This window comes from Trichophyton verrucosum (genome assembly GCF_000151505.1).
Source record: "Trichophyton verrucosum HKI 0517 chromosome Unknown contig00168_1.f1.exp, whole genome shotgun sequence".
NCBI classification, from domain to species: domain Eukaryota; kingdom Fungi; phylum Ascomycota; class Eurotiomycetes; order Onygenales; family Arthrodermataceae; genus Trichophyton; species Trichophyton verrucosum.
The window spans coordinates 1-134,554 of NW_003315541.1; the positions used below are offsets into that span (position 1 = coordinate 1).

General features: G+C 49.0%; 47 protein-coding genes across 47 annotated transcripts; 24 read left to right on the forward strand and 23 right to left on the reverse strand.

The window, feature by feature from the left end:
* Window positions 1-333: 333 nt before the first annotated feature.
* Window positions 334-1,891, forward strand: TRV_01782 (uncharacterized protein; the record flags this gene model as incomplete). Its single annotated transcript, XM_003023969.1, has 2 exons — window positions 334-819; window positions 881-1,891. Coding segments are annotated over 2 exons (1,497 nt in total), but the record flags the coding sequence as incomplete, so codon positions are not given.
* A 606-nt stretch (window positions 1,892-2,497) lies between these two features.
* TRV_01783 (uncharacterized protein) lies at window positions 2,498-4,483 on the reverse strand (the record flags this gene model as incomplete). Its single annotated transcript, XM_003023970.1, has 3 exons — window positions 2,498-2,624; window positions 2,690-3,831; window positions 3,884-4,483. The coding sequence occupies 3 exons, from the start codon at window positions 4,481-4,483 to the stop codon at window positions 2,498-2,500; spliced, it is 1,869 nt and encodes a 622-aa protein (XP_003024016.1).
* Window positions 4,484-5,576: 1,093 nt separating this feature from the next.
* TRV_01784 (cytochrome P450, putative) lies at window positions 5,577-7,668 on the reverse strand (the record flags this gene model as incomplete). The annotated part of the gene is made up of 8 exons (XM_003023971.1): window positions 5,577-5,751; window positions 5,828-6,098; window positions 6,195-6,363; window positions 6,421-6,721; window positions 6,778-6,874; window positions 6,935-7,018; window positions 7,085-7,400; window positions 7,459-7,668. The coding sequence occupies 8 exons, from the start codon at window positions 7,666-7,668 to the stop codon at window positions 5,577-5,579; spliced, it is 1,623 nt and encodes a 540-aa protein (XP_003024017.1).
* Window positions 7,669-8,908: 1,240 nt separating this feature from the next.
* TRV_01785 (uncharacterized protein) lies at window positions 8,909-9,862 on the forward strand (the record flags this gene model as incomplete). Its single annotated transcript, XM_003023972.1, has 3 exons — window positions 8,909-9,270; window positions 9,327-9,422; window positions 9,502-9,862. 3 exons carry the CDS (start codon window positions 8,909-8,911, stop codon window positions 9,860-9,862), a joined length of 819 nt encoding a protein of 272 aa, XP_003024018.1.
* A 530-nt stretch (window positions 9,863-10,392) lies between these two features.
* TRV_01786 (uncharacterized protein) lies at window positions 10,393-10,773 on the forward strand (the record flags this gene model as incomplete). The annotated part of the gene is made up of 1 exon (XM_003023973.1): window positions 10,393-10,773. One exon carries the CDS (start codon window positions 10,393-10,395, stop codon window positions 10,771-10,773), a length of 381 nt encoding a protein of 126 aa, XP_003024019.1.
* Window positions 10,774-11,460: 687 nt separating this feature from the next.
* Window positions 11,461-13,179, forward strand: TRV_01787 (uncharacterized protein; the record flags this gene model as incomplete). The annotated part of the gene is made up of 1 exon (XM_003023974.1): window positions 11,461-13,179. One exon carries the CDS (start codon window positions 11,461-11,463, stop codon window positions 13,177-13,179), a length of 1,719 nt encoding a protein of 572 aa, XP_003024020.1.
* Window positions 13,180-13,465: 286 nt separating this feature from the next.
* TRV_01788 (HPP family protein) lies at window positions 13,466-14,473 on the reverse strand (the record flags this gene model as incomplete). The annotated part of the gene is made up of 2 exons (XM_003023975.1): window positions 13,466-14,128; window positions 14,207-14,473. The coding sequence occupies 2 exons, from the start codon at window positions 14,471-14,473 to the stop codon at window positions 13,466-13,468; spliced, it is 930 nt and encodes a 309-aa protein (XP_003024021.1).
* Window positions 14,474-16,896: 2,423 nt separating this feature from the next.
* On the forward strand, window positions 16,897-17,211 carry TRV_01789 (uncharacterized protein; the record flags this gene model as incomplete). The annotated part of the gene is made up of 1 exon (XM_003023976.1): window positions 16,897-17,211. One exon carries the CDS (start codon window positions 16,897-16,899, stop codon window positions 17,209-17,211), a length of 315 nt encoding a protein of 104 aa, XP_003024022.1.
* A 2,248-nt stretch (window positions 17,212-19,459) lies between these two features.
* TRV_01790 (uncharacterized protein) lies at window positions 19,460-20,973 on the reverse strand (the record flags this gene model as incomplete). The annotated part of the gene is made up of 3 exons (XM_003023977.1): window positions 19,460-20,076; window positions 20,256-20,522; window positions 20,610-20,973. The coding sequence occupies 3 exons, from the start codon at window positions 20,971-20,973 to the stop codon at window positions 19,460-19,462; spliced, it is 1,248 nt and encodes a 415-aa protein (XP_003024023.1).
* A 357-nt stretch (window positions 20,974-21,330) lies between these two features.
* Window positions 21,331-22,742, reverse strand: TRV_01791 (NAD binding Rossmann fold oxidoreductase, putative; the record flags this gene model as incomplete). Its single annotated transcript, XM_003023978.1, has 4 exons — window positions 21,331-21,584; window positions 21,680-21,767; window positions 21,836-22,230; window positions 22,292-22,742. 4 exons carry the CDS (start codon window positions 22,740-22,742, stop codon window positions 21,331-21,333), a joined length of 1,188 nt encoding a protein of 395 aa, XP_003024024.1.
* Window positions 22,743-24,691: 1,949 nt separating this feature from the next.
* Window positions 24,692-26,325, forward strand: TRV_01792 (uncharacterized protein; the record flags this gene model as incomplete). The annotated part of the gene is made up of 2 exons (XM_003023979.1): window positions 24,692-24,868; window positions 24,940-26,325. The coding sequence occupies 2 exons, from the start codon at window positions 24,692-24,694 to the stop codon at window positions 26,323-26,325; spliced, it is 1,563 nt and encodes a 520-aa protein (XP_003024025.1).
* Window positions 26,326-28,268: 1,943 nt separating this feature from the next.
* Window positions 28,269-29,311, forward strand: TRV_01793 (uncharacterized protein; the record flags this gene model as incomplete). The annotated part of the gene is made up of 3 exons (XM_003023980.1): window positions 28,269-28,421; window positions 28,491-28,801; window positions 28,855-29,311. 3 exons carry the CDS (start codon window positions 28,269-28,271, stop codon window positions 29,309-29,311), a joined length of 921 nt encoding a protein of 306 aa, XP_003024026.1.
* Window positions 29,312-30,122: 811 nt separating this feature from the next.
* On the reverse strand, window positions 30,123-32,118 carry TRV_01794 (uncharacterized protein; the record flags this gene model as incomplete). Its single annotated transcript, XM_003023981.1, has 2 exons — window positions 30,123-31,930; window positions 31,986-32,118. 2 exons carry the CDS (start codon window positions 32,116-32,118, stop codon window positions 30,123-30,125), a joined length of 1,941 nt encoding a protein of 646 aa, XP_003024027.1.
* A 677-nt stretch (window positions 32,119-32,795) lies between these two features.
* TRV_01795 (uncharacterized protein) lies at window positions 32,796-33,037 on the reverse strand (the record flags this gene model as incomplete). Its single annotated transcript, XM_003023982.1, has 2 exons — window positions 32,796-32,896; window positions 32,953-33,037. The coding sequence occupies 2 exons, from the start codon at window positions 33,035-33,037 to the stop codon at window positions 32,796-32,798; spliced, it is 186 nt and encodes a 61-aa protein (XP_003024028.1).
* A 174-nt stretch (window positions 33,038-33,211) lies between these two features.
* Window positions 33,212-34,647, forward strand: TRV_01796 (uncharacterized protein; the record flags this gene model as incomplete). Its single annotated transcript, XM_003023983.1, has 4 exons — window positions 33,212-33,414; window positions 33,457-33,600; window positions 33,647-33,974; window positions 34,057-34,647. The coding sequence occupies 4 exons, from the start codon at window positions 33,212-33,214 to the stop codon at window positions 34,645-34,647; spliced, it is 1,266 nt and encodes a 421-aa protein (XP_003024029.1).
* A 1,347-nt stretch (window positions 34,648-35,994) lies between these two features.
* TRV_01797 (uncharacterized protein) lies at window positions 35,995-37,081 on the forward strand (the record flags this gene model as incomplete). The annotated part of the gene is made up of 2 exons (XM_003023984.1): window positions 35,995-36,642; window positions 36,707-37,081. The coding sequence occupies 2 exons, from the start codon at window positions 35,995-35,997 to the stop codon at window positions 37,079-37,081; spliced, it is 1,023 nt and encodes a 340-aa protein (XP_003024030.1).
* Window positions 37,082-37,321: 240 nt separating this feature from the next.
* TRV_01798 (uncharacterized protein) lies at window positions 37,322-40,006 on the reverse strand (the record flags this gene model as incomplete). Its single annotated transcript, XM_003023985.1, has 1 exon — window positions 37,322-40,006. One exon carries the CDS (start codon window positions 40,004-40,006, stop codon window positions 37,322-37,324), a length of 2,685 nt encoding a protein of 894 aa, XP_003024031.1.
* A 546-nt stretch (window positions 40,007-40,552) lies between these two features.
* On the forward strand, window positions 40,553-42,448 carry TRV_01799 (uncharacterized protein; the record flags this gene model as incomplete). The annotated part of the gene is made up of 3 exons (XM_003023986.1): window positions 40,553-41,005; window positions 41,076-41,529; window positions 41,592-42,448. The coding sequence occupies 3 exons, from the start codon at window positions 40,553-40,555 to the stop codon at window positions 42,446-42,448; spliced, it is 1,764 nt and encodes a 587-aa protein (XP_003024032.1).
* Window positions 42,449-42,686: 238 nt separating this feature from the next.
* On the reverse strand, window positions 42,687-43,055 carry TRV_01800 (DUF636 domain protein; the record flags this gene model as incomplete). Its single annotated transcript, XM_003023987.1, has 1 exon — window positions 42,687-43,055. One exon carries the CDS (start codon window positions 43,053-43,055, stop codon window positions 42,687-42,689), a length of 369 nt encoding a protein of 122 aa, XP_003024033.1.
* Window positions 43,056-44,762: 1,707 nt separating this feature from the next.
* On the forward strand, window positions 44,763-45,329 carry TRV_01801 (uncharacterized protein; the record flags this gene model as incomplete). The annotated part of the gene is made up of 2 exons (XM_003023988.1): window positions 44,763-45,113; window positions 45,165-45,329. The coding sequence occupies 2 exons, from the start codon at window positions 44,763-44,765 to the stop codon at window positions 45,327-45,329; spliced, it is 516 nt and encodes a 171-aa protein (XP_003024034.1).
* An 842-nt stretch (window positions 45,330-46,171) lies between these two features.
* Window positions 46,172-47,188, reverse strand: TRV_01802 (uncharacterized protein; the record flags this gene model as incomplete). The annotated part of the gene is made up of 2 exons (XM_003023989.1): window positions 46,172-46,599; window positions 46,657-47,188. The coding sequence occupies 2 exons, from the start codon at window positions 47,186-47,188 to the stop codon at window positions 46,172-46,174; spliced, it is 960 nt and encodes a 319-aa protein (XP_003024035.1).
* Window positions 47,189-47,863: 675 nt separating this feature from the next.
* Window positions 47,864-55,574, forward strand: TRV_01803 (uncharacterized protein; the record flags this gene model as incomplete). Its single annotated transcript, XM_003023990.1, has 2 exons — window positions 47,864-52,725; window positions 52,787-55,574. The coding sequence occupies 2 exons, from the start codon at window positions 47,864-47,866 to the stop codon at window positions 55,572-55,574; spliced, it is 7,650 nt and encodes a 2,549-aa protein (XP_003024036.1).
* Window positions 55,575-57,261: 1,687 nt separating this feature from the next.
* On the reverse strand, window positions 57,262-58,540 carry TRV_01804 (uncharacterized protein; the record flags this gene model as incomplete). Its single annotated transcript, XM_003023991.1, has 2 exons — window positions 57,262-58,362; window positions 58,475-58,540. 2 exons carry the CDS (start codon window positions 58,538-58,540, stop codon window positions 57,262-57,264), a joined length of 1,167 nt encoding a protein of 388 aa, XP_003024037.1.
* Window positions 58,541-59,708: 1,168 nt separating this feature from the next.
* Window positions 59,709-61,762, reverse strand: TRV_01805 (uncharacterized protein; the record flags this gene model as incomplete). The annotated part of the gene is made up of 8 exons (XM_003023992.1): window positions 59,709-59,932; window positions 60,032-60,145; window positions 60,215-60,529; window positions 60,576-60,852; window positions 60,901-61,040; window positions 61,106-61,151; window positions 61,226-61,305; window positions 61,468-61,762. The coding sequence occupies 8 exons, from the start codon at window positions 61,760-61,762 to the stop codon at window positions 59,709-59,711; spliced, it is 1,491 nt and encodes a 496-aa protein (XP_003024038.1).
* Window positions 61,763-63,673: 1,911 nt separating this feature from the next.
* TRV_01806 (uncharacterized protein) lies at window positions 63,674-64,207 on the reverse strand (the record flags this gene model as incomplete). The annotated part of the gene is made up of 1 exon (XM_003023993.1): window positions 63,674-64,207. The coding sequence occupies one exon, from the start codon at window positions 64,205-64,207 to the stop codon at window positions 63,674-63,676; it is 534 nt and encodes a 177-aa protein (XP_003024039.1).
* A 2,347-nt stretch (window positions 64,208-66,554) lies between these two features.
* On the reverse strand, window positions 66,555-68,179 carry TRV_01807 (uncharacterized protein; the record flags this gene model as incomplete). Its single annotated transcript, XM_003023994.1, has 2 exons — window positions 66,555-67,626; window positions 67,692-68,179. The coding sequence occupies 2 exons, from the start codon at window positions 68,177-68,179 to the stop codon at window positions 66,555-66,557; spliced, it is 1,560 nt and encodes a 519-aa protein (XP_003024040.1).
* A 795-nt stretch (window positions 68,180-68,974) lies between these two features.
* On the reverse strand, window positions 68,975-69,217 carry TRV_01808 (uncharacterized protein; the record flags this gene model as incomplete). The annotated part of the gene is made up of 1 exon (XM_003023995.1): window positions 68,975-69,217. One exon carries the CDS (start codon window positions 69,215-69,217, stop codon window positions 68,975-68,977), a length of 243 nt encoding a protein of 80 aa, XP_003024041.1.
* Window positions 69,218-73,597: 4,380 nt separating this feature from the next.
* Window positions 73,598-74,437, forward strand: TRV_01809 (uncharacterized protein; the record flags this gene model as incomplete). Its single annotated transcript, XM_003023996.1, has 1 exon — window positions 73,598-74,437. One exon carries the CDS (start codon window positions 73,598-73,600, stop codon window positions 74,435-74,437), a length of 840 nt encoding a protein of 279 aa, XP_003024042.1.
* A 1,955-nt stretch (window positions 74,438-76,392) lies between these two features.
* On the forward strand, window positions 76,393-77,712 carry TRV_01810 (inositol 5-phosphatase, putative; the record flags this gene model as incomplete). Its single annotated transcript, XM_003023997.1, has 1 exon — window positions 76,393-77,712. The coding sequence occupies one exon, from the start codon at window positions 76,393-76,395 to the stop codon at window positions 77,710-77,712; it is 1,320 nt and encodes a 439-aa protein (XP_003024043.1).
* Window positions 77,713-78,881: 1,169 nt separating this feature from the next.
* Window positions 78,882-80,282, reverse strand: TRV_01811 (uncharacterized protein; the record flags this gene model as incomplete). Its single annotated transcript, XM_003023998.1, has 2 exons — window positions 78,882-79,633; window positions 79,676-80,282. The coding sequence occupies 2 exons, from the start codon at window positions 80,280-80,282 to the stop codon at window positions 78,882-78,884; spliced, it is 1,359 nt and encodes a 452-aa protein (XP_003024044.1).
* Window positions 80,283-81,264: 982 nt separating this feature from the next.
* TRV_01812 (RNA 3'-terminal phosphate cyclase, putative) lies at window positions 81,265-83,016 on the forward strand (the record flags this gene model as incomplete). Its single annotated transcript, XM_003023999.1, has 1 exon — window positions 81,265-83,016. One exon carries the CDS (start codon window positions 81,265-81,267, stop codon window positions 83,014-83,016), a length of 1,752 nt encoding a protein of 583 aa, XP_003024045.1.
* A 645-nt stretch (window positions 83,017-83,661) lies between these two features.
* Window positions 83,662-84,101, forward strand: TRV_01813 (uncharacterized protein; the record flags this gene model as incomplete). The annotated part of the gene is made up of 2 exons (XM_003024000.1): window positions 83,662-83,724; window positions 83,787-84,101. The coding sequence occupies 2 exons, from the start codon at window positions 83,662-83,664 to the stop codon at window positions 84,099-84,101; spliced, it is 378 nt and encodes a 125-aa protein (XP_003024046.1).
* Window positions 84,102-90,844: 6,743 nt separating this feature from the next.
* Window positions 90,845-91,369, forward strand: TRV_01814 (uncharacterized protein; the record flags this gene model as incomplete). Its single annotated transcript, XM_003024001.1, has 1 exon — window positions 90,845-91,369. The coding sequence occupies one exon, from the start codon at window positions 90,845-90,847 to the stop codon at window positions 91,367-91,369; it is 525 nt and encodes a 174-aa protein (XP_003024047.1).
* A 112-nt stretch (window positions 91,370-91,481) lies between these two features.
* TRV_01815 (uncharacterized protein) lies at window positions 91,482-94,226 on the forward strand (the record flags this gene model as incomplete). The annotated part of the gene is made up of 1 exon (XM_003024002.1): window positions 91,482-94,226. One exon carries the CDS (start codon window positions 91,482-91,484, stop codon window positions 94,224-94,226), a length of 2,745 nt encoding a protein of 914 aa, XP_003024048.1.
* A 546-nt stretch (window positions 94,227-94,772) lies between these two features.
* Window positions 94,773-96,437, reverse strand: TRV_01816 (uncharacterized protein; the record flags this gene model as incomplete). The annotated part of the gene is made up of 4 exons (XM_003024003.1): window positions 94,773-95,675; window positions 95,734-95,850; window positions 95,921-96,238; window positions 96,327-96,437. 4 exons carry the CDS (start codon window positions 96,435-96,437, stop codon window positions 94,773-94,775), a joined length of 1,449 nt encoding a protein of 482 aa, XP_003024049.1.
* An 849-nt stretch (window positions 96,438-97,286) lies between these two features.
* On the reverse strand, window positions 97,287-98,114 carry TRV_01817 (uncharacterized protein; the record flags this gene model as incomplete). Its single annotated transcript, XM_003024004.1, has 1 exon — window positions 97,287-98,114. One exon carries the CDS (start codon window positions 98,112-98,114, stop codon window positions 97,287-97,289), a length of 828 nt encoding a protein of 275 aa, XP_003024050.1.
* Window positions 98,115-99,041: 927 nt separating this feature from the next.
* Window positions 99,042-100,712, forward strand: TRV_01818 (uncharacterized protein; the record flags this gene model as incomplete). Its single annotated transcript, XM_003024005.1, has 1 exon — window positions 99,042-100,712. One exon carries the CDS (start codon window positions 99,042-99,044, stop codon window positions 100,710-100,712), a length of 1,671 nt encoding a protein of 556 aa, XP_003024051.1.
* Window positions 100,713-100,897: 185 nt separating this feature from the next.
* TRV_01819 (uncharacterized protein) lies at window positions 100,898-101,849 on the reverse strand (the record flags this gene model as incomplete). The annotated part of the gene is made up of 2 exons (XM_003024006.1): window positions 100,898-101,700; window positions 101,780-101,849. The coding sequence occupies 2 exons, from the start codon at window positions 101,847-101,849 to the stop codon at window positions 100,898-100,900; spliced, it is 873 nt and encodes a 290-aa protein (XP_003024052.1).
* Window positions 101,850-103,201: 1,352 nt separating this feature from the next.
* On the reverse strand, window positions 103,202-107,962 carry TRV_01820 (nuclear migration protein (ApsA), putative; the record flags this gene model as incomplete). Its single annotated transcript, XM_003024007.1, has 2 exons — window positions 103,202-107,410; window positions 107,567-107,962. The coding sequence occupies 2 exons, from the start codon at window positions 107,960-107,962 to the stop codon at window positions 103,202-103,204; spliced, it is 4,605 nt and encodes a 1,534-aa protein (XP_003024053.1).
* A 1,280-nt stretch (window positions 107,963-109,242) lies between these two features.
* Window positions 109,243-110,238, forward strand: TRV_01821 (uncharacterized protein; the record flags this gene model as incomplete). The annotated part of the gene is made up of 2 exons (XM_003024008.1): window positions 109,243-109,789; window positions 109,856-110,238. 2 exons carry the CDS (start codon window positions 109,243-109,245, stop codon window positions 110,236-110,238), a joined length of 930 nt encoding a protein of 309 aa, XP_003024054.1.
* A 1,319-nt stretch (window positions 110,239-111,557) lies between these two features.
* On the forward strand, window positions 111,558-112,193 carry TRV_01822 (uncharacterized protein; the record flags this gene model as incomplete). Its single annotated transcript, XM_003024009.1, has 2 exons — window positions 111,558-111,565; window positions 111,701-112,193. 2 exons carry the CDS (start codon window positions 111,558-111,560, stop codon window positions 112,191-112,193), a joined length of 501 nt encoding a protein of 166 aa, XP_003024055.1.
* Window positions 112,194-114,826: 2,633 nt separating this feature from the next.
* TRV_01823 (uncharacterized protein) lies at window positions 114,827-115,788 on the forward strand (the record flags this gene model as incomplete). The annotated part of the gene is made up of 2 exons (XM_003024010.1): window positions 114,827-115,077; window positions 115,143-115,788. The coding sequence occupies 2 exons, from the start codon at window positions 114,827-114,829 to the stop codon at window positions 115,786-115,788; spliced, it is 897 nt and encodes a 298-aa protein (XP_003024056.1).
* A 3,638-nt stretch (window positions 115,789-119,426) lies between these two features.
* On the reverse strand, window positions 119,427-120,398 carry TRV_01824 (uncharacterized protein; the record flags this gene model as incomplete). Its single annotated transcript, XM_003024011.1, has 1 exon — window positions 119,427-120,398. One exon carries the CDS (start codon window positions 120,396-120,398, stop codon window positions 119,427-119,429), a length of 972 nt encoding a protein of 323 aa, XP_003024057.1.
* Window positions 120,399-121,557: 1,159 nt separating this feature from the next.
* On the reverse strand, window positions 121,558-124,098 carry TRV_01825 (serine/threonine protein kinase, putative; the record flags this gene model as incomplete). The annotated part of the gene is made up of 6 exons (XM_003024012.1): window positions 121,558-122,719; window positions 122,777-123,070; window positions 123,124-123,170; window positions 123,227-123,797; window positions 123,865-123,974; window positions 124,015-124,098. 6 exons carry the CDS (start codon window positions 124,096-124,098, stop codon window positions 121,558-121,560), a joined length of 2,268 nt encoding a protein of 755 aa, XP_003024058.1.
* An 809-nt stretch (window positions 124,099-124,907) lies between these two features.
* TRV_01826 (uncharacterized protein) lies at window positions 124,908-126,276 on the forward strand (the record flags this gene model as incomplete). The annotated part of the gene is made up of 2 exons (XM_003024013.1): window positions 124,908-126,128; window positions 126,205-126,276. 2 exons carry the CDS (start codon window positions 124,908-124,910, stop codon window positions 126,274-126,276), a joined length of 1,293 nt encoding a protein of 430 aa, XP_003024059.1.
* A 195-nt stretch (window positions 126,277-126,471) lies between these two features.
* TRV_01827 (uncharacterized protein) lies at window positions 126,472-128,259 on the reverse strand (the record flags this gene model as incomplete). The annotated part of the gene is made up of 1 exon (XM_003024014.1): window positions 126,472-128,259. One exon carries the CDS (start codon window positions 128,257-128,259, stop codon window positions 126,472-126,474), a length of 1,788 nt encoding a protein of 595 aa, XP_003024060.1.
* A 1,041-nt stretch (window positions 128,260-129,300) lies between these two features.
* Window positions 129,301-134,516, forward strand: TRV_01828 (uncharacterized protein; the record flags this gene model as incomplete). The annotated part of the gene is made up of 9 exons (XM_003024015.1): window positions 129,301-129,585; window positions 129,644-132,475; window positions 132,531-132,634; window positions 132,691-132,736; window positions 132,792-133,576; window positions 133,670-133,824; window positions 133,933-133,970; window positions 134,069-134,143; window positions 134,253-134,516. The coding sequence occupies 9 exons, from the start codon at window positions 129,301-129,303 to the stop codon at window positions 134,514-134,516; spliced, it is 4,584 nt and encodes a 1,527-aa protein (XP_003024061.1).
* Between the last annotated feature and the right edge of the window lie 38 nt (window positions 134,517-134,554).

A 134,554-nucleotide genomic window follows, 5' to 3' on the forward strand; every position in this document is an offset into this window, starting at 1 on the left:
GAGAGAGAGAGAGAGCATAAGGTGGTGTCTGGCGATGGATCAACAAGACTGGCGTTATAGCGCGGAGCAAAGGCTTTTGTGTGGAAACTAAATAGGTGCTTCAATCCCAAATCACATTCAACTACCCTCATCATACTCTATATTCATTGTTTTTCTATATAGCTAGGTAGAGTTATATGGTGCTAGGATGTTGGATGTCTGGAGTCGATAGTCGTCACTATTTAGCTTCCGCGCAAAAGTGTAATTATTTATTTTACTTCCGCCTCCAAAGCAAAAAGCTCCAGGCTTGCATACTCAAATACATCGTCACCACGGCTTTCAGCTTGACTCAAGGCGCAACTTACTGGGATACTTCCATATACCTGTGCCTTCGTCTTCTTTTCCACGTTTGATCGCTACGTTGTTCACACCGCGGGTCATCTGTATATAGCTCTCAAAGCTCAACTTCCAACCATGCTAGAAGACGACATATACCGAACCTCTACGCAATTTCGCCTCTGGTCCTTCACAGAAGACTCCCTCCGATCAATCCGAGCTAATACTAATGCCGTTGCAAGCGAGCGAGTTCGTGCTGCCGTCCGCCGGGCCAGAGAAGCTCGACAACAAGCCTCCACAGCTCCAACACCAGACCAAGGCACACCAAATCCGAACCCAAGTGATGCTGATAGAGCCGTTACGCCAGCTCGAACAGGAGCAGGAAGCGAACAGGAGATAGAATGCCTTACGCCAGATGAGGAGTTTGAGCTGGTACAGTACTTTTGCGAGAAGACCATGGAGTTGGGAGACGAATATAAACCGCCTCTGCCTACAACAGTAAGGGTATGTATAGCCTCCACGCATCCCAAAGTTATACCAAGGCTAACAGATGATATAAAAAAAGGCGACTGCGATTCAATACCTTCGACGATTCTACCTTACGAATTCCCCAATGACCTACCACCCGAAATCTATCATGCCGTGTGCGCTCTTCCTAGCTACAAAGACGGATAACTTCTACATGTCCCTCCGGTCATTTACAGAACACATACCCAATTCGACGATGGAAAGTATAATTGCTCCCGAGTTCCTACTCACACAGGGCCTACGGTTTACGTTTGACGTACGCCACCCATTCCGTGGATTAGAGGGCGGGATGATGGAGTTGAATGCGATTGCAAAAGGAGAAGCTACACCAGGACCCCATCTTCTAGGACTTACTCCAGCTGGACTTCAGAAATCCATCCAGTCACTTCCACCTCCGCCTACTTCGATAGCTGGGCCAGTACCTGCTTCGCCTCTAGCTACCCGTTTAGCAAAAGTACACCACAATACCAGGGAGATCCTTAAGCACTCTGCACAAATGACAGACGCATATTTCCTTTATACCCCTTCACAGATATGGATATCTGCATTACTCATTGCCGATAGACCACTAGCTGAGTTCTACCTTGAAACAAAGCTGGGCCCGGCCAACACATCCCCTACTTCCTCAACTTCGCCTTCAGACATGCTCTCCAATATACACGCCAAACTTATTCCCGTCCTACAGTCCTGCAGCGACTTACTTACCTCTTACATACAAAATAATGGAACATCAAGCACCGTTCCCGGCTCAGCGCGGATGAAGAGGCTCAAGCTGATAGGGAAAAAGCTATTTCACTGCCAGAACCCGGAAAGAGAAGATCTCGTTGCATTGAACAGGTTGCAGAAAGCGGGTGGTTCGGCTGTCCCCACCGGAGCTAATACCCCTTCAGAACCAGTTGCTGCTCCGGCTTCAGTTAACGTAGCTGCTATGAGTGAGGAGCAAGACGTGGAAAATGATATAGATCGCGCCGCTAAAAAGCGCAAATTGGAGGGTGAAAGGCTCGGGGGAATGGACTCTCCGTTCGGAGGGGAGCTGAAGAAGGGATGATTCATATATATATATATTTATATACTATATGGATAATGGTAGTAACCGCCAGAATAAAACGATGCATTGGTGTTTTGGATGACCAGGGCCTTCGAGGACTCGCGTTCTACCCACGAGCTCACAGTATCGTTGTGTAAGCTTAAATCACTACCATGGTTCTACGAAAGTTTACCAACTTGAGAGCAGGACGATGGTATAAAGAAAGTAGTAAGTAACCTTTCATTTTATCAATCAACCTTTTCTATTACCTTGCCATTTCATGAAGGCAAATAAATATAGAAGCCTCCTCCCTCGGAGCAGATGCAAAAAATAAGTCAAACGAAGGGATAGAAAACATCAGTTTTAAAGTCTAAACAATCCCAGTTCCCATGTGCGCAAGTCGATTTCGATGCGCTAACCAGGGGAAAGGCCCATTTACATAACAATAACAGGTCAAGGGAGAATAAAACCATTCGTACCACCGAGACCGTGACGATAAGAGGAACATGGCAAAAGATTTTTAAGCAAGGCCGTTAGTTGTGGATGGTTGCGTTTTGGGTAGTCAAGAAAAACAGTAAATAAATGGGGAATCAAGCAGGAAACGAACAAGCCTCCGGTTATCGGCATTTAGACTTGGCCGGCGTTGATCATCTTCTTTCGGAGGTGGTTCTTGTACTCGCCGATAGTACCATCCCATCGGCGGACAGTCTTGTTCTCGCACACCATGATGTCTTTGGCAATCTTGTCGAGGAGTCTAGATGATAACGTTAGTATCTTGATATTAACAAATGAAATCAATTGGTAGGGATGGAATCTTACCTGAAGTCGTGAGAAACGACAACGACACCGCCACTGAAAGCATTGATAGCATCAGCCAAACTGTCAATGGTGGGGATATCCAATCCGTTAGTAGGTTCGTCGAGCAACAGCATGTTGGGACTCTCAATGGCCAAGATAGCAAAGACGATTCTGCTCTTCTGACCCTCAGAAAGAGTTCCCATAAGGGCAGTCTGAGATTCACCAGAAAGGCCATATCGGCCTAGCTGTTGACGCCAGTACTGATAATCTTGACTCTTCTCGGAATACTTGTCACGAACGAAGTCGAGAGCACTCTTGGTCAGGTCGAGCTGCTCAGCGGAGTGCTGACTGTACATGCCGAGCTTCAAGTGGGTATGACGGGTGACAATACCCGATGTGGGAGCAAGCTTGCCAGTCATGATACGAAGAAGAGTAGACTTTCCAACACCATTAGGGCCGACAAGGGCGGTTCGAGAGTCCATGTCTACACCAAAGTCGAGGTTCTCATACAGGTTGTCCTTCGCATCACCTGAGTAGGAGAATGTGACGTCGTCGAAGGAAAGGACTGGTGGAGGTAGCTTCTCAACATCTGCAAATCTGAAGGTGAAGACCTTGTCAGGGATAACAGGCTGGATGAAACCATCGGCTTCCATCTTGTCGAGAATCTTTTGTCGGGATTTAGCTTGTCGCACCAAGTTGGCGTATGTACCGGCGGATGCAATGAATTTCTTGATGTGAGCGATTTCTTCTTGCTGCTTGTGGTAGGCCTTCATCTGGTTGGTTTCCTGCTCAGCTCGAGTCTTTTGATAGGAATCGTAGTTTCCACCATAGTACATAAGCTGCTTCATTCGCATATCAATCATGGTTGTGCAGACACCGTTCAGGAAATCCATACTGTGGGAGACGAGGATGAGGGTTCGATCCCATTTCTTTAGGTATTCTTCCAACCACACGCAAGCCTCAAGGTCAAGATGGGCAGTGGGGTCGTCGAGGAGAAGCAAAGATGGCTTGACGAACAAAGCTTTGGCCAAAGCAACACGCATTCTCCAACCACCAGACATATCCTTGGTCATCTTCTTGATGGTGACCTTGTTGAAGCCGAGACCAGTAAGGATGAGAGATGCTCGGGTGTGGAAAGTAGATGGGTCCATGCCGTCCATTCGCTGCGACACTAATCAGCGTATATTCTCTCTTTAAATAATGTAACCTACTTACCTCGTAGATATCCTCAAGGACAGGTGAATCTGGTCCCTCGTTTTCCAAAACCTCTTCGGCGAGTTTCTCCAGTCGGTCCAGCTCGTTCTGTGCCTCTGTAACCACCCAGTCCAAAGCTCCGAGATCACTTGGGGGAGCACCCTCATTGAGTAGATAGATATCAATGTGCTCTGGGATGGGGAACTCTCTCTTGGAAATGGCCTTTAGAAGAGTGGATTTACCGCATCCGTTCTCTCCGAGAAGGCCGTATCGTTTGCCGTAAGTGAGTTCAAGAGTAGAGTCGGTGATAAGGACTCGTCCGTGGAACACAAGTGAGATGGACGACATTTTAACATCTCTGCTGGATGGGACAGATGCCAAAACACCGGTAGTGACACGATCTGACAGTCCGAACTTGTCCGTCTGCTCTGTTAATTTCTTGACATCGGACATCTTGGCGGCGCTGGTGCCGCCCTCCTCCGCATCATCACCATTAACAGAAGAAGCGGTGGAGACATTTTTGGAGTTGGCCTTCGATGACAGCTTGGAGGTGGCTGTCTTTTTCTTATCCCCTTCAGCGGCACGTTTGGCCTGGCGGGCGGCTTTGGATGCAGAGACCATCTTTGCTAGGTAATATTTCCTCTTATTTAGATTAGCTGGATATTGATATTAGGTCTATATCGTGAATATCAAAGGTCAGTGATATGCTAGATATGCCTGGTAAATGCAGTCTCATATGCCTGATCTGTAGCCAGATCATCAAGAGTGAGGAATAAAAATCAATATTATAGCAGAAGGAGAAGAACAAACCGATAGTGGGGGGTTTTTGACGCCTTATCGATAGGAAGCCCTAAGAGTGGGATGAACAGCAGTCTATTGAAAAATAAAGAAATAGGAGAAAAAGCTGGGCTGGCAGGGGCGGTCCTGGGTATCCAGACGGCCCTATTCTATCCCACAATATAAAGCTGAAGAACAAGTCGCCTGCGATGCGATGACTTGCTGTTGCTGCTGAGGGAGGATGAAGATGACGAGTTTGACGTGGAAAAAAAAGTCGAGCGTGAAAAGTCTAAGACGTCAGGGCTTATGTAAACAAATTCTACAAATTCTCATTGGCTGCTAGTCACGTGAGCATAACATCATCGACCTGGACTATACTCTGTACCTGAGATTTTTAGGGTTTTCCAGTCAGAGGCAATACAATTTATATAATACCTGTACATTGGTAGAGTAATATTACTCTAAGTCAATAGCTATAATGTAAATATAATTTATATATACGCTTATGATGCCGTGTCATGGTCGATGTGGCGGCAACCATGACGTTCGCCACTGTTGTTGCTGACTAACTGACTCTAACTAGTTTAGGTTAGGTTGCTACTAGTGTAAACTCTGTTTAACGCCAACCTTAAAAAAAAAAAAGGAGGCTCTCGACCTCCTCTCAAGCCTCTCAAGACTCTCAAGGCTCCCGAGAATTTGATACCCTGCCCTGCTGCGCACGGAACTACGTTTCATATATCGAGATCATGATTGATGTTGAAAAAAGGAATGGTTTGGTCTGTTATAAACTCTTGACTAACGAAAACTATCTAAATTTACCCAAGCTCCCTACCGAAATCTAATACCTCTCTCCTGACACAACAACACGGATAAGCACATCCAGTGTAGGCCCTCCAGATAACTACATGACAATCTAATCGCATGTATAGAGTGTGATTTACTCAGTCGCCCCAGTGGGCCGAAGATTCACTATTGTGCTGGCACTTGGGTAGATAAACGACCTCCACGTAAACCAACGCGGAGCCTTCTTGTCTGCCAACTCCATGTCATACTTGGTGAGATATAGCCCAAGGATTATTTTCATGACTGCTGCGGCGTAGAATCTCCCGGGGCTACAAATGATTACAAACCATTAGTTCCATTCGTCATGGTGATACCTAGGTTTTGAAGCTGAACGGGAACACTTACCATGCCATGCGTCCAGTGCCCCAGAGCTGCGAGTTGCTAGTATCTGTAAGCTGCGAGGGTTTCGCAGTCTTGGGTATATTAAACCCTGGCTGTTTGAGGTCTGAGAGTACCCTTGGGTCGACGAATCGGAAACCGTGGAAGTCGAGTGGCTTTTCGAAATTGGCGGGATCCCTCGCCATCGCTCGCTGCGGAGTACAGAAGCATTCTCCGATCTCAATTCTGGTCCCGTCTGATAACTGGAATGGCTGCAATGCCTGTCGACGCGTGCTCACTATTAGGCGGTGGACAACAGGTTAATACCATCCAAGTGAAGTTTTGGGCCAAAGGCATATCTCATAAGATACAAAGGAAACATCAGGGTGCTTACTTGACTCAACTGGGGTTAGACGGGCAGACTCCCTGATAAAACTATCAAGGAGTGGTAGACCTTTTCCTGTTTTTTCAAAAGTCTCCCATTCCGGGCCTTGGAGTTCCTTTCGAAGCGGTTCAACATATTCCGGATGGAGACAGATATCATGCACTGCGTAGCAAATGGTCTATAGAGTGCTAGTCAGCAAGACTTATCATGTATGAGCAAGAAACTGCCAACTTACTGTTGTGAGGACATGAACTGATCCGAACCAAAGGGCCATCAGTTCATGCACTATTCTCTCAGCAGACCATGGTTTTTGCGTTGGCGAACATTCCATCACCCATTGAATGCAGTCTTTCTGATCTGCCATCAGCAATGGCGAGCATCTACTAGAGAGAAACTTTTCACTCACATGGGAAGGAGTCTTATGCCCTAGCCGTTTCAGGGCCCTTTCTCGAAGCCTCTCCTCAGTAACCGGTATTAAGGTACTGTGAAGGACATCGTGGGACCGGAAGTGCCTTGCCAGGAGCTTTCCAACTATACTAAAATGGCCACAGGTTAGAGAGATCTTAGTTTCCTGTCATGGGTTCGAACTCACGGAACAAGAGAGCTTGGCAGAAGACGCAGAATTTCAGCAATCAGAAGGGTGTTCTCGATGAAGTCAATTGCAGCCTTCATGAACTGCTTGTCCTGGGCTAATACCCTTTGTCAGTCAAAGTAGGTTTAAACAGTGGCTTAGGGGACATAAAAATTACCAAGCTCTGCTCCAAAAAATGCCAAAGCATTGGAGTAAGCAACAGCTTCCTTAACCATCGGATACAGTGGTGCAGCTTTGGCCCCTGTTGAAATTGTCAGCAACTGCTTTTATTTATACCAAGGGCTATGTCATCCCTCGTTTCCCTTACCGTTTGTGGCCGGGAGCGAATCATGAAAGGTGTCAAACATCTTGGAGACGGCCGCTCGAATATCCGGAATCAGGTTCGGCACATTGTTTGTTAGGAGGGAACGGAGAGTCCGGACCAGCGGTGTACCGTCAACGCCTCTTTTATCAAACCAGTTGAAGTTGTTCATTGTGTATTTTGGCTGGAGCATCTGCTTTGCCGCTGCCTGAAGGGACAGAACGTTGTCCGAGGCAGCATCAATCTCCTTGATGTGCTCAGCTGAAGATACAAACACATATCGAGCGTCGGGAGCAAGGACCTCATATGGAGATCCTTTGGCCTAGGCCACATATCAGCTTAATCCATATGTTGTCGCACTTTACTTGGTGAACACTTACTTTGTCATATCCGGCCTGAATGATGTTAGGACCATCCAGAAGAAATCTCCAGGCTTTGACACGCTTTGATGCGATTGAAATTGGAAAGGAAATCGATGATAGGAGACAAGACTTGAGCTCCTCTCGAGCCAGCAAGAAGGCAGATAGGGCTAAGATGATGCTCCCCAGTGGAATAGCCACCAAGGCATCCATGCTATGGAGTAAAACCATTGTGTTGATACGGTTATAGTGAGGCTCAAAAAGCTATTGCTCTTTCTATATATAATAGACTCTGCTGGTTTGGATTTCAGAGTCCTTTACCAGCTAGACTTGCGTCGTTATATGTTCTAGCAGCTTAGCCCTCTACAGCTGTACAGCCCACCCAGAGTACAGCCTCAATTCTCCCTACATGGTGCCAATGACTGTCGAAAGCCTCTGACGACGAACATAGGCTGCTGCTCCACAGCCTTGCGTAGTTCTGGGATTGATTAAGGGGTATGTACTCCCTGCGTATATCACAGCGAGTTGGTATTCTGATTCCACAGTTTGCGGCGCGGCTCAATAATAATATCGATAGCCTACTGAGAGGTGTATTGTCTCGGGTAAGTCATGTTCACAATCCTACAGCTCATCCTTGCCTTTGTATAACCTGCATGACTGGCACCAATCCGCAAAAGGCTGACCATCTTTTCCAATCCAGGATATGCCAAGCTATGCCGCATTATCCGCCTGCAGGGTAACCATTTCACCCTTGACTGTTGGGGGTTGTTGCAAGGCTGGACTGTCCACCGTTTGTATAGTTAAATGGTACTCCCCATTTTCCCAGGGCAGAACATTTATGGCTTAGTTATGAGTGTAACCGCCTAATTTTCCGGGCTGGCTGTTTCCCGCAGACTCTTGAATCGGTTTCTCTCCTTGCTTTGCTTTGACTAGATATCCTCTTCAACCAACATCCAGCGATGGATCCTTCAAAGACACCTCTTGCGCCCAATCCAAGCGGCGGGCCATCTAACTTTGTGGACCCTCCCACACTTGACTCGGCCATTCTCTCACTTGGCGTCGTTCTCATCTCCATTAGCATGCTATGCCTTACGATACGCCTCATAACCAACTATAAACATACAGGCAGATTAGGCCCGGATGATTGTGTGTGAGCTCCTACACTGATATAAGTCCCTATCATATAACTAACCGCTGCTGTGATTTCTAAGATCTGTGCGTTTTTGGTGAAGCAGCCGCCATTGGATACTGGGCAATAATTGAATCTGGTAACCTTTGCTATATCCTCTTCATCATGCAGAATATAATAAGCTGACAGATAGCTAGTTACTCTAGATGGTGTTGCAAGGCATTCATGGGATGTCCCTGCCTCTGTAGTAACCAAATCGTTTATCAAGGTGAGCTCCTATAACTTTCAAGTGTAGAAGCAACCTCAGCTAACTGTGTAAATTAGAGACAATTTGCACAACAAATGATAGTTGCTCCCGCCTTGTGGGCCACAAAATCCGCGGTTCTAGTTCTTTACATCCGTATCTTCAGCTCCGTACGATGGATATCCCGGGTCTCCTATGGACTGATTGTCCTCACGTTCCTCGTTTATGGTATCAATATCATTCTGGCTACAGTATACTGTCTCCCTAGAAACGGGGCTCCTTGGGATGCCACTGCCTTTGCGAGGTGTGCAGAACCGGTTACTCTTGCTATATTTATCGGATCTTTTACGGTTCTCGCGGACTTTATAATCTTTCTCCTGCCTTTTCCTATCATCCGCAAGCTACAGATGGCCCAAGCGAAAAAAGTTGGGCTGGCGATTGTGTTTTTGGTTGGCTTTACGTATGTTATAGTCTGCGACATTCCTCAAGATTATTCACTAACTTGGTTGTCTATAGAACCGTTATCATGAGTATAACTTCCCTTGGTTTCCGGATTCAATTGTTTCTTGGTGAAGATCCAGTATGGAATGGACTCTGTATTTCACTTACAACGTGAGTTAGCTTAAGAGAACCCCCGGTTTACCCTTTCTATAACTATGTGGTTAAAGTCTAGATGCTGACTGAGTACTAGGTTCGCAGAGTTATTTGGAACAGTTATCGTGAGCTGTGCACCGGCTATATATTCATTCTGGCTGAATATTGTACAGCCCAGCACAGTATATTCCACCCTTCGATCAAGGCTGCTTATAAGCAAGACAAAGTCCAACCCAGACAACCAGTTTGCGGATGAAGAGAGGTTTGAGTTGCCGTCAAAGCTGAGAAACGGCCATGACAGCTGGCCAGGTGACTCCGTAGATGGCCTTGGAGGCAAGACAGGACCCTTCACCAGGATTTACTCGTCCTCCTCTTCCTCTATCCCGATGAAAAATGCCATCTCCAAAGCAATCCATATATCCCAGAGTCAAGCCGGACCAGATACACCGCCACATTAAGGACATGGACTAAATTTCAGGGCATTTGAATGGAGGGGGCATCAAAATTGAGCAGGCCGGGCAGCTAGTTATTGATCAAGATTGCATTTCTAGTTAAGCCAAAACACTGTACAACTAAGTATATTCTTGCTATTATGATGGAGATCAAGGGGTCTTTGCCGGCAAAAGTTGTAGCCAGATAGTATCACCCCTTGCTTCCACTGACCACGAAGAAGCCAGGGGGCCAGGGGGAGCTTGCTGGCCCGTTGGAAATATAAAATGCTAACTAACTATATGCAGGGTAACTCCAGCGCCAAGGCATGGGCTCTGAGCTGGTGTTGGTGATCTTTCTTTGTTCCACGCCGCAAGTGACGCTGCTCCGGCCCGGATGGTTATATATAGAGCGTTGATATCATCCATCTTCCCAGCTTCATCCTCCTCCTGCACAAACCCAACCATAGCCAGCCAGCCAGCCAGCCAGCCAGCCAGCCAGCCAACCAACCAACAGTACCTTGTCCTCTTGATTCACCAGGATAAATCAACCACCCACGATGTTCGAACACTTTACCGCATGGCACCTCCCGCCGCTCTTCGTGGCCACAGCCACCACCTTCGGCGGCCTGATGCCCTTCTGGAACGCTGCCTACGCCATCGAGGAATTCGGCCTGCCAAAGCGCATTGCAGTCTCCAAGGAAGCGCAGGCCATCATGATCACCGCGTCAGGCCGAACCACTGCCCTTGGTCTCGCGCTGTTCACCTTCTACTCCCAAAACAAGCTCCGCGAAGTCGACACGATCATGTTCATTCTAGGCTATCTCGGGCTCGTGGATGGCTATGTGTGCTGGCGCGAGGGTGTGCCGGGCAAGGCTGTCTTTCGAACCGTCTCCGGCCTGTTGATCGCCGCCTGGGGCTGGTTCAGCATGACGAGCTGAAAGTGAGACTGAGATGACAAGCGTTGGAATTGCGATTAGGGCGAGCTGCCAATTAAACTACTGGCCTAGAAGCAAATGTCATGCATGCATGGATGGATCACGGATGGGCGATGGATGGTTGATTGGCGGCGGCTCCGGGTTGTACCAACTGAGACATCATAAGCCTGCCAACTCTTGCTAACTGTTATCATTCCTTTGTTCTTGTGGCCGTTGTCCTTGTCCCTGCCCTCGCCATTGCTGTTAATATATCTCGGTGCATTTGTCGCTTTCAGCTGGTTGTTTTCTCCCCCGTAGCTAGTCACTTGTCCCAGTCATGTCCTCAGCCTTGCATGAAGATCCCAACTCTCCCCCTGGTCTATAAGCACAGCAAACCAAAGGCTTGCCAACATTTATGCAGTGTACATGTGCGAGGACCGGGTTAATTAGCTAGATAGGCTACCAGTTATGCTGTGTTGCTCTGACAAGCATGCGTTCAAGTCAAATACCCCGTTGTGGCCCGAGCCTTGCGGCTACGGATTCAATATACCCAGTCAAATAACTATGTCCATCTCACTATCATGCCGTTTGATTACAGCTGCTGGCCTTATAAAAGTACAGCTGCCCCCTGTCCTGCCATATTTCGCCCTCAGGTTTTGTGATCATACCCCATAGCGCTCTTACAACTCCCTCGAGATGGGAATAGTTCCGATGGAGGGGACATCTCCTCCTCCTCCAGCCAACATAGCCCCTGTGTCCATCTCACATGCGACTATTTCACCAGAGAAGGATGGCAAAGTCCAGGTTGAAACCCCTCAGGCATTCACGAGATCCTGGCGCATCTGGTGCATATTCTCTGCTCTTTGCTTGCTGTCCTTCATGTCTGCCGTTGATGCAACCATCATAACCACATCTCTCCCTACAATAGCCCGAGAAATCGGCGGAGCAGAGAAATACGTCTGGGTCGCAAACTCGTTTCTATTTGCAACCACCGTCCCCCAGCCCCTTTTCGGCCAGATAGCTAACATTTTCGGCCGTCGCAATCCGCTTCTGGTTGCCATCGCTCTCTTTGCTCTGGGGAGCGGCATCTCAGGCGGCGCAAGGAATGTAGGCATGTTGATTGCCGGGCGTACGATTCAAGGTCTTGGATCAGGAGGACTGTACGTTCTGTCTGATATTGTCATTTGTGATATCATCCCTCCACGGCACAGGGGCCCGTACCTCAGTGCTGTGCTATCAACCGCCGCAATTGGCACAACCATTGGTCCCATCATCGGAGGTAAACTTGCTCAGGTCAATTGGCGGTGGATTTTCTATATCAACCTTCCCATAGGCGGTCTGGGCCTCATCGTCATTCTCTTCTTCCTGAATGTCCGATATAAGACAAGCCCGACATGGGCCCATGCATTGGCTCGCGTCGATTTCCTAGGCAACGCCATCTTTATCCCGTCGATGGTTGCGGTTTTCTTTGGTCTTATCACCGGCGGGAGTGTCTACCCGTGGGGATCGTGGCGGACCATCCTCCCCTTGGTTCTTGGAGTGCTAGGATGGATTATATTCCACATTCACCAGGCCTCGGCCATTTGCAAGGAGCCCAGTATGCCACCGAGGCTGTTTCAACATCGTACATCGGCAGCCAGCTTGGTCATTATCTTCTTGGGTGCGATTATCCTGCAGGCCATCTCCTACTTCCTCCCCGTATATTTCCAGTCGGTCAAGGGAACGTCGCCTTTGATATCGGGAGTGAACTTCTTACCCTTTGCCCTCGCTATTATCCCCTTTGGTGGACTAACCGGTGTATTCATGTCGAAAACCGGAATGTACATACCCTTACACTGGCTGGGCTTCACATTAAGCGCTGTTGGTGCCGGCATGCTGTCAACATTGAACGAGTCATCTAGCACTGGCGCTTGGGTAGGGTATCAGATTCTTGCGTCTGGAGGCACAGGAATCATCTTCACTGCTACTTTGCCGTCCACCTTGGCTCCGCTCCCAGAGTCTGACGTAGCTGTTGCAACGGGGACCTACTCATTCGTCCGCTCGTTTGGTCTGGTTTGGGGTGCAACAATGGCATCCGTCGTGTTCAATGGCCAGGTAAACTCGCATATAAACTTGATCACCGATACAGCAATCCAGGCGCTCTTGGAGGACGGTGCTGCCTATTCATACGCGAGTGGCGGACACCTTAAGATGCTGCCAGCTGATTCACGCAGCCAGGTCATCGATGTATACGTTAAGGCGCTGGCAGTCGTGTGGCAGGTGATTGCTGCCATTGCTGGCCTGGGATTTCTCTGTGGATTTATAGAGAAACATGTTGATCTTCGTAAAGAGCATGAGACGGAGTTTGGCCTTGCCGATAAAGCTCAATCTAGCTCCGAAAGTGAGATAGAGAAAGGGGTATTCCCCCGTGAAGGAGAAAGAAAAGAATGATATAAATATTTAACTAGTAACTAGAGCAAGATTTAGAGACTTTCTTTTTCTCTCCTATTCTTAGCAAGCCAATTAACTACAAGTTCGAGTTATAACTAAGGTGGCTCAATTTGAGTCGACTCATGTAAAGCTTGGTCAAACCAGGGGCGCTTTGATAACTACTAACTAGCTAGTAACTGGCTAAGCTAGTCTAATAACTCTATGTATAAAAGAAGTAGAAGTAACAAGAGCAGATGAAGGTTTAAAGAAAGTAGAAAAGAACAGCATGAGGAAAGAGAATAGAGATCTAGTTTTGTCTGGTTTCGTCTGCTTTTTCTTTTTCATCGGTTAAAGCGTCTTTCTCGTCTATGTCTATGATACGTCTACTAAGTCGTTCGAGGAAGTCATATTCAGCGGCAGTGAGCGTGATGGATCCTGATATATCGACTTGACCAGGGCTGATGATGATCTGGTCTACAGGCTGCTTGTCGTTGCCTTCGTCAGGGGGCGATTCGTCGGATTGGTCAGGGTGGACAGTCTCCTCTGACGTTGAAGACTCCAGGTCTGCCGCCTTTGGTGGGATAAGACTGACAGGAGTCCACCAGTGCGTGGGGAAGCGCCGTTCGATATTGTTGAATATCAGAGCTGTAACAAGAATGAGCATGCATGCAAGAAGGACGACAGGCAGGAGGAACCAGCCGAGGTGCCTTGTCCTGGGGTCAACTGCCGAGAGCAGAGCTGTTGCGCCTGCTGGAGGATGTACGGTTTTTGTGAGAGCCATCACCAGCGTGGCAGCAGCACAGCACAGCGGACCAGCTATCCAGTAGAGCTCCTCATGACGCGGGTGGAGGCCAAATAGCTTCGTGATCCCGACACCGACAACAGCTGCTAGTAAGTGTCCAAGGATGGCATTCCTGGGCTGTGCGAGAGGTGATTCTATAGCACAATATGCAAGCACGGCTGCAGCTCCCTAACCCAGCCGAAAAGGTGTCTTTGGTCAGTTGATCAGGGGGTTCATAGTCAAAGAGGGCATTGAGATAGTACATACGAAACTGCCAACTACGAGGGGAGCATCATGTTGTTTGAAAGAAGGGATATGTTGAGATATTCCGGTAATGGTCAACAAGCCGCAGAAGACGCCAACGAACGTCCAAAATATAACGACCAGCGTCCCGAGCTTGGGCACTGCTTCACGTCTATGGCCGAGGAAATGGGCCACAGGATATGGATATCGGTGCCATCGGGGGTGCGGGATGAACCGGTTGAGGAAGATATCGATATCGATCTCTAGCCTCCTGAGATCGTTGAGGTTCATTGGCGAGAACACTTTTTTTTATAACAGCAAACAACGGCCGCCCATGAAAAGAGTAACTATGTCCAGCAAGGAAACAGATGAGGAAAAGGAGACAGCGTCTATAGACCCATGGAAAGAAAAGAATCGAAAGAAACCAGAGTCTCTCTCTATATAGTGACTTGACTTGCCCCCGGAGCCTGTTATCATGAGACGCCCGATTTGACAGCCAACCGAGCGACCCTTTTGCCTCCCAGCGTCAAGCACACGCTGGAAAGAAGGATCCGAGAGAGAGAGAGAGAGACAGAGGGAGAGAGAGACCAGCTAAATATAACCAAGCACCAGAGAAACGACGGGGTATATCATCATCGAGGACAAGCCAGCGCCGGCTTCGCCAACTCTGCCAGTCTCTAACTAATTTCTGCGATGTTTCTCGCCTTCTGGCCGTGGGACTATTTCTCCGCGGAAGGCCGGGAAGCTGGCCGGTCCGTCTTGCCGGTACAAGCCTCGTAAACCAGTGGAAGCCAGTGGAAGCCATCGGGGGGTCTTCTGGTACTTGATATCTCGTATAAAAATTGGTGGCTGGCGAAGTATCTGATGCGCAGGAAAAGCTTGGTTGGCGAAGCTTTGCAGGGTATCCGCCCGTAAAATTACAATACCGCGGCAAAACGTTCACCTCCCTGTTGATCGACTTCCATCATGCTGCTCCTTCGACTTCAACGACCGCAACGACAAGCAGGAAGATAAGACAGCAGGGCATCAGACATGGGGAACGCCGTCCTGGATCCCTACTCACTCTGTGTGTAAGTATTCGACAGGCCAGACTGATTGATGACGACGACGGTGGTATCCCTGTCTCGACGACGCCAGAGCTGACCCCCTTATCCCATCCATCGACGGCACATCCTTCGCTGCAACGATATGTTGTCTATTAACAGCTAAAGGCTTTAGCAGCTGAGATTCTAGGTGCCTATATATTGGTTATATACTCGAATAAGCAGCCGTTTCTCGGCATGGGCTCCGTTGTGACGGCCTGTAGAGTGCCCTGTGAAACGGACTTTGCACGACCCTAGCCTTCCTAACCCAACACCCATGGACATCAAACTTATATCGGCCCCTGAGACAGATGGAGACAGCTGCTTTACTGCATATGGTGCTGATGTGATTTAAGCTTGATAATCCCTGATCACACGATTCACCCGAAGAGCGGGAAAGATGGATTATGATTAGTTCTACTAACTATGTATACAAGAAAACGCTTCAGCCAAAAATATTTTAGCACCAGGCTAGGCTCTGTGTTCGCTCGCCTTTTCCGACGGGGTGTCCATACGAACATATACGTCTGTCGTACACATTATCCCGGGAAGTGCGCCTCGTTGTGTCTCGCTGCCGTTTCGAAGTGCGCCGTTGCTCTGAGAATCCTTGAGGAAAGGAGGCAGATGATAAGACCCTGGAGATGATACCCTGGAAGCGCTAACTTCAACTTTATATTCACACGCTGATGCCGATGACAATGCCGGCCCACTGCTGCCCACCCTTGCACTGCAGTGTGGCCCTCTTTTCTTGCCGTCGTAGCTGTCGATTGGACTGAGCCGGTCGTCGTCAAACGTTAGTCTGTTCGGTGCGTATTTGGATATCGAGATCATTCGTATCCTAGAACCGTCGCCGGGACTGGTTGAGGAGGTGTCATCATAATCAATGTTGTGGCCGCCATTGCCGTACCGACTGACGAATATTGCATCGCTGTAGCTCTCGAATAAGGGGCGAAGGGTGTGTATTGAACATGCTATCGTGGCGATATGGAGCTCGAGTCTAAGACGAGGATCAGTATTTGGTACTGCGTGGATAAATATGTGGGTTACGATAACATACGTGCTCAGGAGGAAGAAGATATCACCCCTGGATAAGTGTTAGTCTCTCACTTATCATAACGTCAAGGTGGAAGGCTCAAGACATACCGATACCCGCTGTCTAGATATACACTGAGTATAGAATGAGTCATCTTGATAATGGCTACACAGCACCCCCTAAAACACGAATGTCAGTATATGTTCTTCCCTGTTGTCAACTGCAGCAGATGCAAACATACAGATACCCCAATCCCACAATGCCAGCAAGGACAACGCCTGCACGCCGTACTAGGCTCCTGGGAGGGAAATAGTAAAGCGGTAGATTAGTGAGAATCAAGTCTGTCAAAACATCCTGTCCTATTGATCCCGTCAAAAAATCAACCTTGTCAGCTCTGTGAAGGTGGCTATCTGAAATCTAGGACTCAACGAACCACACATGACCACGCTGATAACGGACATCGCCTTGCTCCCAATGCAAGTTTCGTCAGACATGGAGTACGTCCAGTATACCTTGATGGGCCGACATCGAAAGATAAATGGGCCAAGCCGCGATATGGTCGTCACTATAACGAGTCCTTTGGGGTTTCTTTTTTAAGCATGACTGAATATAAGGATATAGAGGGCAGTGAGGTCTTACCCATTAAACCCTTGACCAGCAGCAAACAGCCCTTTGGCTGCGGTACTCGAAGAAACTGGAAACATATTGCCACTTTGACCATCGACTTGGCTACTATCAGGAATATCCAATGGATGTATGATATCAAGGCTAATCTCTCAATGTCAGGAATCGACATGTCATCCGTATATTTACCAAGGCCATGCCGTGACTCGTCTACCAAAAATGCCATGCACACAAAGGAGAATATCTACCAAAAGCACACATATCAGCCGTCAAAGGATAAAATAAAATAAAATAAAACAGTCGCAAAGGTTCTACCTACCGTCGCCACGACCAGCAGACCATCATCCGGCCTACAATATCTTAGTAGGCTGAACCGAGTATAGCACCGGAGCATGATAATCAGAAACGAGAGCGCGGAGAAGATGCCGGCTGTGCTTAGGATCATAGCTGATTTGCTGCCATGACTAAAGGTTCGCTCAAACGCAAAGTCTCGCTGGCTGCGAGCGACGTGAAGGCTGGACAGCAGGCCTTGTGTAGAGACCGGCAATCCCATACTGTCCAGCCATGAACATGAACCGGAGAGCAGTTTGAGGTATGTATGGATGTAAGGTAAGATTATCGTGGTCTCATGGCCGAGTGAGAGGATAGGCGGAAGGCAAAGAGATCAAATAACACGGAGAAGAGAGGGGGAGAGGGAGAAAAAGGGAGAATATGTAAAAGATGTTATGCTGCAGCAGTTATATATGTGCATGCAGGCTATGTATATATATCGAGGCTGAAGACGGTTCTGGTCCTAGTGATAGCGATAATGACGGTGCATGAGAAACGTGCCCTAGTGCGTGTTTGACAGCATGAAAATCAAGGGCGAACGAAGAAGTAAATTATTGACGCTGGGAATGCAGAAGCATACGGAGTACACGCACATATTTGTAGGTACGGGGGAGGGTATCATAAAGGGACCATTTAACCGGGAAGCCAAAGGCCATGAATGACCCGACTACCCCCTCCCGCATTCCTCTACCTGCTCGAACGCTCCTCGCCGGGTCTTTTTCTCTTTCCTTTCTTTTCTTTAGAGTAGCACTTTGCTTCTTCCTCGTCGACTTTTCATGGAGAAGGACAATATTTTCTTTTTTTTCTCTTGCCGTCTGCTCGCCTTCTCTTCTTAGCCTCCTCGCTAGGGGGACCCGTGATACTGTAACCTCCATCTATTCCGAATACATGGAGTTGGATAGGTAGCTAGATAAGAGAACAGAAAGGCTGCGGGAAGTCAGAAGAGCCATACTAAACGCATCAGGAGGCGAGGAGGATGCGATAAGCTTCTTCTTTGTTTGGCCTGACCCTCGATCTGCGCCTAGACGCTTAGTTACTTCTCCCACGGAAGTAGCTGACTTGAGGAGAAGGCATGGCGACATCACAGGCCCCGTTGGGCAAGGCAAGAGTTTGTTGCATCTTTGATGCCATGGCCTGTGTGTATCCGCAAGCTCAAAGAAGAGACACACACGAAGGAGGCAGGGGAAGAAGAAAAGAGGCAGAAAGCCACCACCAACGGAAGCGTAGGACAAGGAAGCACAGGTGGCCGCCCACTGCGAGAATGGCCAATGCAGGGCCATGCTTTGCAGGCCCTCGAAATGAGTGAGAAGGGCCAGAATAGTCAGGTTAAAAAAGCAAACAGCGGAAGCCTGGCCTGAGAGTAAGGTATGATTTTCCCGTGGTGTTCCCGTACGCCATGCACCGTAAAACGACAGCAGGGAAAAGAAAACCGATAACCAGATGGTTTGGAACGTCGCTACATATGTGGTTCCAGCTACTTCTCAGCTCATGGAGTACACACGCAGCTAACGATGCAGGTGGAGTTTCAATCTGCACGAAGCAGAGAGGAGGCGGCAGCAGGATTTTTCGGGATAGGATTCCCCCCTTTTCTGCTCATGGCTGAAAGGGCGTGTCATGGTACTGGAATCAGACGCAAAGGGACAACGTTATCTGCCTCTTGACTGGTAGAGACGCTCCTGTGGTTGGCTTATCGAGAAGTAGATGTATAGAACGGCATTGGTTGTATCGTGGTGTAGGTAGTTAGTGAAATGCTGGTCATTTTTCGCAGGGAATCCACAGATCACATTGATATTTGCTTTTTATCCCTCTTCGCCTGTTAAACTCCATGCAAGGGTTGGTTGGCAGTGGTATTTGATATCCAATTTGAACATCGAATAGTCTCGGGGGTTTAAAAGTCGTTCCAGTCGATAAGAGCCTAGAGCTATCCCGACCCATGGCTCGGTCGTATATCAACTCTACCCAGGTAAGTAACTCTTTAGCTAGTTACCGCTCTGGTTAGCTTTGAAGGTACGGAGTACCAAGTCCCCCATGGCCAACCTCTGCCTTTATGGATGATGGACAGCTTCTGAGTTAAACCAAACAAAGAGGAAGGTAATGGGGATGAGGCTTTTCTAACGAGCTAGGATGGGGGAGGAGTAACTAGTTACTGGCTGTTCCCTGGAGCCACTCTGGGGCATGCACCCGCTTGGCCCCATGGGGGGAATGGAGTCAGACAATTTTAGACCCCCCAGCGAGTGAAACATCGTAGCCAGTTGCCTCACGGATGCCCTGGGCAATGATGTGCAGCGGTGTGATATATATCGCCGCTACATCAATCGTCAGTTTGGATCTGGTTCCTCCCCAGACGACTCCGAGAGCCTCGTCGTTGGACTTCCCAACAACGAGCTGGCCGCAGGGGTCGTTGTAGACGAAATGCCCCTTGCATCCACCGATAGCTGCCCACTCTTTGGTTCTAGTTTCTTGCCCGGCATTCCTATAACAGATACAGCTCTTCACCGTGTTAAGATACCCCTTCTCTCTTCTTCCAGCAAGATAGCTCTCACTGTTACCAGTAGGTCTGGCCCAACTGTCGATTGTCACTGTTGTCGTGTTTCGATGCACGTTGCCCATACTAACGTTTTTTCCGCATTTCCCTGGCTGGCAGAGAACCACTGCCCAATCTAACCTGCAGTTGTCGTCCTTTGATACTGCTAAACCAGAACTAGCCAGAACATTGCCAATGTGCTCCTCTTCCTCGTCCTCATACTCGGGGTCATCGACAAGCTTCCCAAAGGTGTCTATTGCGAACTCTTGGGTAGTTGGGCATCGGATTCTGATATTCTTCCCTATATCTTCAGTAATGGGCCCTGCAAGGTTATTTTATATCAGCCATGTTCACTGTCTCATATGTCTCTCTCGAACCCATTCTATGGTGTTGGGCCATGAGCGAACGACTGACTTAGCTCTTTGCCAGTACGGGTGAACCTCCCCCTGCGTAAGCTGACAGCATGATGGCATGCCAAACAGCACTCCTTGACATCCGAGGCAAATCTCTCGCCAGGCTTGGACAGGAGCAAATAACAACTGAAGTTTCCCAGGGACTTGTCAATCCCATCCGTAGCAACATAGGTGTTGGAGGATAGATTACCCCCGTAGGGACCCCATAGCTTCCCACCCTTATCGTCACTGGCATCTGGGAAGCGCAGATCACGTACGTTGATGGACCATCCATAGGCAGTCTCCGTTGCGCCGCACCAGACAGTTCCCCCCAACAGCTCAATGAAGAGCCCTCCTGTCACCGTGGAAAATAGAGCGATGCATCGTTAGCTTTTCCTGACCTGCGTTGAACTATGGGTTGAAGAAACAGGCCACTAGTTACCTGAGCATTCGTAGATTTCATGAAGTATCTTTTTATAGTCGGAATCAATATAAGGGAACTCCTGCACCGTAATAAGGACTGTGGTCTCGCGTATCTCTGCGTATTCTCCCCTATGCCTATCATTGTGCACCTGGCGCCGCTCAAAGCATTCAACGGCCACCCACTGAGTCCCTACACGGTCCAGAATTTCTATGATACGGCCTGAGACGACATCCCACTGCGAAGAAATCGGATGGTCAGGGGCGACAGGATGAGTGGTGACTGGTACCATGTATCTGAAGCCTCCATGATGGGGGAATGCCGCATATGTCCCGACCAGGATATGTGGGTTGTAAGGATAAGTATACCACCCAACGCGGTTCATCTTGGAAGACTTGATATTCCTTCTTAGCAGTAGAATAACGGCCTCTTTTAACTCCCTATGTTGTTAGTTGTTACTAAGGCCCGGTAGTTGTTGTTGTCTATGTCCAGGGCTTTCACGACAGTCGGTGATGCGACAACAACTTATGATAGTTATTCCCTTCCATGTCTACGGCACTAGGCTCCATGGTTTCCTCTGTTACTCCTTGACCTGGTATGAGATAGTAATGGCTTCTAGGTGGCTCTTCCTGCTGTCCCAGTAACTATTATAGACTAGTTCGGCCTATATAAATCTACAAAAAGCTTTGCTGCCTAGTACCTGAGCAAGAAACTATATACATTCATAAGCAACAGCATGACTCTAGGACTTTGAGACAGGCAAGGTTGATCGCTTCTTGGAGCTCTCCTTTGCAAGCTCAACCAGACGAATGACAGTACCAGAATCTGCAGGGTCTACAGGGACCTGCCCTTGACCAGACAGAGCCTTTGCAAGTGAACGGTAGAACTCCTTGTAAGTTGGTGGCTCTGGCCGAACTGTTTGCGAAGAGAACTTTCCCCCAGCAAACGTTGTAAGGACACCTAGGGTGGATGTTAGCTTGCTTATCGAGTAACTAACTAGTTATCGTGGGTCCCTGGTTGCACTACATGCGACACATGTGTTTGATGTGCATGTGCACAGGACATTCACGTAGGACAGCTGGAAAACGTACCGTGCCTATCACTGGGCTCGCAGCCATACTGGGCATCATCAAGTTTTACACCGGCTTGCAATTGGTCCTCTTGAGGGTCGAGGTGGTACTAAATGATGGAAAATCGTCAATCCCTTTGATATGTGACGAAAAGTAGAGGATGGTATAGTGATGTACCTTCTTAAAGCTCCCCTTTTCGCCTCTAATCCAGAACCGAAGCTGGTTCTCCTCGGGACTGATAACCCCACTCTTTGCTGTTACCAGTAGTCTGTCATAATGCAATAGAACAGTAAATGAATCCTCGTAATTTTCCGTACTAATCTCCCGCTGGGCCGTGATGAAGCCGGTGATCTCGTTTGGAAGGCCAAACAAGTGGACTGCCTGATCGATAAGATGCGTTCCAAGATCATAGATGGAGCCACCGCCGGGGATATCCTTGCCCTTCCATGCTTTCTTGATATTGAGCTCTGGACGATGGCGGTCGAAGTGAGTCTCAAACTCAACTACGCGACCAAGGGAGCCGTCTTTGATTAGTTTTGACGCCGTGACAAAGTCTGCATCCCATCTTCGGTCTGGCATCGTATATATTGTCAGAAAAAGCACCTCCTATCCATATACTAACAGCCTACTCACTCTGGTACACTGTGAGCAGCTTGTTTTGTGTCTTTGCTAGCTCTATCAACTCGTTTGCTTCTTTCGTAGTGGGAGTGAACGGCTTCTCAACGACAACTATATATCTCACACACCGGTTAGCCGGATGCCCACTTGGACATGCCTTGATGGATGGAGAATAAACAGTACCATGCTTCTTTGCCTCCAGAGCAAGCTTTGCCAGACTGAAATGGCTGTCTGGAGTGGTTGTGATCACCACCACGTCGACAGCGCTATCATTGACCAGCTCCTCCGCACTTCGATATACCTTGCTTTCTGGGTGGTCCTTTTGCGCATCGTCCGAAGCCGAAGGTGTCCTTTGCACAATTGCATATAGATTGAACTCTGGGAGGGCACTGATGAAGGGAATGTGGAAGACTTTGGCACTCATGCCGTAGCCGATAACCCCCACGTTGAATGCTTTCGCAGCCATGGTGGGGGATTGGTTAGCTGCCTGTGTAGTAAAGTAGTTAAGTATATCTCTGAGATGGGAGAATGTATTGAGGATGCAGAGAATCTATGCTAGCGTCCTCTCTCTTTCAGCAGTAATAGCTGGTGAATTTATGCAGTAGCTTGTCGCTGTGAAATAGGACGTTCTCAGCGGATGTCGTAGGGCCAAGTTGGCTAACTAACTATAACTTAACTGGTCGGTTAGCTAACTAGCTAACCAGTCGTTACTCCGTAGATTGTATAACATTGTGGTGGCAAGTTAGTTAGGGAACTATGGGGACTCCAAACTCCCCACGCAATTTTGCTGCTTAGCGAACCATCCCTTGAAACTGTTGTCCTTTTCTATCTTCTTTCTTACCTCTCCTTTTAACGAGCTTCTAAAGACCAGGCTCCTCAATATGAACTGGGAGATACAATGACTCACGTGATGGGCTTATTGGATGGATGGCCCCGAATGGATAAGATCCGACTACTTCGTGGTCGTCGATGCAGGCCTACCAGTGCTTGCTATCGGATGGAAGCCATACTGACACGCAGGTCTGGCGAGTGTCTGATGTCAGACGGGTTTGTTAGTGAATAGGCTGATCGGAGTTTTGATATTGAACTCGTTAGCCCCGTGGGTCCCTAGTTAGTTTGGCCAGCTGGCGACTCGAGGGTTGGGCTCGCTGTTGGGCGCTCTCGATCCTCTATCTGATACCCTGCTCTATACGGAGTACTCCCGTCGGTATTCGATAGAGTAGAGCGCTTCATGATGGGTCAGTCCTGCTGAAAGGCCAGTCAGTCCCTTCGTTTGTCCGGAAAAGACTCGACAGAGTGCGTGATATCGCGATGTCAAATACCTTCGTGAGGCGACGAAGTCAACAAATGCCCGCCCGCCGTTTGAAAATTTTTGATTGGCTGCACGTTCAGCAACTTGGGATGCTCTCATTGGTGTGCCAAGAAATTTACCTGCACTCCCGTTGGCCCAAATAAGCAAATCGCCGGCCAATCATGTAAATCCCAGCAGACATATTGGCGCTAAACCGCGCCTCGTCGCGGCTGGCTTAGGGCTGCGATAGCCGCCGACGGCAGCCGCTCTGGGCAACCCAGGGGCACGTCATCAACGACCGAGGATCCAAGGTGTCTGTCTCGACATGCTGCAGCCGTCACAGCTTCGTGGAGGTTCTTCGTCCGGCCCTGGGCGCTGGATGGAGCATCTTTTGTGGGGTTCGGGTGCGGGCGAATGTATTTTTAAGTTGAACTCGCGATCCGCTAACTAAGTTAACTAGCTAACATTGATGCTCATGCACAGATGCATTATTGAACCTTAACGCAACGAGTTGTCAGAGTCTCGACGGCCAGCAGAGCCGGATGGCGACGATAATTGGTCGGTGAGCACTCTGCAGAATATCGAGGGCTGGCTGGGATGCGTGGATTTATTTCGATGAGCTTATCGAGGAAAATCTCGGATGGAAAATCTCTGCTCGTCCAGACTAAGTAACGGGCGAGAGGTGACTGGGCCCTGGTTAAGCATACAGAGTACCGATGGCAGCAGCGTTCCGTGTCGCTGGTTACCTTGCGAAAACATACTCCGTACACGCATCCGGTTTGTACATTTATAAGTTGGGCCAACAAGCCCGACCATTATTGATGAAGATTAGGCTATAAGAACTGCTTTTCCCTGCGGCTTCTGCAGCAATGGGCTGTGTCCAAGCCTAAAACTGCCCAGGGGGGGTCTTCGAGATCCAACCCCATATCCTTCACCTTTTTTTCAGCTCCCAAGAGGTTTTAAGGGGCTTAGTGGCTTAATCAGAATGGCAGTTTTGTATAAGAGTCCGCCGCCATAGCTAGTGCGCCGGGTATGTTCAATTCGTGAGAATTCAACCCCAGTCTTGATTTCTTCCCGCACTTTTCAGCTTCTCTCTCTCTCTCTCTCTCCGTTCCTCCAGAGTCATGTCTGTGAAGACGAACAGGGCGAATATTCTCCGTTATGGTTTACTATTCCCGATTGTTTTAATATTCTTTTCCATTAAAAATGAGGTTTTCATCGTGGGACGCTTTCTGTCCCTCCTTGTCTTTGAGATTATTCCGGGGGGACTGATAACTCAACCCACTTCCAAGATATCAACGGTATTACCACCATTTGTGCCCTGCGGAAAATAACTGATCAGTTAGAGATTGACAAGCAACACTCTCCCTAGGCATTGTCTCTTTTCGACGCGCAGAAATCTCCATCAATAACGTTGGACAATACTCTGGCCGGCCTTTTCCGCGAACATGGTGTCTCGGACTCCATAGTCCTAGACATATACAATGGCTATACCCACGTCGATATCCATCCACAGATTCTTCGCGAAACCGTCTATATCCAGGATGAAGATGTTGGCTTTTCGAGCAACCATACGGACGAAGGACTCGAACGATTCCGAACGCTTGTCCTGACTTACAAGACGGTCAAGTTCTTGCTGGGGATCGGCCCGATTGACGTATACCTATACCGCCCTGCCAATCTTCCGGCGAACATTGACCGACTTTTGTCGCCTCTCCCCGCGAATCAACGACCACAAATCCACTATATAGATCTGAACAAGCATAACGTACAAGATGAGTTGCGACGAGTTACCCGGGGGAAGAAGTTATGGTACTATCGACCAAAGTCATATATGCTCGAGTATGACACTTTGGTCCACCCTGACTTCGCATATGAGATCAACGACAAACGCTTCCTTTTACATCCCACCATTCCGACCCCTGATCTACAGATGGCCCCGCTGCAGGGCGAGGATCTAAGCGCCTCGGTCCTCTCGACAAGGCCGCTGCCGTTTGTTGTCAAACTGCGTCGTTGCAGCGGGAGTCGGGGAACATGGATTGTCACCAGGGAGGACCAGAGGCAAGAGATGCTTACTGCCATGGCAGAATACCAAGACCGGGGGGTTCCTGACGTCCAGATATCGGAGTTCATACACTCCACGCGACCCCATTATTCAGTGAACTTCTTCGTGGGCGCGCCTGGCCCATCCAATGCGAGTTCAACTGTGACTTTCCTAGGAGCCACAGAACAGCTCTTCACCCAGTCAGGACGCTGGGCGGGCTCCGTGATCGACTATCGATTACAGAAGCAGATCAAGGAGCAATTAATGGATACCATCAATGCTGTTGCTCGCACCCTGATCGGCTCCTATGTCGGATGGGCAGGGATAGATGTCATTATTGATGCGCATAGCAACCGGAAGGTGGTTGTTGATCTCAATGCGCGGTTAACAGGGGGTTTCGTTGTATGCTTACTTTCAAACCATTTCATGAAGGAACGAGGGCTGCCATTGGCTCAGGCTCAGAGCTTCCACTATGAGGGGAAATCGCCGGATGTCTATACCCTTCTAGCTCCGTTCATTAGCAAAGGACAAGTTATTGTGGCCGCGGCTACAGAGTCCCTGCCGAACAACTCTACTGCGCAGCTAATATTTGGTGGACGGACCCGAGAAGAGCTTTTCAGTATGAAAGCTGCCATTCAAGAGAGGTTGAGCCGCTGCCTAGATCGTCACGGTATGATTAATTATTCCACCGGGTACCCTAGCATGAGCATTTGAATATAAAACTAGACCAAAGGAAGTACATGGGTTTTGAATAGACTAACTAGCGATTTTAATGAATTAAACTTCAATAAAGATTAATGCCCTTCGAGGGTATGCGTTTGTGCAGTTCTGAACATTCCACCCCACTATAGCAGTCTTCAAGCTCACTATCGGACACTCTATACAAGGAGATGTCAGAACATTTAAGGTACCTAAATTACAAAAAAAAAAATCCAGGAGAGTTTAAATGTGATAGTAAGAAGCCAGGGATCCATTGGTAATGAAAGTTGGATCTTGGATATCATATATGATATCCTCGCCGTAGTCGCATGGTGACTATTCCTCTGCCCACGTCTGCCCGCTCTCAGTTAGTACTGGTAGGTATGAGTTTTATATCCCAAGTTAGGTGGCAACGACGTACTAAACCCGGCCTTCTTCAAGTCTTTATTTCGCTATCTGCTCTCGTCCTCTTCTCTAGGCCCTCTTACCAGGGGCTTCTCTTAAGTCTCTTACCTCTACTAGGGAGAGTATACTCAGGGGACAGACTTAAGGGAGAGATCCGATGGTCCATTCAATCCGCCATACTGACTTAGCTAGTCATCTCTGTATAGCATTGAATGTCTGATTTGCGAGGTCCTGTATCTAACAGGGGTATATTCCACAACATGGCACTCGTTACCTCATCCATCTCTCCAAGCCCTCCTTCGTAGATGCCGAAAAGTGCGTCACCGATACAGTATAACCGAGGACAAGTAGCAATAGAGTACTCGTAGGGGATCTATATCTTGCAGTTGATCTAGCGGCCGCACCAGGCTTTTTAATCCAAAGCTGTGGAGGTCAAGTTTGCAGTTGGCTGTAGGGCGCAGGGCATCCACCAGACAAGGGGTATAGTAGTCAACTTCTATGCCGGGAGTAAAGAACGTCCATAACTGCTGGTTAACTTAGTTAACTAGACGCAGCTGGCCGTTTGATGCTGATCATCCGATGGGGTATCAGCTATCATGCCAGAAAGGCCAAACAAGCCATAACCAGTCATCTACGCCCACAAGCAGGCCAGTAGAGTTGACCCAGTTGACCAGTGCCAGGCCAGGACGTCAGGGTCATGCCTTTATCACGCTGCAGCAGCCGTCTTGTCGCCCAACTTCCCATCAACCACCGCTGTCCCTCGGCCCTAGACATGGAATGGAGTAACTGCACAGCTGAATGAATCCTCGCCCATCCGTCCGCCTAGGCATCAACCCTTCTGCCTGTGGAGATACGAAGCGCCAGGGTCCTATTTTTAGCGGAAGCAGAAGCAATCCGGTCAGCCACAGCGTCGTCAACCTCGCTCTCGTAGGCGCAGCGCAGCCACTTCGGGGTAGTTAGCTGGTTATCTGGTAGTCATACACGCAACTGTTTGTTCCTGGCCGGCGGGGGCTGAACGGTCCTCCTGCTTGCTATCCATGGATGACTATGAACGGGATGCTCGTCCCATGCCTGCGTCCGATCGTCCTGCTGCTGCTGCAACTGTGCATGTCGTCGCTGTCGCTGTCGATAGTTCACTTGCTGCGTGGTTGTGGCTGTCTCGGGCCGTCACTATGGAGACTGTAACTGCGCCAAGGTGCTCGCAGGCAAGATGCAAGTGTTGTTTTTCTTCCTCCACGCTCGCTCAGCCCCAAGTCTGCCTGTCTATCAGTCCAGCGCCAGCTGCCTGCCTATCGAGCACTGATATACGCACCGAATAAAAGCGCTGCCTTGTCTTCTTCTGCGTCGTTACCTTCTCTCGTTTAGCATCTTCGTTTGTTTGGCCGAGGTTCTGGCCTGTTTATTTTGTCTCCGTCACTATTTACTTGCGTAAACAACAGCAACCACTAGATATCTACCACGGTCGGGAGACAGACACAGCAGAAGATACGCCATATACACACCTCGAGCCGCTGCGGATAGACAGACGATAGACAGAGGATACAAGGGGAGAGATGCTGAGCCTACCAGATTTCACCAACTCGCGGACAAAGAGCATCATACATGGATTCCAGGCATTCATAATATTCCTAGCATGGGCGATGACAATTGCAGTGTTCACACAGCCAGGCAAGACCGATGGCAGGACGGTCTACTACTTTATCCTGGTACGTTTGGCGCTCTGTTTCTGGGGATTGAAAGCTGTAGATGGAGTACTGACGCTGGGCTGTGGTTAGTGCTGGGTCAGCATCCCCGGGCTCATATACCTGACGGCAGTGCCCATGTGGCCGCGCCTCAGGAAATTCGGAAACGTCTTTGCCTTTGCGTTCATCGACGGCCTCTTCACCCTGCTCTGGTTTGCGGCCTGGATAGCTACGGCAACATATGTCGGGACGGGGGTAGCTCAGGGTGAGAAAGACAAAGACAACGATAAGAACAAGGACGACAAGGACAAGGGCAAGAAGTCCGGATGTGATGTCTTCGCCTTTGGAAGTCCGGCCAAGTGCAGACTAAGCACTGGAACAACTATCCTGGCTGTGCTTGTCTTGTAAGTGTATTGCTTGATATGCAAAAGGGAATGCACCACTAACGAGTTTCCAGTCTAATCTTCATTGGCACCACCCTGATCTCTCTACGAAGCGTGATGGAATACCGACGGACAGGAACAATGCCCTACGACGGTTCGGACCCTACCTTTGCAGCCCACGCTCAAGCAGCGTTCTCCTCAAACGCAGCACCACACGACTTCGACGATGACGACGACAGAGACGCCGAGTCCCGGACCGGCCGGTACCACGGCGGACCTCCATCCCGCCAAAATGACGAGGACGCCTACGCACTTCTACATAACAGCGAGGTAGACGATTTGGGGCCCCATGGCAGCCATCGTCCTCCGCCTTCTTACGACCCTACTGCGTCTAATGTCAGCAGTCTGCCGCCTAGATTAAGTCCTATCCCACCAGCAGGCAGTTCATTGAGTGACTATGACACCAGCTACGGAGGAGCATACGGTGGGCACCGATCAGAAGTCTCTGGCGACTACTCCTATAACCGATAAAACTCCCATTCTTGCCCTTTAGTTCGTTATGTACAGGTTTGTTCAGCTTANNNCCCCCCCCCCCCCCCCCCTCTCGATTTTTCCCTTTTTGATCTCTGTGTTTCTATAAAAATTTGGAAGTAATACCTTCTACCTACCAAGCGTATGTACCTGGTTTTTCTGTTTTCATATGACCTGTTTTCCTCCTATACATTGCTTTACTCTGCTCAACAATGACGGGAAATTGGAGGGGACTCATGAATTGGGAGGCGCTGTGCTCAATGGATTTTCTATATATGATCTTTTCTCCCTTTCCTGTTTCCTTGCAAGAGAGATGCTATGCTACTAGAACGCTGGCTATTTTTATGTACTGCTGGCCCGGAATGAGATGCCTGATTTCTCCTTTTTTTGGTTTCAAGCCTGTTATACCCCTGTGAAGTCCTTGTTCGTTTATATAATTTGAAGTGATGAAGATCGTACGGGAGACTAACCTTGGATTTTATGTCCAAGTCTCAATCCTTACTTTTTACTTTGCCATTTTGCATGAACGAAGCGTAGTCATCGAGCGGATTCATTCTTGGTCTGTGGTCAAAACCCATAGAGTACAAAAGAACATCAAGTAAAGTACAAAAAGCGGAAGAAAGAAGCAAGGAAATCGTCAGATATGGTACAAGCACAGTTCAAGTCATAATACAGGATTTTTTTCTTTCAGCCATTTTCTTCCTTTTTCAAGTCAAACCAATAAACAGTAAACAGCCACCAAACGAAATCAAAGTAAACAACCAGACTGGAAAATGTTGTAATAAGGGAGAAAGGTAAGACATGATATAGTCTAGTCATCGAAACCTTCATCGTCCCAGTGGTAGAAGTCTTCAGGGGCAGAAGCTTCATCTTCACCTTCATCAATTAGGTGCTCCTTGGGAATTGGATGTGGGAGGCCTAAACGATCCATATGTTCGCACTGAAGCTTCATGGCGTACTTAAAGAAGTTCTTCTGTCCCTTCTTGATAGTCTCAATATCACGCTCGGTTAAGGGGCGCTTAGTACGTGGGTGGTTTTCAAGTGGAACGCCGCGTTCGAGTAGAATGTTGGTGTAGTTCCTATTAGGCTCTAGGTAAGGAGAGACCTTTTTGAATTTGCCGAATGGGTCGACGGTAACTCGTTGGCGTTTAATGCGAGTTTCATCAGTAAGAGGAACATATGTGTGAGGCTTTGCTGGGCAAACATCCATCTTCTTGGCTTTCTCGCTGTTTTGCAGCTTTGGAAGTGAGGGATGACTCTGTTTCTCGCAGGCTTTAGGAGATGGTGGGGGGCAGTTGAAGTCAGGCTTAGCCTTTTTAGTCGGGCGAGGAGTGTCTTCACGTTCATTGCGAGATAGTTGGTTCTGAGGAGATGGAGACTCAGGGTCGGCAATGTCCTCGTATCGACGCTTGGGTTTTATAGGGGCTGAATGAGTAGAAGAGGAGGTGGAAGATGACACACGCGTAAGGCAAGAAGGAGACTTTGCATGCTTCATGGGCCGGCGCGATGAATTGGTATCCTTAGTTTGAGAACGAGGGGGAGATGGAGTGGTGAAGATATGCTCGTTCTTATTAACAGGTTCAACTTCGGAGGGGGCCTGAATATTGGAGGTTGGGACAGGTTTGGGAGTACCAACAGTCTGGGCCTGGGGGACAGCGTTATTTTGAGCTTGGGTATCATTATTAGTGCCAAAAGCATAGTCGGCAATGCCCTCGAGGAGAACACGAGCATATTCTAAAGTTTCCTCACGGGTGAGCTGAGGAGAAGGACACTTTTCACTAGCTGATGTCTCATGAGGCTCAGAGAGATTGGGTGTGGTAACGATAGCCTGAGAGCTTGGGCTGGCATGCTGATCGTGGTACTGATAATCACTAGGGACCCAACGGTTGTAGATATCATTGGCAGTATCTGCCATCTGCTTTTTGTCGACTGAGTGACATTGAATTAAAGGAGCTACAACCTGTGCAACAAGAGCATGGTTGACTTCGTCGACAGTGCAGCGGTGCTTATAAGCAAAGTCCTCGTAAGGAAAGCTCGAAACAATTGTGCTTGCAAGATCACTGAAGAAAGATGGAGGGAACTGATCAGGATTGGTTGTGGTGTCGCAGTTTCTAGGGCCGATCAGAATTTTGAGAATATTGCCATATGCTATGCCAGACCAAGCAGATCGACCGACTGTATCGCCGGTAGGAGACTGTTCATGGATAGTTGCGAGGACTGGAGCAGGTGCTGTCTGGGTCTGACTTGAGGTAGGGTCAAGCTCGTAATCGGAGCGAGTAGCCTGTCCATAGGAAGAAGTTGATGAAGAGGACAAGGACGAGGATGATCCGGAGGCGGAGGCGGAGGCGGCAGGAGATTCGGAGATAGGGGCAGCCTCAGAGGCAGCAACAGAGCCCAAGTCAACAATGTGGCCAGTCTGGGCGGCAGGGGGGAAGAATTGGCCAGCAGAGACGGACTCTGCAGCTGAAAGCTGCCCGGAGAAAGACTGGTAGGAGGCGGCCGGGAAGGGAATCAGAGGAGCCACCCCTCCAAGGCCAGCAGCCGACGTTGCCAGCATCTCGTGGGCGGCCAAGCCCGTGTAGAAGGGCTGGCTGAGGTAGCTGGTGCCCTGGTAAAACGCTGCAAACAATCAGTATCAGATCTTCTGCTATATACAGGGAATCTTGGAGCTTACATCTTGGAGCATCGAGACGATACTCGCCCAGCTGAGGCCCGGGAGCAGCCTCGGGGTTCAACGAGTTGACCCCGACAATCTGGACGTCATCGTCCTCGTCGTCGTCCACTACGTAGTAGTGGCACCGAGACATGTCTTCGGTGGATGGATATCTGGTAGTCTGCTGATGCTGGGCTTTTGAAGCTGGATGGCTGCCTTCTGGCTGTCAAATGTAGCTCTTGCTGCAAACGGAAAGGTAGAACGGAGGATATTAGGAGGATGAAAAGGATGAAGAAGAGAGAGGAAGATGAGGAAAGAAAAAATTCCAGTCCCAGCCTCTTTTAGCTGCTTGATAAAGGGGCGGCTGGCAACACAGCAGAGCCTGTCAGTCCATTGTTAGTCTAGTGTTGTTAAGTGTCCTATTGTGAAGAATTTTCACAGCAGGACAAGGGCTAGCAGACATAGCGGAACACTCTAGTAGCTAGTGAGTCACTCAGTTATATATATGTGGTATATAGTATTGAGCATTGAGGTGTATCTTTGATGCTTAGTGTTCTATAGTGATAGCAACACACTAGGGTATTGATAGAGCACACAGGTAGTGACGAGCCAAACAAACACAGATAGATATCATATATATCTATAGATCTATAGACAGACAATAGTCACAGTAAAATAGATAGATGTAATACCATCTACCAGGAGGCCTTGCTGCTGTCTACTGCAGTCTCTTGCTGCCATCCTGCCACCTTGAGCTATACTTACCAACTCCACCATCTTCCTAGTAGATACTACTAGGTCTCTGTATCTCCTTTTATATTAATATCATCATCATCTTCTTCTTCTCTTTTGTATCTCATCTTCTTCCTCTTTATATCTGTAGGTGATGTCGATGTTGTTGTTGTTGTTGTTGATATCAAGTCTCTGTGTGGCTACTTTATTTCGACGTCGTTTTATCCCAAAGCGGCTAGCCTCCTCCTTTTCCAACCTCCGGCTTTCTTTTTCTTTTCTGCTTCTTTTCTTTTTCTTCTTCTTCTTCTTCCTCTTCCTTCTTCTGCTTCTTCTTCTTCCATCTCAACCAGACTCAAGATAGGACAAGCACAACATCTCATCTCTCGGATCTCCGTTTCTCAGTATCTAGGGCACCAAGCGACCCTTCCATCCCCCCTCTTCAAGTCCCCAAGGAGGCAGCTTTTGCCATTCAACTTCGACATCACCGCAAAGTCCTCTCAACCAAGCGAACGATCATGTCTTCCGCTGTCAATGAACTTGCCGATACCATGGCCTCCGTCACCGTCAACGAGGCCAACGGCGCTGCCCCGGCTGCTGCCGCTGCCAACCCAGACCCGTCCGCCATCAGCGCAGACGAGGGCCGCCGTTTGTACATTGGGAACCTCGCCTATGCGACCACCGAGGGGGAACTCAAGGACTTCTTCCAGGGCTTCAGTGTGTGAGTCTCGCCCTACGTCAGGGGGCGGGCACAAGCGAGCAGGCGAGAGGAGAGCAGGCGGCAGCTACTTACACTGTGGGAATTTGCTGTGTTGTGCTCCCTCGTCTCTTTTTCCCAGCTGGTTGGGCACTTGCTCGGTCGACCGCTTGTCCGCTTGTCCGCCCGGCGCCCTCTCTACCTTGTTAAGTTTATTATTTTTCTCTCTGGCCGCCTGCTAACAGCAGTGATATAGGGAGAGCACCTCCATCCCTGTGAATCCTCGCACTGACCGCCCTGTTGGCTATGCCTTTGTCGACCTTGCCACCGCTCAGGAGGCTCAGGATGCCATTGCTGCTCTGACCGGCAAGGAAATCCTCGAGCGCAAGGTCTCCGTCCAGCTTGCTCGCAAGCCCGATGAGCAGAAGCAACTGAAGGAGCAGAAGGAGCAGAAGGACAAGGAGGCTGGTGCCAGCGGCAACGAGGGCACCAGTGGCACAGAGGGACGCAAGAGGTCCTCCAACCGTGGCCGCGGACGTGGCCGGGGTCGTGGCCGTGGCGGCCGTCTTGGTCGTGGCGGACGTGTACGTTTTTTCTACACCGGTCTTTTGTTCTACCCTCTTTGTTTCTGTACTTTTTTTCGCTTACGAGTGTTGTTATTTCTAGAAGACTGAAGATGGCCACGCTCCTGAAGGTGAGTCTGCCGAGCAGGCTGGCCTGAACGAAGTCACCAACACCGAGGGAGAGGCCCAGGAGCAAAAGGGCCGTCGTCCTCGTGTCCGCCGTGGCCCTCCAGAGGATGGCATTCCTTCCAAGACCAAGGTCATGGTTGCCAACCTCCCGTACGATCTTACTGAGGAAGGCGTAAGTCCACCAGCTCTCCATTCCAAAGGCCTGTTCTCGTGCCGTATGCTGACCCCCGAACAGTTGAAAGAGCTCTTTGCTGCCTACGAGCCAGTTTCCTCCAAGATCGCCCTCCGCCCCATCCCCCACTTCATGGTCAAGAAGCTCCAGGCCCGCGGTGAAGCCCGCAAGGGCCGTGGCTTCGGTTTCGTTACCCTTGGATCCGAGGACCTCCAGGCGAAGGCCGTCCAGGAGATGCACGGTAAGGACGTCAATGGTCGTGAGATCGCTGTCAAGGTCGCCATCGACAGCCCCGGAAAGGAAGACGAAGTCCCAGAGGGCCAGGCTGATGAACCAGCTGACGCTCCTGCTGCTGACTCTTCCGAGGCTGCCGCTGCCCCGACCACCGCTTAAAACAACACACACAAAAACACACACACACAAAAACTCACTCTTTGAGCAAAATCAGAGAGGTCCAGCAGTCTCGTGTCTACAGACTGGATGAGTCTTTGGAAGTATTCGGCATTGCTTATCTGATCAATATCCTACCTCGAAAAAAAAAAATATTATCACGCAACACACAAATAGCACTAAAAAAATTCAAAGTACCGATCCATGTTTGGCATTTTTAGCAGCTCCTTCGGGCCACCGTCAACACGGTATCCCATCGAGCCGCCTGTTTGGAAGGTCGACCACCGTATCATCTCGCTTGCGAGTTGATCAACCCGACACCTATATCCTATCCTCTCTTTCTCACTCCCCCAATGGCTGTTCCCCCAGCCGCTTTATGATGTATTTTAGACACAAAAATTTCGATTAAGGAAACGAATTTATGGATCTATTATATATCACTTGCTCGTTTTCCTTGCAGTCTTTTCTTTTATTTTTCTGATGAATTTCTCTTCTCACCCCGTAGTCCGTGTATGCTATGCGCCCGACTGTCGTGTGCGTTGCTCCTTTCGATCAAGCCACATAGTTAGCGAACGGCAGCCAAAATCCTGCAGAGACAACACGGACGGCTCCCTCGAGGATCTCCTAACTGCTAGCCGCAACTACAGCAGCCCTCTCCGGATTCTCCACGCCGCACTACGAGGGCACCAAGGCTTCCAACGGCCTTTGTCTCCGTCGGTTCGAGTGGAGTCTTCCCGTCCCACTGTGAGAGGCTGCCTGCGCGAAGAAACGGGACTCCCAAGCGCCAACCTGCAGCCAACTTACACCAACTCCAGCTTCACTCTGCCAACGCTCGCTCCTAACCGCCGTCTTCACTTATACTCCGTATTCTGATTGTGTCTGGCTCTGCCATTGAAGAGGTGTCGGTTCACCATGTCGAAGCTGTGGGAAGTCGACCCAGAGACAAGGAGTAAGGTAGTTATGCGCCCAACCTCACACTGCACGGCACACATAACACCCTTCTCCCACGCCCTTATCTACGCCATGGAATACAAAGGACTAGACTGACGGCAACACTGTTGATTGTAAAATATAGCTCCAGATCATCCAGAAAACCAACGGGAACGATCGATGTTGCGACTGTGGCGCTCCCTCCCCGCAATGGGTATGATAACCATCTCTGTCCCTTGCTGAACTCCTGGCCACCGCTGCATTTTTCCAAACGAAAGCACATACAAAGACTGCTTCTAACATGATATCTGCATTCACTGCTTCCAGGCATCACCTAAATTCGGAACGTTCATATGTCTCAATTGCGCCGGCATCCATCGCGGCCTAGGAGTCCACATCTCCTTTGTCCGCAGCATAACCATGGACGCCTTCAAACTCGCTGAGATCCAACGCATGGAGAACGGAGGCAACGAGCCCTGGAAACAGTTCTTCGACGCACATTCACTCACGCTCGCAGAGGGCCGGACCTTCGAGGACTCCACCGTGAAAGAACGGTATAGCGGCGAGGTAGGCGAGGAGTGGAAGGAGAGATTATCCGCCAAAGTCGAAGGGAGGGAATACGTGCCTGTGCCGAAGACGGAAGTTAAGAAGAAAAGCGCCACAGACAAATTGCCAGGTGGTGGGTTGTCACGGTCAAACACTACGACGCCCAGAGGGTTTGGGAATGATTCGCGAGAACCACTTTCCAGATCGAAATCTGCTACCGGGCAACTAAGCAAAAAGGAACAGAATGAGGCGTATTTTGCGAAGATGGGAGGTGTCAATGCCTCGAGATCGGAAGGCTTGCCTCCCTCTGAGGGAGGGAAGTATACCGGTTTCGGCGGAGGGATGCCAGTGGATTCATCCTCGTCAAGGTCCGGTGGTGGTGCAGGTGGGATTCCAGGATTGGATGATTTCCAATCCGATCCTGTTGCGGCGTTGACGAAGGGATTCGGATGGTTCACTACTACCGTTGGAAGGAGTGCGAAGACCGTGAATGATACATATATTCAACCCGCTGCAAAGACAGTGCGTATTCTACATTTTTCCTTTTTCTTTTCCTAGCCACTGCTTACTGACTGTAACTTCTTAGCTTGCGGAATCAGATCTCGCAGCCCAGGCTCGTCTTGCTGCTACAGAAGTCGGCCGGAACATACAGACCGGCACCCGTACAGCCGCAGACTCATTCAACCGCTTCGTAGAAGGAAGTGATGGTCCAGCTGGCGGTCCTCATCGTGCAACAGGCTCTGCGTCAGCTTCATCCAGAGGGTTTGAACCTGAGCGAAAAGATTTCTGGGACAGCTTTGCTGCTCTTGGAGATGAGAGGGATAGGCAAAGGCATGGTGCTGGCTCTTCCTCCGGCTCGGGAGCTATCGGCACTGGAACGATGAAGAAGAATGATTCGAGCTCTATCAAGCCTACTTCCTCGTCGGTGTCAAAGGATGATGGATGGGATGATAATTGGTAGGTTAAGCGCGCTAGATATCTAGAGGGTTGGGGGATCGATGATTTGCATATAACGAACATTTTTTTTTCTTTTTCGCTCATATATATCGGATATAATGACTACTTTTCCTTGTTCATTTCAGTTGGGCGGCTGGTTTATGCATTGATGGTGAATTCTTCTATCAAACGCTCTATATTCTTGCTACATCGTACATTTACATTTCTTAGATATCTTACAAATCCCATATATTTCCAGCATCTTCTATATCCCTCGGATCTCAGCCAATATAGCCTTCTCTCTCTGGCTGCCCATCTTCTCAAATCTATCAACGCTCATGACGAAAGTCCCTCTTCCACCAGTAATACTCCTTAAGTGTTTCAAATATCCCACCATTTCCTTCAACGGGACTTTTGCAGATATAGTTCTAGACTGGTTTGTTGCTGATAAGGATGCCGACACACTCTGGCTGGACGAGGGCTCGAATGGATCTCTCGGAGCATATATCTTGGACACATCAACGGTGTTCGATTCCTCTGACTCCGTAGATGAGGAAGAAGAAGCGTCATCGTCAAGTGAAACAACATGCCCTCCTCGCGACGATGAGATATCATGTACTACCGAACCTAGCGCTGATTCCTGAACACTGATCGAGACATTCATGACGGGCTCCATCAGACCTGATGAAGAAGACACTTCCCACAGCGCAGATTGAGTAGCAAGTCTTGCTGCCGCCGAAATGGCGGACGCAGTTGTCTCGGTTCCAAAGAGATGTTGTTCGAGGTCGAACCTTAGTTTCACGTCAACGCCATGAAGGGGGAATTGGTACTTTGGTCCACGGGCGAGGGCAGCCAGGCCTCCCGCAAGGAGGGCATTTTTAACCATGTCAATCGACAAATGTGCTGGAAACATATCGTCTGCCTGTTTACCTTTCTTTTCTCCTATGTTGGGCAGTTCAATGGTGATTCGGTTGCCATCCACAGTTTGTGTGTAGACATGGTCATCTCTGTTTTGCTGCGTCTCTTGCTCTTCAGCAAGGGGTTCCACAATAGCTTCGCAACCTGCTTTTCCCTTTCTCCCGGCAATTTCTTTATCGAATACCTTCGAGGTCGTTGAAGATGCCCCGGTGATGCATTCACGATACCCAATTTCAATGTTCCCCATAGACGCCTTTGCCTTGAAGTCGCCTACTAGTCTATCGCGGGCAATTTCAAGATGAAGCTCGCCCATGCCACTGAGCAGAGTTTGGCCAGAATCTTCATCTTGCGTAACTCGCAAACTAGGGTCTTCTCGTAAAAGGAGTGCTAGGCAAGTCTGTAGGTTCTTCTCCTCGCTGAGACTATGAGGTTCAACACTGGAGAAAAACACAGGAGGAGGAACATTGATAGGGCGCAGCTGTAATGTGTTTAAGGGCTCAGGCGGACTCTGCTTGTTTCCAGTGTATGAAATCAGTGTGTCTCCCGTCCGAGCATATTTCAACCCGACAAAGACGGCGATATGGCCAGCAGATACGGATTCTTGTTCAACAGCGTCTGAAGCGTACATCTTGAGGAGACGAGGTACTCGCTCGGAAATCTGAAGGTTTGTGTTGAATAGTAATGCATTTCTGTGCAGTATCCCCGAATAAATGCGCGCATAAACAAGGACGCCTCTCTTTGCGTCACTAACAACCTTGAAAGCTAGTGCGCAAGCTTCAAGCTTTTGAAGAGATGTTGCCGGTTTTGACCTTGGGACCACTCCCTTCTTCCCCTTTTGGCTGCCTGATGAGGTTCCTACCATAGCTTTCCCTTCAAGGTATTCATTCAACCCGCATATGACGTTATTGATGCTAATCTCTGGATCCGGCCGCTCCAATGGACTCGGAAGTAAGTTCACTACTGCATCAAGTAGCGGCTGAACACCGATATTTCTGAAGCTGGCACCTGCAAACGTGGGAATGATTTTATTTTTAATGTCTCCCAGTAGACAGCGACGGAGACTCTCGAGGATCTCTATAGGCTTGACCGCCAGATGGTCTTCGTCATGCTCCAAAAAGTTTTCCACCATAGTATCGTCATGCTCGCTCAGAAGCTCAACCAGTGCAATCCTGGCCTTTTTCAACTCGTCTGCAAATTGTCTGTCAGACTGTTCTAGGGTAGATAGGTTTGAGACAGATATCTTTTTGCCATCCCCTCCAAGTTCCCATAGCAGTCCTTGCAGGGAGATAACGTCTCCAACCCCCTGCAGTTTACCATCACCTCCCTCGAACCAGGGAATTTGACAGACTGCTGGCCACCCTCCAAGCCGGGCACCAATTTCCTTTACAGTCCTGCCAAACGCAGCGCCTTCTCGGTCCAGTTTATTGACAAAGGCAATCCTGGGGATGCCGTATGTCGATGCTTGACGCCAAACTTGCTCGGTTTGCGCTTCAACTCCAGCAACTCCATCCAGAATACAAACAGCTCCATCCAGGATTCGAAGCGACCGTAGCACCTCAAACGTAAAATCGGCATGTCCAGGGGTATCAATCAAGTTAATCGTATGGGAAACAGCTGATCTCGGTAATCCTTTCTTGTCCACATCTTCTAGGGTTAAGCTGTTGGATGATTCCTCTTGCTGCGGAGGCCAGTGGAAAGTAATTGCAGCGGACTGAATAGTGATACCTCGAGCTCTCTCCGCTGGCAGGAAATCCGTCACGGTAGAGCCATCATCCACATCACCGATTCTCCGTGTAAAACCACTATAGTATAGCATTCGTTCCGTTGTAGTTGTTTTCCCAGCATCAATATGCGCTATTATCCCAATGTTTCTTGTTCTATTGAGATCTTCCACATTCCCACCGGGCACTGCTGTCGAGTATCTCCTCGGCAGGGATGCTCGAGATAGCCATTTTGATGCACCAACTCGACAGGTCGGCAGCAAGAACCGCCTTGAGAAGGTTGTTCCTAGCGGTAACACAGCTATAGTCATACCCAATGGCTCACGGCGTTGACGCCGGCTTCCAGTCCATGTATAGGGTCGAAGGTAACAAGTCTTGAAAGCAAGTCAGGTTAGTTACCCGTAACTAACTACCGCGTCAATTGAGGTCGAAATCCTCCCTGGCTATATCATAATATCACCGGATAAATAGAACAGCACTTAATCCTTCAATATCAATGCATCCATATTGTATTCTTTAAGTGACGATATTTTGCAGTTCGCGATGATTGATAGCCATCTGACTAGGGCGGCGAACCTGGACCAACCACGCACTTTTCTCCAACGCCGCGAACTGCATAACTAGTTAGTTAACCAACCAACTGAACATCCAGCTCCAGATCAACTTCTGACCTGCGGTTTGATCCCAAGTCTCTGCAGAAAAAAGGGCAAACGAGGCTTTCGCCGTATACACTCTCATCCGAAAGTGCAAAGACTTGTTCTTCGACAGCGTGACTGCCTGATTCCCTGGCCCCGAGTCGTTCGCGACACTTATCCAACGCCCACTACTCCACCTTGAACAGTCCAGCAACTGCCAGCATGGACTACTCCTCGATAACTAACGATCCTGATCCTACCGACTCGTCACCATGGGGTTCTACCTCTCCACGAGCTGCACGGCCATTTTCTGCCAGCAGTGACGTCCCTCCAGCGTTCCCCTCGCAGCATCAATCGCCCTATACCACCGACCAAGAAGGACCATACCAGCACAACGACGAAGGCGGCGAGAGAGTTCACTCTCCCGGTGTATCGGATCATCCTGCGGATTCTCATCCTGTAGGTTCTCCAGAGGCACAAGCAGCATACCGGCATGACAGCCAACATCAGCAGGAGTACAGGCAGCAACAGCAACGATCGCAGGCTCCATCGAGATATCAAACCGGAGCTCGACAGCAGGCTAGGCCAAATGCACCTAAGTATAAACTACAGGCTAAGGTTACGGCACTGGAACGCACAGGGAAGAGAGACCCTGTAATTCGATTTGATGTTCACGTATGTTACCCTCCGAGCGGTAGCTTGATTATCGTGAAGTTGCCATGACTGACCACTCCATCTTTAATAGACGAATATCCCTAAGTTCCGAACTACACAGTTCCGAGATGTCCGGAGAACTCACTCTGAATTTATCAAGCTTGGAGATCACCTAATATCGTCTAATCCAGAGGCGTTGGTGCCTGCTGTCCCCCCTCCGCTTACTCCCGCTGGCGCTGGTACCGAAGAAGACGAGGTACGCGTTAAGGCTTCGATGCAACGATGGCTCAACTATGTATGCAGCAATGATGTTTTAATGGTCGATGACGAAATGATTCTTTTCGTCGAGAGCGATTCTGGGTACAGCCCCGTTGTCCGGATGAAGCAGCCTGCCACCGGCGTACGACGGAAGGTTCTAAAGCAATTTGCACCACCTCCTGATGATACACCAGAGCTGCACGATGCACGTCCAGTGGTAAAGCTGTTCTACCTTGGGACCATGGAGGCTGGTCAGAAGGTAGACCGGGTAGTAAAGGCTAGAAGAGGTACGGAACTTCGAGATGAAAATCACCAATTATTTATACAACGCTAACCACTATGAGAATAGCACTTGCTCTTGCGGAGTCTGACCTTGGAGTCAAACTTGGACAAATGCATGTTCAAGAGACCCATGCTGGGCTTGCCAATGCCTACAAGAAGCTCGGCAAAATTATTCAAACCACCGGAGACTACCATGCTGCTCAGGGAACCGCTGAAGCCACCACTCTAGGCGATCCTCTGAACTACCACTCGTCGGACGCTTTCATTGTGAAGGAAACTCTAACGAATCGACATATCCTCCTTCGTGAATTGATTCAAGCTCAGCAAACGGCTAGCAGTAAGCGAGCCGCAGCAGACCGCTTGAAAGCCAGCACCTCCGTACGCCCTGATAAGGTGGACGAAGCCATAAGCGCCCTAGACGATGCTCGAGGCCACGAGGAATACTTATTAAAGAAAACCCAGCGGGTTACTAACAACCTCCTACAGGAGAAGCGCCGCTGGTTCAATCGGACCGCAAACGATCTACTACTCAGTCTCCGCGAATATACTCTCCGAGAGATCGAGGCTGAACGCAGAACCTTGAGCACGCTAGAGAGTGTTCGTGCAGATATCCGCTCCATTGATTCTTCCGGAGGTTTGAGTCGTTTAGGCCGTGAGTCCCACCCAGCTGCTAGACGAGCAAGCCTGGCTTCTAGCCAGGGCCCGAAGGGAGATGCATGGAGCGGTGTCGCTCGTCGTGGGGACAGTCTAAGCAGGAGTATCAGCGGAAGTTTCGTGGCTCCGGTGCCAGAGGTTGATGATGACGTAAATGGAACTATCCACGGAACAGGCAGAAGATCCCGCAGCGGAACCATCATGGAGGAAGACGACGACCGGGTCGATGCTAAAAATGCTGCCAGTCGACTGGCTGCCAGTACGTTTTAGATAACGGCTTAAAAAAAACACTGCTTGTCTATAGGTCCCGACATAGCTACTATGTGCTATTATTGTACTAGCTGGCGCAAATAGTTTAATTGCAAGTTTTTTATACATCTTCTGCGGATGTGATGAGTGATGAATCCGGCTGCTATTTTGAGCATCGTATTATGGGACATATTTCCAAACAGCTCCAACCACGCATCGACCAATCCAAAGGCAACGACGTCCCACCAAAAATAGTTTCTCAGGAAGCATTTCCAGCTGCAGGCTCCTCATCATCTTCTGTATACCTCTTCAGCCCGTCATTCGGAACGTCAAACCACACAGCCTTTTCTCCTAGGAAGATATGATCGGTGGGCTTCATGAGCTCCCCCTTAACACTCCAGTCGTCGAAGGAGCCAGGGCTTATGGAGACACTCTCCGGTCTCTCGTCCAGCTCGTATGTCAAAGTCGAGCCACAATCGCCACAGAAACCCCTCTTAGCAAAGTTCGAGGACCGGAAATATTTAGGAGGCTCGTTCAGCCATGTTATCGAGCTCCGAGGAAATCTGGCGAAAGTTGCATAGGGAGCCCCGGATATCTTGCGGCAGGTGATGCAGAAGCAATTGGACATGTATTTTGGCAGTGCAGTCGAAGTGTAGCGTATCTTTTTGCAGCAACAGCCGCCCTGCAGTACTATGGGTGAAGATGCCATTGTATTTTATTTTATTTTATTTTATTATCCCAGACTGAGTATGACCTTGATTCCTAACTCCTGCTTTTCACGGAATGACCGGGGTAATAGTTATTCATGCCAATTTATCAAGTCTTTAGTTTGGTGGGATTTTAAGTCAACTACTCCGTACAGAGTCTGCAGTTGATTGTTGAGAATACGAGATCCCGCCTGGATTTTCTAACAAACTGACTCCAGGATTAATAATACACCTGTTTCTTGAGCCCTTGTTCGCTAGTTATCCATTAGTTACCTGTTTTCCTGGCATTGGCGCTTCTATATAGCTGAAGCTGAGTGTCACTGCTATACATCGAGAAATATATGACTTCACCTGGGATAATATTAATCGAGTGTACTCCGTACACCTAGTGATAATACCTATTAGTTACTCTCCCCTGAGACACACATAATTAGTCAGTGCCTGTGACGCGCGTCTTGGCCCCCAAATCTCGAGCAGACTTGGTCCCCAGTCCACGTAGTTAGTTAGTTGGTTACTCCGGACGCGCATTATTGTTACCTTCTGACCGAAAAGGGCTTTATACATGATGCTCTCCGGGCCTAAGTAGGCAGTTCTGCCGGCCGTTGGGAGCCCTGGCTACAACTGCTCCTTGATAGACATGAAATGCAGGGTCTCGAGTGGCAGCCTGCGATGTCTATCCGTTCAGCCCCGCTGATAGTTAGTTAAGTGGAGAGGATGCCAAGAGAACTGAGGCTCCAGCTGCTTAGCTATCTCCGCGAAGAAGGTTCAACGACAAACCCTGTAGCCGCCGGAATTCTCAATCTTAGATGGGGGCATTGAAATATCTCGCCCATAACAATGCATTAGAAAAATCTTATGGAGTATCCAAATACTCCTTATTGAAGCCAGTTGGTACGTCAGCTAGCTAATTATTCGACAAACCAACTACTGTTAGTTATTACATGGGATATAGATGGACGATGTAGCTATTCAGGAGCTTTAGGCAGCTGTCTCATGTATAGGTTAGCTGCCTGTCGGTTACTTAGTTAGTAGCTGGTGTTTCCGAATCCTCACAAGGATCTTGCATAACTGTTGGATATTATTGCTTTTTACATGACAGCGGCTATATGCATCAAATAACCGTGACTCACCTAACTAGAGAACAGGGAAGGATTTCACCTGGAATACTGTTGTGAGGTGGCTAGATATTATTGGGTAGAGTAAGTAGCGAGTTGGACCATTTTTACCAGGTAGATACATGGTTTGAGCTAACGAACATATAAAAGTGGTTAGCAGTGGCCTGTTTGCACAGGGGTTGTATTAGGGAGTGTCTGGGCTGACATATTGCTGCTTAAATTGGTTGGCTATCGATAGACAGAAAAGAAGCGTAAGGGGTGTTGGGTACCTATGCACCGAGAAGTTTCACTTAACGCCTTTCATACATGTTGGATGCTGAGAAGGCCTAGCTGTATGCCTCCGCCGCAAGAACCCCTGCTAGTGACTAAGCGTTGCTGGACATAGTTAACTATATAAGTCACCTCAACCACCCACAATGCTCCTGCCTGATATCCGAGCACAACAAACAACTACTATCAATCCACACTTTTCCAATATCAGTCCCTATTTTGCAGAATTCCTGTATTGCAATAATGACTCCACGACCACTATACCTCGTGACTTTCCGTACAGGTCCATCCCAGCGAAAACATTTCGCTATATTCCTCCCTAACGAAGGTGATTCCCAACAAGGGACGGTCATCCATGTTGTCGGTGCCCCAATGGCCGGATACCAACACGAGTTCAAGCGGAATTACAACCCTTTCACCAGTGCAATCTTTCATACTGTCACAGAGATTGCACAAATTGACGATTGTCATATTGCCAACCCCCAAACCAAGGATTTTCAAAAGGACAGTACACCAAAAGGTGATCTCGAGATCGCGGCTTCTCAGGTCCGCCCACCTCCAATCAGTCAGAACTTCTTAGCTCCAGTCGATGGCGTACGTATATACCTGTTACATTGTAACTACTCTAGCTAACAAGTAACATAGGTGACCAACAAGCGATGCCAAGAGTGGACTGTGGAGTTCGTTGACAAGCTCATCGAGAAAAACTACATTCATGCTCAAGCTCGAGAGATCGTGCAGGCTCACCGTGATCCCCCAAGTCACGGTGTTGGCCTACAGCCTGCTGGCCGAGGACGCGGAGCCGCATGATAGCTCGCAGAGGGAGTGGTAACGGTGACGGGTGACCAAGGTGCGCTGGGCAGAGGACTGGGTGTGGGCATTTGTAGTTGCAGATATTGGGCGTGGCCACCAGACTATACAGTATACGGAGGACTAAATGGATCATCGGGTCAAATTCGTTTTTACCTTGTAAGAGATAGTTCCAGGTAGCCAATAATAATAGAGGTATTTTAAATCGTCCCTTTTATGGATAAATACTTCACATACCTTACCTAAGTACCCTTTTTCTTAAGGGTACAGCCTTCCTTCTTCTTTGGCCCACGGCCTAGGTTCTCTCCCTAAGACTTCTCCCCCCTAAGTTAGCTCTCTCTTAAATCTGCCTCTCTAAGTATACTCTCTCTAGTAGAAGTAAGAGTCTTAAGTAAGAGAAGCCTCTAGTAAGAGAGGCTTAGAGAAGAGGCCGAGAGAGCAGACTTAGAAGAAAGTAGACTTAAGGGGAGAGTAGGTATAGTGGGAAGGCTTAGGGGGATAGGCTTAAGAGAGAAGAGGCTAGGGGGGCTAGCTTAGGGGAGGGAGCTAGCTTAGAAGGGAAAAGTCTTAGGGGGGGAGAAGGCTTAGGGAGAGAACCTAGGCCGTAGGCCAAAGAAGAAGGAAGGCTGTACTCTTAAGAAAAAGGGTACTTAGGTAAGTAAGATAAAATACAAGGATAGTACTCCTAGTACTCCATACTTTAGAGTGTATTTTCCTATATTCTATGGTTAAAAAATTAACTATCCACATTTAAACCACCAGGCTGCTATAAATGGGTTCCGCTGTTTTGATAAATTATAACACATAATCGTCGCTTGTAGAGTAAGGTATTTAATTGGTCTCTACATGGCCCCCATGAAATGGATATATTCACCAAAAATATCAAACTCATCATGGTAGGGAGTTAAAAATTTTGATATCCATTTTTTTCTCCACTCTCCATTGTAGTCAGAGGTATAGCAGGCTTTACACCACTCCCAATACTCTGGATACCAGCCAGACTGTTCCCAATCTATAAGTGCAAGGACCTTGGGAGAACTGTCTCGGGATATAATAACGTTGCGAGCATGTACATCCGCATGTGTAAACTTTATGGCCGCGTTGTCAGGTAAGTATGGCCGGTAGGGATCAACATAATCACTAGGGACCGAGAGTCCAATAAGTGGTAAAGAGGCTATCCAGTCATGAAACTGTTCAGCAGTTTCGAATGGTCCTCCAAGTGGACGAGTTAAAAAGATATAATCACGAACATTTCGTCGATTAATGGACCCTAAATACCGTGTTCATGATGAGTATAGATAAATGATTGATTAAAGGCGAAACTCACCAATAAATGGGCCACAAGTATCATCGTACTGCAGTTCCCGCAGGGATGTGATCATTCCACGGAGATCACGGCAGATAGATAGTCTATTCTCCTCCGACAGGTTATCCCACCTGTCAGCTAGGGTATCTCCACGGATTAGCTGCATGTAGATAAAGACGACCGTGTTTTGAACCCGCCAGCCAAAAACCTCCGGAACCGGTACTTTATCGCCAAACAGCTTTCGAACTGCCCACATACATTGAGCTTCAGCAACTGTAACGCGTCGACCGAATTTCACCAGCAAGCCAAGACGTTCAAAAATAACAGGAGGTGGGCTATAAAATGTCTTGTCAGGGTAATTTGACATGGCCATAACTTCATCTGTTGTGGGGAGGTTCTCGTTCATTTTAAAGAAGGATGATCCACGAAAGTCCACTGTGTTCATCTCATCGCTGGGCAGCTGAGAAAGCAGAAGTTTCGGTTTGATTCGAGTTTCTGTCCGTTTTGTGTCCAAAGTGCTCAGATTAGAATCCTCTATTCGTGATGGAGCCATTGTTTCCAGACACAGAGGACGTTGCTTATAGCTTCAGGCTATGCAAAGGCGTGTTCCAATTTATTCCCTCTAGCTAACTACTTGAGGCTCGGTGCACGAAACGGTACCTGATGGAAACCGGGCAGAAGGAAGGACAATGGGCGTGCAAAAAGCCACTGGATATGGTTGACTATGGCTGGAACACCCTCCAAGAACAACCCTAGTCAACTCAAGATTCTCAATATGATAGCTTTCTTTGCCAAAGAATTTCCCTTATTGTCATTATTGTGTTGTTGTGTTGTTTGCTGTGTTGTTAGTGTTTCTTTGACATTTGACGTTCAACGAAGGCTTTTTATAGCACGCGGCCTAGTTCTATCACGTGATGTGTAACTGGGACCGAAACTAACTAGGCGGCTTTGAAGCTTCAACTATCAAACTTGAACGAAAAAGAGGAAAAGGCGAAGTGAGGAAGCAAACGCCGCGACAGCCAGCTCCGGAGGGTTCCTTACGACGGCGAAGAGCCCTTTTCCTAGCTTGTATACCCCCGTGGATGACCGTAAGAAGGTATGAAAGTATCATGGACATTCCACTCGACTACCGTACAGATAGCTAACGTGGATACCGTTGCTTCAGTTCTCAGGCAAAGACTTCTCCGCCCCTACTGGCTCGACAGGCGCAGAGCGCAGGAAGCCCATCATGGCTCCTGTTGCAGGCAACAAGCGGAAGAGAGGCGATAGAAGTTGGTCTGGCGACTCGTCGAACGATAGCCCTAGGCCTTCTCCGCATCGCCCAAGTAACCTGAATCTGGCGCAGCAGCAACAACAGCAGCAAGGCAGAGATGGCCAGGAGGGCCGTGGAAGAGGTGGCCGGAGGTCTAGTCGTGGAGGCCGAAATACAAGGAGAGGTAGCGATAGCGCACATGTTCAGCACCAGCCGCAGCAGCACCAGCACCAGCAGCAACACCATCAGTTGCGTGAAAGTCCTGTCTCTGCGAAACCTGTCCCCGCACCAAATAGCAGCGAATCTGAACCGGCCAAACCCAATGGTGTCTCAGCCATCCAACCTTCTACAGTTCCAGCAGAACTACCGCAACAGGCCATTGTTACAAAGACCTCCTCCTACTGCTACGAATATGTTTCGCCCGAGAGTATGGCAAACTGGGCTGGAATTGGACAGCCAGCCATCATAGAAATCGGCACGAAAGCTCGAACGGAGGGTGATTCTCTTACTCTGTCGTCAGTATTCCAAGAGCTTGTGCAGTTAGCTCTCGAGGGCCGTGTGCCTCCTCAAGATCTTGGGAGCACGGTACGGGCGATTATCGGAAATACCGAGACTACCGACTCAGCTCTTGATCCACGCACAATATTCCTCGACACACTCTCCATTCTGACCGAAAGTGAGCCTTCTAACCCTAACCTCCGCCCTTTTCTATTCTCAACTGGTATCCCCTCCGAGACAATGCGACTTCAGTTGGAAACTCCACTTCTTCAATCCCTCGGCTTGATTCGTGATACTTTTGCCCGCATGGGAATCAGAAAACAGACCAACCTCTTATATCGACAGTCAAACTATAACCTATTACGAGAAGAGTCTGAAGGATACTCGAAGCTCTTAACGGAGCTCTTTACCACGAGCAACAATGAGCCTCCTTCCAGCGAGGTGGTCGAAGATACTTTCGAACGGGTAAAGGCAATGATAGGTGCTTTTGACATGGACGTTGGAAGGGCTCTTGATGTCACTCTGGACGTATTCGCTGCTGTTCTAGTCAAACAATATCGGTTCTGTGTCAAATTCCTAAGGGCAAGCTCATGGTGGCCAAAGGAAGATGGTATAGGTGGACATAATTCAATGTCTGGCTTACCCCGATGGGCATTGCCTGGGTCTCCTGGGTGGTCAACTACTGATGAGGAAAGAGCCGAGATGCTGCGACTAAATGAAACCCGAGATCAAGAATTTTGGGATAGGGTAAGGGAGATCGGCATACGCGCCTTTTTCGAGCTCGGCCGGCAACCCATTTCGGAGGAAGAACAGCGCAAGTGCATATCTGCGGCTGAAGGAGACACCGTTAATGATAGCGGCGAAACAAAAAAGTGGATTGAACAAACAGGCACGCTTCCACCCAGAGGAAATCGAGTGGCGGCGCAACTTCTCGGCTTTAAACTCCGATATTACTCTTCTGATGCACGGAACCCATCTGATGTTCTTCCCGACAACTTAATATACCTTGCAGCACTTCTAATTAAAGTTGGGTTTATCTCCCTGCGCGACCTATACCCCCATCTTTGGCGCCCAGATGAATCCATGGACGCTTTGAAGGAAGAAAAGATGAAGGAAAAGGCGGAAAGGGAGGCGGCGTCTCGTCATGGCGGAGCCGTCAATGCCTTAATGACCGCCGGTGCTCTGATTGATGACACTGTGCCCCCTCCTCCCCGGATCAGAGAACCCGATGCCAGATCTGCCACTCCATCCCGAGACCAGGATCATGACCAGGATAAATCCGCGGCTCCCAAGGTTGAGGACAAAGAACAGTTACCTGAACCAGCTGATCAGAAGGTTCTTCTCCTGAAAAGTTTACTCGCTATTGGTGCTCTTCCAGAGTCATTATACATACTAGGGAAGTTTCCGTGGTTGCTTGATGCCTACCCTGAACTTCTTGAGTTCATCCACCGCATTATTCACCACTGTTTAAACAAGGTGTATAACAATGTTCGACCATTAGCTGAACAAGATGAACTGAAGGCCCGCAAAAAGATTGTCAGCACTGATCAATCTACTACGCTATCAGGAAAAGTTCGACTTGGAGATCAACCCCCTCGGCGTATCCTCCGTTGGGCACAGTTAGACAAAGAAGATACTAATGATGGCACCGATTACCGATTCTACTGGGATGATTGGGCTGATAATATCCCAATTTGCCAGTCTGTTGACGACGTTATCGCTCTCTGTGGATCGTTTTTGAACCTATCCGGGGTAAAGATTGGAAACGATCCCAGCTTACTCACAAAATTGGCTCGCATCGGTAACCACAGCATGAAGAATGATCCATCTGAATCTAATATTTCACGCTGGAGAGACCTCTGCAAACGCCTTCTTGTCCCAGCTCTCAGTTTAACCAAAGTTAACCCTGGAGTGGTTAATGAAATATTCGAGCTACTGCAAAATTTCCCTCAAGATGTCCGATTTTCGATATATGCGGAATGGAATATTGGACAAACATCCAGATCACCAGATATAAAATCGGCGTTTGACCTAGCCCGCGCCCAAACGAAGGACTCCTTGAAACGCTTAAGCAAGACAAATCTACGGCCAATGGCTAGGACACTGGCTAAAATTGCATATGCCAACCCTGGAGTAGTGATCAATGTTGCCATCAGTCAAATCGAGTCCTACGAGAATTTGATTGAAGTTATAGTCGAATGCGCACGTTATTTCACATTCCTCGGGTACGATGTTTTAACCTGGGCATTGGTCAATTCCTTAGGGCAAAAGGGAAGAAGCAGAATGCAGGCCAGTGGACTGTTAGCTAGCCGCTGGCTTAATTCCCTGGCAACCTTCGCTGGCAGAGTCTTCAAACGATACTCCAGCATTATGAACCCTATTCCCGTCCTACAGTATGTCAGTGACCAGTTGCGCCAGAATAATTCCACCGACCTCCTTGTCCTTGAACAGCTTATTAGTTCAATGGGTGGCATTGTTACTGATAACAGCTTTAACGATGCTCAGCTCCAAGCTATGGCTGGAGGAAATGTCTTACAATCCCAAACAATGCTGCAGCTACTGGATAAACGACATGAGTCCAAGACAACTTCAAAGCGGCTCATGAAATCGTTATCTGATTCCAATTTGGCCGGATTGCTTCTTGTGGCAATGGCACAGGAAAGAGTAACCTGTATCTTCAAGGAGTCCGAATCCGATGCGGAATTGAAGCTACTCGGTAACATATTCGATGAGACTCATCGTGTGCTGACACAATATCTGGATCTCCTCCGATCCAACTTTACCGTCGATGAATTCAACTCTTATGTACCGGACGTTGTGGCTCTGATTAGTGAATTTGGAATACAGCCCGAAGTGGCATTCTGGATATCACGTCCAAGCATTGCTCAGCGTATCGCCGATGCAAGCAAACAGATCCAGGAAGTGATGGCGAAGAAATCGGAGGTAGAGGCTCCAGCTCCTGAAACAAGCCTTAACGACGACGTTGAAATGGGCGAAGATAAAGAGGCTTGTGAGCCAGTGGCAGAGCAAGGAGATGCAATGGCTGTGGATAACCAAGCGTCGTTTGACGAGGGTAAAGCTCTGCCGGGATCTACCTCGCCAGATCCTATCAACTCAGAGAAAGCCTCCAGCCCAGTTTCGCCTTTCAACCCAGTTGTTCAAGAACTGATGGATCAAATGAAATCATCTGTTCCTGAATCGTTCTGGGACGTTGTTGGCTTACCATTTTATATTACATTCTGGCAGCTCTCTCTGTACGACATCTATGTGCCCCAAAAGTCTTATGAGGACGAAACGGAACGCCTAAAGAAACGAGTTATCGCTATTTCACACGACAGGTCGGACATGAGCTCGGCTGGCGTTCAGCGCAAGGAGAGAGAGAAGAGGCAAATTAATGAACTTCATGACCAAATATTGGACGAGAACAAGCGTCATATCCGAGCCTACGGACAAACTCGTGCGAGGTTACAGAAGGAAAAGGGCCAATGGTTTGTTGGAATGCGCGTTAAACACGAAGCTTTGAATATTGCTCTCATGCAGCAATGTTTCCTTCCCCGTACCTTACTCTCTCCTATTGATGCTCTTTACAGTTTCAAAATGCTCAAATATCTTCACTCGTCCGGCACTCCTAATTTCCGAACAGTGGGCCTATTGGATCAGCTCTTCAGGGATCAACGATTGACTAGCATTATATTCCGGTGTACAGCAAAGGAAGCGGACAATTTTGGACGCTTCCTTCTCGAAATTTTACGTGATCTCAGCAGATGGCATGCAGACAAAGCTGTGTACGAAAAAGAGGCCTTCGGAACTAAGCGTGACCTCCCTGGTTTTGCTAGAACGATGGATCCTGAAGGAAAACCTACAACTTTCCTAGACTATGAGGACTTCCGACGGATTTTGTATAAATGGCACCGACAACTGAGTGCATCTCTCAAAACTTGCTTGACTGGAGGCGAGTATATGCACATTCGAAATGCAATTAGCATTTTGAAAGCTGTGATTCAATATTTCCCAGCTGTCAACTGGATTGGTCGTGATATGCAAACATGCGTGACTGCACTGACAAATTCTGATCCCCGGGATGATATCAAAATCCCATCGGCAACCCTCGTTGGAGATTTGAGTAGGAGAGAGAAGAAATGGCTGCTTCCACAAGCCTTCACAATCTTGAATCCGGGTGCCACAACTGGAGAATCCAGCAATACGCCAAAGAATGAAACTGCTGGACAGGAAGACCGGGTCGCTGGCGGTAAGCCACAGACACCACAGCCGCAATCAACTACTTCCAAGCCCCTTAATGCCAACGCACCTGAGTTTCAACCTTCTGCTGCAACCATCAAGTGAGTCGATCCTACCTACCATATATATATCCTTTGGCGAACAGCTTCTGATGACCTATAGAACAAATGGCACCACGGCTACTCCTAGCACTGGCCGGTTAGAGGTTGAAGATGGAGAGATTGAGGACGCAAAAAAGGAAGAGGTAAAAGCCACGGAAGATTCCTCCAAAACTGAGCCTTCGAACCCTGCTACTCCAACACCCACGCCGGGTATCCAAACAAGCACATTGGATGATGAGACGGCCACCCAATACCACGATAAACCTCAAGCTACGGAGGTACCCGAGCCCGAGGATGCTCAGATCGACCGCAGTAGTACGCCCATTGCCAGTAGAGATGGAACTCGTGGCCAGGACGCAGGTAATGACCTATCTCCACAAACCGGCTCCGGCGCTGCAACCCGGACGCCGTCGGAATCGTCGCATCCATCCAGTTCCTCAAGACGAATGGACTTCGATCGACATGGAGCTAGCAACTCAGGGCTTCGACCACCTGCTAATTTTCCAAGTAAACCTGATCTTCCGCGGCAGTATCGACATTCTGACCTGAGAGGCCCGGGAATGCGATCGAGTGAACCATCAGGCGACCGACGAGAACGAGATACGCGGGATTATAAGTATTCTGAACACGGTCGCCTTTCCAGATATGGCCCCCATGACCATGAGAGATTAGTTGAACATCCTAGCATGGTTGAGCCTCGTGGTTTTGGTCGGCTTTCGGAGAAGGAAATGGCACACAGGCCATACCCAGAAGACCATCTCGGGCGGCCACCTCACATGCGAGAACACACAGGCCCTCGAGATCAAGAATGGAGAGAACGACATAGCCGCGGGAGGCTTAATCCTCCAGACAATCTTAGTCAACGACCAGACTATCCCCGATCATTGAGGGATGACATGAACATGCAACATCCGCATGAATACCCGCACCGCCCTGGACGGCCATCAAGGGAAGACCGAAGGCCCCCACCACATGGTCATGGCTCGCGCCCTCCAACTCCATCACAGCAAGACGATCAACGACCTTCTTCATCTCGAATGGACAGGCATGATGATCGTGATAATAGAAGTATGCGTCTTGCACCACAAGGCCCTGCTCGACATGACGATCTACCTAGCGGACCTCGTGGAACTCGTGCTCCGCATGGGAGCATGTCGGACAGCCGTCCACCCCAGGAGTACCAGCGAGACGGGAGGATGGGGCACCTACCGCCTCCAGACCCAAGCTACGGCCGCCTAAATCAAGACTCACGATTCCCATCCGGGCGTTCTGGTGATAGCTTCGAGCGTAACACTGATATTCCATCGGGCCCAAGAAGGAACAACCAGCCTGGCCGCGGTGGCAGAGCAGTGTCTGCCGCAGGGCATCATCCCTCTAGTTCATCAGCCAATGCCGATCGGCAGCCCCCTACTGGGCCAGCAGGCTGGACCGGACAACGGGGCCAATCCCACCAGGACCGCTCCTCTCAGGGAACCGGCGCTCAGGAAGACTCCAACGTGAATATCAACAACATGGATACGTCCGGAATTCACCCTGACCGGCTGAAGGCCATGCAAGACCCGAACGACCAAGGAGGCAGACCCGGTGCACCACCCTCTCAACAACAGAATCTACCTCCTTTAGCACCGCCATCAGGACCTAGGGGTGGTGCCCATGGCCCACCAAGTTCGTCCCCAACCACTCGTGGCCGCCCTTCCGCAGCAGCTCTGAGCGGTGAAGGCGGCCGGGGAGACAAGAGATTCGCTGGACTTAACAACATGCTGCAACAATCGTCCGGGCCAGGCGGTGATAAATCTGGACAAGGCCCCATGAGCAGAGGCAGGATGTCGAATAGACAAACCGGTTCTACCAGTGGTCCATCGCCTCAATCAACCAGACCTCAGCCTCCAAATGATGTAGGCCCTGCTGGCGGCAGCACAGGAAAATCAGAGTTATTCCCAGCACGATCTAACGGTCCTCCACCGACACCAGAAGAGGAGAGTCGCAGACCTGGTCGGTCCAGCCGTCGAAGCGAGATCGTAGACGAAGCATCCAGCTCTCGACGGTCTTCGCATTCGAATACTCCTCTGGATCGTCCCATGGATCGTTCAATGGAAAGGCCCAGTGACCGTGTTGAAAGAGATCGTGAACGCCGAGCTGGCGAAGAGAGTTCAAGAACCAGAGACACCAAAAAGGATGACCGCCGGGAACGACCACGAGAGCGCGATCGTGACCGTGATAGAGGCCGGGTTGATGAAGGTGCCGAACGTGATGACGCCAGGGCTTCCCGAGACTCCTCTACCCGTCGCAGCGTTCACAGCTCAGGCGGTAACACTGCCGAGGTGACACCAACTACCAACCGCCGGAGAGACAGACGCGAACGTGATGATGGACGTGGCTCTGGAAGCGGTGGCGGCAGCAGTGGTGCTGCTGGTAAAGGGATTCCACTACCTCCACCGCCTCCTCCACTGCCAGGAGATAGGCCTCTTGACAGATGGGGTGGTGCCGGCCCTGGCCGAAGTGATGATAGGCCCCGAGATCGTGGCGATCGCGACCGTGAGAGAGGAGGAGGAGGAGGAGGAGATCGAGACAAAGAGCGAGATCGCAGCGATAGGGGCCGAGATCGTGACAGGGACCGCGGACGGGACAGGAGAGACGGTCCAAATGTAGGGCCAGATGGGCGCGGACCGCCTCTAACCCCTACCGGCGGCCTAGGGGGCGGTGCTGGCAATACCGGCCACAACACCTGGCCTCGTAAAAGAGGCAGACCACACGGAATGGGAGGAGACGAAACCCATGAACATTCGCCAAACATGGGCGGTCCTATGAGACCGGGTCCAGGAAGTGACATGAAGCGGCAGAGACGCTGACGATATATTGATTGATTAAAGCAAAAACATGAACCAATCCACCCACCATTAACTACCACCTTCACCTTAAAGCCTGATGACCACTCTACATTTTCTTTTTCTTTTTCCTTTTTTTTTTTCCTCCATTCCCGACATCACTACTCTACTGTTCCATTGCATTTATTTCCTTTTCTTCTTCCTGTTCTTTTTTCATGTGTGTTGATAGCTGGGAAAACGGATAACTTAGGGGGCCATGCATTTCATCCAAAGAGTTTGTTTAACTAGTCAGTACCCTTTTCTACCTGTAGTCAGGAAATCGCGCTCTTAAGCTGTGAGCTAGATAGTCAGTGCAAAGATCAAATTCTTGATTATCATTTGGCTAAAATTCTTAAGATGGTCCAACCTCGAGCTCTATAGAATTATTCAACCGGACTTCACAGCTTGTACCTAAGAAAAAGAGCCTAACTAGGACTTTGGATATACAATATCTAACATATATATAGACGTTATATCACATTACTCCCCCTGTTTGGCAGATTTGGCATTGCATTCGAAGAATCTGTTACTCCGTAGTCACCTTCACTATTTTAATACTCTACGAACCGCTTAATGACTGATAATTAAAATCGGCTGAACCAACGTCTATACGACTGTCCAGTACAACAAATGGTAGATTGATCCTACTAACATTGGAGTAATTAATTGTGGCGGATAAGCTGCATCTAACGAGAAGTTAAGTCGTTTCCTGGGCCTTGCCAACCGGGACGGCTTCTCTGAAAAGGGCTTTTAAACCCTCTTCTACTTATTGAGTAGAAGTAGAGGCCTCTACTCTACCTGTTAAGGGTAAATGAGATAAAATCTATAGAATATATATACTCATCTTACCTTTGGTGCATGTTTCAATAGACATTTTTCATGACCCTGGACTGTCTTTACCTAGCTACTGCAATCAGCCTGGTATACCACGCACGTCCTTCACCTTCTATTCATCTGTCTTTTCTCTGAGTCCTCTCTCCATGCCTATATATCTAAATTTAAGCCTGTCGTTGTGACGTGTTATGCGAGGCTGAATATTAAACTTCCACCCTCGGCCAACCACCAACTGTCAATCCAAGCGAAGGGAAGATGTCGAATGACTTTCATCGTATTTGGGCATGATTGCTATGTAAGACCCCCGCATTTTCGATGCCAGGATGATAATGCAGGTCGTATTCATAATTAGTTACAGAGTCAGGAACTCAAGTTCATTAGCTTAGAAAACGTGGGAGAAAAATGCAACCGTGCGCATAGGACGAGCAGAAGAAACCAAAAACCCTGTAGTGACAGATGCATCGTAGACAAGAAACGGCAGGATATAAGGGAGAGAGACATTTAGGGGGGGGGGGGGGTATACGGAACGAAAAACCGAAGCGGAGAGAAGGGAAGAGACGGCCGAGTGTCCTGACCAAGGGGTGTGTCTCTGGAATGCCTTATTAAAACCAAGTAGATGTATCAGAATAAAAAAAAAATGTAGCAACGCCAGGCTGGAGACGCAGTGGTGAGAAAACGCTAAAGAGGCTGTGCAGATAATAAGCAGGACGGAGAGGGAGAGGCCGCTGTGATGGTGGTGTGGACGATGGAAGGGACATCTCCGAGTGGGCGTATACGGGTTGAGGGTGGGTATAAAGTCCGTATATCGCGCGTAAAAGGGAGAGAGGAGAAGCGGTGTTCAGGTAGCCTCAACCACCATGCCCAAGCCCATATTTCTTCGGTTGGTGCTTGATGCTTTCTTTTTATTGAATCCGAACTTGGAAAGCTTCTTGACAAAAGTCTGCACTCGTGACAGCTGGCTGGCAGTAGTCGCAGCACTCGCAGAAGTGGCCGGCGGAGTGGAGGTACTTGTCGCGGCGGTGATATCGCTGGACGTGCTGGCAGTGGTCACTGTGGTTGCTGAGGTATTGGTGGCATCCGTAGAAGAGTTTGAGGAGCTCGACGAAGACCTCTCGTCGGAGGCCTGTGTTGCTACTGGCACCAATCCCATGCTCTGGCTGATAGGACCGGGCGTGCTTTCAGCATGTTGGCGAATATCCGTTTCTGTAGGTGCGAGAGTCTCTGTATCACTGTCTTGGTAGCCCTGTCTGCCAGCCGTGCGACCTGCGAAAGAGTGTGGTGCATCTTCCGGCCGAGTTTGGAGGGAGGACTCAGGGGCTGCAGGCCCGGTTGGGGATGTGGGTAGGCTGGTGCCATGGCTGACGCTGGGAACCTGGCAGTTCCGAGATGTATATGGATACGAAGGGTCTTCGACTATGATACCAGTCTCTGTATGCATAGGAGCAGATGTTGTCCGTCGTATTCCCATCTCCGGGGAAGGCTGGTCGGTAACAACGCTGGCGCTATTGGGAGCAGCCACGGGGCCAGAAGTAGGCGGCAAGCTGGAAGACGGCAAGTCTGTCCGAACAAGCGGTCTATGGCGTCCAGATGATGCACTCTCTGGTGGGATACTGCTCCCAGACGCATTGCCTTCGTCCACAGAGCCTATAGGTCGTTTATCTGGTGGGTGAGCAGCCAGTTTGTGACGCTCATGTTCGTGCTGGGAGTAGCCCGGATCCGGCTGAGGAATGGCAGCACGCCGGACAGGCTGGCCCTGGTTCTTGACCCTATGATAGAGCAGGATACAGGCGTGTCGAAGGTGGACCAACGTCGTAGGGTCGATTACTGGCCGGTCTGCCAGAGGCGATCCCGGACGTATAGGGGCCAGGGTATCGTCAAAATTGTAGTATCTCGATTCATCCACAACAGGCGCGGGGTGAGGAGAGATAAACGGGCGTTTCTATCAGACCGTCAGTCCACAATTCAGTGCAGTAAATTCGTACGTTCGGCATATAATAATAACGGGAGGTGACAGGGGGGAGAAGGAAGAAGAGAAGGAGTAAAAAACACACCGAACTGGTGAACTTGAAGTTGAACCGCCGCCGCATGGCAACATCCCACGCTTGCTGGGTCAACATTTTTCGCCTCTGGCAGCCAGTTCTTTGCCTGGCAGTAGGATGGACAGGTCAGGTTTATGTAGATCTGCCAGACAGAGCTTTTCTCGCGGTCTCTGGGTGCAACGACACGGGTTATAAGAGAAGATCTCTCGGGCTCGGCTTCGTGTTTGCAAGGGCGGTTTGACCGCCAACCCGAGGCTCGACGGCGATATTGGAGCGGCAGCAGAAGTGACAGCGGGCGCTCGGAAGTGATGGCCAAAGGGCGGGAGGGCGATATTTGGCCGAAGCGAGACAGCTCGGGGTTGGTGATGGCTCGTTGGCTAGCTTGCGGTGGTGCCGTGGACGAGGCGAGCAGCGGGCGAGGACGACGGCGAGGATGGACAGAAGATCAAAGTCATCTTGAGCAGACGACGAAGAAGACGGAGAAGAAGAAGAAAAGGGAGACAGCACAGAATAAGAACCTAAGACTCAGACAGCGGGTTGATCGTTGTGCGGCCGAAGGGAAAGGAAAAATGCGCGTCGATGGCCAGCGATGCACAGCTATGGCCGGGCGAGGTCGCTGTACCTCCACATGCATGGCGCGGTACCTCGGCCGCCCGCAAAAAACAGTGGCACGCGAGGTACCTCGCCATGGGGCCGGGGTCGCCCCTTTAAGCCGCAGCCATCGCCCGGCATAGTTCGCCATAGTCCCGCATAGCCCTTCTTCCCTAGTTGTTCGGCCTCTCCGCGCTGCCAAAGACGACATCTACATATAACTACATGTTTACGGGGTCGACTGGTCGACTGCAAAGTACTCCGTAAGTACATAGCTGGCTGGCTGGTCCTCTGTCTGATCTACATGATGGCTTGCTTGTTCCACTTGTTCCACGAAAGAAACGGGCTGGTTAAACTAACTAGTTAATCACAATCTGTCCTACCCCTTAACGGCGCTATTGATACACAACTTCTCGCCTGCATCGTGCGAATAGGAGTCGATGTTTGTACACAGGCTTGAACGCTAGCGACCCCACGCTATCTCCTTTATTCCTGTGGTTCTTCCCCGTTCTTTGATAGTCGCGCGCCCCCTGTCTATATATATACATATATACTCCGTAACAATGGAGTCGTTAGTTAGGGCGTAAGGAGGGGGTCCATTCCAGAGCATTTCCCCGGCTAGAGCGAGCGTCTAGACACCAATTCGACGCCGGCGTTAAAGAGTGTAGCGGAATGTAGGCGCTTTATCGCCTAACTCGCTCAATTCCTGGTCACTCAGGCCCCGGGTTCCCTCTCGCTCTCGTTTAGCGTTGACCCGCTTGTAGGCCTCACGCATGAAGATGGCTGATATCACTCCAGCAACCAAGAACCCAAGTTCAAGGGCGTGGCCAAGAGTGTACTTGGGTGCGTCTGGCGCTCGATAGAAGTTGGACGCCATGGCTAAGGGAGGGGGGTTAGTCGGTCATATTGCTAATAAAAAGAAAAGGAACGGTACGGAGTACGCATATAAGGACAAAGGGGTCTCAATTTTTGGCTCACCTCCTGACATGTTGCCTGTTCCGATCTGGAATGCCATGCCCGCAGAACGTTTGTAGCTGCCAGCAAGATTGTTGGCTAGCCATGTTACTGCGCCAGGAAAAGCAGGATAAATGCCTATATGGGTGCAGGTTGTCCGTTAGCATGTTGCATCATACGGTTTGATTTGGGATCTTCACAGCTTACCGCAGATGGCGATGAAAACACCTGCATACACTACCCTTGGAACACCTCGTCCTGCAGCAGAGATACAGATGATGAAACCGATGCCAATCAAGCACATGCACCCAATGACAAAGGGTGAGCGCTTGCCACTTCTGTCAGAGTAGAAGGCGACTACAACGGCAAGTGTTGCCGCAGTCACGTATATAGGCACCGTCAGGAGCTGCGCTGTTGAGGTCTTATACCCCAGGTCTTTGATGATACTCGGCAAGAAGAGTGAGGTTCCATACAGAGGACAGATGATGCCCACGCAAACTGGGTTCCTGTGGTTAGCATTGACTAAAAAAACCCCGAGGATAAAATATAATTGAAACCAGGGGCATACCGAAAAGTGATGCATAGACTTGCCAGTCTGTGAATACCTCCTTGATGTACTTCCATTTAAACTCCTCCGTCTGGACTACTCTCCTCCCCGATAAGCTAGACCCCTGATACTTGAGGCGGTGAATAACAAATTCCCGCTCCCTGGGAGTTAGGAACGATGCTGTTTCGGGGAAGTCTTCAAGGAAGAAGTATGCGCCAGCTGCCACAACAACGGTCAGGAGGCCCTCCAGAATAAAAATCCATCGCCATCCTTGATACCCTCCCACCCCGTCCATTTTCTATATCTCGTCAGCTAGGCCGGGATAAGTAATCCGAGAATAACTCACTGCAATAGCAAATGCCAACAGGCCAGAGAAAGCACCTGCAATGCTGGCAGCACTGAAAAACATGGCCTGCCTAAGCTGCACCTCGTGTCTGCAATACCACATAGTGATATAGTATGCAACCCCAGGGTATAATCCGGCCTCTGTTCGTGCTTATCAGCCTTCCCATTGCTCTCGTGAAGAGTGCAGTCAAGTCCAACATGCTTACCGGCAACACCCAGGAAAATCCGAGCAATCAACAATCCTTTGTAATCCTGTACAATCCCCATCAAGGTCTACCTCTATATTAGCATAGAACACCATGCATCCTGATGTTTCACTGCCCTACCACAACGGTACCCCATGCAAGCATGATCGAGGGTAGATCTAAACAGTAGTTAGCATGTCTATCCTTCTTGCATTCACACCCTATCAATAATACCGCATCCGACGTACAAAGTGAAGGGCGTAATCTCTTCAACAGGATATTGGATGGGACCTCAAAGACAGAGTATGTAAAAAAGAACACAGTTACTGTCAAGGTATTTAGTTACGATCCGCTTATCAGTTGCACTGGGAATTGAAACTTACAGCACCAATTGAACTGGCCTCCTTTAAGGCCCAAGTCAACATCCAATCCCTCGATCTTCGCATTTCCAATATTGCCCCTATCCAAGAATGAGAGCAGATAGAGGAGTGCTAGTGCTGGGATCAAACGCATGTCCATCTTCCTGATCACCTTCTTCTCGTTGATATCAGAGAAATCAGGCTCAGAGCTTGAAGTAGACCTCAACTCGCTGTCATGCTTCTCTGAGATATCAGGCCCATTATTCCGTTCAACATCCTCTCGCATCTCCGTCTCTGGCTGCTTTTCTGATATTCCCATTATTGTTCACGTTCACCTTTTGATATGGTCGGGTCGGAAACAGGGGCTAAAAGACAATTCCTCGAGGAAAGGGAAAACGAGAAAAGCAGACAGGATGTATAGGGGATTCAGGGCATATATACCCTGATATCCACACATCTTGCACTTCTACCGTGCAAGTCGCCCGCATCCCACCTTTCTTCTTCCAGGTCGCAAGGATAAGGACATCAGTTTACCATGCGTCTCTTGGCCATGGTCGCCACATAGAGTTAATAAACTACCTCGGAATCTCCTCTTCGCCTGTCAAGCCCATGCACTCCCCCGCATATATGGAGTTGGTCGGCTATGGTCTTCTACCAGAACCGGTTTATCATGGAGGCAAGTAAGAAGTTACGAGAACTTGGAAGGACGCCAACGGTTCACCGCAACCGACAACCATACCACAGACGAAAGATCGGCCAGGTCCCATGCTTAAAAAGGAGGCTAGATGCACGGTTTATTCCGAAGACCCCAGCTTCTGTAAAGTGGCACTGGTTGGGTGAGACGAGATGAACCATTGCTGCTCGAAGACGCTTTCCGAGTGGTAGCAACTGTTGAATGCAAGATTGCTAGTCAACTAACGAACTAGTTAGTTGTCCGCTGTTGCTTGTGGCACGCTTGATATCAAGCCAGGCGTGTCTACTATTATTGGGCAGGTTGTTCAAGGCCTCGGCAATCTTCTCAGGGACTAACCCTGCGAGGTCCCTGCGACGTAATGCAGGGAGGAGAAGAGCTCTCAGACGTATAACTCGGGCCGCATGTGCGTATTCAAAGCATTCTGACAAGGGTTCGTTGCCGACTTGTTTGTCCGCATTGCCAATGCTCAATAGTTAGACTAGTCAATGACCAAGCTAGATAGACCCGGTCATTATGCTTTCCAGAAGCCACTTCTCATTTCACCATTGAAGGCAAGGGTTGCTTATCTATTGACTTGGAAAAGAGAGCAATTCCTGTGTGACGATATTCTAGAGATGCAGCCTACCAAATGTCATGCAGGAGCGGCGTACAAAAACAGCAAGGAAACTCTGGATTAAATTTGAGATCCGAGATATTATTGGAACGTTTGATCCGCATGGGATGAGAGTTTAAATATACTCAGCGGCTTTCCGTCTCCTAGATCTTCAGAACCAGCCTGGGGGTTAATGGTTAGTGTGTTGTGTTAGTTACTGATCCAGAAGACCCTGGACATCATGTATGGAGAAAATACTTCAAAGTATTACATAGAACCTCACGCAACAAAGGGATCATCCAAACGAAAAGGCGTTTTCATACGGAGAACTCCATGCATATTTATTGTTCCATAGGATTAGTTAGATGTCCTTCCGGTACTCGCAATGCTGTAAGTCTGCGGGAGCATGTCCCTAACGTGTATCTCAAGCATTCCACCTTATCCACCAGATGCAGGATATGTTCGGGGATCCCTCGAATCGGAATCCGCCATTCTGGCACTGTTCGAATATTTCGCGCATCGATGCAGCCTGTTTATGCGTGCCTAGGTTGCAATGGTGCTGATCATCACATAAATACTTATATGTGCCGCGAGTACTCTGTAAGGATGATTTCGATACCCAATTCCATCGACTTCTTGAACGATACTTCTCGTTCATATGAATCTGCACCAGTAACTTCATAACTAGGGGCATGCGATCGTCTTAATGATCACAGGCGATTCCATTCGACAAAGTCTCTCTGATGATGCGCAGTTTATTAAGCCCGCAACGAAAGCGTGCACATCGCTTTCTCCCAGGAATTCGATCGGACATTTGGCGCGCTTTGATGTGGCAAATGACCCATTTCTGTCATGTGTTGAATGGGGAACCTCCAAGTTTAGGGTTGAAGATGGGGTAATACTCCATTCCCTGAGAATTCTCAAATCCCGTCTTTGAGTCTTGTTCACACCAGCTCTTGCTTCATCATAAAACGAGGCATTCGCCTCTTTGCGCGCCTCGTTGGCCCAAGGACAACCGAGACAATCATCAGGGCAAAAGCCACCAAGAAGAATATCCAGAGATAATGATACAGCCATGAAAGGACTGCAACGTCGTTTCCATGCCATGTGGATCCAGGGAAATGCGAAAAGAAAGTATATTCCGTTGTGTCGTACAGCTGCGACGGCAATATGGCAAGGCCGTGTGGCCCCTTGAAACTGGCTATATCATCTTTTGCACCCGTCTTCAATATTTCGAACCACGACAAGATAATTCCGCTGAAGAACATCGGCCCTGTGGTAAAGAACACTGTTACATACTTACTAACGTACCACCAGTTGTGATCATAAAGGCTTAATGCAGCTTTTATCATCAAGGGATGGCCAGGAGAGCTCGCCATCAGGTCGTTGCTGACACCATAAGGCCATGTTCGCGGTACCCATGCCGGGAAATCAAGTAGTGGGCGAATATCACGTCGACATCCTATATCCATATCCATGTATATTCCACCATAGTGCCAGAGTAGGAAATATCGCAGCGCATCCACCCGCTGAATCCCATATCTATACCCATCATACGTGGCTAAAAACCATTTAAAGTTAGCCTCGATGAAATCGCGAGCTTTTTCGTCGGTCCAGAAGTAGTGCTGATATTCCGGGAGCAGAACTTAACAAGAGTTATAGGCGTCTCTCCAGATTTCCGGAAATTCTGGGGTACTATAAGTTCGGTGTATGATTCTTGGTATTGGCGTCGCGTCTTTATCCTTCAGGAGGGTGACATTGTAGGTTGGCTGATTCTTGCTGATGGCATCCTCGAGTGCCTTCACATAGCCTTGCGGCAGGTCGTCTAACGATATGGAGTTTCGACTCAATGCTAAGTTTAGGGAATTGTACGAATGTATCAGGGACGCACAAGTGTACAGGAACAGTAAAACAAGAGAGACTAAAAGGGGGGCATTCCAGACGAAATCAAGCAGACGAAAGGGTAGAGTACGAAGCAGTCTCCTTTTGCCGAAAAGATAGCCCACAAGAGACATCGTCACAAAACCGCGAAAACTGCTGAGCTCTGCTTTATAACCTGCAAGAGACGAGGCTCCCTCTGCCGCTTATATATAAAAACTTCCATGCTGCGAGGGGAAGAATTTGGGCTAGAGAGTGAAAGGATTAGAGCATTCCTCTTTTGTCCCCACTGAGCGGACGCAGAAAGGAGCAGCCTGTAAGAAAGATTTCGGTTCCCCTTGGTTCCTTATTCGGTAGATTCCAGGTCCCAAACTCTCTATTTAGGCTGTTTTACTTGTTCGAGAACATGGCGCGCTGCTTAATTACAGCAAGACCCTGGGTCACATGGAGTTGGAACGGGTCTTTTTTTGGAACGCTCCGTATATGGGGTATGTCATTCGCACCCTGCTTCATAACCGCTTCTTACTGGCTCAAGAGGTCAAAGATGCCAGATGGTTGTGGCGCGAATTTGCAGGAAGGTTTAATCTTCCGGATACGGTAGAGCTAACTACCGTCAAGCTGGCTTGTTTCTTTTGCGACTGCCTGGGGACGAGTCCTGTAAGCAAGTAAGCATGTCTAAGTAGATTTGAGACAGGGTAACTTAAATTTATAACGGCTATCCCAGCTCAATAATATGTGCGTCCATATGTGCAGGCAGTAAATTAAACAGCACTCGCAGTATATGCAGGCCTAACACTTTCTCCTGACGCAAGGCCGAACGCTCCATGAATGGCTGGCGAAAAAGCTTGCAGGCTGATGGCAAAGTTTATTTGAACAGCGTCATTCACACTAGCGGGCTAACTAACTAACTAATTGGCTAGTCAGGCAACTTATGCAGCTTCTCACACTGCAACAATTGGCCAGTCTTTCAGGTAGACAAGAGCTGAAGAGACGACTTGCACGAATCCACCCAGAGGACTCGGTCGCATTCGATGCGAGCGCATGCAACCGTAGGCGAGGCTCTCAAAGAAACTACTCAAGGTTAGCCGTTGCTTGGGTTCTTTGCTCGCAAGAGAGGCTGATGAGGGAGATTAGTTACATGCTACCTCTCGGAGACATAGTTTGTTTGGTGTCTCTCGTATTCGCGCTGACCTCGCCCAACTAGGCAATCTTACTCGAGTCACCGACATCCTCTGCAGGACGCAATAATACAGACAACGGATGGCTGACGGGACACACAGCGCAGAGTGTAGGATTGGTAGGAAGCTGCACAGTCGGAAATACGGCGATTGTTGGTTTTTCTGTAAGGACTATGGTCGAGTGGTTTTCGCCTGGGTGTACGCATGCTGAATACGCGTTCTGCGGCTAAGGCACAGCAAGTTAAAAAAGGTCGAAGCCCTTGCTGTAACTTGAAGCACAGTTAGCTCTAGTTAAGTATATGCCGGCTATTTTTAGGAAACCCTGTGTTGCGTAATCGCATAGAGAGCGAAACTCTTTATTGCAGGCCATTTGGCATCGCATGCAAGTTTATGTAATATCGATGAGAGATGTCGGGGAGATAACGTGAGGCTGTTACCTGAACCCATACTGTTGACAAGGGAATGCAAGAGTTGTGGTCCATCATGCGAGATCAGCTGAGGTGCGTTGGTGTTGTTGAATACATAAAAGTCTAGACTGTATGGGGCAATAGTGCGCGCTTCAATCATGACAAGCTCCAAATCGACGGGAACTATCCTGGAAAGAAAAAAAAAAAAAAAAAAAAAAAGGAAATCCACCTATGCCAAAAAGAATATTTAGAATATAAGGGGAATCGTAGAGCAGTTGGATGCTCGGTGATAATATGAAAGCCAAAATAAGCAAGAAGAAAACTGTGCATACCCAATTACGACGCTGCTGACGTCGATACTCTTACCACGCGGTGATGTCGTCTACCTCCGCTTCGCCGAAGGTGCTACTTTTCGTGAGCTTACCAACATGGTCACCAGCAGGATTCGCATCTGTTTCTGAAGGGGCCATGATGTCAGGTAGAACTTCCCTGAAGAACTCCAGGATGTATCTGTTCACCTGCTCGAACTGCAGCAAGAAAGCGTCGTGGCCCTCGGGGCTGTCAATATTTTTTAGCCGTGAATCCGGAATCCCATCGGCGATTTCTTGCTGTTCGGCGAAAGTGAACAAGCCATCGCTTTCAATCCCAAGGACAAGGACGGGCTGCTGTATTTGGGCTAACGCATCTTTTACGGGCGTTTGAGACGTCTCGTCGGCTCGATGTCTCGAGACATCATGTGTATCCAGTTTACGGGTAATTGCAATATAACAATTGCTGTCAAAACGTTTGACAAATTTCTCTCCCTGGTATCGCAGATAAGATTGGGCAGAGAAGTAGGTTGCAGGCCGCTTGGATAGTTCCAGAGATGTAACAGAGCCTGGGGATGCAGGAGTTGGTGCATGCGCGGTGTACACAGCTGCACCCGTGAATTGAGGATCGGTGAACTGAAGCTCTGTCAATGGTCTAGGTGTCTGAGCTCCACTTGACGGCCGGGATGGCCGTGTGCTCTTATGGCCATCATTATGGACTGCCCAATGCTCGTTGGGCGGAGTTGGCAGGCGCTGGGTGCCGTTGATGTTCTGTCGTTTCGATGGATCAGGCACATTCCGGCCAAATCTGGACTCAAACGAATTTCGGCTACGGTATGTCAGCAACGCTGACATACGAGCAGCACCGAGCCCCGTGGCAGGGGGATCACTAAATGCATAGTATCCATCCTCATATTTTGGATCGCTATAGATGCTCTGCCTCTGTGCTTCACCCCAACTTATACCCCACGCGGAGTGCCGACTTGACGTCGCGATTGGCACAATACACCGAACATAATTCTTGCCGAAGTAAGCATATTCCAACGTGAGCATTCCACCCATGGAGCCGCCAACTACGGCAGCGATCTGACGGACGCCCAGATCATCCAATATAATTTTGTGGAGGCTGCATTGACCGTTAGTATCAATCTAGTTGTTCAAGGTTATGCTCCCCGTGGATGATTAGCTTACTTGACGTCGTCTCTTATCGTGGTCAATGGAAACTCTGGTCCATATAACCCCCTTGACTTGTCACCATCCTTGTACGTGACTGCACTAGCCGTACCGTATGGGCTACCCAGACTGTTCAAACAGATGATGAAGAATCTAGTAACGTCAAATGCCTGGCCAGGGCCGCCGAGCAGTGGCCCCCACCAGTCACTGACATCTGCACTTCCACTTAGGGCATGACAGACTACCAGAGCGTTATCTCCCGTCGGCGAAAGCTTGCCCTTGGTTGTATATGCCACAGGAACATTATACAGTGTAACACCAGATTCAAGGGTGAACGAAGGGACAATCGCAATTGATTGGTCGGTTATCAGTTTCGAAAAAGGGTTCTCAGGCTGACATGCCACTCTCTCTACGGGATTTAGTAGCTGTTCACCCTCCACAGTGGGCGTATAGGAAGTGGTATATACTGACGGAGCTTTGGTTGGTGGGGAGTCTGTTCCCCGCATTCAGCCATCCTGCAGGCGCAATGTGAATCAGCGCTGCGAGTCGGAAAAATGGGCGCCAATTGATGAAACAAGCCAACAAGCCAGCAAGCCCGTTGAATTAGCGTATACCAAGGTATTTAATACGACAGCGCGAGGAGGAGAAGAGAGAAGAAGAACAGGATGGAGTGACGTTGGAGTTGAAGTTGAAGTTGGACGTTCTTATTTTTTTTGCTCTTCTTTTTCTCTTTGAAGATATGCGAGGGCTGACGCCACCGCCTACCAATCAGGAAACGGCAGAATTAGGTAAGCGTGACTCTCGGATCTTTATTATTCCATTACGGATGGCTATTGCCGGAATTGGAAGGAACCTTACGGCAATTTAAATGATAGGTAGGTTAGGTACTACTGGTGCCTATCTGGTTAAGGTAGCCCGTATTGGATGGGATTCGGACCTCGTAGTATCAAACTTGATCATGAGCCGGATATGCTACCATTTCTCTATAACGATGGGGTGGTATGATTGTCATTCTACGCATCAGAGTCAGCCTCTACTTAGCTGACGGTAGTATGTAAGTATGTATGGATTACCCTAACCAAATCATCTATAGGATTTGAGCCTTGGTTTGCTTGTTAGTTTCGCCTTGAAATTGACGTCGTTGGATATTCTAGCAACCGGAGAAGAATATTATACATAATAATATTATACAGTAATAAGACATGATCATGGACTCATCAACATCGTAATAATACTCGGACACATGCGCCGAACATCAGGAGCGGAAAGTTGAATCAAGATTAGAGGGTGGTTAGGGACGGCTAGGTGCTGTCGTAAAGATGCTCACCCTCGAGCTTCTGAGGCTTCAAGCAACGGGGAGGTGAAAGTGAAATTTGTGACATGGTCCCGTCCATAATAGAGTTGAGGTAGTCATCATCATCGGAGTAATCGATGTCAGTGGGTTCGGCTCCAGCAGACATGGCAGCAACAGCGTTGAGCATCCATTGCATTTCAAGCAGTGCAACATCTGGCAGCGGCAGTTCTTCAGGATCCGCGGTCTTCATTAAGATAAGGTCGCCGCTGAATATCGGCTTGTCGGTGTAGACGTTAAACAATTTAACTTTATTGGACCCTTAATTACTAACGTCTCTAACATCCCCAATTGATGGCACGCTAGGCCGCGTAGATAGCCTCATCATCGGGGGATTATCTGCACGCGGTAGCCAGAAATACCGGAGGGTAAGCTCCGTCTGGTCCTCGTTCATGTCGATAGGTTTCAAGGCAAAGTATGACCTTCTATGGTAGCTGTGAGAGCGGGAATATGTGAGCAACTTCAACTGGAGCTCCGGCCCTGGTGATTATGCATTCTTCGTTGTCACGTTTGCGGCACTGTGGCGCTTCTGGTCAATATAGCGACAACCAAATTTATAGCGAAAATTGACAAACATTCTCAGCCTCAGATTTTGATCTAGCTTCGATCAGTTCACCACCCAGTCTGTGTTTGAGTCCGCCTGGACTACGTGACGGTGATCCGACGGATGACGGTTTCTGCAAACCGATGGGCTTTGACATTGTAGAAGATGAACGGCTCCTTTGGAGCCCTAGCGTAATAAAAGCTGTTAGTATCTACCTTTCTGGAATCCCCCTCATTCGAGACCGAAATAATGGAAGAGGTGAATGGGGATAGCTGCTAGTTGGCAAGAACTTCGTCACTTCGGCGCTGTGAGGCTACCCTAAGGTGGTTTTGTTTGCTCGTAGTTCGTCGTTGAGCCCCAAATTCCAGGGTGGGGAAATACCGTGATTGGGTCGGCGTGTTCACCAATCAGCAAGCACCAAAAATATTCGCTGCCTTTGGCTGGGCTGGTTTACGTGGTATACGTGGTATATGCGACGACGGAGTGTCGATATTGCTGAGTATCAAACCGCTGAGCAAAAGGGGGGAGAGAGACCCCTGATTGGCAGTGAGAGAGTCGTTATATCATTGACAATAAGTTGTCAAAGTAACTATGTATTAGGTACATAGCGTCACTCAGCAACTAGGCATATAACTGCCTAGCAAGGAGACGTTATTCACTTCATCAGATCAACCATAGAAGTGAAGAAGAACTGTGTTGATCGCACAGACAGCCACGAGGTGCAGAGCAAGGATCCAGCGGAGGCCCGCTAAGATACAGCCACAAGACTGTCGGTTCTATGGGATGTCTGGTAGTTAGTTAACTGCTGGAGTAGGAAGTTGGATATACTCTGAGCTTCTGCGACTCCATCAGCAGCCACAGGACTTCGGGATATCAGATGAATCGACTTGGATGATTTACCTCATCCTCTAGTTGGTCAGAGCAGGCAAGACATTTGCTGGTTATCGATTATAAGGTTCATTAGCGATCTGTTGCTCCCCCCTGGATGTCTCATGCTCACCAGTTATCATCCTTGACAGAATCCAGTTCCTATATTTCTCTGCATTATCCATGCCATTACGGCCCCGAGGGGTCCTCAAAACGGCTTCCGCTTGCTGTTGATGCAAACTTCCCTTGGGACAAAACACCAAGTCTCTGTGCCGTAACTAATCAACTAGTCGCTCGTGCAGCCCCTTGAGCCCTTTGGGCCGGTCTGCCTCCAGCCACATTTCCAGCGGCGTTTGTTCTACAAACGCCTCAATGTAGAAAGGCTGCAGACTATGGAGTATCTCCGCCGCAAAAGCTTCTTCCCCTCGATCGCTCTCACAGCAAGAAAACAAAAACAGGGCTTGCTAACTAAACTCGTCTAAAAAAAAATTATTCGTGGCTACGCCAAAAAGCCCCTGGATGGACGATGGGAAGCACTTCTACGCTCTTATTGGTTCGCACAGATTTTGAGGCACATTTTACCTCCAGTTTCATGTTTATCTCGTCCATCTCCCAACCTCCAATGCGCCGCCGAAGGCGCCCGGGTGGATGATAGTCGAGGGAATATCAACTGAAAATCGTCGTTCGAGACAGCAAGAACAGCAAACGGATCAATCCATTATTTCTTATTTTATTATTTTTTCTCTTCGATGCTCTTTGGTGGGAGCTGAACTTGATATGTATCAAAGTCTTTTTTTTTTCGTCCATCCCGAATACTCGGGTCAGTGTTTGTTCAAAACACAACCGACAATCAAGTTCTGCAGAGATACGAATAGAAGACTGGGTGAAGGAAAAAAGGACTTCCTGGAGACTGTCGAATCCAAGAATTCGGACGGCCCGTTCTCCGTTTTCCATTCTATTTTATTCCTTTCCCCCCCAATCTGTCTTCTTAAAATAGAGACGTCACTTTATCCGTGTCAAAAGTGGCCAGGCCCGTCAAGACTGCCAAATATATCAAAAGCAAACGAATTCTACTCGACTAGCTACGCCCTGCTTTGTCATTCAGTTTGGGCTCGTTGGGGTAGTTCCTTGACGATCTCCTTACGAAAGCATTGGACTTGATATCTATTCTCCAGAAATGCTACTGGCCCTTTTTTCAGGTGGAGTTGTGAGGTTGTTGATCACCACCACCACCACAGTGTCACTTCTATCGGAAAGCAATATGGAAGTACCACTCAAATATGGAGTAACTACCTTTGGGGGGGAGTGGGGAGAGAGTGAAGAGGCCAGACCTTTTGGCAATGGTCTCTATCACATTCAAACACCGCTACTTCGAGGGAGAGATGTGCCGGGCTTGAATGTTTACTAGCCGTTATTAATCATTCAACCGAGCCCCCGTTGTACTCACCTTGCCCTACAAAATGGCATAATTACAACAAAAAGGATCGGGACATGGCTGGGCCGAGGTCACTCACGATTCAGGGTCCAGCTGTACCTGCTGCATCTCCCTGTTTGATGTCAAGCCAGAGTAGCTGTGTTACACCGATCGCCCGTTTTTATTATTTTCTTCTTTCATTCTGACCCTTACCTTCTTTCCCTCATTTGTCTAATTCTTTTAAAACTAAGCAATTTATGCAGGCTGCCGTTATCTACATACATACAACCCGAAGTATCCGTCCGACGTCCTCTTGAGTTGATTTCTGCAGAGCTGCGGACCAGACTGAAGAGCGCCTTTTCGTTGTTTTCACACTGCTTTGTTCACCGACCATTCCTCACAGAAAAACCTCCTGAATAGTGGGTCGTTGGCTGTCTTGCACCTCTGCACACTTTAACTCGACCGGACAAACGCTAAGAACGCTCAATCTTTCATCTCCCTAGTCCGACGACTAGTTTACAAGATGATAGGACTCAGATTCAACAGCAGAACGACCCACTCTAACCCTGGGCTTACGGATGTGGCTTTGGGGGTCCAAGCTGACTTTCTTCCGAGTACTTTCCAACACAGCTGCCCCCATTCCCCTTCAATTCCCCTTGTGCTTGGGCCATTTAAAATGGTACATATCAACAATTTCAGATCTATAAAGAGGGTTATGCCTCTTTTATACTTGATCCAAGGTTCAATGGCCTTTCCATGTGTCTTATCTTCCATTGGTCTGTTCGCCTTATTGTCCTTAAAAAAGGCAATATTAACTTGACAAGGGAACTGTTTTCTTTCGAAGTCTCTTGACTTGACTGTGTACCCTTCCGTTTTTTGACCTACATGCAAGATAACCGTTGCATGTCAGGGACCAAGCAGAACAGGAGAGGTTTCTGCATGTTCCCGTTCTGAAAAAAAAAAAAAAAGAAGAAGAAGAAGAAGAGGAAGAGGAAGAAGTGAAAAGGGGAAAAAGAAAAGAAGTCCAGAAAATAAAATAAAGGTTAAAAAAAAGGCAAGGTGAGGCGTGCGATAATCTATATATTCATATAATAGGTACGCCGAATGATGTGCGAATTTAAAGTGCTGTGCTTATCCTTCCTCACCAGACAGAATTATAATTCTGCAGCCTTCTTTCCAGAGAGAAGTTGTTTTTACAAACACGTTTCCCCGTCACCTGTTGATATACTTGACATACCCGGAAGACCCGCCCCAAAAAAAACACATCCAATTCTCAACCTCTTCTCCCTAAGGGCCTTTCAAAACCTGTTCCACAAAGGGTCATGAGCTCGGCTGCAACGACGCGTGTAATACAGGTACTTTGATCCCTTGATAACTAAATTTTCCTCGGGTTCAGGAGTGCGTTGTCTTCCGTCTACGGGAGTATCGGGAACTAAGGGCCTGCAAGTCTATATCAAGGAGCTATTACCCCGTTGACCTAGGGCCCTTTTTACTAAACTCAAGGCAATTCATCTATTGTTCGTGAAATTGTACAAATACCTCCTTTATCCCCCCTCCCTAAGCCTCATATCATTCCCTTTCTACTTTGATATACCCCTTTGAATCCAACGTTCTTGCCAACCTCCCTTTAGCACTCACACATTCCACCACCAATGGCGCCTGGGAAACTTGTGGACGCGGAGCCATGCTCAGTACCTGATAGTCACCTGTTGGAACAAATATCGGACGATGTCGACCTAGTCAATATCATGAAGGCAAAGATAGCCAAGTCCGGTTCACAGGCACCACATCTCAACAAGGAGAAAGATAAATCGAACTTTCGACAATACGACAAAGCTTGCGAGAGGGTCAAGGAATTTTACCGAGAGCAACACGAGAAGCAAACAGTGGCGTACAATATTGAAGCAAGACGACAGTTCCAGTCGAAAGTCCGCGCGCGCATGACCGTCTGGGAAGCAATTGAGAAACTCGACACCCTTATTGATGAGTCAGACCCAGATATTTCACTCTCGCAAATTCACCATCTACTTCAGTCAGCAGAGGCCATTAGGCATGATGGAAAACCACGATGGATGCAGCTAGTTGGCCTTATCCATGACCTGGGAAAGCTTCTATTCTTCTTCGGGGCTCAGGGTCAGTGGGACGTTGTTGGGGATACCTTTCCAGTTGGCTGCGCATTCGACGAACGAATCATATATCCAGAGACATTCGCCAACAACCCGGATTCGACTCATGAGGTTTATAGCACGAAGTTTGGCATATACAAACCGAACTGTGGAATGTACAATGTCATGCTCTCATGGGGTCATGATGAATACCTTTACAATGTTGTGAAAACGCAATCAACCCTGCCAGAGGAAGCGTTGGCCATGATAAGATATCATTCATGCTATCCTTGGCATACCGAAGGAGCCTACAAAGAACTCATGAATGAGCATGACCATCAAATGCTCAAGGCCGTGCAGGAGTTCAATCCTTACGATCTGTACAGTAAGAGTGATAAGATCCCAAATATCGAGGATCTCAAGGTACGTCTACCACTCTTTGAGCTTTGGAGAACTACCTACCATATTTGGCCTTTGTTCTAACTACCATTTTCTTCACAGCCCTACTACCTCGAACTCATCGACGAATTTTTCCCAAATCGAGTCATTAACTGGTGATGAAGTAGAGTACTTTGTTAACCGAATCAACCCCTTTCCACCTCCATTTCCTTTGTCTCTCAAAAGTATTTTTTTTATTGCTTTACGGGGTATTTTTCGTTCCCACTTCTCACCTCTTCCTATTCAAATGTTCTCCATTCACCCAGCTTTACCACTTTTCATCGCATGTTTAGATGTTTTGGAGTTCCTTGATTCCTTTTTCTCGTATTAGACAAAAGGCTTTGTCAGTTTTTTTAATGAGCGAACTAGGGCACTCTATGATAGATATACAGGGGAGGAAGGCAGGCTAGGCTGTCTGTTCGGTGGAGGTTAGTTCTAATGTTATAATCTCAAAATTAATAGATCTCCTTTTTGACAGGATAGTATTTTATCGGCAATCACAGCTGGTAATGTGAAGTGGCTCTGTCTTGCATGGAATGGAGGTTATTTTACCTGTTAGGTTGGCCTCGATAAACGTTCATTCCCCCTCGTGGCGCAGATCTATAGCCGAATTTCCCGTTGGCCAAAGTATTATATTTGTATGAAAACCTGCAGCTCATCATTGAATCGGCCTATAATATGCGGATGTTCATCCAAATCTCACAAGTTCCTCTAATATAACGGGAATAAAAAACCTCGCCAGTATGTCGATATTGCATGGCGGAGTCAACGATCGTGAGTCGGGAAAACCTGCATGAATAACCAGTAAATGCAGGATATGATTCGGCTATATCAGAGAAGATAAGGCAAGGTCGATATTTGGAAATCAAAAGAAAACTAACGGCTAATGATACACCACTCCGGCGCAGAGGAACATATGCGCGATGCGCGATCGGCGTGATTTTCAAATTCCGGCGGGAGCTGCCTAGAAATTTAAGCAGATGATTATTCAATATTCGAGCTTCATTTCCTATATCGGAGGTGCAAGTATAACAATTAAATGTCTGAAGGTAACAGACAATTCGGATGACCCTTCGGCTTGGCCCAAGCCTTGCAGGACGGATGGTCACAGTCAGGGCTTTGATCGGATAGGAGTACGCTCTCAGCCGGAATCGGATTGTTTTATGATCGGTGTTTCTTTCTAGGCTACTACTCTTCCGTCCAATACGGATAATGAAAATTCTCAAGGAGACCTGCATCGGATTTAGATGAAGACTGGGTCAATCATCTCAAAGCAGACTGACAGGTGAAAACTCAGGCAGTGATTAGCCGACAGGAGAGCAAGGTGCCGTCTCATCATCGCTGTCATCTAAAGCCCAGCTTCTTGGTAGCCGTGTATCGGAGAATTGAATAATGCTTTGGTATTCAGCCTGTTGATAGCCCAGCCATATTTGAAAGGCGACGGCTTCATTCGGCCTCAGGGGCCAAGAAGACACCGCTTTTCCAGTATTTAATGACTCCAGCTGACGAGCAGCCCTTTTGGAGCAGTCCAGGTCTGGCCGGGGAATTCGTGAAGGGGGCACCCCTGAGATGCATATATTCCGGGTTGGGATATGGAGTTATGCTCGTCCAGTCCAAGTCTCGCAAGTCCGTCCAAATAAAAACTAGTCAGTCCCGAATAACTAGCTAGGAGCACCTAACTAGCCGTCCCGGCCAAGGAAGAAGCTAAATACCAGCTTCACCGCCATCGGCTTGCTTGCTTCTCGAAAGCCCTTGAACCAGGTTTTCTTTTGGTGTCGTCTGGATGTTTGTTTACTGTTTTCCGCTCTCGAAGCGTCTCCGTGTGGAGATTGCCGCTGGCACGTGACCATTCCGAAATCCTCGATGGAGCATCCAGGATATAAAAGTCGGCGAATCCTCCGTCCCAACGCTTAACCAGCAGATGGACGACGTGCAGAGCCATAACAGACCATCCAGCCCGGCCAAGTGGTCGTCTTGCCTGTGTTGTTCGCGCTGCAACGATGCTGACTTCAAAGTCGTGGCTGAATGCATACATTCTGACATTCAACTGTGCGAGAAACACCATTGATACCCAGATATTTGCCTCTCACCTATTTGATGGCCTTCCAAAGGATTCCGATCCAGTCAGTTATCCAGAGGTCTTGGTCTTGTCGCTGCAAGAAATCGCACCCATCGCGTATGCGTTTCTTGGCGGGTCATTTCTCGAATGGTATTTTGATGCGTTTAGACTGGCTGTTGACCTGGCGACACCTGAGGATCAGCGATACCAGAATGTCTTGACGAAGAATGTGGGGATGACCGCTATCATGGTATTCATTCGAGATGATTATGTTGACCGCATAGCATGGAAGGAGGAAGCAGAGGTTGGAGTTGGAGTCCACCAGGCTGGCAACAAAGGGGCTGTTGGGGCAAGAATAGGGTACCAAGTGGACTATGATAGTGAGGACCAGCTTCCCTTAACATTTGTCTCATTGCATCTTGCTCCAGATGAAAGTGCAATAGACCGGAGAAATCAGGATTGGAAAGATATATGTCAGAGACTTGTCTTTACTGGTTGCGATGTGGCGGGTCAATCGGGGCGTCAACATCGACAATATGACGAAGAGGGAACGCCTTTAATCCCAAGCTATCACGGGTCAGAAAGGGGCAGTGGAATGTACTCGCCGAACACGTATCTATTTGTAGCCGGGGACTTTAACTATCGCACATCACATAGAGACCCTCAACCTGGCGATATACCCGCGTTTCCCCAACCCACAAATGACACGAGCAGTAGGAACCATTATATGCACCTGCTCGCTCATGACCAGCTCACAAGAGAGCGACTAGCAAACAGAACTATGCATCATCTCTCGGAACGACCCATTACATTCCCTCCGTCCTACAAATACTCTCTAGAAGCCCGAGAGGGTAGTCTGCACCATCCTGAGGAGGGGTTCAAGTGGGCTAAGAACCGGTGGCCCAGCTGGTGTGACCGCATACTATACCTAGAAAACCCATTTCCAGGAGACGAGTCTCAAAAAGTCCAAGTACATCATTACGGCATATTACCGCTTTTCCAGACTTCAGATCACCGTGCCGTTGTGATATCTCTTTCAGTCCCTCTCAAGACTCCGCCCGCCCTCCAGGACTCCTCTGCGATCTCCCCTCCTTTTGACATTGATCATGATTGGCGAAGCAAGCGTTTAATTGCTAGAAAGAAGGAAATTGCCGTAGGAACTATGGCCTATCTAGCTCTAACTTGGGAGGGCAATGGCTTGATATTAGCAACGATTTTGGGGATTGCTGCTGGATACTTCACCCTGTATGGTCTCGAATAATACCTCTAATCCCGTGAGAAGAGGTGTAACATTTCCCATTCTTGGATGCCTGCTCAGATATTAATAAAAAGACTTATAACCGGATACTGGATCGGCTATCGGAACAGATTTTAAAATCAAGCCCCTCCTCTTTCTGCATGTCCGCAATATCTTGCAATTTATAGTTGCATTTTCTATGGGCCCCATTTATCAAATTAATCTGGTCGCTTTAGTCTCCCTCTATGCTGAGAACAAGCAGCTGAACAATGAATGTCAATAAGAACAAGTGACCTGCCCAAGAAGCACATCGAACGTATGATACATGCTTTGGCCCGAGTCCAGGGCCCATTCTACCTCGCGGCCTGGGATGCTATGGAGACTTCAGAGGGTTTCCAAAACGCGACTCCACATATTTAATTTCCAAACCGCTCCAAACGTTTCACCCCTTGTCAAAACAAGTCGCCTTTACAAAAACGAGGGTCGGGTCGAGCTATTTACCGATCCTTGGGACGGCAAAGTAAATATTTACAAACATGCCAATCGCCAACCTTATTATCAGCCGCTCCACAACGTTTATGCCGGCGTGCGAAGAGGATAATTTGTGCATCTTTTGAGGCTATATGCGACGCAACGTACGCACGGGCGGCACCCAGGAGGACAGGAGAAACGCATGGAGGCCTTCAGCCTTTGTTTAGACAAGACATGGTTATGGTGTTTCGTATTTGCCAGCGCTATCTGCGGAGGAATGGCATCTTATCCTCTCCGTTTGAAACAACATCAAGCCACCCGCCACGGCTGGACAAATAGATACTTATATTGTGCTGTCTAATCAATGGACTCCCTGGCTTGGGGGCGGCCGTAATGGAGTCGTCCGTTTTCTGTACGGAGAACGGAGTATTTGCCGTGGTGATCATCGGCTACTTGGATAACTAGTTTCTACAGCCCCTGAGACAGTCTTGTACTCTCCGCTGTCAACTCATTGTTGATTCTTGTAGCTATCGGCTTTTGTCTACGGAGTATAGGGTGGTAATATAAGTTTCGGCGTTTGATACTTCACGTTGTCCAGTGATTTCTACGAATTAATCTCGGCTTTGAACAAGTCACAGTGGACGGCTAGGTCCATGTATGCCTTTACTAAATGCGGGCTTGTTTATTCGCAAATAGAAATATATTCAAGTGAAGACCCGGAATTAAAGAGAGAGAGAGAGAGAGAAAGAAAGCCGAAAAATGCTCTGGACAGGAAGATATCCATGATGCTCTAAGGTGAGGTTCCCGAACTCACTCAAGCCTTCTGCGTCGGACATCGACCTTCTTACTGTCTTCCACGCCCTGGCAATAGGCTGAATCATCTTTGATAGCTGTGTACCTCCGGCTGCCCTGTGTAACCGGATATTTTGTTGCTTCAGATAGTCGTCCCCTACTTTCTTTGACGTTTGGCGGAACCGAATAAGTTGCATCTCGGATTTCCACAGGCTCGCTGCAGGAACACTAGCTACTGCAATATCCCTAGGCATAGCCGTGTCCTCACCGGTTGAGGAATGCGATTGCTTTTCCTCCTCTGACTGTATACCATCCAAGTTAATAAATGGTGATGCTTCGCGTTTCAGAAGCCTGCCAATCTCCTCGTCCAAATCTGCGGTGGGATCGAGCAAATCACCATCCTCTTCTTTGAAATCAGGCTCAACCGTAAAACCGCATCCTGCTTCCTCCTCGTCGCTGCTGGTGTCCCCGTCTCTGCCCCCGTTGTTAGTCTTGGGAATAGTTCCCGGGTTGCCCAAATCCGTGGGACTCGGCGCCCTTGATTGTGAAGACAACTGGTCATCGCTAATAGGACCGGATTCGCTTTGAACGGGATTCAATCTGGCCAGCTCTTCCTGGCGTCGAAGTTCTTCTTCTCTAATGCGCTCATTCAGGGTTTCTAGCCCTGCTTTTCGAGCCATCTCTGCTTCCTGCTATTTTTCTTCATATGCCATGCTTCGCAAACCGGAAGCGACTCCACAGGCATAGTTAAACCTGGCTGACACGCCTTTATAGGCCAAGGCCCATTGTGAAATGAGATTGTAGACCATTTCAAAAGCTATGGCAGCAGCGACTGTGTTCTCGGCGATTCCATAGAATGTCCACTCAATTGAGTTGAACTTGCGGCTGGAATAGAATTGACAGTCAAAAAACATTTGCATGGCGTGAGCAGCTTTGATAACAAAACCTTCGTTTTGTATAGAGGTGCTCCCTTCCTTTGTGCTAGTGATGGCCACGATACTGCTTCCTGCAAACTGGACCTGCTCGTCTGACTCCTTCGAGAGCAGGTCGGCGTTGGTAACATTATGTTGGGCCATCAACTTTTGCGACAGAAAGAGGGCCGCCTTTGCCTCAGACTCTGTTGTATTCTCATGGTTTGCGCGCTCAAGACATTTCTTGATGCGGTCGAGAATACGATCGTCGATCGAGTTACCACCGGCCGCCAACGAAGGTCTCTCCTCTGCAAGTGATTTGACTGATGCCTTTTGTCGAGGTGACTTCGTTGTAGGCTTGCCAGGTGGACGACCCCTGGAGCGCTTGTTGTAGGTCTCGTCCATAACATCTTCGCACATGGCGAAAGATCTTTTCACCGGACATGCCGCCATCGCACCGTAACTATCCTGGCGTAAAGTCACGCTCCCGAGTGCACAGGATAAGTCCTTTCTGAACAGGCACTGTCTGTTGACCAGGACTTTTGGACGTGGGCTTCCAGTCCTACACCCTTCTGCGCACGGGTCTCCTTCTCCCCCCTTGACCATGGCTGCCTGCCTGCAAGCCTCAGCGCTTCAGACATGGGGTAACATCTCTGGACTGCAATGCTCGTCGCAGGTCTGGCCAATAACCAGTGCCTTATATTGAAAATGAGTGCAGCAGCGGTGAGAAACCGGCCACAGAACAGACAATCCCTGGCGGCTAACAGGTGAGCGGAACTGCAAGGCTGGCCAGGGGGGAGCCTGCGAGGCATCGGCCAGTTGGAATGAAACGGATACCCCGTAGAGCCATAAATTAAGGAAGATGAAATGGTAGACGGCGTTCTGGCTGCCTGGAGGGACCAGAAGGAGTAGTCAGAGGGTAGAACCAGCGCCGAGACAGGCGTCAGTCGTCGAGAAGAGAGAGTGAGCCGTTAACTGATATAGCTCTAGCAAAGGTTTGAATCTTGACATCCATCGCTATTCGCCATTGACAGGTGGTTGAATGGTCAATCAATGTCCAACTGGCGTTATGATGCGATGTGAGTGCAGGAAGTCAGCTCGTGACGTTGACCACACCCTACAACAACATCATCACCATCATCATCACCATCATCATCATCATCAACAACAACAACTACCAACTCCCAGCCACTACTCGGTGTATCACTTTCCCAGGCTTCTTCGGTCGATATGACTCTGCCTTTACGGCGTGATCTGCATTTCGAGTCATTCAATCTCGCTGTGATGACTCACCCCAGCCACATTGAAGACCATCAATAAAAAGGGCCGGCAACGAAGGCGAAGGCGCCCGTTGATATAGAACAGATTTTGAGATCAACAGCAAGAAGATACCAGACCCGTCATGCTTCATCTAGACGGCAGCACGCTCGAAGGCGGCGGCCAACTCGTGCGCATCGCTGCCGCCCTATCAGCTTTGACCGGGAAACCACTGAGTATCAGCCGCATACGCGCGAACCGAAGCGGCTCCAAGGGGCTGAAGGCCTCTCACTGTGCGGCCATAAAATTCTTGCTTGATGTCTGTGGAGGGACCGCGGTGGGGAACCAGGTTGGACATCATGAACTCTCCATCTACCCAAGGGGACAGAAGACCGGGAGGAGCAGTTTGCAGACCAAGCCGGAAGACAGCAATGCGAATTCAGACCTGAGAAAGTCGGCGGCGTCTTTACAGCAGCTATCACTTACTTCTCTGTACTCGTCACCGCGTGTCACAGTTAAATCAGAGTATGACATACGCCTATCAACACCGGGCTCGGTCTTCTTAATATTCCAAGCGCTCTATCCGTACCTTTTGTTTGCCGGCGCATGCACGCCGACAATAGAAGCCGATGCTGGCACTTCAGACACGGCACGGGAGCATCCAAAGGGAATACGGGTAAATATCACAGGCGGCACGCATGTGTCATTCTCCCCGTCGTACGATTATATATCCCAAGTGTTGATTCCAAATTTCGCGAAATTTGGGCTCCCTCCTTTATCTATGGAGCTGAAGAAACGCGGCTGGGCCACAGGCCAATGGGCAGAAGTAGGGGCAGTGTCGTTGGTTATTTCACCCTTATCGGCAAATGGGACGCCGCCTAGGTCTGACACCATATCATCACCGTCGCACGACAGTGGCAGAGCTCAGGCCGAAACACCCCCTGTAGTATTCCCGAGCATCGAGCTGGATGCGTTTGACAAAGGATTTATCACGCAAATAGATGTGACAATCCTCGCACCTGATACCCTTGCACAGAAGCTTCTAAAGGAACTTTCTGCAAAGTCGGCCAAGGGCCGCAACAGGGACAAGAAGTTGCAGAAGAAGGCAGTTCTTTGCCATGACCCATCCGGGGTCCGAAATCCGTATCGTGAGCAGGAAACTTCGGAGGACGGAGACGAGTACCTTAGTAACGCCGGAGAGCAAGCAGCGTGTATGGGTGATGCCTGTAACATGAAGCAAGGACCACCTCAAACGGCTCGAGAATTCATCCAGCTGGAAACTATCAGGACGTTATCCAGAGAGCTCAATCGTCAGGTCAACAGAGAACAAAGCGTGTTACCAGCCACACCAGAGATCGACGATGCAGAAGTCGATGAGATGCAGTCACATCGTATTAATATTGGTGACGTGGTTGTTAATCTGCATACATCAGAGGCAACGTCCCACTACTCACAGACCTATATCCTCCTAGTCGCCCACACATCGACGGGGTTCCGTCTGGGGAGAGACGCACTTTATTCGTCGTTCCACCATGGGCCAAGCAAGAGTGACTCCAAAACAGGGAAGAAGGCTAGGAAAGGGTCTGCTAGATCCAGTGCAGACAGTGGGAATATCCTGCTGAGAATGAAGGGCATGATCGATCAATGCGTGACAGACCTAATGGATGAATTCGAAAGCCATCCAGGAGACCAGGGGCAGGGCAGACGGATAATCATGCCGAAGAAGGCAGTTGATGTATATATGAGGGATCAGCTCGTTGTATTTGAAGCGCTTGGAAGATTGACCCATCCCGGCCCCCATCTATCGGCGGGCGGGGAGCAGCGGGACGAGGAGGGAGTTAGCCTTCATACTCGCACCGCAAAGTGGGTATGTGAACAGATACTTGGATGTCCATGATGGACCAGAGTGTTAGCGCTACTCCGTGGTCAAAATATATACTGGAGCGATGGCACTATCTTCTACCCGCCTCCCCTAGCGCATTGGGCTCGATAGTATCGATCATCACGAAGGAATCGACAGCATCTTCACTCATCCACTCAATCAATCTGAGAGCACATTCTATCTAAAACTAAATAGCGTCAACGATGGGATCCATCAGAACGCTTTAGGCCTTGTTTCACCTTGCCATAGTCGCGCAGCAATGAAGCCCTAAACGTGCCTAAAACATGCTTCATATATGATATTCTGCAGACTACGGAGTAAATCCATTACTTCTATTCAGAGTAAGGAGAAGCTCCCCATTCATATTATTATTCACACAGACCCAGCAAAGCTCAGCTGCAGCTAACAAACCGGACTAGTTAGTGGATAGGGTCAAGGGTGTGTCGAGCTGTCGGTTCAACGGTCGTCGTGGCGCTCTTAGCGATCTAAGCGAGGCGCAAAAAAAACAAGGCATCACCAAAGCTCAAGAAGGCGTCGAAGCGTCTGCCCTGCATGTTTATTATTCGTTTATTATTATTACGAAGCCAAATAATAATAATAATAAAAATCAGGGAATAGAGCAGTTTTGACTGGTATAGTTTTGCGTCGCCTCTCTCCATGATGATCAACCTTGTTCATGCACGCCAGCTACTGGCTGCTACCCACAATGGAGTAACCAGCTATGTATGGCATAAAGCGTCTCAGCCTTCGATAATAGACAACCGTTCAACGCCCTGGCACACCAGAGGAATATTGGTATATTGGGATGGGATAGGGTAGTCCAATCCTTGGAAGAAATATATGGTCAAGAGAAAGAGAAACGACACCAAGAAATTTTAAGCAGCCGCCTGAACGCCCAGTATGATGTCACGCAGCAGCACTCGCTGAAGATCTGGAGGCAGAAGAAAAAGAAAGAAGGGAAAAAGGCCCTTGTCCCTTGCGGAGATGCCACTCACAGGCTAGCATTTACCAGCGGAGAGGATTTTGGGTCCAGGATGAATCCAACTTACTCCATATGTCCATTTCACCAGACTATCAAGGCCGGGTTGCTAAGATTATAACTATCTCGGCGCTTTGATGATCGCAATACAGAGGGCATTGTGTCGAGGAAATTAACCAAGGCGAATAATCGCCAATAGATATGTTCCCCTAGCTAATCTTATACCAAATCCTTTACGTCATGAATATCAAGAACCTAAGCAGAGCGGGCTATGCCAAAATCAAGCCAACAGGGCCACCACGCAACGGACTAATAATTAGCGACAAGTTGCAGGGTCGAGAAGAGGCGTAGAACAAGTCTATACAAATACCAAGTCGAATAAGGCAGCAAAATAAAAAGCAGATAAAGAGGCGGCCATGTTAGAGCCAACGAACAGGCATAAAGCCAACGAGATAGCTGACGCTGGTGGCACTGCTCTTATTCTTTGTTTGAGCATACGAGAAAAACCTCCACTTTGGTCGGACTTTCAGCTTCTTTTTTTGCACTTGTTTGCATGTCGAAAAAGGCGAGAGGTCGAGATGTATCGATTTTGTATCAAGGAATCCCCTTTGCCACCCCCTGAAACCGCCGAACCCAAAATACGTTTTTGCCCTATATTTTCTTTTTCCTGGCCCTGCTTTCCAATCGAATTCAGTGTGTGTTGGGCTGGGTAAGTAAGTTGGGAGACTGGAGACTGTTGAGTAGTATTCAGAGGAAGACGGGAGGCCAAGCAGAGCGCCCGGCTCGTTTTTGCCTTGTGGTTGCTGGCCTCGTAATTGTAATTTAACAGAAGTCGAGTAATCATAATAACTAGATAGGCGGCGGGAGGTAAGATGAATGGAGGCAATAAGATGCAAGAAGGGGGTATGTTGCTATAATAAAAGACGGAGAAAAAGAACCGATATATAACAAAACAGTAAAAAACAATACAAAAAAAAAGGACGATTAATCCAGAACGATCAATGAAAAGAAAGGAGTTAAAGAGGAAAAAAACCAGAGAAATCCAATCTGCTAAAAAATGCAAAACACAATAGCCTCCAGATGCAGTTCAGCTCGGCATATAAACAGTCATACGGTATCGATGATAAGAAAGGTAAAAAAAAAAAGGGGGGGAGAAGCCAGCAGCAGTCCAATCCAGAGGTGAATAAAACATGTGGAAGAGACGCGGGCATCGAGAAGAAGAGATAGAAGCCAAAGGTAGGGGGTCCCTAGTCCAGAGGGCGGCCGCCTTGAAAGAGATGCGTGCGATGTCCAAATGTTGAAAGTGAAAGACCATTCACAGGACAGCAGGTTTGCTTTTTTTGTAAACACTTTCTTTTTTGGGATTTTTTTTATTATTTCTTTTCTTTTCTCTTTTTTCCTTTTCTTGGTCTTCTTTTTTGGTTGAATGGTTGCACCCAGGCATGTGTGTGTAAAGAGCGTGGTGGTTTGTTTGGTAGTTTTATGCGGAATCCAGTCCCAAAGTCAAGTGTCGTAGATGAATGCTTTTATTCCCCGGTTGATGTTCAAAAGGGAGACAGAGAGAAGCAAAAAAAGGGCAGAATTAGCTCTCATCATCCTCATTCTTCTCGTCCAGCCACGCCCGTCGGTAGGCTGGCTGAGAGCGGAATGCAGAGCCAAATGGAGATGGAGAAGCAGGACGGCGCAGGTTGGAGGCCTGTCAAGTATATGTTAGCTTTGCTATATCAAAAGAGCAAATCGCAATACAAGAACATACCACACAGGTAGCGCATTTGGCTCCGTCAATGTTGACACGACCACGGCATCCGCGGGGGTAGTTGACGCAGGAATACATGATTATCGGCGTAGGTCTCTTTCTTTTGAGAAGAGTAAACGGTCGTGTAATATCGAAGCCCTTCGCTTTTTGGTGGTGGTCGATGGTTTTGCGCAAAAGCCCGTCCTTCAATCAACCAGGGGGTGTTTTTTTTTCCCTTTTCTCTTTCTTTTCTTTCTTCCTCCGGCTGTTGATAAATAGACCCAGCTAGCAGGCGGAAGAGCGTCAAAGTATGCTATGCGGTATGCGAATCCAAGGAGCGAATTGAACAAGCAGGGTGCCCGGTAAGCGATTATAAGAGGATTGTATATAAGAAAAGTATTAAACAGCAATTGAGTGAAAGCAGAAGAAAGGAATGGCAACCAGCGAGACGACTGGAGAAGTAGAAGTAGTAGCAGGAAGCAGAAGCAGTCGGGGAAGAAGAAGAAGAAGAAGAAGAGGCGGCCGGAGCAAAGGGGGCAAGACGCAGGTATATAAAGGCAGAAGGGGGGCGGAGACACAGAGCAGCGCAGTAACTAGTTAGCAGTAACAGCAGCAGCAGCAGAGGGGAAAAAAAGCAAAGAGACGAAAAGAAAAGAAAAAGGGCCAAACAGTTCGGCTGTTTGAGACTTTTGCGAGAGCTTCTTCTTCGTCTTCGTCTCTATCTCTTTTCTGCTGCCTCCAAGGGGACTCTTTTTTGCTTTTGCTTTTCTTTGCTTTTGCGTTTCTCCTGGAGTCAAGGCGGGAATTGCAGTGGATCTCCAGCTCGAGGATCGTACATATAGTACTGAGTTATTGTCAGATGCTAAGATGGCCGCAGCAATATCGATGGCGATAGTAATAATATATATATATAATATGCACTATAGCCTCTACACGGAGTATGTAGGCGTATGAGTAACAGTGAGCAAGGGAAGAGTGTAGCGTAACCAGCTGTGCATCCAATATATGTCAGTTAAACTAGCAGCGGAAGGGGGGGGTGGTTGCAGAGGAGGCAAAAAAGGAGAGCATCCCCGGCCCTTTTTATCTCTTTCCCTGGCCCAGTCACGGCTTAGTACCGTCCGTGATGCTCTCTAAACATGCTTACATGCTGGCGGGCAGAGACAAAAAGCTTGCCCGGTGCTGTCGCTGGCTGGCTGCCATATCCTGCCTGTCACATTCCACCAATCTCTGCATTCCAACAAACCCCGTCTAGTTCCGTAGGATAAAGACGATATCCCTCCTTTTTTTTTCACACAGTCTGCGCTATGCCCAACCTGATACGGGACGGAGTACGCCCGGCATCACATTCGCAGGAGAAAGAAGAAAAAAAGGGGGTGGTGGATGTGGGATGTTGCTGTATAACTGAATGGTAATTTGAACATCGCCGTCACCATCACCAACCAGCCAGCCAACCCACTAGTTAGCCGGCCGTCACCAACAAGATAACTACTAATTAGTTTCACTGCTGGGCTGCAGCGGACGAAGAAGAGAAGACGGTGGAAGCGGAGGGAGGCAGCCGCTGACACCGCCCTTTGCACAGCCCTTTCACACCGTCTTTCTTACCCTACCTTTGATACTTCTCCATAGGATTTCAACCAGCAGCCAACGTCTCCCTCGCTTACATACACCCCACTTGCTCGCTCCAGAGTCACCTCCCCGCCCCATATATCAGCCACATGGATGCACTGCTGGCGATGTCAGGCATCAACAAGGTCCCGTCGTCCTCCTGAAACAGCCGGCGATTCCACCCAAACAGGTTTTTTGTGACGCCTGGGTCGAGTCTGCTGCCATCCTTAACGCTTCTCCGATATAGGCTCAGCAACTGTCCGGCCCTACCTTGTGAACCCGTCGCATATCCAGATCTATATCCTCCGTGCTCCTGATTCCTGGCGCTGTTACAGGCTCGTTGCATGCCAGGAAGTCGTCTGCTTCTTCGCCCGCTGTTCCGGCTCGAACGACTCAATGTCCGCCCGCCCTTTACTCACGGAAATTAATAGGTCTGGTCTCAATTTCAAGAAGTGGGATCAAAGTAAGATTACCCTGTTTTAATTGAAAAAAAAAAAAAAAGAAGGAAAGGAAAAAGAAAAGAGAAAACGGTCGACTGGGTCATCTTTTTTAACGGCGCTGGCGCTGGCCTGTCCCGATCTTCGCTCGCAATTGGACCGTCCTTTCGCTGTCATCAAATTAGCGTCGGGCCCGTCTGGCAAAGGAGCGAAGGCGTGAGAAAGGGAAAAGAAAAGTACGAGAAAACGGCGGATCCATCGGCAACAGGGTCCAGACTTGCGTCTTTCTCATCTTTCTGGAGCTTTCGATATCTGTTTTAGTTTGGTTCCCTTGGATAAGGCAGGTTAGACAAAAGGCAGTAAGCACACTAAAAAGGGAGTAATAAGGGGGGAGGAAGATCTCTTGCAAGATCTAGAAGTGTTCTTTGTTTATACCGAGGCCGACGGATGGCAAAGGCCAGCGAGGCTAGAACTGTTCCTCACATCTCCCTGGGCGTCCAAGGGGGCCTTTTTTTTTCGCCGCTTCTTCCTTCCTTCTTTTTTTTTCGTTTTGCTTCGCTTTGCCCTCAGCCCTGTTTTGCCTTGACGCCCATGCGGGTTCCGAGAACCAGTTTGCAGGTTATACATCTAACGCTGTCCTATATCTGGAACAGGGAACGTGTACACTTTCCTCTGCGCGTATACCTCGCTCTCTTAATACGATGATGCGCCTCACGAGGCACGCCGTAGCGCCAGCGGTAGTTGGAGATTGGGGTTTGCCAGACTCAAGAGTCGCTCTGGTTTCATGCTTTTTCTTTCCCTTTCGAGTCATTTCTTTGCCAACAATTCTTGTCCTTCCATCCCACATCCCCCTGGCAATTCGTGTCCCCCGGAAATAATAGTGTACGGTACCAAGCCTTGTCTTGACAAATGATGCCATTGCCATGTCATCAGCGCCGGATGAGAATAAAGGCACCGGTTCCCGGTCGTCGTCAGCATGGGGGGCGGCAGGATGCGTTGTTGGAATTGGTCAGGACTACCCAGAGCCAGGCCCAAGCAAAGAAGACAAACAGAAAATGTCTTTTTAAGCTTATTCATTTGGCTCAGCGATGCGCATCAACAGGACAGGGTACTTAGCGGTCGCTTTTGTTTTTCTTCATCCTCTTCTTTTCTTTTCTCATCTTCCACAATTCTGGCTGCAGCTGGATTATTAATAACTGTGACTTGCATGAGATTAGAATCATTCTCCCTGCATTTCCTCCGTCATTGTGCATAATATGCAAGTACGTAAGGAGAAATAAATATCAATATCCCAGCTGACACATGTACGTGGTTCTTCTATGTGCAGTTGCACTCCGTACGAAGCAACTCTTGGCTTCCGCCTTTTTGGGTCATCCCCCTCCTCCTCCCCATAATCCTTGGGTGGATTCAAGTTGAAAATGCAGGTTGGGCATCACCCCAAGCCACGATCAACGGCTTTTCTCTGAGGGGCTGTGTGCTGCAGCTCGTTCATCACCTTTCATTTTATTCTTCTTCTTCTTCTTCTTTTTTTTTTTTTTTTTAGGCCAAGTGCCGTGAGAAGTCCGTTTTTTCCACGGCGTATCAGCCTCGATGAATGAAAATAGGGGCAAGATAAAGAAGAGAGCGGGGTAGGGGGCAGTTAAATGACCCCTTTTTCAGTTGTCTTGTCCTCGTTCTTTGACGAAGGGAAATCATGTCTGCAAGGAAATAGCATCGTGAGTGATATACCAACCCAATTTTATCGGCAGAGAGGGGACGACGAACCGGGGAGAATCTCGAATGATGGTAAAGTTGCTCCGGAATCCTGTTAAACACGGAGTAACTATGCGCCTTGTGAAGAAAATGTGAAGCCTTCCACTACTCCGACCATGCTGAGGCTGGTCAGCCCCCAATGCATGATGCAGTCAGCCAAGACAGGAGTACAGCAAAGAGCCGTCAAGGGTATCACAGAATATACCCAACCAATCTCTCTTCACACGCACACTTTTTTCGCTTTTTGCTTTTCACGATATCGGCAAATACGCTGCGCCTGTACTATCCCGACTCTGATTCTCATCGCGTAATGGAACGAAATCCCGAGAATGACCATTAATGGAGCGGTTGGGCAGCAAACCTCCAGCACTATTGCGGACGGGAAAGCCGCAAGCTTGCTGCGAGGTTGCTTTCTTTCTTTTTTTTGCCCACCTTTTCCCTTTGCTTTCTAGCTACTTTGTTTGTTCTTTAGTTTCGATTCTTCTTTGGCTGCCTCTTCTCTAACGGAGAAGCTTAAATATAGAGACAAAGCTTCTGTGCCTGCTGTCCTTCCGCGTATTTCTTGTTGCCTGAAGAGCTGACTGGCCAGATGCACATGTCTCGTCTTTCCTGCTTGGTTGGTGGTTAACATCAGGAGTAGTATCCGTACGGAGTAAGCTATGGAGTATGGATCGGAGATTGTCTATAGCGTGTGTAAAAGAACTGAAGCAATAGTACTAGGCAGAGAATAGCGTTTGACTCCGTACTCTGGCCGCTGGGTAGAATGGGGCGCCTGGCATGTTGCAGGATGGGTCTTCCATTTCGCTTTCGTATACTCCGTACTAGTTTAACTAATCAGCTCTGCAGGCGAGGTGGGTTCACTTCCCTTGCAACAGTGTTTTGTGTTTTCATCGTGTAAAGGCGCTGTCTCATCCCTTGGACATCTCGCATAGTGGCTCAATGGCAACATCTCCGTCGTCTTGTCTGAAGTTGATGTTCGTCTCGTTTCCGGCTTCCCTTCCCCCCCTTTTCCTTGCTTGGTGCCGATGAGATCACGAGACGCCTTCGCCTGGCCGAAAGAGGAAAAAACCGACGACATCAACTTCGAGTATGTCGAAAGCCTCTGCTCACCACCCAACTGCCGGCCAACTGACGGCGCGAGGCACTTAACCGCAGTGGTGTGCAGATGGGGACGGGTAGCGGGAAGCGGAAGACGGGAGAAAGCGCGCAAGGCGAACAAAAAACAGGGGGCCAGGACGAGTTTTTCACGTCACTCTAACTACACAGCCTATCCCTGGAGGTCACCCGGCCAGCAAAGAACCTCGCGCGTTTTCGTACGAGACGAACCATATCAGCATGGACCTCGGGATGTTTTCTGCTGATATGAAGCGGCTCTACAGTCGTCCGCCTCTCGGCCACTCATGTAGGGAGGGGGTCTGGGACGATCCTATATGCGCTGTATTGGCTGATATACCCTCAAGTTTGGCCGTCATGGAGTCAGTCATGCGCATGCGCAAGGAGACCAAAACAGAAGAGGAGAGAAAATGTCCCTGCCAACTCGCTCTCACGATCTCCCTCCTCTTTTTCCTCCCCCCTTTTTTTGGGCGGGTCCGATCCGAGAATGTTCACAAAGCGAGAAACTACGCAAGTATGCGCCTTCTGTCCCATGAGCTTCAGAAGCCATGGACGGCACTTGCCATGCATTTGATACCCATCTTTGGTTGTTTATTTATTTACATCGTGATATTTACCTGCAGATGCAGAAGCTACGACTGTCTCCGTGCTTACTCTTTGAGTCTGCGAGATGTAAACATCCCAATCCAGGTGGAGGAAGAAAAAACGCAGTTTTTCTTCATGAAGCCCAAATATTGCAGCGCATAGTTTTTCTGTATATCCTTTTATCGAATACTCAGGTTTGCATTGGTTTAAAAAAACAAAGCATTAAAGCATTGGAATGATATCGCAGAGACCCGATACGAGACCATAAGCAATAATGGTTTCCAACAACTCAAGTGGAAATAAGAGAGTCCGGAGGTCAAAGTCTTCAGCTTCAGTGCAGAACCGCCGGCCGGCAATGTCAGAGGCTTTCGATTCTGAACTGGCGCAGCTACAAGCTTTGGCAGCGGCATCTCTAGCTATGCGGCGTCATGATAACCGGCCTTCTTCTAGCTTGTCAAGCTCCAAGAAGTGGTATGATCATTCGTCCAGCACGGACGGTAGCTATCACCAACAACCCCTTTCTCAACCCGGCGATATAAAAGATGAAAGTGAGAGTTACTGCCGTACAAGCGCCACCGAGTCGACTATACTTCCACGAATGTCCGAATCGTCCGGAGTCATGGAACAGAATAGGCCGAATATCTGCCCAGCGTCGCCGCGTCCATCCTCCTACAGGAGACTTCGGAAATCAAAATCCATGTTTACCACCTCCCACGAGTCTGAACGGTTGTGTCATGGATCTGGTAACAACCAGAGAACAAGTTCGGGAACAAGCCGTCTCTCCCGCCGTACCCTTCGAAGGTCCTTGTCCTTTTTTAGGGGAAGTAGCATATCAAAAGCCGATAAGGAAAACCATGCAACAGTCTCCACTTTACCAATTGAACTTGCTAGAGAACAATTCCAAAGGTCTATGGAAGAAAAGCGTGTAGCGAATGGATCAGAGTCAATTGTTACCCGCAGTTCTCGGCAAGTGCCAAAGCCTTTCAAAAAGTCCATGAGGTCAAACGGAACGAATGCTGGATCTACTACCCCCTCGAGATATGCATCTACTGGCACCCACTGTGGGCCTAAGGGCCGTCTGTTCTCGTTTTCAATTAAGAATAGCATTCGTCGGATTTTCGGGAGACGGCCATCAAGTAGCCGGGAAGAGTTACCAAAGCAGCATGGAGCCCACCACGATTTTGGCTCTTTTGACGTCGGATCTTCCGAGGGCTCTTACTTTGATGAATCTTCCGACTATGCTAAATACCAGGAACAGCTACTGTCGCAAAATGTAGCTAATACGGCCCCAAGTGTTCGATCCATGAAGAGCTGCTCGAGCATGGCCACCTCCAACTCGCGCGTTACAAGCTGGACGGACTCAACGGCTGGTAACACACTAACTATGAAACAGTTTCCTCCATTGACTCGGCAGGGCTTGGATATCATTCGTGAAGATAGTGATGTGTACACGCCTACTCCTTCTCCAGGCCGACACCGGCATGATGGGTACTCTATTTTCCGGCAACCCCTTGACAATACGGTTGACATTGATAGCCAACGGATGTTCTCTGCCCTCATGCGGAACATTGATGAGACTAAGAACAGAAGGAAAACTAACCAAGCTCCACTAACCAAGTCAAAGGCCAAGTCAAGCCATGATTCGTCTACGAATGGTTCTCCCCTGACTATTAGAGCAGTCAAGCAATCACCCAACACACCCTCCGCAAGGCAGTCGATGTCTGGCTCTAGGGCATCCCCGAGTTCCCGCAGCCTCTTCTCAGTGAGATCAAGCCGCACTGTTAAACTAACTCCACAGGAGATTGCTCGCAAAAATGAGATGGTTTCTAGAAAGCGATCTGACCAGACAATTCGCGGCTTGGGTCGTTTAGATCTATCAGGAACATCTATCTATGAAAACAAGCCCACGAGAGAATGGCAAAACGAGCAGTTAGAAATGCGGGATGACACCGGGAGCGTGATCATCAATATATCTCAAGAGGATGGAGATATTCCACCGTCACCAAGTGTTTATTCAAGGACAACAGAAGCGAGGTCCCCATACAGACTGAATGTTGACTCTTCAGACTCTGATGAGGAAGAACCTGGTACTGTTACAATTCTTGATAGCCAGCGTCTACCATACCCTCCCAGACGTAGCAGTCAGGCCGCGAGAGGAATCAGCAGCGACTGGAAAACATGGATGAACTCTCAAATGGATTTGATTGACGCTGCTGCCCGTTCGGCAAGCTTAGCAAACCCTACTTACGCTCTTCCTGGTCACTACCGAGAGGATACCCAAATTAATGGCCCAAGCCCGGAGGAGCTGAAGCGCGTTGTACTGGCTCGTCGCAAGCAGTCATCTCGCGGAGTACCAAGTCCCAGCAGCACCGCCGGCGGAAGATCTACCAATGGTGAACCCAGGGTAAACATAACAGAAGCCCTCTCTATACCAAACAATAATTTTTCACGCCCACTGCGCAGTTCGCCAAATGGCAATCTGTCAACATGCAGCACGGTAGTTCGAAAGCCATCTATAACGACCTCAGCAATTCGTCACCCGTGTACTCCGTTGATATGTGATAGTGAAATGACTCCATCCCCACTATCGGTCCGAGCCAGGAGTATGTCAAGGACACCAACAACTGCCACTGTTCCTCCTCTACAGTACAATAAAACACGGCCAACTGAAGATGGCGCTATCTTGGAGGACTCTTCGCTTATCAATAGCGGCCAGTCTTCTGAAGGCCAATCTGGGCCGTCAGTGTCCCCTATATGTCTGAATGATGGTAAAAGACTACTTCAAGAAATCCAGTTCAATTCCGTGCGCCCAAGGCGTGAGCAGACGAATGGTACCAAAGAAAACAAATGGGCTTCTGCTTCGTACCGCCAGAATGGCCGCCCGAATTATGCGTCAAAACTCAATGGCCTTCATAGTACTATTAGTACCAAGCGTATGGTGGACATATTTTTAAGTGAGCGAAGTCAGCCGCCCAGGGGCAGTGCAGATGATAGTGCTCCTGAGCCAGCATTTTTATGAAACTGAAGAAACCATCGGATTCTATTTTGCTTAGCTTACCCTGGGTTCCTTGAACATCCCTCTTGTTGTGTTGGAATAAAGATAGTGCATACAAGATAGCAGGAATTGCTATCTTTTTTAGGTGTAAGATTAAGTCCTGCATACCTCAATTAGTATATTTATCGGTCCTTCTTTTGTCCCTAAGTTGATAGTGGACGTAAATATATTCTGTAATGGTTGCATTTCATTTTATGACGACTAATGTAGGTAACTTTCGTGCATATCTGCTATTGAATATATGCAACCAGGAGCTATTAGCACGGAAATAGTAAATTTATGTCAGAGAAATGGCCATATATATATCTGCGATGGTAAACTTAGCAAAGATTATTCAAAATGACAAGATCCTAAGCTGAAAAGGGAAACATAATTATTCCATGAAGTATGCGAAGTATCCAGTAAGGAGGCCCAATTGACCAGCTAACAACAAAGGTCGAAATCAGTGCAGTTTAGTGTGTATTCATGCAATTCATTTTTTATGCTTTTATATCTCGATAAATATTCGAGTCAAGAACAGTAGTTTGCAGGGAAGCTTCCCCTGACACCACGTAGTTCTCCCTGCCACCAGTCATCTGTACTGTCAGTTTTCTTGATGACGCGGATCCGGTCGCCTTCCTTGAAGACGAGATCGCCAGCTCCTTGACCGCCAAAGTCGTAGAGTGCAGTGACAAACTGTATCTGGCTGGTAGAAGCTGACCGTGGTGGAGGTGGAGGTGGGGGTTTCTTCTTTGCGGCCGCAGCTGCAAGAGATGCTATTCCGCCCATCGAAGGGGGTGCGGCCTGTGTTGGTTTCGTACTGGTGGGTATGGGAGGAATATAATGGGGCGTGCTGTGGGGAGGTGTAGGAGCAGGAACAGGAGTAGGAGTAGGAGCAAGGTGATGGGCGCTATTATTATTATTATTTGGAGACTCGTGTGTTGGTTGTTCTGACGCAGACTGGGTGTCTAGCTGCGATGACGATGTATAGCGGCCGATTCGGGGACGGGAATCCAAGGATGAAGCAGAGGGTAAGCGAGAAAGCGAGTTAGGCGAAGTAGACGGCTTGCGCAACGTACCGCCGGCACCGATAACTGGACGACCGTTTGAAGAGGGGTGGTTCCCGTTCCTTTGGTCTCCAGATGTCCGTGGCTGGCGGGCTGTTTTACCGCCGGCAACACAATTGAAGCTTTCTATCTCACGTTGCACGCTGAGAAACCCATCTTCGAATGTCCGGATGATATCCTCCATTGGCGGCGGTGGAGATGGGAGCTGTTGCTCTTCACAGTATGTGTGAAGGACGGTATAGTAGAGAGCGAGCAATGTATTTTGAATCTCAATCTGTGCACCAAGAAGGTGAGGGAGGATAGAAAACGTGGCTGTTATTATCCCCGGAAGAACAGAGCGTAGATGGTCGTCTGCAGCGTTATAATCCTAGGGATATCAAGTTAGATACCAGCTTCGTTGCAGAGAAAGAGGGAGGACTGCTTACATCCGTAGCCTTGGATAGATCCGCCTCTGCCTTTGCCAGAGCGGCATTGTCTCTGTCAGAGCGCTTCGTCTTCTTCCTCGAGGAGTCTACTCGACCCTGGTATCTTTCAAAATCCAGCTATATAGACCAGTTGGTTAGCTCAACGCACACGATATCCTTGTAGACACTCCTCTCAACGCAGGCGTACCTTTTTATCCTCTCGTTTCTTGATCACTTTCTTAAGCGGCTGCAGATACTCTCTTGCGTCCATGGCTGGCCGAATAATCCGGTCATCAACCGCACTCACTTCGGCGACCAGGTCTGCCTTCAAAGAGTCATACTCCTCTCTCAATCGGACCACGCGGTGTAAGGTATGTTCGGGGACGACCGCAGGGGTATGGTCTGACGACGGCTCCGATGCGCCAACGATAGGGTTGTATAGCTGCTCGAACTCCTGGACGAGGCGAGCCTGGTAGGTGAAGATCGAAGACCACGCATCGCGCCATGCTTTGCTCGATTCGATGATCTAGTTCAGATGTTCATCAGATTCAGCTGCAAGAAAGACAGACGCCCGGTCAACCAGGATAGAGGTAGCAAGCAAAAGAAGATCATACCTTCTGGAGCAGCTTATCGGCATCGTCGAAGTCCTTGAGCAGAACAGAGACCTGGCTCTCGTCCGCCGAACGCTTCATGAACTTGCCAAACTGGCGATTGATGTTGAGCATGGTGGCGGTTCTTGCGAGATCACTAGCTAGTTAACGCAACTGAAAAAAGGGATCCAAAGGGTAGGCTTCAGGCTTCGTCCCGCCGTCCGCTGATGGTCTGCGGTCCAGTCTAGCTAACTAGTCAACTAGTTACCAGGCAGGCCAGCGAGATGGCACGAACCGAGTCTGGAACCCAGCTCTCCAGGGCGAAAAAAAGAGGTGACAGTGGAGGAGGAGACAAGGGAGAAAAATTTAGCTAACTCGTTAACTAGTTAATTAATCTCAAGCATGCGCACGGCGGGGTCTGGCATGGACGAAGAAAAGGGCTCCCGGGATGCAGAGCCACGCTGCGCTCCGCCATGTGTAGATAGATGGCTGTCCTCTGGCAGGGAGGAAAAGGAGAGAGAGAGTAAGTAAGTACGAGAAGAAGAAGAAGAAGAAGAAACCTGCTGCGTCACAGAGTCAAGGGCGAGCCCATCCCTGCTGTTTCATCAGCTCCAGCACCGCCCTCTGTGCGACTTGTTGGATCCCACTTTAACTAACTTATAGCTGCAGGAAAAAGGACTGTATAGACCGAGCGATTACGCGTTAATGAGCTAGTTAACTAGCTGCTAGTTGCTCTGCCTAAGCATACGCCAAGTGGTGGAGTGCCGTCGACATGGACTTGATAGCTAGGGGGCTGTCTTTCTGGAAGAGTATATTCTATCGTCTAGACTGCACAGAGTGCTTGCTATGTACATGCTTGCATTGATACACAGTTGAAGGGAATAAAAGCTCTGCTTTCCTCCTAACTAGCAGTTGAGGCCTTGTGGTCAAGAGCTGTCCAAGGTACAGTAGTTCTGTTAATTCCATGCAATCCGTGGCTCGCCTTCACCCGAAACCCTGCGCTGCCCAAGCATTCTGGCAGATTTCTCTAAAGTCGGCCCTTGTGATAACGATGTCCCCTTCGTTAACCTCGTTCCTCTGCCGGCCGACGACCTCCTCAAAGGTGAAAGTCATGTCACCAGTGACTTCGGTGGTATCCTCCTTGCGAGTTGCCATGACCTCCTCCTCGACAACAATGGGGGCAATTCGTCCGTCAGCCTCCCTTGTCCACTTACGGAAAACGATACAGCGGGCTTTCTGGTCGATTCTTGCGGTAACGATTACTCGGGTCTCTGATCCATCTGTCTCTAACCATCCCCTAGCATCCATGGATAGCTTTTCCCCCGCTTCCGACGGTCCAGTCTCGACGACTACCGACGGCCATTCTTGATGGAGTTGTCTGAGGCTACCGTCTGGCTCCTTGACGAATCTTCCGTTCTTGCTAGTGACTCGGCTGCTACGAGTATCGGCCAGCCTGTCTGGGAGGCCCATTTCTAATATCCCAACCCTGATGTAAAATATCAGATCGCTCGCGACGGATTCATGACCAGGATTTGACAGTGTTTTGAGAATTAATAGTCTTTCTGGTAGGTTGGCCGTAATTCGAGGTCCTTTATCGAGATACTCGGAATCGAAGTCTTCAAGGATAGTTGGAGGCACGTCTACCACCACGAGAAAGGGATCCTGAGTATCATCTTCATAACACTCCTCCACTGCTGCCCTGAGGTCCTTCATATTGGTATATCTGATCTGGCGTGTTCCTCCAGGAAGCCCGGTCAATAGCCTTGAACAGGCATCGCGTTGGGGTAGCGTTACCTCGTCTGAATAAGACATGGCGGGCCTGCCACATAGATATATATATAACAGAGTATGAACACATATAACAAGGTAACTAACTAGTAGTGGGTAAGTGTTGATCAAACGGAGCATATTTATACACAGCTCAAAGTTATGACATCAAAACTCAAAATACCCAATATTGAATACTCCATCATTCACACTCTATTACTGCGCCTAAAGAGGATTCAAGTGACTTCAAGCAGGATAACTGTATAGTGAATATATCAAGAATACTCTTAGTATTCTATATTTACCTTGCTAGGAGGTCACATCAAGCAGGAGACAAAAGCGAGTCCCTACGGTAAAGGACACCTACACGAAGTTTCCATAAAACGGCGAGAATATAAAGCGGACAGAGTACTCCGTAACCACAAATATAGAATCCAACTGTCGACGTATTCTCACACCTATCGAACTGATTCCTGCTCCCGTTCATGGCCCCCAAGCTAGGGACGGGGATCTAATTAGTTACTAGTTAACGGCCCCGAACTCTATCATAATTCTCCGTCCTGGGCCTTGTTTAGTGGGTATGAAGATTCAGGCTAGGTTGACGGCAAAGAACAGCCACGCAGACCATCTGCATCAGCTGAATATTCAGTCTTCGCATCGAAAAATAGCCAGAATCTCGCAGTTTTCACTCTTTAACAAGTCGTTGAAGTCGCAAATTTCCTTCTTTGGACTTGAATGACACTGCTTAGTAATAAGATGGTTATCGATAAGAAAAATCATGACTAAGCATAAATCACGCGTTGACGCGTTTTAACTCAAAGAGGAAAGTTTTGATGTCGAGGTAGCCTTTTTTTGCATTAAGAACAGTCAGAACAGAGACACCATCAAAGAGGAAGATTATCCAGGGGGACAGGATAAGGATATGAGGAGGCGGATGCACGAATATATAATTCCAGGCGTCGAGACTGAGCCATGGCTTCTCAGAGAATGAGCCTCTCGGTCCCGCCAACTCAGAATACCGCGCCGGTGATCAAATTCCAATGCCTCTTCACCCACGATATCAGGCGGAAAGCGAAAAGGTGGCAGGATGGATTTCTCCGGTTTCACACGTTCAACAAACGCGTTATGGTCTATGACCCCACCGGGAACCTAGTTGGGGACTTGCACTGGCGAGATCGTGATATGCTGCAGGATGGGGATGAATTCGAACTGGAGAGAGGTATCCTGGTCCAAGCTGGCGAGCAACTCGAGAGTACAGTTACCGATTTGACAGGGCTGCTGGAGAAACGGAAGTCATCCCCTGCTAAACCGAACCACTCTCAAGCCCGCCCAAGGAATGCCAATGTTGGACGGCCGAACGATTTCAAAGCTCCTTTTCCATCCAGCGGCTCGAGTATGAAGTCTTTAAACGAGGTGCTTGGGATTAAGAAGAGTACACAACCAACAAGAGTGATAAGGTCTCCCTATGAAGAACGGGAACGATTAAACAAAAGCATGTGTGAATCTGAGGAGAGACCGGCCAAAAAGCGGAAACCATCTCCAGAGTGTGACACGGAGGAGGCATCTCGACTGTCCCATTCACCGCCACCGCCGCCAACAAAGAGTCTTAAAACCCAATTAAGACCTAATGTGGAAGAACCGGTTACTAATAGCAAATCTCGCGATGCCTCCGGTGCTGAACCTCGTGTTCCAGGTGGGGTTACAGACCTATGCAATAAGATATCAAATGAAAACAACCGCCCTAGCTTTGCATCGGCCTCGACTGCATCATTCCGACCCGCAAGTGCAGTTGAGCCAGAGCCAATCTCTACAAAAGATCGCCGGAAAAAGTCCAGTGGTAAAGCGTCAGCAAAACAAATGTCTCTCACATCCATGTTTGGCAATGTCCCAACGACAACTCTTGAAGTTGCGCCCAGGCAACCTCGCAACCAACTTATCTTTGTGGACAAGCTTGCAGAACAACAAGCCAAAGCAAGAGAGAAAAGAAAACTCGCCGAAAATAATACAGTCATGAACTCAGAATCATCTAAGAGAGTAGATACCCTGAAATCTCCATCGGCCTTGAAGCCAAGGGATAAGAATATAACCTCATGCCAATCTGCAGCGCAATTGTCTAAAGATGGGAGTAATGATGGTGAGACCCCTCGTGTGCAACAAAAGGCAACGAGCTTACTGGGATTTTTCAAGCCAGCTGCGGTTACAACCCAAGAACAAGAGATTCAGCATGATGACAATGAGGCTACTGTAGTAGAGCCAAAGCCTTCTAGGCCTTTGCAGAATATGCAACGGAGTCTTTCAGCTACAGATTCCAAGCCTGTGGATACTACATGTTCAACCAAACCTCCGGTTCCGGAGGCGCCTGTCCCTCATATCGAACCCGGCGAACAGAATGCACAGCTAGAAAAGCATCGGCCCCTAGAGAGGTCAAACTCAGATTCGTCAGCCCTAAACCCACCACGACCTGTGCCCAAAAAGCGAGTTATCCAAACAAGGCTTTTTCCAGATCGGATGCTAAGCCTACCAGCAATGGATGAACCAGAGGTTGAAATTGAACAAGGGCCCTGGACATCTGAAGCACTAGATCTGTTCGACTGGTGGCCCCCAGATAGACCTAAGCCCACAATTGGAAGCATCCCTATATAAAACTTACATCTCTGTAGTTATTTTTGACTCAGACATGTATCTTATGACTAATGATAGAGTATATAATACCCCTCTTTAGACGTCTTCCTTCGATAGTATAGTATTCCTCCTTGTATTTTCTGGGAACTGTATCCAAGCATTATATAACTTTGCAAAACACAAAATTTAGACGTAGATATGACCCTTCATACTCGCTTGACTAGAGTTCCAGAGATATAAGGCAATGGCCCTGAAGTAAACGATAATTCTAGGTCAACGCTCCCCCAACCACCGTCAACATCAGCAACAGCTCGAAGAGTACGCTCTGTGTCTCTGTCCAAGTTGCATCCACCCATGAAAAAACTCCAGCCCGAAAGGCCATACATAGCCTGGACAAATCTTGCAACCCAGCTTCCTTTAGCTGTGGTCCAGGGATTCACAACATGTTCGCAAACCAGCATCTTCCCACCCGGTTTGAGCAAGTCATAAAGACCCTTTACCGTCTTTTCTGGCGCTGGAACCGAACACAATACTCGAACACAAACGATAGTATCAAAAAGACCTTTCCCCTCATTAGTCTCGTCATCGAGTGCGCCGGCCTTCTTCAATGCCGGAAGTAGAGACTCAGGCTGGGCTCCACAGTGCAGGACTCGGTATTTAGATGCTAGACCGCAAAATTCAACCTTGGCATAAAGGTCCTTATGCAGTCCTACGCATGGCTCTGCGCCATACATGACCCGTAAATTCGGGTTTGTGAAGAGCGGCGTCTGAGTGCCGGTTCCAGGACCGATGTCGAGAACAACCCCATCCGCATGCGCGAGAAGTGGTGGTATAAGAAGACTAGAGCCAGCGGGCTCTGGAGCAGGCGCATTTGGATCTCCGTTTGCTCTAGCAGTTGAGAAGTCGATCCAGAACCTTGAAAAGGCTTCATCTTCGATCTCTTGCATATTGAATATAGGTGCGAGTGGCTGGCCACGCAGGATAGTTTCCAGCATCACCGTCATAAAGCCTAGATGCATGGTCAATACACTGCGTAAGACGGGCCTTTTCATCACGTACGAGGGATTCAATCATGTTCTTCTACTTACTGTAGGCAGCTGAGACGCCTAGGTAGCCTGGCTCTGCAAGCTCATTTATACGCTCAACAAGAGTCGGCATGTTTGGTTGTCGGGAGCTCGTTATACCGGATATAAAGCTAGTCCAATAACCCAGATAAAGTGAAAGAAATGTGTCCAGGTGTGGATTGGAGATTATGAGGAAACAATCCTGGCTAAATAACCAACATAATGTTCGGGGTCCGTGGCCGCTTTTATATATGCACGGAAAGGGCAAGGTTTCGGGAACTCGGGTACTCCATACGTAGTTTGTCATCAGAGCCGACTATCTAGTTAACTAACCATTGGTTGACGACATCTTGAATTTGACAGCAGGATATGGCTTCTGCGACTTTGAAACCCGCAGAGGTCTTATACAGCCTCCTCTATACTTGGCTTGCACAGGGAACTACAGTCTACAGCAAAACGTCCACTTCTGCCGTGGCAAATAATTTCATTTAAATGCAAACTAGTGCATTGTTTTAACCCGTATCGCTGCGAAAACAAAGCACAAAAGCCAGAGAGTTTATTGATATTTGTTTAGTTAGGTACGTTTAGGATGGGAGAAGATAGAGAGATGTTTGAGACGAGTCGAAGAAGCCGGGAACGAAACAGACAGGACAGGGTAAAGATTAGTAGTTATAACAGTCCACCTTGCAAAGTGAAGGGAGGAGGGCATGCATAAGTAAATCAAAGAGAGAGCAAGCGGTCCAAGAAACAAGAACTTGGCCAATCTGACATAGGAAACAAGTGTAAATAAAACACAAAGAAAACTAATTGCCAAACAGCAACGAAACAAATTTGCAAAGCGAAAGAAGTATTCACAGCTGCGCAAAAAATAAAATAATAAAAAATAAAAGAATTTGGAGCAGGAAAAGGGTAATGGGCAGGGTAGCGGTGGCAGAACGATCGAACGAGAAATTGGTACATAATTGCGACGAGGAGGAGGGGGGGATTCCGCCATGTTCAAAGGTGGAGGTATAAGTATAAGCACCAAGGAGAGCAATGCTCGAACACCAGGCGCACAGTACACCATCCTGCAAAACAATTAGCGTAACAAGTCAAGAAAGGGTCAAGGCCAAGGTAGACCAAAACATAAATATGAAGGGAAGATAAGGAAGAAGTAAGCATGGCCAAGTATTACAAAGCTATTGTAGAGTGAAGATGCGGCATGATAGCCAGACACGTCATGAATGAAGACCAGTTAAGGAAATTCGTAAAAGGTGGACAATCACCAAGGGTTGGGACTTTTTGCTGCTTTTAGTACTCCACGTTCATGGAGAGATAGTAATAGGTATCATTTGCAGAAATTTTCTTTTCTATAAGCGTAGGTTGGGCGGACGGCCAACCTAGGAATGCGAGTGATTGCTCAGCCTTGAATTGACGAAGCGGCTGGTTCTTGAAAGGGAGCCAACATCATGTTTGCCTAGTGAAGGAGAAAGTTAGCACAAGTGAAAAAGGAAATGCCAAAAGGGGATGGAGATCAATATTACCGTCACAGCAAGCGCGGACATTCTCTATTTTATCAGCCTCTCTTTCCTGTCTTTCTAAGATACGTCTCAGATCTTCCGCGCTGTCCTCTTGGCTCGTATCGTCTACACTTCCCCGCTTGCCACCATACCGACTTCGGCGGCTGGAGAACGTTCCCATCATCCCGGAGGTTTTGAACATGCTGCTTAATCTCGACACGGAGCCTTGTCGGGCCTGTTCAGCCTTCATGGTAGTATCAGGGGGTCGGACCGAAAGAGATGGCGATTCATGGCCGGGGGTTATATCGTACCCACGGGCCATACCTCGGGCTGCTCTGCTGCTATGTGAAGCGGCAGACCGTCGGGAGTAGTCAGTCATGCGGGATGACCTGCCGTTTAAAGAAGGGTTGAAGTCAAGTGGGCCATCTTCTGGTGTGCTATGCAGAACAAAATCCCCTTCTTCTTCGTTTGCCCGCAAGAGGAGGTATGAAAGTGCGTTGAACCAAGTCTCATGGCGTTGGCTGGTGGCAGCAGTGAACCGCATGGTTCTACCGGGAGTAACGACTTCCAAGCTCTTGCGGTGAAGGCCTGGAGGATATGGGTTATCGTCAGTGACAACCCGGACAGCTTCAATGGCTACGCTTTTGGCCATCAACTGAGCTTTGCTGGCAGTCTGCGGGCTCTGGGTGCTCCAGTACAAAGTCCTGGTGAATGGATGGACCCAGAAGTATCGTCTATGTCTTGTCTGCGAGAAGTCTGGTCGGCCTGGCTTGCGAGTGTATTTCCAAAGGAACTCTCCAATCATGGTCTGCGTGATGGCTTGGATCATGCGAGGATCAGTGCCAGGTTCAAAGCCGTATTCCGACCTTGACAGATTGAACCGATCATCAAGCTCGGAGGCAAACGAAGAAATCGAAGACCGTCGGGAAGCTGCACCACTGTGCTTGTGCTGAGTTTTTGACCCATTGCTTCCTTGAACAGTGGCGGTTCCCATAGCTTGTTCGTTGGGTGTCCTTGGTCGGGATGCAGGAACTCCTGATCGATAGGCAGAGGCCGGAGCTACTGGAGGCCCCATGGTACCGGCACCACCTGTTGGGCTCTCAGTTGATAATCTTTGAGCGGCAGCAGCAATTGCTTGCTTGTGGTCTGGCGGAAGAGGCGGGTGGACCATAGCACTGCGTCGGCTTCCTGCGCTCCCAGGTCGTTTGGCGGCAGCGTTGGGAAGCAGGAAATTGTCGTTGGCCGATGACGGCTGTGTCTTGGCTCTAGGGGTAGCCAAGGCAGCTTCCTCTAATGAGCCAGGGAATGCAGGGACTGGTGCTCTCGACTCTGGCGTCTTTGGTGGTGGCATGACATATTTGTCTAGCAGGAGAGAATCGATCTGCTTGCTGGTCAAGATAGTCTGAGCTCCATTCTCTGTGACACTGGCAGGTGCAAATGAACGCAATGGTTGTTCAGACTTCATGGAACCGGTATCCTCCGTAACGAACTTGGGCGGCGGTATCATTTCGCGTGATGATTCCAAGGACGAAGGAACCTCTGTATCCTTATCATGGACAGCAGTTCTCGGTCTTCTTGGAGAAGTCTCTGTCTCTGAGCCTGTACCTAAAGCAACTACCGGTGGAACAACCGTAGGAGCGGGCTCTGGTACGACTGGCGTAGTAGACTCAGCATAGATCGACGACATCTCTAGCTGGATGGATGGCTTGACAACTTCAGGTTGAGTGGGAGGAGAAATTGGTGGTGTGTCGATGGTTTGAATAGAAGATGCCATGTATTTTGGAGGAGTGCAAGGAACAGGGAGAGCAGCCGGGATTGGAAGAGGAGTGACGGGACGGCATTGCTCAAATGTAACATCAGAAAAGGCGAGTTGCATTGAGCTTCGTCGCGGCTGTTCAACAACAGGTGCCAGAACAGGGGTCGTTTCTTCGAACACTATTGGTGAACGTTCCAGTTTGATGGGCTCTGGGGCCGGTTCTGGATTAGGAGACGACGAAGTTATAGGAAGAGGAACAGGCATTGGTGCGATAGTATCGCGGGATCTATCCTCCTCAGCGGGTGTGGCAACTGGAGGAGAATCGAACATGACCATCGCTTCGCTTTGTACCATGGCTTGAGGCTTTGCAGATGCATACTGAGTTGCCATGTCCACCGCGGTAAACTTTGAAGGTTCCGCCGGCGGTGTATCATGGATAACTACTGGCGCACTTTGAGCCATTGGTTGAGATTTGACAGGGGAGCATTGGGTTGCCATATCTACAGATTTGACAGGTTCTGAAGGAAGAGTGTTGAAGACAACCATTGCTTCAGTCTGGGTAATAGGATGTTTCGAATCAATAGACTGAGTTGAACTGTCGACGAGGACTGCAGATGTTGTGGAAGTTGTTGCATTAACGGTCTGAGGAGCAAGAGTCTGTGTGGCTACAGTTCCACTTGCGGGAGCAGGAGCAGGCCATGGCTCAGTCATCATGGAAGAGTCGACCATGGCTACACGAGGTGGCTGGTCGACATCTTTATTTTGCAAGAAGCTGAGATTGCGGATAGGGGTAGATTCAGATGAGACAGGATTATTGTTGGGTTGTTGCAGCGGGCTCCCGAATTCACCGTCACTGCCCATGCCGGCTTCACCAAGCTCTGCAAAGAGGCTTCGTCCGCCCTCAACTCTAGATTTGGGACTATGCAGGCTGCCGCCGGGAGATTGGGTTTCGTATCCCATACTTCCGCCCGCCTGGATCGTCTCCTCGGACGACCTTGCATGTCTGCCCCTTTGCATCTTCAAGCGGTAGCGAGGCGGATGGGATTGCACAGGCGTATGCACCTCATTGTAGGGGTAATCATCCTCATCAGCGGATGTGGATGCGGTGCTCATGAACGAAGAGCGATCGCCAGCCTTTGCATTTCTGAGTTTATATGGCTTTGTGCGAGGTAATGCAACCTGTCCAACTGCGCGGCCTTCCGTTTCTGTGAGCTCGTCGCTGCTGTCTCCCGCCATGTCCTCAGTGCCTGTCTGGAAATTCTCACTTTCAGTCGCTGTCTCGGTTTCATGCGCGGTCTCAAAGCCACCGTCTTCAGTTTCGTTTGCAGTCTGGTATGCATCACTTGCGCTTACGTAGCCAGAGCGAGGACGGGGCCGAGGACGGGTGTAGACGACTGATGTCTGCCTTGGTCGTACAGTCTTGGTAGGGCTGGGTTCCATGACCTCTTCATCCTCCCAGTCAGGCTCATCAAATTCAATTTCGGTGATACCTTTTCTACCGGCACCAAGCATATCTGGACGCGGGGGTTTCTTGAAGATCTCCGCCTTAGTCTTTTGGCGCTTCTGTGCGCTGCCTTGAGCCGCAGCTATTTCATTTCTGCGGGCTTCGAGGTCATCGCGGGCCTCTTGTAGCATGCGCTTGAGTTCAATCTTTTCAGACTTTTCACGGTGAATGTTGCTCTTGAGGTTCTGAATCATACGGTGGGCATGATGGAGAGAGCTCTTGAGTGTTTCGGACTCCAAGTGACCGTGACGTGGCGTGGCCTTGTTGGGCGACGGAGGAGGGGAGTTTTCAGGGGTATCTTCATCGTCATCATTGTCTTTAGTCTCCGTGTCGACATTCCTAGCAGGTTCGGACTCGTGCTGTCGAAGTTTGGCGGCTACAGCCTTTGCAAGCTCCTGGTTCTGCCCGACTAGTTCGTCAACCTTCTTTCGCAGATTATTACGTTCAGCATCTCCGGTGTTGAGGTTGCGTCGCAAGATGTGCAGTTCGGAATCATGAGCTTTTTGGGCTGCAGAGTGCTCCTCAATAAGCTTTCCGTTCGCCTGCTTGAGCTCGTCGAGCTCTCGCTGGACACTGTTCTTCTTCGCAGTCAGGGCATTTAAATTGGCAGTCAGCCTATTCTCGCGAGCAGCAGCTTCCTTGGCGGCAGCCATGAGTTCGTGGGACTGTGTCTCCAGTCGCCAGTTCTCATCTTTGTACCGTTGTTCGCTCTCATCTAGGGATCTGATGCGCTGGGAGAACCCTTCGGCTTCAAGCTCGAGCCTGGATTTTTCCAAATTCGTTTCGCGGAGAGCCTCATCCCGCTCGGCAAGGAGAGCCTGAAGCTGGCGGACTTGTGTGAGAAGTGAGGTGCTGATTTCGGTAGCGAACTCAATGTCATGGATGCGGCTAGCAGGCTGGTTGCGTTGTCTTCTAGACGGAACGCTTACTTTGGAGGGCGAATTGGTCGCTTGGCTTGACAAGAATGCCGGGCTTGAGGGAGTCTACTCCTGTGTTAGCAGGTACATTGACATAAAGCTATGTTATGTATGTGTGTGTGATGGCGATCTTACCCGACTATCGAGGGGCGTATCTTCAGGCGCGAGCAGCCTTGGCTTGGCACCAAAGGTCGTCCTGGCCGACTCACGTCCGACCTCATTGTAGTCTCTCTCCAAGGCGAGCAGCTTTTCACGTAACTCAGGCCCGATCTCACCGTCATCTTCCTGCTGCTCGACCTCTTTTAGCTTATCAGCGAGTTCCTGCTGCTGGCGGACGAGAGCAGTGCCAAGCTTGGACGTCTCCTCTAGCCTCCGGTCCGTTTCAGCGAGGTGAATTTCCAGTGCCCGTTTCAGCTGAGAAGGTGAAGACGAGTTCAGGGTCAGGAGCTGGTTATCGAAGGACGAGTAGCGATGCGGTTCCCGTTGTGACTGGACAGCGGCCAGGGGGGTTGCCACGAATGGGTCGTCCATAGCTGATTCGGGCCGCAATGGAAGATACAAGTCGTAGTCGATGGTGGGAGCGGTAAACGAGTGCGGGTGATATCGCTGCCTGCTTTCTCGTTCGCTTTCCTCTCTTTTTTTTCTTCTTCTTTAATAATCTTCCACGGCCGTCTTCTCTCCTCGGAATTCTCAGTATCTGCTACAGAGAATTCAGGCGTGCGACCTCATTATAGCCTGTCCGGAGCCCGATCCGCAATGCGCAAGGTGCCCCCCAACGGGAGTCGACGAGGGCTCTTTTTAGTCCTCAGGGACGAGCAGACATGCGATCCAGCGGGAGAATTACGGAGGGAAGAGGCAGGCGAGGGCTCTGGTCGCCTTTTAGTCGTGAGATGCAAGGGGGCTGGCAGGCTGGCTGGTCAGGCTTCTTGCTTGCGCTCTGGGGGAGCCAAGGTGTGACGTGGGTTTTTGTGTTGTTTTTCCCCCTTCGCTGGGAGATACGCGTATCCGGACGCAGGGAAAAGCCGCCAGTTTGAGACGGGGAAGCAGATATAACAAAAGAAAAACAGCAAGAGACAAGCAAAAGAAAAAGAAGACGAAGAAGAAGTAAGTGACAAAAGAGTGACTGAGATCGCGCGCTGCTTCGCCGGCCGTGAAGAGTCGCTGGCGTGCAGAAGCGAAGTCGACGTCGAAAGCGACGAAAAGAGAAAAAGCGCGAAGGTTTTGTTGATGCTGACTAAGGCCGGCCGATGGCTTGACGATCTACGAGATGGGCGAAAATCAGCGGCGGACGGGAAGGGCATGCAAGGGCTTGCTCTTGTTTCCTGCTCGCTTAGCACGATAATAATAGCAGTCCGAGGGCAATAGCTGCGGTGTTAAGCAGCTAACGATCAATGCAAGTCATAATATCTCGATTATAGTATATTAATCGCAAGCGTTTATTATTTTTGTTTCTTCCCGCGGCCAGGGTTAGGATTATGTAAGTAAATATTATGTAACAGCTTATTAAGTCATTGCTTATGTAATTGATTCTTTCTCTCTCTCTCTCGTAGCTTCTTTCTCTTCCGGCCTTGATAGATATGAGATATTAGTTATGATTATTCTGCTTTCACTTACGGCTTTCTCTGCTATCTGTACGGAGTGTAATAAGCTGTCTCTTTTTCCCGATACATCACGGCTTTAAGAGTCTTCTGCCTCATAGGATTAGCCTTTCTTCGTTGATAATCTCGATACCAGGTTTCGTCCATAAAGATAACACGAACAACGAATATTAAGACGAACAAACAAGCAAAGAGATAGCAGGTAAAGATACGATGGAACAATCAGTCGCTGAAGAACAGACACCAGCTGTCTCGTTCAAGAAACGGTCCGCCAAAGCAAAGTCCAGCCTGCGCAAAAAGGCTGCCACTCCTCCGCCAGCATCCGACTCAGAAGACTTCACATCCAGCGATGATGAGCAGGGTCACAGGATAAAGCGCAGGCGGAAGAATGCGGGTGTCAGCGCCTCATCCAAGACAGCAGCAGCTTCTGCGGGCCGGGAGCTGGACAGCGAAAAGCCAGAAACCACTGAGCGACCAACTCTCCCTACCACCAACGATGCTACCAAGCAGTCCAACTGGTACGACGAGGAACTAGACGAGAAGAATCTGCTAGGAAACACACGGCCACGACCAGGAGACGCAGGTCAGGCCGCGGCAGACGGCAAATACAGGGGAACGTCAAACTATCAGAGCTTCATCCAGAAGAACCCCAATGCACCCACGAAGCAGGTTGGGCCCATGAAAGCTGCCACCAACATACGCACCATCACGGTCACCGACTATGCTCCAGACGTTTGTAAGGACTATAAACGGACAGGATGTAAGTGATTTTCCTTTCTCCTGTTCTTTACACATGCTTTTCATTGTACATGCTGACAATAACCAGTCTGTGGCTTTGGTGATTCGTGCAAGTACCTCCACGCTCGTGAGGATTACAAGGCAGGATGGGAACTAGACCGAGACTGGGACGTGCAAACAGAGGGCAAAAAGCTAGAAGGTCAGACTGTGGCCTCTCGCAGAGGTGGAGAGGACGAGGCTGGTGACGATGAAGATGATGAGGAAGAGGAGGGAATTCCACCCGAATGCGCTATATGCCACAAGCCGTACACGAGCCCGATAGTCACGAAATGTGGGCATCATTTCTGCGAGCTATGCGCGCTAAAGAGATACCGGAAGAATCCGGACTGCGCCATATGTGGCTCCCCGACCGGAGGGCTATTCCGCGCCGCAAAGAAGCCGGGCATACGTGGCCAAAAGGTGGAAAGCTGAGCTGTTTTGTTTGACGCTAATGAGTTGACATATGATACCCGATGTAACAATGTTCATTTGCCCCCATAGCCCATCTCAAGAGCGATCTGTACATATAATCGTTGACATCATAGGTGGAAACCTGTCTATATATAAAGGCCCGTTTCTTTCGCTCTTCCTCGTCCTCTATTCTCTTCCTCTTTTCTCTCCCTTTCTCTGGTATAGAATGGATATTCCAGCGCTTCTTAGTTAAGCAGCCAACCAATGATGTGCTAGGATATTTTGGGCACAACGCGTCTGAATTGCTTGCTCCAACCAATAAGCTTCGTGTATTTTGTCGACAAGCGAACAACAGACGCGTCTTTCGACATCAACATTCAGATCAAGAGCGAGTCAACACCAAATGGACTACAGACGGGATTAAAATGCAGTCATAAACCAAGGCTACACTCCTCATTTGCGTCCTATGCCCATAGCCTTCGCTAATATGCCTTGGCCCACGTTCACTTCAACTAAGTACTAGATGCTTCCATGAGGTAACATACCAAGACCCTCGAGCACATTGTCTGCTGAATGCGACGGTGGCAGTGGCCATCTTCCAGGACAAGATACCCCCAGAATTCTATGTGACACGCAATCAATCACGTACATTGCCTCCGAAATTGCGCAACTGCTTCTGCATGATGACATGTCTGTCGAGGAGATACACTTACAACGACCATACCATGGTCAAGGAATGCTTAAAGTGGCAGAAACATGGATGAAGAAGGGCCGACGCGTCATGTGGCTGGACTTATGGCAAAGAGGCGGCATTTACAACTTACAACAGCTGCCGATTTCTGTGGTTTCCGCCACAGCGTTCCGATATTTGGACACAGGTAATGACAAGCCAGAAGAGATACTTGAAAAATGATAAAAGAATCCTCCTAGCACCCAGCAGTTTGCTGCCCCATGTCTATCGATCTATGGACTCCATAATTCTCTCCGTTTATTGGGGTGCCATCCAGATATTGGACCAAAGAAGAATCAGAAGGAACAGAAATCCAAACGGAAGGTGCTATCCCACGAGCCCGGGTTTATGGTCGTTATTGCCCAACGTACTCCCTATGATGCCGTCAGAAGGAGCGATGAGTCACGTCCGTTCCATGGTAGCTGGATGACCGCCACTGCATCGCTCCTACCTGGCTGAAAATATCATGGCTCGAACCGTTAGCCGTAGTTTTGCCCAAGGAAGGAGCCCCAAAGAGCAGTAGCAGCGGCAAATTACCAGTGAATAGAGGGTGCCACCGCCTCATGGCTACTTGCCTATAATGGTCAGTGAGTCATAAGTGGCATTTACTATGACGGCGTAAGGCAAACTGACCCCGAGGGGCGTACGTAATCGCCGAGAGAATCTGTCTACTTAAACCCCGTCCTTCTCCCTCTCTCCTTCCTCTCTTCTTCTTCTTTCTTTTTTTTTTTTTTTTCTCTTTCTCATCTATAGCCATCTATTCAGCCATCTTCTGCCAGCTATACCACTCATCTATACCACTCATCTATACCCATCTATACCCATCTACCGCTATCTGGTGCTATTTCTGCTATCTTTTTCATCTATACCCATCTATACTCATCTCCTGCCATCTCTGCCATCTCTTCCATTTCTGCTATTTCTGATATCTATACCCATCTCTGCCATTTCTGCTATCTATACCCATTTATTGCCATCTACTGCTATCTCTACCATCTCTGCTATCTCTACCATCTCTGCCATCTCTGCTATTTCTGCCATCTATACCGATTTCTGCTATTTCTGCCATCTCTGCTATCTTCTGCCATCTCTGCTATCTGCTATCTCTGCCATCTATACCCATTTATTGCCATCTACTGCTATCTCTATCATCTCTGCTATCTATGCTTATCTACTGATATTTACTGAAATCTATAAATATTTACAGCTATCTATTGTATTTTCTGCCATCTCTACCATTTATTGACATCTATAACCATCTATTGCCATCTACGCTATATTTTGCCATATGTTGCCATATATGTGATGACGGCCTCCGGGCCCCCCCTCCCCCTCCCCCTCCCATTCCCATTCCCATTCCCATTCCCCCTTTCAATCCCCCCTTTCCTTCTTCCCTATCCCTCTTGTGTTACAGGTTTGTCCGCTCTGAGAACCAAGGCTGACACTCGACTATCGCATGAACTATAGTTTCACATCCAGCTACGGATATGATACCCTCGAGCCTCCTTACAGTGAGTCTTCCATTACTACACCTGTTAAAAATACTAACAGCTACCGCCAGATATCTTTTGACGAAAAGGGCCAACGGGCCCCCCCGTAAGTGAAGTGAATCGACATACATGGGCCTGAAAGCCAACGCTAACATCCCTCTATTGCGATATCAACACATCTGCAACCGCTTGCTACGCCCATAGTCTAAGAGACTTTCACGTCGACCTCCCACTGTGAGTTCAGAGTTCCTCTACACCCTTATCAGGATGACCTGCATGCTGACTTATACAAAGACTCAGCGCTGCCGGACAAAGGCGGGGTGGCCGCTGCCCCCCTGTGAGTAGAAATATTCCCCCGTGGAGGCCAAAGCGCACTGCTAACATCCCTATATAACGCGGTATATGGCCAAAAACAATCCATCAACTCGAAAAAGCCTACAGATTAGCACATAACAAGGCCAGCCCGCCTTCACCCCTAGGTATGACATTCCCCGAACTCCTGCGGTTTAGACATTGTACAGGATATGCTAACAGCATATGATATACCTCTTGGTTGTCCAAACCAGAGAGCTGGTTTATATGTATCAACTACACTTAGTTGACTTTGACGGCAGTGGGATGGCTCAAGTGATACTCTAGAAGCTACAGGATATGAAAGCAATGTGATGCAGAATGGTTACTGGGACGAGAATGGTCTTGACCGGAAGAAGGAAGCTAGAGAGATTAGAAGTGGATGTAAGGACGGCCCTGTGGGCAACAGGCTCTTGGAAGCCTAAGTAGATAGTCTATCTGAGTGCCTGCATGTCGCTCGTCTGACGTGCTAAATTTATTTTTGTCTTTCTCCATTTCTTTATACCATGAACCTGTCTACGTCTATCAGTATTTTACCACCGTATATCTATACTTTCCAGGCCGGCTCTCACATGCACACGATAACTAGCGAAGTCATCGACAAGATCGAGTCCCAAGCGTGGTGGTCAAAATAAGATGGAAGCTGCATCAGGGAGACATCCTCGCCTGCCTGGATGCCATGTAGCTACTCTGTAGTCGACTACTTTTCAACGCCTGGATGAAACCACCACTTTATGACAACCGCGCCAGTCTCACTTCTATCGGATAGAGGGATACATCATCAGCTTGCGAAGACCAGCCATCCTATCCTGCCTTTATCTCGGTGTTTTTGGGCCTTCGAGTGAGCTGAACAGCCATGCCAGCCGCAGAGACAAAATCGAGGCTATCGGCCACTATAAACACGGCTTCAGCAGCAAAATCTATTATTCTGACAGCCTGCGACGTGGTCATCCGAAGGCTCATCGGTTAAACGACTTCGATTCCAGTGGCCAAAAGCCTGGCGGTTTCAGATCTCGAAGACTACGGAGTGCTTCGAGAGGTCTTGTCCTCTGCTCCTCTGCTTCTCTGTCGTCCCATCTCGACGGTCCAAGGCCCAACACTCCCCCACAACCACTCCGCCAGACGAGCGTTTGATATACAGCTCGACGGCCCTTAGAAAATGTAGGAATAACTAAAGGATTTAAGGTTCGGCTCCAGCGGCTTGGACAGTTGCTTGTTTTTCTCTCATTTTGTTTGCTTCTTCTGTGGCTTATAATGCCTGACTCTGCTCGTTATGTCACTGACAGCGATATAGGACGACCGCATGGCTATAATATATATATAGCCAGCGCTCATTATATACACTGGCCCACCTGAGCAGGCCGTCTCCCACACATGGCTGCGTTCCCGCGCGCCCTTTGGCTCGAGGGCTGGTTGGTCAGGGGACAGGGAATCAGGGGCCAGAGGCAACAGCTGTGAGACGGGACTGCGACTCCATCAAGATGGAGCAATATGGAGCTGGCACCGATCCCTCAGCCACTAATTTCACTCTTAGTTAAGGTGGTTACGGAGTACTCTGGCCCCCTTTTACCAGCCCAGAAGACTAACCTCTCTGCTCTAGTTACGTCGACGATGTCATGGGCTGACGAGGCGCGACCGTTCGCTGCTGTGGAGAGACAGAGACGCAGTCGAGGGGGGAGTAGCGTAAAATAATATGCACCTCCCCTTCTCCAAGCCAACATCTCTCTCGATCCTCCCTTACCGTCGGTCGGACAGCTGTGGGAGGCCCTCCTGATGGCTGCGGCAGATGTCTTTCTTTGTCCCCTCGCCCTGCCCGTCTCGATAACGACATCTTTTTCATCATGACGCCGGCCGAGCTGCGGTGATCTCGTTGTACATCTCTCCCCTTGGCCTCGTCAGCTCTCATTCTCTTCCCGTTTCTTCTTATTGTTTTTTTTATTATTCTTCCCGTCTTCTTTGCTTCTCTGTTTCTTTTCGCTTCTCGATTTTCTTCCCTTATCTGCATCTTTTCCTCTCGTTTCGTTTGCGCTGATTCACAATGACGAAATGCCGGCTCCGTCATTTCATCATCCTTACGGGATCTGTGCTGGCCTGCATATGGTACTTCCTCGGTGGTGAATTCCGAGCCATTGCGGACCAGTACAACGTCCGAGACTACCTCAGAGCCTCGCTAGACCCGAGCAGACAGCCCGTCAGGCCGTCCAATGCCACTGCTGTCGGCGACAAGGCCATCGTTATGGCTGCCCTGGAGGAGGAAGACACTCACTGGGTCGAGGAATACCTCCCGGAGTACGCAGGCCCCTGGCTATCTATCTTTCCAGGTTTAACACCGATGTGCTAAAGTATATCTACAGCTGGCAGCGGGCGATCTACACCGTCAACCCATCCCCGGAAACCCGACGAGACCCCAAACGTCTTACGACACCCGCAAACAAAGGTCATGAAGCAATGGCATACCTCACCTACGTTATAGAACACTATGATTCTCTACCTTCCATCGTCGCCTTCGTACACTCTCACCGCAATGGCTTCTTCAGGGCCTGGCACGTCGATGCTCCGCTGCACGATAATGCCATAGCGATGCAGTCGCTGCAGACAGACTATATCAGGGAGAACGGCTATGCCAACCTTCGATGTATGCGGAACTTGGGTTGCACGTCACCTGGCAGACACCCGCTTCTTACACCTGAAGTATGGGGCGAACTGTTCAACGGGACAGCGCAGGGGAAAGCTGCTGCTGCCACTGCTGCTTATGCTTCTGCTTCAGCTGATGCCAACGGAGATACTAAAGGTGCTCGAGCTGTCATACCAGTGCCGGATGTGGTGATGGTTGCATGTTGTGCACAGTTTGCTGTCTCAAGGGACCAGATTCGACTACGGCCGTTGGAAGATTACATACACTTCCGGCAGTGGCTGTTTGATACCTCGCTCAACGACGCCACTAGCGGCCGTATATTCGAGTATTTATGGCATATAATCTTCGGCAAGGATGCTATCTAGTATGTACCCCTGTCCTGTTCCTTACTGTAGTACGGTCGTCGCACTACTTACTAACGATATATTTATATATAGCTGCCCCGAGGAAGATACCTGCTACTGCAAGGTCTATGGCCGCTGCTAGTGCCACCTTTACCTTTCTTCTATTTTACCGTCCTCGCATTTTTGCATATATAAACCGGGCTCCCTTTACGTCTTGTATAAAGGTCAGGGTAAAAAAGCTTATAGAATTTTGTTTGTTAAAAAGCGCTAGTGTATATACCCCCTGCTTTTTTGATGGCGCTTTTGTTATATTGTACATGCATGTGGTTTTATTTTTATTTTTATTTTTTTCTGTTATTACTCGTTATATAGAAATAGATATCAGTCTGCACCCTGCTCGAGACCAAATCTAACAAATTTCATCTCGTTGGAACTCCCGAATTTTCTGTCTGAGGTCTTTTTCGTCGGCTTTAGCATTGACAGGAATTGCTATGAAGCCTTGGTTGGGTTCCTTTGAACGACTAAGATTAGCCCTGCTCGAGAACATTCCCCTCATGGACGGGAGTAACACTAATACTTACATATAAGTCTCCCCTAAGTGCATTTCATCACCTTTTAATATTAGATTTCTGACCTTCTTTTAATAGTTGTAGTTATTGCTAGCTCCATCTTTGTTTTCCTCTCCGTTAGGCTCAGGGGGGTTTGGGCAGAACACCCCGTAGTAGTAGACCAAGTAGTAGGCCCAGTAGTAGATTCAGAATCAGATATAACGTTTGTCAACACACAGATTCACGCTCGTTCTTAATCCACCCCTCCTGCTCGAGCTCAATTGCCGTCATCTGCAGGTTGTTATGGATCAGTGCGTCCGAGAATCGCGGATCCGTGCTGTCACGAACGTTGAGCTTTATAAGCCCAGGGATCGTGGCATAGGTCCGCATAACTCTGGCAGCTTTGAGGAACCGAGAATCCTTCATTTTCGGTGCCCCGTCCGCTGATATGCCGGCATTCCTGAGTCTCCATTTCTCATACCGCTTTGATCGAAATATCGTGGATCCGTACTGTCGCGAACATTCAGCTTTATGAGCCCGGGGATCGTGGCATAGATCCGCATGACTCTTGCTGCATAGGATGAGCGAAGGTCCTAGTTTTGACAGCATACCATATGTGGGACTTGATTTAGCATATAGACGCTCAAGAGCGAACTTAGGGATAGAGGCTTCAGTGATAGGTTGTTATCTACCGCAGCCTTGGTGTCTTTAACTAGGTCCGAGAAGTACTTATGCATGCTATGCTTGTTGACTATTCGTTCCTCGACCTTGACGTTGGTTAGCAGCCTGTATATATGCACAGGCTCGTTCTCCTGGTCACAACGATGAACTCTAGCAAACGCTTGTTCTTCGTTTGCTTGTAGCCAGTCAGGTTCGAGGAGAATTAGCCGAAAGGCTCTTGTGAGTGCAGGCTTGGTAATATTATTGGGCCTGCTGTGCCATGTACTCCGTAATTAGTGGCTGAATCCCTTTTGGGCCCGATTTGCAAGGTAGGAGGATCGTTCCGTCGTGGAGGCATCAGTAGTTCGTATAAATGCTCGACGCACATCCGCCCGCCATGCTGGATGGTTATATGCCCGGTATTTAGAACTGGCAAAGAGGACCACATTCAATCTGTTCCAATCATCGACCACCGGTTCATCGAGATGGAGCAGAGATAAATGTGGTCTTCTCGTTGCCCTGTTCCATGATCTGCCTCTCTGTCCAACAATAAGGCTATGCTGCATTCGCTCATCGCGGTGAATCCTGGTGGCCAAGTCTGCTAGCGACGCTTGCAAGTGTCTATTCCCTGATAATCCGCCTGCATTCGAGTCTTCTGACCTTCATCGGTTGGGAGGTTGGTTGTCTTCCAACCTCCCGGGGAGGAGTGTTTCGTTGGGCCGCTTCTCATTATCGTAATGCATGCAGCCTGTTAATCCAACGTGACTGACACTCGCTTCAGGGCTTTTAGCAGAAATCCGAGTAAGAGCCTTGGGCATATGTCTCTTCTAACATGCTCGACATAGAACCATGAACATGGCAGTCTTGACGTCGTGTCCGGAATACCTCTTTCATGGTTCTGATCTCGGGGGCACTCAAAATGTATTCGTATAGTCGTGTTCCTCTCGCTTTCCATGATTGCTGAGTATGTGGTGGTTGCTTGCTGCTGTAGCCTTTACGACTAAGCGGCTATTAATATTCCGCTGATATAGGCCGTACTTCATAAACCCCCAATTTTCTGTTAGATCAGAAATGTCAATTGTATGAAAAGGGGATGAATCAGTACATACGGGGGACAACTCTTGATGCTGTTTCCGAACATACTCTATATTGCCCAGGCGTGACAGCGTTGACTAGAATTTCTTCCGGCCCAGAAGGGAGGGCATAAAGCCATGACCGTAAGTCCCCCATTCTGGCGCCATGCGTCTCTCAGAGTAAGAAGTCTTCAAACATCTGGGCTGGGCCAGACGCCGAGGACAGCCTGGTAAGCCGATTGCACTCCAGGCGTTATGTTGTGCCCATGCAGCGAGATTTTTGGCCCTTGTTGGTAGCAAGCACCAGTAAGGGCATCTTCACTGTTGGCTTATGGTAATTGCCAGGGTGACCCCGATATGCCATGGGCTTGATGTTGTTTTGAATAGTCGGATATTGAATATAAATATGGGGAGTATCAAAGTGTCATGGTGTAGATTGAAGGCTGCTCCCCGGAAGGGAGGCAGGGGAGTGTGCTTGGAAGAGAGAAGACAACATCCTGAGGGCAAATCATGGGTATTTTATATTCGACTTCCTTGCAAACGAGGCTGTCTCTCCTCTCTGCAGCGGCCACGACTGTCTCAAGTCAACGGCTGTAGTTGATACGGTCAGTATCAGGCGGCGCAGGAGAATAAAGGAGCTCTACGCAAACGAAGTGCGACCGACTGCGATGCGCTTGCATGTTACCGCTAGCTGGTTCCGGGGGTATGGTATCGACGAACGGACGTTCTTTGTTCCTGGGGTCAAACAGAGTCCAGCAGTACTGATGCAAGCAGAGCAGAGAAAGGCCAATGTCGGTGTAGGAAGAGAGGGATATATTCCTTTCATGCGGACTGGGATGTTTGATTGCAGGCTCGTACAAGCCACAGCAGAAACAATAATCGCGTCACCAGGTAGCTAACTAGTTAGCTAAATCGATAAGTAAACAGATAACTAAGTAAACAACCGGATAAGATAAGACACGGATAAGATGAATAGATAAGTTTATTTCGTGGGTTATAGTCGGGATGAATAGCTAGACAGAGTACGGAGTAGTAACTTGTAGGAGAGTCGTCACATCATAAGCCGAAGGAGAGCAGAACCAAGTACAACAAAAAGACAACAAAAAGAAAACCCCTAAGTATCCCGCAAGCGCCGGGCCTCCCGCCGTCCTGGGAGTACTGTCTGTTCCTTTTGCCCGTTTCCTTCAGGGCATCCTCCCATCGTGAAAGGACATAAAATCAATCAAAGCACATAAAAGGATAGGTCTAGAGTGCTGAAAACATGGGTAAGATGGAAAAGGAAAGTATTAAAAAAGATATGAAAAAAAAGGAAAAATAATAAGAAAGAAATGATGGATAGAGAGAAAGGAAAGGTGCAGGAGACAAAGGGTAGGCCTGATCATGGCCGCCAGCTCTCGTCTATCCGCCCTCTGACCATTCGCCGTCCTCGTCTGAGGCCGACGTTGCCTTCTCCAACAAGGGCTTTCCACCGCCTGCCGACGGAGTCGTGGTTCTTGCCCATCCGTCGTGCGCAGTCATTCCAGTCACGCTTAGAAAGTTTTAGTTTCTCAAGCACGAGCTCGACTAGTCTTCCGTCGTCTTCTGTCGTCCACTCTGTGCTCGGATGGGGAGGCGAGGAGAATATCGACGAGTCTATGGCATTGTTTAATGAGTTGTGTGTGGCCGCCGTAACGGCGAAGGAAGGGAAGGAGGAGGTTCGATCCGGAGAGGTAACAGTGCTGCTAGATATTCTATCTGCTTCGTCGCCTCGTCGATTCCATTGCCGTCGGATGCACGGGGACTGTGTAGGCGATCGTTGCAACTTAGATGGAGTGTCGAGTGATCGGAAATCTCCGGTCTCGAGGCCAAGTGGGAGCTGTGGAGGCGCACGTCTCTGCCTCTTTGGTGTTGAGAACTTGTCTTCATGTCCTCTATTCTTGCTTCCGTGCTGGAAGTCCATGGACTCCTCGTAGACCTCTCTCCGTCTCTTGTTGGCACCGCGAGGGTACTTTGCGGCTGGCTTGACGACCCTCTTAACTGTGCGCGCAGATGATAAAGGGCCTGTAGATGATGAGGTAGATGAAGCAGAGGCGGTTCGGTCCTGAAGATATGGCGTGGGTTTCACCTGTAGAGGGCTCTGGAGACGCTCTGGCTTGGGTGCTCGAGTGCGCGTACGACTGGGGGAGGGAGCAGGGGATACGTTCAGAAGTGACTGGAGGGCTCGGCATGTTCCCAGGAGGCCATTTCCAGATCTGATGCCATCATCAGAGGGCGGCGGAGTGGATGGGAAGAGGTGGGAGGCAGCGAAGCGAGGCCGAGAGGAATATTGTTGTTGCCGTGACTCGCACGACAGGGCAGAAGGTAGAAGCATCGTGCTTGAAGTGATCCGTACACTGCGTATGCAGAAGCGCAAGCCTGTGCTAAGTATCCGCGACCGAAGCGGGAGTGAAGGCGAATATGTATTCAAAGATGAGCGTTGTTTGCGCTGTGCCGGCGGCTGCCTGGATTTTTTTTATTTTTATTTTTTTGGCGCTGGGAGTTATGCGCCGGGCGAGTTTTCTTGAGAACGCGAGGTGGTATGGAGATGCGGTAAGCTGGAAGAAGTCCTGTTAAGTGATGCGCTTCATGCGCTGCGTCGTAGCGGTCTTTGTGACGGTGCGTGGGTGGTTAAACGGCGATGCGGCGGATGCGGACGGGTTGATTGTAAGGAGTTGGGAACCTGGGGGGGAGGAGGTTGGGAGGGAAAACCAACATAAATCGCACGATCGGGAGGACAGAAAGGCAAAAAACGGGCTCTGACAGGCTAGCGGCACAAGCGGCTTGGCGCGGCCAGGGCTAAATTGGCGCTGCAGGGAAAAAGCAACGCCGGCGAGGATGGAAAGTCGCAGCGAAGCCGGCTTAATAATGGGGGCTGCGGTGGGGAGGAGGTCGGCGTGAAGAGCGTGCAAGACGAAGGTGTATGGAGCTAGAGAAAGGGCGGTCCATCCTCTAGCAAGGGAACGAAATGCTCCGTCGGGGCTAGTCTTTTGGTCTGTTGTTGTGTGCGGTGAAGAGGCCGGCATGGGGACCGAGACAAGGCCGCTTAGGATCCGGGCTGGGAGGAGCTAGAGCGTGCGTGGGAGGAAAAAGGAAGACAAGCAACAATGTGATGCCTCAGAGGGCTATCAAGCGAGGGAGGCAGAGAGGGGACCGGCCTGCCCCGTGGTGGTGCTGTTGCATCATAATAATAATAATATCTAACCGCCCACCCCTTGGCTTTGTTTGTTTGTTGCTGTCTGGCTATCCCCCTCATAGTTCTCCGTAGGAAAGAAGAGAAAGGACAAAGAAAAAGGGAAAGGTCGGACAGTTTGCTACTGGTCACAGAGATAGCTGGACGCGTCGAGGCTGCTTTTGGTGCTGTTGTCGTTTTTTTTTTTTTTTTTTTTCGTTTTGGAAAATAGGAAGTAATAAAAGCAAAAATTGAACAACGGGGGGCAGCAATGTGACTGATAACTACCTCCCTGTCAACCTGTTGGTAGAACAACAACGTTTTATTGCTCACCATATCTGACTGCACGACGCTTCCCAGTCAGAGGGTCGAGTATCTCTTCAAACACTTCGTCTTCCTCCAAAGACGATCTATTGCCGCTGTCGCACTTTGGCCGAGAGCTTGCACCCTTGAAATTGCGCTTAGCAGGCACATGCTGGGCCGCTGCCCTTTCAGGCCTTAGGGCGAGAGCTTCATTCCGATGTTGTTTGGTGATTAACGAGGGTACTGCGGTTCTTCTCACCACGTTAGGATCCCATTCGCCTTTAGTCACTGTTTCCGGCTGCTCGTGCCCCATATCATCACCCACACTCGTGTTAGACTGTGTTCCCTTCGGCCGTTGAACTGGTTCGTGATCATTCTTGTTCCATGCTTCGGGACTAAACGGGTTCCTGATACGCGGCTTGGCCTGGTGGTCAGCTGCATCGTCATGGCTGGTCGCTTCAAAGCGGACTGTGGCCCTCTTTGGGTCCATCAATATACCATCCCGCTTTTGAGCCGTTGACCCTTGTGGGGAGTGATGGGAAGAAGCATCCGTGCTACTATGTAACCTCTCAGGGGCCTCTTTGTTCCCGGGATCTGAGAGCGTTATCGATATGTTTTTTCCGGCTTTCATTTCAGGATCCCAGCGCGAGATGGAGAAGTAAGATGACTCTCCGATCTCATCCTCAGGGGATGTGCTTTTTCGATCATCTTCCTGGCCCTCCGGGGAAAGTTGGATGGCACTTCTACCTTGCCAGAAGGTGTACTCACCCATGGACCCTTGTGCATACCGCAGGTCGTATAATACCTTCTCTTTTTCGTCTCGTGGTTCCCACCCTTGGATTGCACGCACGTAAAGCTCGTTGAAAGCTTGGCTGTGCGCGCTGTTTGTGAACCAGTCATGGCCCAATGCTTGCTCGGCTGTCATTCGTTGCTTATCGTCAAGGACAAGGAGGCCACGAACGAACTGTTTTGCACGGTCACCTACACACTTCCAGTCTTCATCCTGCTCGAGCACATCGAGGTTACATTGTTTGGCCAGCTTTCCACAGTATTTACCAGTCACTGGATCACTGAACGGTGAACCGCCCGTCAGAAGGACAACAGTGAGACAGCCCAGAGACCACAAATCAACGGATTTAGTATACCCTTTAGTTGGCTTGTGGCACCCTTGGCCCATTTCTCTATAACAAGGTATATTAGCGCACACATTGTATTGATCCATGGTCGAGCATTCTTACGGTGCAGTATACTCCAAAGTACCCATCACGGAGGCCATGCGTGACTTCTTGGGATTCAGATACCGGACACATCCAAAGTCAGTCAATATCACCCGAGATCCATTAGACAAGGACGTCATTAAAACGTTATCCGGTTTGATATCTCGATGGACAATGTTTTGACCATGTAAGTACACTAGTGCAATCACCACTTGTCGGATTATCACAGCAGCTTCCACGTCCAAGAGCTTGCCGTTCTTGAACTCAAGGAAGGAGAACAAGTCGCCTGCTGTGACAAGGTCTTGAAATATGTATCTGCTTCAATCTCAGAAACTTGGCCACATCTTGGTCAACAAACGAACACTCACATGGCATTGTCTGTCTTGAAGACTTTTTCGATGTTGATTATGTTGGGCTAGCAGTCTTGTTAGCTGCTGCTGCAAGTTGACAGGACGTGCTTGCCTCACTTACATGTCGTAGCTTCTGCAAAATTTCCACCTCCCGGTCGTACATTCCCAACTTGGCTTGTACCCTATATGTGAGGCGACGCTGTTTAGATGCCTTATTTCGTGCTTCTGAAACCTTCGTTTGGGGCATTTTCCCCATCTCAATTTGTTGAAGCCTAGCATTCAAATGTGCTAGGTTCACTATTTTGCAAGCCAGCTGTCTCTTCTTTTTCTTATCAATGGACATGTGTACTCGCCCATATGCCCCACACCCTAAAGTACGGTTGGTTATGGAGTATTGTTCCTCGAAATGTTTCATCTCCTGGATCTGAACTTGATCGAATGGTGTTTGGAGCACTCTCTCACCCCGATACTCTAACACCACGCTGCTGCAAACTTTTACCATATCTCCATCACTTAAGAGGAACCCTCCGCTGGCTTTTCCTATTTTGAATCCATTCCAGAAAGCTCCATTGCGGGACAGGTCTTGAACATACACGAGAGGCGCGACCTGTGTAGGGTTCTCTTGGTCAAATATGATTGAGTAGATACGAAGATGTACGTTGGAAACCACAGGGTCATCCACGACCAGGTGACTAGAAGATTAGTTAACAATGGGTTTTCCGAATTGCTTTGACGACCGGAAATGAGACGAGCACCTACCATGAGCTTGAATTCCGGCCGACTATGAACTCTTCATTGGCAAATAGCTTCCATTCTATAAATGGTTTATTAGCATTGCCCTTCTTGCATTGATACCCCGGGTTGCTTCTCTAGAACCGGGAATATTCTTAGACAGCCTCCGTAACCTACCACTGCAACACTTGTTCCTCGCATTATGGACATACAGAGTCCCAACATGATCTGGTGAGCATGGCTGGAATACGCCGCTGTCATCTTCAGAGTGTTTACCAGACATTGCAGACCTATAATTGGCTATACACCGAGTTTTTTATCAGTAAGCGCAATCACACTCTCTTCAGCCTGAGATGAAGTTGTCAAGGAAGAGTTGAAGTGACGTTGAAGAGATGAGGTCTAGATATGCCCGATTGAGAAAACGCACGGACTACCTATGAACACGCCGATATATGGCGCCAACGGATTTCCTTGAAGCCTGATTTCTGTATTATATTTTGGTAGAGCCCATTTACGCTTTACTGACATTACTGATGGATATTGAATAGAGCACTCTGAACTACGTGTTCATGGACTTGCTTCCTATATCTGTGAATAAACATAATCGGACGGTTCAATATACTAATGTTGCCTAAGTATTATAATTATACGTTGCACAACACAGCATAACACACCTCGAGTGTTCTGAGAAGTTCAACATCTAACAAGGCTCACTGAGCTTTGCGAGGATTGCAATGAATATAAGCGAATGAGGCTGAGACCCCTGCCAAGGCACTCCTTCTGGACCGTACTAAACAGTGCCTATTTTTATCTCACAACATCAATCCTTTCTCCTTACAAACCCCAATGTTTGAGCGTACACTCCTACGATAGATTCCTTCTAGTATTATGCCATTGCTATGTCGAACGCCTCTCCCGCTGATATCATTACTTATATCGGCGTTCCTCTTGCCGTGATCGGTGTGCTCCCCATACTCTACACATGTGTTCGCGCACTCCTGGTGCTAAGGTCGATCCGCAAAGTCCTGGCGCAAAATGGGCACTCCAACTCAGCAGTCACAAGAGGTAGCATGATGTCAGGGATCGTTGAAGTTGAGTTGCCTCGCTATACCATAACTCCTCTCGACCGGGAAGAAGATGAGGAATATTGGAAGCTTAATCCAAACCGGTCCAGCCTCATTGGAGGTTCATGGTCGTATTTTCACTGGAACTGCCTGGTTACTGGCAAAAAACTATACCGGATCCAATACAAGGATGAACTACTCGTCCCTCAGGCAGAGATTGATTTTGATGAGCTGATCGGATTCCTACTAGATCGTGGGGCTGTACCCGATGAAAATGGCTGGAACATGTTGAGAACAAGTGGGCTGTGGACCCCGGCTGGAACAGTCTTACTACGATCGCCTCTGAGCGGATTTGGAGCTGTTTTAAGGACGAGTGTACCTGATGATTCAGATGGTGTTCTGAGTCTTAAGGTTCATTGGCAATGTGATTGGGACCAGCGTGATAAACATTGCCTACCGCCATTTTGGATGCGGATCGATCAACCGAAACTGTTCGGTGGTGGAACATATTCAAGCACAGAGTTTATCTCAAGAGACAGTGGAGGAATTGATGATAAAGATGGTGCAGAGCTGCTATCTGAGGGCGATGACTCCGCGCCTCCAGCTACAGTTCCATCACTACTGGCTCATATCGAAGAAAAGCGTGCTTCACTTGACAGCACCGACTCCAGCAGCGACAGCATTCGATTCCGCATCGAAAGTGATACCGTTGAGAAAATCTACCTTGAACAGGACCATTTACTCACCGGGAGGACGGCGGAGATGGGTCATTCAGGTGACGCAATCAACCAGTGGTTCGTCTATACTGCCTCGTCATTAGGCCACATTGAAAAAGCAGGAACATGGAGCTTTGCACTACCACAAAACATTTTACTGGCAGCAAGTAGGGAAGCTGTCCCATGTGGTATTATGGAGCTGCTAGGGATCATGCAGGGAGACGAATTGCCACACTGGGCATCTCCACGACCACAGTTTAATGACCATATGAAGTTCCATAACAGGTTTCTTGAGGATCTATGGGCCAAGGAGGTTGAGAAAACAATGCCGCCGGCTCAAGCTGAGGCGTCTCGCCGGGCCAGAGAACAGGCGAGATGGGCGGCAATGCGAAACGACCATGCCGAAGAAATGAGGCTTATGCGTGAGTATGAAGAGAAGCGCGGAGTGGAGGCATTGACGTCTCCTAAGTTGAGTAATAAGGACATTGCAGATGCCTGCTTGAGGTGGCTGGTAAGGAACAACTGCGTTCCCAAAACGTATCAGATCAAGGACCTAGCCAAAGCAGTGTTGTATCTGATGGTTCTAGATTCCATCCAAGCCAAGTCAATTGCTCAGCTGTGTGATCGTTGGACGATCTGGCATCAGTCTCCAGGCATGAATCGGTCGGAGATAGAATTCTTACGGGGGAATACGGCTAATTTCTGTTATGCCTCGTCTATAATATATACTATCCAAATAGCGGCACGTTCAGAGGCTCAAGTGTCTACTGACATGCAAGAATGCCTCAAAGTATGGAAGAAAGTCCGGCTTGGTTGATTGATGTGAAAGGTCGAGCTTGAGGTCATATCATATTTCAAGCAGCGGAGCCTCCTTGCATTTTTCGAATCCTTTCCTCAGCCGCTCTGGCACGCCGCTCCCGCTCCAATTTCATTCTCATCTCGGGGGTCATTCCTCTAGTCTCTTCTTCTCGTTTCTCAGCACCAGTCTTTTGCTGGATAGCGGCAATTGTTTGGCGAGAAGCCCGGTTCTTCCCCCCAATCGAAGGGGTTTCCTCTTTCCTCAGGCGTTCAACTTCTTCTGTTCGTCTTTTGTTTTCAGCTTCCTGTATCGTCCTTTTCTCCGCTTCTTCTCGGCTGTCACTCTCCTGCTTGGACATTGCAGAGGGTACATGAGCAGCTTCCCAATCCCAAGCCTCTTCACCAAGCTCGTGTCGAGCAACCCTGAATGCATCTCGAGTTATGCGGTTTCCAGCGAGATCAAACGGCGGTTTCCCATCGTCATTTAGCTGGGTTGGATCCACCCGTACCTTCGTTAGCAGCGCGCTGACGATGGCTGGTGAATTGGAGCTTGCAGCAAGATGTAGAGGAGTTGACGCATGGTAGTTTTGTGCCGAGTTGGCCGGATAGAACCGGAAATCTTGTGGTATTGAATTGCTTGAAATGTATGACAGCAGTGCAGGAACCTTTGAACGTCGAATGAGAGCTTGAATCTGAGATGTGTGAAGCATCGCGGCTTCATCTTCTTTGGATATTTTAGGCTTCTGAGGTTGTGTTTGAGCCGTAGACTTGGGTGACTTGGAGGCTGCGTCCCGTTTCGCTTCTTCTGCAGCAAGTGCAGCCTCGTCGATATGGCTGACCTTGACGCGAGTAAGTTCCGTAAATGCCCTCATTAGCTCTGCCTGGGTAGCTCGGCGTGTGCTAAAGGGGAACACACGTATTCTGGGGTCCGTATGCTTCAAAACCTGTCCCTCATATGGCCCATACAATATTCTACGGTTGGTAGACCCAGCAGCTCGAATAAAAAGTAACTGCGCATCATCAATCATATCCTTCCAGCTCTTCAATAACTGTCTGATTTCACTTTCCAAGGCTGCTTCATTATATCGCCGCAATGTAGCACCCGCGGAGTGAGCTGCTCCTCCAGCCGCATCATGAGCCGCCTGGCCACCTCCTTGTTTTCGTCTTGTGGTATATCGATGGAATGTTTTATGTGCAAGCACGCGTGCCTGTCTTTCTTCTACTCCAGAGCGTTTCTGAACTTCAGGCGCCAGAGCTACCACCATGGCGGCGAAGTGGCCGCCACCGATCATACATAGGAATATATGTTCAGGGGGCGAATCCTTTGTGGCCTCGGATGTGCTGGAAGCTGTCTCCGAGGTATCTTTAGCCCTCTGTATAACATGAGGCTTCTTTTGTTTGGCCCTTAGAGAATCAACCAAATAGTTTGGCTCTGTCTGCTCTTCGTTCGTAAACAGAGCTCGATATACTCCCAGTGAGGTATTTGCGTCAAGTAGCGGGCTAGTAAACCATAATAACGGCTCTTTGCCTCCACGACTCTTTCTAATTGAATTTGAACTGTCATCAAACGGCACCGGCGAGCTTATCTTGGCCTGTTTTTTCAATAGTGCCGTCAGGGTGGTATCAGGCGTTTGCTGCCCGCTCTCCTCGTCATCATCAGACTCAGATTCCGAGCCAGATATGGATTCATCCAGATCTCCAATCGCCTTATTGAACTCTGTCTCATTAAGTGTGGCTGTCCCCCGTAGTCTCGCCTTCAAATTGTACCGGTGGTGGTCCGATTTGGCGTGTTCTCGTTGTTCTTTGACTTCATGGAAGGCAACTTGGCAGAGAGCACAGGACATGGAGCCCGGAGAGCTTGTGCTGTCATCGCTATCCCTTGCCCCGGCCGTGGACTCGCTTATCACTGCCGGCAAGACCCTGCTGCCGTTTGCTGACTTGGTAGTTAGAGAGTCCAGCAGCTCGGCGGGGAGGGAGTACACTGTTTCACCATTATTTATGATTGGTCTCTGTTTATTATCACAATGGGGGTGAAATCTCGAGCTCACCGTATAACGGGCGCTTCAGCAGCGCTTCACCCTGCGGAGTACCAGCCGCCATCGCAAGCAGTGTTTGTCCAGATAGATGTCTGATTAGATTGATTAGTGCGGGCGTGCGGGTTTGGTCGATGACGCCGAAATGTCCCAGCGGGGGAAGTTTGCTCGCTTGTCAAACAGAAGCCACGCCAAGAACTCCCTCCTAAGCTGTCGACAGTTTCGCTGCAAACAGCTCCAGCTCCAGCTCCAGCTTGTTATATAGCACTTATTCCCGTACTACTGACGAAACAAACTCTGCTGTGGCTGGACTGGATGACTCACCTAGTGAAGTGGACTAACTCGGAGTCAAGAGTCCAAGAGTCATAGGCAAAGAGCCCTCGCCCCCTGCGTATTAGTTACTTCGTTATATTACGTAGGGAGACACGCCTAACCCCGACTAAATCCGACTCTCCTCTGCAGACACGGAAGAGGCCTCGTATCCCGCAATCTCCAGGCAGCAGAGCAGGGCTCATCCGTCCATCCTTCGGCCAGCCTCAGCAGGAGACCCAGCTTGCAAGCTCTCCCCCAGGCTGTTAGTTTGCATACACTTAACTGCTTGCTTACTTAGTTCCCTTTTCCTTGCTTTTTCTCCGGCTGTAGAACGACGCGGAAAAGCTGCATTTGTAAGCTCTCTGCTTAGCTAAGCACTAGCTACGTACCGCTTCCTGGGTTGTTTTTTCGAACTATTAAATAAATTGGATAACCGACCAGCTTCGCTCGCCTTCTCTTCAGCAGCCTGTTCCTTTTCCCTGAAGTCTTCCCTCCTCCGAAGCCCATTCTCTGGTTGTTGCTCATCATACGGCCGGGACCATGGCGGGAATTGATGGAGAGCAGGCGGTTCTCGCCCTGTCCTCCAGCGAGATCGCCGACGTCGTCGCCGGACCCTTAGCTCACGCCCGGCATTTCTGCGGCGACGCGGAGGGCTGGGGCCCCATCAGCTCTATCAGATACGGCCTTACTCCTTGCTTTCTAGACGTCTTCATCTGCTTCGTGGCCGTGTTTGGGCTGGTTGGCTCTGCCGGAGCTCTGTGGCTGCTCTTGAGACATAGAACAGCTGAGAACATCCCACGGAACTGGCACTTTTACGCAAAACTGGTACGCGCGAGAGAGTTTGATGATGACGTATTGAATATAGTTGCTAACATGTTGATAGTCATTAATATGGGCTCTTGTTATTGTTGTTGGACTCCAGGCGTCTCTGCAGATCGAAAACCTCCCGCATGTCTGGGCCAGTGACTTTAGATTCTGGACCACCATCCTTCTCCTTCTCTCCTTCGTCTGTATATATGCCGTTCAGTATCACGAACATTGGAGAAGTCGTCAGCCAAACGGTGTGGTGCTCTTTTACTGGCTCTTCTTCCTTATCGCGCATGGCGTCAAGCTTCAGTCGCTGGCGTCACGCCAGTACTATCGAGATCACTTGCCGTACTTTATCACCTTCAACGTTGGCCTGGGTATCGCCCTCCTCGAGTTCATCCTCGAATACTTCGTCAAGAAGAAGCAGAGCGTTTACCATGCATTGGGCGATGAGGATGAATGTCCCTTCGAATATGCCGATATCTTCTCCGTCCTGACTTTCTCATGGATGACACCTCTGATGAAACAAGGTTACAAGAGCTTTCTCACCCAAGATGACATGTGGAACCTGCGAGAGCGAGATACCACGCGTGTAACGGGTGAAAAACTGCAAAGTGTATGGGAAGACGAGCTTAGGAAAAAGAAGCCCTCTCTTTGGATGGCCCTGTTCCGGGCATTCAGCGCTCCCTATTTCCGTGGTGCTCTGATCAAATGTTTGAGTGATATCCTAGCATTTGTCCAGCCACAGCTCCTCCGTATGCTCATCAGCTTCGTTGATTCTTACAAAACCAATAACCCGCAGCCTGCTATCCGCGGAGTCGCCATTGCACTGGCTATGTTCATCGTTTCTGTTGTCCAGACTACATGTCTGCACCAGTATTTCCAGCGGGCATTTGAAACTGGTATGCGTGTCAAATCTTCTTTGACTGCAATGATTTATACCAAGGCTTTGAAACTATCAAACGAAGGCCGTGCTACCAAGTCAACTGGAGATATTGTCAACCGCATGGCCGTAGACCAGCAACGACTGTCTGACCTAGCTCAATTTGGTACACAGCTGTGGTCAGCTCCATTCCAGATAACCTTGTGCATGATCTCCCTCTACGACCTGATCGGATGGAGTATGTGGGCCGGAATTGCAGCCATGGTGCTCATGATTCCACTCAATGGTTTCATTGCCAACGTTATGAAGACATTACAGGTCAAACAGATGAAAAACAAGGACCAGCGTACGAGGCTTATGACTGAAATCTTGAACAACATGAAGAGTATTAAGCTCTACGCCTGGAACACCGCCTTCATGAGCAAGTTGAACCATGTTCGAAATGATCTGGAATTAAACACACTGCGCAAAATTGGAGCTACCCAAGCAATTGCTAACTTCACCTGGTCATCCACACCTTTCTTGGTTTCATGCTCCACCTTCGCCGTCTTTGTATGGATCACGGACAAGCCTCTCACCACCGATATCGTCTTCCCAGCATTGACTCTCTTCAACCTGCTCACCTTCCCGCTCGCTATCTTACCGATGGTCATCACTTCTATCATCGAATCCTCTGTTGCCATCACACGTTTGACCGCATATTTAACCTCCGAAGAGTTGCAAGAAAACGCTGTCCAATACCAAGATGCTGTAACTCACACTGGAGATGAGGCAGTATCCATTCGGGATGCTACATTCACCTGGAACAAGTATGAGAGTGGAAATGAACTAGAGAATCTCAACTTCAGTGCCCGGAAAGGTGAGTTGAGCTGCATTGTCGGCCGTGTTGGTGCTGGAAAGTCGTCTCTCCTTCAGACTCTACTCGGTGACTTGTACAAGGTCAGCGGAGAAGTTGTTGTCAAGGGCCGCATTGCCTATGTTGCTCAACAGGCATGGATCATGAACGCTAGTGTTAGGGACAACATCGTCTTCGGGCATAGATGGGATCCCCATTTCTATGAACTCACAGTAGCTGCTTGCGCCTTGCTAGATGACTTCAAGACTCTGCCTGACGGCGACCAGACTGAAGTTGGAGAACGTGGAATTTCCTTGTCCGGCGGTCAAAAAGCACGGCTCAGCTTAGCCAGAGCTGTTTATGCTCGTGCTGACGTTTATCTTCTTGATGACTGCCTCTCTGCCGTCGATCAGCATGTCGGAAGACATCTTATCAACCGTGTCTTGGGCAAGAATGGAATCCTATCTACCAAGACCAGAATTCTTGCGACCAATGCCATTACCGTCCTAAAGGAGGCCGACTTCATTGCCTTGCTTCGAAATCGCACCATCATCGAGAAGGGAACATATGAGCAGCTTCTAGCAATGAAAGGAGAAGTTGCAAACTTGATCCGCACAGCTATCACCGAGGATGACTCCAGATCCAGCGGAAGCAGCAAAGACGACGGTCTAGGTGGCTCAGAATCATCCTCCACAATGATTGATATCGAGGATGATAGCCCTATCGCCTCAGACACCGAAGAAGCTCAAGAGCGCTTCGCACCCCTTGCTCCTATTCGAAGTGCTGGTGGAGTAAAGCCGCGCCGCGAAAGTACCACCACACTTCGCCGCGCAAGTACCGTTAGCCGACCAAACTTCAGAGGGAAGATCACTGATGAAGAAGAGGTTCTCAAATCCAAGCAGACCAAGGAAGGCATGGAGCAAGGAAAGGTGAAGTGGAGCGTGTATGGGGAGTATGCTCGGACGAGCAACCTCTACGCTGTGTCTGCTTATCTGATTATCCTCGTTATGGCACACGGTACACAGGTAGCTGGTAACTTCTGGCTGAAGCAATGGTCAGAATTAAACGAGAAAGAGGGTATCAATGCTGAAATCGGGAAATATCTTGGAATTTACTTTGCTTTTGGAATCGGTTCTTCTGCACTTGTCATTTTGCAGACTTTGATTCTTTGGATTCTTTGCTCCATCGAGGTATGGACATGGTTTAATACTTTGCTGCTGTTTTTCAATACTAATATTCTACCAGGCATCACGAAAACTGCATGAGCGGATGGCGTTTGCTATCTTTAGATCTCCTATGAGTTTCTTCGAAACCACTCCTGCCGGACGTATTCTTAACCGGTTTTCCAGGTACGTTAACAGTTTCAAAGTCATTGTAGAGCGATGAGAGGCTAATATTTTCATAGTGATATGTATCGTGTAGACGAGATGCTTGCGCGAACGTTCAATATGGTATGTCTGCTTCAACTATTTACTCGATAACACCTAAGCTAACAATACATTATAGCTGTTTTCCAATTCCGCCCGCGCTATATTTACTGTTGTAGTCATCGGCATCTCTACGCCTTGGTTCCTCGTTCTTGTCCTCCCACTTGGCTACGTTTATCTGAGATACCAGAAGTACTATCTGAGAACATCGCGAGAACTCAAGCGTCTTGACAGTGTCAGCAAGAGCCCCATCTTTGCGCACTTCCAAGAGAGTCTTGGTGGAATATCCACCATCAGAGCATTCAGACAACAAAAGCGATTTGCTCAGGATAATGAATGGCGAATGGACGCCAATATCAGAGCGTACTTCCCGTCGATTAGTGCCAATAGATGGCTTGCAGTGCGACTTGAATTCCTCGGATCTGTCATTATCCTTGCAGCTGCCATTTTCGCAATCATATCTGTGACCACGCACACTGGTATTACCGCTGGTATGGTCGGTCTTGCGATGTCGTATGCGCTAATGATTACCCAATCTCTCAACTGGATTGTGCGACAGACGGTAGAGGTGGAGACGAATATTGTTTCTGTTGAGCGTGTGCTCGAATATGCAAATCTCCCAAGTGAAGCCCCAGATGTTATATTCAAAAATCGACCCACACTAGGCTGGCCCTCGCAGGGCGCTGTGACATTCAACAACTACAGCACGAGATACCGTCCCGGATTGGATCTTGTGTTGAAGGGAATTAACCTTAACATCAAGCCGCATGAGAAGATTGGAGTTGTGGGAAGAACCGGAGCAGGCAAAAGTTCGTTGACGCTGTCTTTGTTCCGTATTATCGAGGCAGCTGAAGGCCAAATCAGGTAAGTCGATATAAATGTTGGGTGTGCACGGGTGAACCGAATTGTCGGGAAAGATGCAGCTAGCTAACCAAGCTTTACCTATCTCAACAATAGTATCGACGGATTGGATATCAGCAAGATTGGCTTGCAGGACCTGCGTGGTCGTCTTGCGATTATCCCACAGGACGCAGCTTTGTTCGAAGGGACGGTTCGAGATAACCTTGACCCCCGTCATGTACACGACGACACCGAACTATGGAGCGTTCTTGGTATGTCAACTTCATGTCTTAGATTTTGAATGCATTCTCGTGCATCATGCAGAGTACTGACTGTCATCAACCCCTAGAACATGCACGGCTTAAAGACCACGTCTCTAGCTTACCCGGACAGCTGGATGCCCAGATACACGAAGCAGGTACGTTGGTTGGGGTTGTTTATTCGATTTCTGGGATCGATTCCGATTCGCGAGCACGAAATCTAATGCATATCTTCGCAGGATCCAACCTGAGTCAGGGACAACGACAACTCGTCTCGATGGCTAGAGCACTATTGACTCCAAGCAACATTTTGGTGCTTGATGAAGCAACCGTAAGTGACCGGATTAGTTCATTCGATTCCAATTTCTCAAAATGTTATTGCCCTGATGGGGGATGAGCCGTCCTTGACTAACCGCAATATGAATAATCAACTAATCTAGGCCGCTGTTGATGTTGAAACCGATGCCCTCTTGCAACAGATGTTGCGCAGTAGTATCTTCGAGAACCGCACGATCATAACGATCGCTCACCGTATCAACACCATTCTGGACAGCGATCGGATTGTTGTGCTTGATCGCGGCACTGTAGCTGAGTTCGACACTCCTGCCGAACTCATTCGACGTGGAGGGCAATTCTACACTCTCGTCAAGGAGGCAGGGTTGCTTGAAACCGGCACTTCTTCCCCGGCAGCCCTGGATAAATAAGGGATTACCCGAATAGGCAAAAATAACAGCATGGATCG